Raw genomic sequence first — 120425 nt, 5'->3', positions numbered from 1 at the left:
CAATAATGTGCCTAAGTGCAGCTGAATGCTCTTCAATACCACTTGCCATTTCTCTGACCCTCGGCTGGTTGCAGGTCAGATACGCCTGTGACGGGCGGAAAGTCCTCTTTTTTCCTACTAATTCACCATCCAGTCTCACGTTCTGTATTAACACATCGAACAAACCTTGAGACTCAACTGATTACGGATGGGGATCAAGCCATCACCTTGGTTTATGGTCTCAATAAAGAGTATTGGGTACCTAATGACCTTTACCAAAGATACGAAAGATAAAGAGATGTGTGTGCAACAAGCGCACATGTTCCTGTGATGAATTTGAATAACAAGCTGTGCACATCTGAGGCAGGAAATCATTTCCGAATGTAAGGAAACCATTAAAGTTAATTGCACACGCTGCACGTTTTTGTTGTTCTCTGCTTATAATGTCTTGCGGGTCTGTATGATAAATGAAAAAAGCTATAACCTTCTTAAAAAAGCAAACATCCAATGGCGCATTTTCCGTCACACCTTGCACCAGTTCAGTACTATTTAACAAAACTGTTGCACCGCCAATTACAAATGCCACAAACGCCTTAATTAAAGGAGTTGAGTGTATTATTGTCGCTTCTACAGAATATGATGTACAGTCCAGCAACACTGTGGCGCTAAAACACATGTTCCGCCACACACTCAAGAGCACGGGCCATTCAAATATTATTCACATCAGAAGGAACAATGTTGACCATATCATGAAAACGACACAATAGAAAAATAAACACAGTATACTGCAGATGTAAAAACACAAAAGCAGTTTACTTACCAAAGCTTTGTCAAGAACCACATGCAGTCTTGCATTTTCTGCTTTAGCATCAAACTCTCTCTGTGAGAAGCCATAGTTGCTTCAGCTCCAACATTTTGGATGTTAACTTTCTCTCGTGAGGAGTTCCTGGGTTTAACTCTCTCAGTGGTATAGGCTCTATTATTGCTACTCGGTCTATTTCTATTTTTGCATAAATATCACCTATAACTCTAACCTCTCCCTTTCAACATCATCAGTTTGTGATTTTAATTGTTCGTTCAACTTAGTCAGTTCTAATTGCAGAGACTCAATTTGTTCAGTGAGTTGACCACCCTGTGATTCCTCACTCTGCACGGACATCGTACATTTCAGATATAACACTGTAACAGTAAGTAACTGCTAACATGCATATAACCTTTACCACCATGTAATTGTGAGCAACCTCAGTGCTTATGTTTTGTAAGTCTGAGTAGGTTTCTCAAATGAACCACTTAATATGCTCATTACAAAGTGCATTTGAACTCTCAGATCAGAACATTAAACCATTCATAACAATGCTAGTACAATACTAGTACAGCAAGAACAACAATTGGGCTATAATAGATGAACACACTGTCATAAGTAAACCAATAACCACAATGTCGTCTCTCTTTCAACTTAACAAATGTCCATACAGTTGTGGTGTAACAGAGCTGCAGGTTTATGGAGCTAAATCCAGGTCAAAAGTTTTGTTCTATTCAAAATAAAAATAAGAGAATGAAAAGTTTTTTTGGGTTGAATATCATTTTGATTCAGTTCTGGAATTTTTTTACTTTTTATTTTTCATTTTTCACTTTCATATATATTTTGATATTTGAGTTCTTATATTTTTCAGTTTCAGATTTTATATTTTCAGATTCAAATTTTTTATTTATAATTTATTATTTATTATGAATAGATTGCTGTATTTTTCAATGTTCAAGACCACAACTTGAACTTTCAGGTTCACATTTGTTTTCTTCAAACGAACAAAACTTTTGACCTGAATTTAGCTCCATAAAGGTTGCGCTGGCGAATGCTGCCCTCTGCTGATGAAGTCACGGTACTCTCAACCCGCCGATATGTCTCTCTGTCAGTTACACGCTGCCCCGGTTGGTCGTGCTTCCACCTCTCTGGACACGCGCTGATCCTCTTAACCGTCGGCCACATTGGCGGTACGTTGTAGCTACACTGGTCCAGCAACAATGGTGACACTTCGTAGCCTACTGATGTCTTTGATGAACTTTATTTGCTGCGTTCTCTCTCGCTGCACCTCAGACACCGTGAAAACTACAAACAAAACATGAACATTTTTACATTTTTACATAAATTGTGAGCTCTTCCTGGAGCCTCTCAGGCACATGTCCGTTGCCAAACAGGCTAGCACATATTAGCACATTAATGACATAAACTACAACAACTCCTGCTGTTGCTTTACAAAGCACTGAATGGTTTAGGGCCAAAATACATCTCTGATCTGCTGCTACCTTATGAACCATCCCGACCCCTCAGGTCGTCTGGGACCGGTCTACTTTCTGTTCCCAGAGTCAGAACTAAACATGGAGAAGCAGCGTTCAGTTTTTATGCTCCACATATCTGGAACAAAGTCCCAGAAAGCTGCTGAGACCCTCAGCTCATTTAAATCAAGATTGAAGACCTTTCTGTTTTCTGCTGCCTTTAATTGAACCAAGTTCAATTAATATATTAATCAATTTCCTGCATTTCTGCATTTTACTACTGTATTTCATTTCTTACACTGTTTTTTAATGTTTTAATGAATGTTCTTAATTGTTTTTAAATGTCATTTTCTTTTCCCTTATGTTTTGATGATTTTAATGGTTTTATGTGAAGCACTTTGAATTACCTTGTTGTTGAAATGTGCTATACAAATAAACTTGCCTTGCCTTACAATCTCAAAAAATGCAACACATGTAAACGTAAATGCAGGTCAACAAGAATACACACAAATATATGTACAAATGAACACTTTACCGTGTGCACCTCTTGGACCACGTGCAGAATCAGTTTAACCTGGGGTCGTTCACTCCGCTCTGCTTCTGTGCCAGCAAACGACCCACAATGCCACGGTCATATGCCCACGCCAACTCTGGGTGTGGCCCGTTACTTTACGACATTACATAACGAACGACGATACCGTGAGGCACCACATACGGTACCATATAAACTCAATACATTTCTATTCAGGACCCCCAGGCCTCCTGTCCTTTGAAACGTCAAATTGTCTTGTTCCACTTCTCACTTGCTTGAAAGCCTGTTTTTCATTATCATAATGCAGCCATCCTATTTTTTCTCATTATCTTCAGAGCATATATTTCTGAAGTGGTTGTGAGTGCTCCCCTTAGTTTTTGCTGCCGCCTCTTTCATCACAAGGTTTTCTTTTGGACAATTTGTGTTTCAGGCGCTCAAAACGCTTTGATTTTCGAGTGTTGTGGCTGTTTTCCTTCCGCTAACAAAATCCCAACACTGCTAGGCGATCACCATATGATGGCAAATAAGTCTTTCAATCTTCATCTGTCATCAGCTGTATGGTGCTGGCATCAATCTAAACATGGACAATGGAATTATTTAAAAAAACAGCAATCCTGATTCGATAACCGAATTCTTTTTGATAATATTTAGATATCTACAGTTTCATGAAACAGCAAAAGAAGAATTTAGAAGCAATAACAAGTGTCTATGAAAAGTACAGTTGTTCGACTCAAATATTCTGCTTTTGCAGTTCAGTACCTTCTCGTGCTCCAGGGTCTTCAGGAACATTTCTCTGTCCCAGGAAGTCACTTAGATCACCCATCCTGTGAGCATGCATTGCAAGGAAAGTTATTGGAGGATATCACCAGACATACATCATACACAACAAGAGTCTAGGCTACAGATGAGCTATGATTTTAAGAGGGAAGTGGCATTGTCACTTTGCATTTGTACAGTTTTTTTTAAATCTGTGACGCCACTGTGTTCTGCAATGCACCATGGCTAATATTGATCTGAATTTCAAAGGCATTGAAACATACAGGTTTGATACTGTAAAGCTTATATGTAAGGCGAGTCACTAACTATTGTTTTGAGGTCTGAGGCAATCGCTCTAACTATGTATGTTATAATTTCTATTTTATATCTCATAATTATGACTTACCATATTTTGGTAACACTTTATAATAACTACACATGAAGCATTAGTTGAGTATAAACACTTAATTCATCATTTATAAAGCATTGTTCCTATTAACGCTCATTAGTATGCAATTCATAAATACAGTTATAAATGTTTTATTCTTCATTAATAAGCTCGTCTATTATGTGTTTCATGCTCGTGTTTTCATACTTTATAAATGATGGATTCCCCATTTGTAAATTAAGTATTATATATATATATATTACAAACCAATTATTAATGATTAATGAGATCATTTATAAAGTGTAGGTAACTTACATTCAGTTTTCATCTTTTTTTATTTTTTTACTGACGTAAATGCCTGTCCATAGCTTCTATAGGTCAGCATTTAATCGTTAAGACAAACAGAAACATAAGTGAGAGTTAGAGGTGGAGCATTTGTGCCGACAGCAGTGTCACAACTCTCAAAGGCACGGACGATGAGGGTCACCGGCGTGGTCATCGCTTCAGTTTACGGTGTGATTAGCGTTTTGGGGCTAATCGTTAACATCACGCTGATCAAGACGTTCTGGTCTGCCAGTTACATCCGCAATGTGCCCAGTGTCTTCATGTCCAGTCTCGCGCTCGGGAATGTTTTACTGCTGGTCACCTGGGCTCCAGCGGAAGCCAGCAGCTACCTGTCAGAGGAGTGGCTGTTCGGGAGAGTGGGCTGTAAAGTCATCCCCTTCATTCAGCTCACCTCCGTCGGGGTGTCTGTGTTCACTCTCACTGCTCTCGCTGCTGACAGGTAGGCTACGGGTTCTGTTCTAATCATGTTATTGACCTATAATCACTTTCAAATAGCCTATAGCAGCCTAATTAGCCAAACGTCCTGTTGTTTCTCACGTTATGAAGACAGTCACAGGCAATATGTACAATCTAAATGTTGTATTACCACAGTGTAAAGCAACAATGCAACTGTGTATTGATCAGGGGGAGTATTACGCACGAGAGAGCTGTGCGCGTCTGTTCAAGGCTGCTGACAAGTGCGCGCTTGATAGAGGCAATAGATTCATTGCTGTCAATTTCTAATTTCAAAAGTGTGTTGTTATAAAGAAGAATTGTGCCTGTTTAGGGGATATCAACGTGTTTTAAATGCTTGGCTGTGAGTGGAAAACTTGAATGGTGTAGTTGTGTAATGTTTTAAAAATGTGTTCCAGGATGCTTTAATATCACGGTTAGCATGTTTCTGTTCTTCCTCTCATTATTTCCCATCTTTGACCACTTGTTATGTTGTTAAAAGAAGATGTAAAGATGAAAAGAAAAATGTGAGAATACTGGTGAGCTGTATCCTGTGTATATAATAACGTTTAATTCAAATGAATTATGAATTAATTAAATAAATAAATTGTAATCCTGCCATCCTGCTTGCCAATAACAGCCGTAGACAACCTGTGGCATAAGGTGAAATTAAAAAGTAAAATCGCTTTATAACCTGTAAACTTGTCACAGACATAAACATCCATATATATATCTGTGATCTGGAAAATGTATCTTGGTCCCTCATTCACAGTTACAGGTAGGAAAAAAGTCATTAAAACAATCCCAAGAAATCTTGCAAATGAATTGAATGCTGCAACAACAGGAAGGTGGTCAACGAGGCTGCTGGTGATGCGACGGTTGATGGGTCTTCACTAATATGTCTCAGTTATGAAACATATGAAACTAGCAACACACCCGGTAACGTTACACCCGCTCCAAAATTTCACCACTCGTTGAATTCAGTGTGTTATATATATGTTATTGTGGAATGCATGATTGTGTCCCTAACCCCAGAACTGGCCTGCGTCATCACGTTTTTTAAGTTTTAAGTTTTCTTCAGTATTTAAGTAGTTCAGTGATGTATATCTGTACATCCATGGATACATTGGAAACATGAACTGCATATAACTTTTTTGGCATACTGTTGTAACCCCCCTGCAGCTGTCGCTTTAGAGACAGTGCAGAATAACAGAAAATAGGGGAATTATCAAATCTAATCTAGGTTTGATGAAGAGATTGGTTCAAAGGTCACTCGTCTGACTGCTGCACAGACAAGAAATATCCACCCCGAATTACACAACCAACAACAGGTTTAATTAGAACACAATATGATGATCCATTCTACAACAATTTCACATTTCCAAACATCAAAAAAGTGTCCAAGCATGTAATATGAAAATCAAAAACACCTCTGAGATCTCAGGAATAAATTAAATTGAAAAAATTATAAAAGAAAGAGCTCAGTTCTCAAATGTCCTACCGCCCCCCTGTGCACAAACAATGTCCAGCGAAATAGACTCCAAGTGAACTGTGATGTCCGATTGAGATGAAGACTCCTCTCAGGTGAAGGTAGACGGTAAGCTGAATGGAGATGGGGTGAGTGGTGGCAGGCAGGACGGTGGATGGACGACACCTCTGGTTCCAACGAAGAAGCTATACAAAAAAAACAGCCAGGATATCAAATGTTCAAAATTCTAAGAATCTCCAGGCGAAACTGCAGCTCTTCAATGACTCGTCGTTCCACATTCAATATGAAGTTGTTAACTTTATTCTATCGGAATCTAACTAATCTTCTTTTCTCCTCACAGCTCTAACCATACTCAAACAGACGGCGGAAAAAACAAAGATCCTCTATTAAGAGACGGATTATCACTTCTATCGATCTCTGTGCATGGAGTCACAAAGATCGTCTATTAAGGATAGATTGACTCTCCTAACACTTTTCTGTGTACAGAGGGAAAAAACACCTCACAGGGATAGTAACATAGTTCCAAAATATAACAATTAAGATCCAGATTAAATTATTATTCTGGTTACACTTTCAATTGTGCTAATTTGCCCGAATGTTCACAATTACAATCTTTTAAAAAACTGTCTCAAGTTGAAACCTACCGAATGAGTTACAATAAGCCGCTTTCTGTTTACATCCCCCAAAGCACATTGGGAATTATAGTCCCAAAACATGAACATGATTAACGCAGACGACCCAAGATAAGTGTCAGACTTAAAAAAAACGTTCTCAATAACAATAAGCCATTACCATTAACTTCCCCGTTGTTCAGCCAGAGAAATTTTAAAAGCTGACATTGTCATGTTGTGCAGTTCAGTTCCTGGAAACGTGTCTGAATCCAGGCTGCTCAGGTCAGATCTTAATCATGTTTTTTTAAGGTAATGATATCATTTGAGCACAGGTCTTACACATTATTCTTAAATTGAGTTCCAGACATTCAGAAAAACTTTTGGGTTGACCGATTGCTAAAAGAATTGTGTCACTGCTCTGATCAGCGTCGTATCAAAATGAACACCAACACGTTGTGCTAACACCTTTATCTATCTATCCAACTTGTATCTCCACATCCATCAGGTACAAGGCCATCGTGAAGCCCCTGGACATCCGAACATTAAGCACCACCACCTTTAGTGTCCTGCGAGCGGCACTCATCTGGCTCCTCTCCCTGGTCCTGGCTATCCCCGAGGCCGTCCTCTCTGACCTCCACACTATCAACGTCACCTCCACTAATGAGAGCTTCGTCACCTGCGCCCATGCAAGGGAACTGCACCCCAAGATCCACTCCATGGCCTCCTTCCTCATTTTCTACATCATTCCCCTGCTGGTTATATCTGTGTACTACACATTCATCGCCCGGAGCCTGATGAGGAGCGCCTCAAACCTGCAGGCCAGTGTTCAAACTATCATCCCGAGTGACGTAGCTCGATCTTTAATGTACTGAGGTCATGAGACCATTTTAACCGACTGAAACCTAACCATTATGTGTTGATTGTTTTATAAAACTTGGCATGGAATTCACTCTGGTTATCCCACAAATACCCAGAAATAATACCAATGGCGTAACCTCAGTGACCTTAATGGAAGATAGAGCCCTGGTCATTAGATGTTTGACTGAGTGCCATTTTACACTGCATGAATTAGCCTAGTGGATTTAACTTAACGAATGAAATGGTCTACAAACTAACAGCAGGGCAAGATCATTTCATTGGTCAACACCTGGGGAATTTTGACGGGGTTGTTGCACAAAAACTATTCAATCCAAGAGCAGACGTTTCATGAGCACACAGACGTGTGAGGAGAAGGGTCGAAGCTGGAGCCAAAATCTGAAATCTCTCATACATCTGAGTGCAGCACACAGTTTTAGCAGAATCTAAATTTTCGAATCAAAATCTGAAGTGAAATGAGTCATGCGCTCAAATTAAAAGCACATTCTTGAATAAAGATAATACAAAATTATAATTACAATGCATAAATAAGTGATGGTAAGTAACTATGTACATTAACTGAAATACTGTACAATTTTGAGGTACTTGAGTATTGAAATGTATCTTTCAGAACAGGCAATATATTTATAAATATGGTACAGATTAAGCAACCCAACGGTACATAAAGTATTTACTAACTTAACCTCCACCAGCTACAACATGAAAATGCAGCTTACACAGTAATACATCAGTAATGATAATAACAATTGATGAAGAAAACGTGTTCTTCTTGTACGAAAAAAAGAATAAAACTTGTTCAGGCCAAGTTGACCTGAGTTGCGTATACATTTTATTACAGTCCATAAATCAGAGAAGCCTTCAGTACAGATAGCACACATGGGTACAGTCTCCACCAAAAACTTTAAAGAAAACCCTTAATAGGTCCCTATTTTATCCCATACCCTTGTATAATATATTATATGAGATATCATCTGAATAGACCCAGTGTGTCTCTACTCACCAGATAGAACCAGTCTGTACACATGTGATCCAAGGTTCTGCTATTCATGACCTCATATTTAATACTTACATCATCAATATCTCGACTATGATACGTTATTCTTTCTATCACACAAATAATCCAATATATAAAAAACTGATACTGAAAGAGGCAATTCTGCTTCACACTGAGCCCTTTTACATTTGAGTAGATTGAGTACAAAGTACATTTTGCTGTTGATACTTTTACTTAAGTAGAATTTTGAATGCAGGACTACGTAAAAAGATCTAAACACCTCCTCCACCTATATGGCAAAAATACACTTAAATGTTAAAACACTAATGTCTGTCATATGTCAGCATTGTTCTTTGGTTTTGACAGGGTTTTTTCTACACCCAACAGGTCAAATCAAGAAAGCGCTTAGCCAGGACAGTGCTGGTGTTTGTTGGTCTCTTTGCAGTGTGCTGGCTTCCCTGTCACGTCATCTACTTATACCACTCCTATCACTACCCCCAGGTAGGCTGCACAAAAAAAAACACGTTTATTCTATGTGTTTCTATCCACTCGATGTGTAACACACAGTTATTATCTGTATCTGTTTATTTCACAAAAAGATTTGTATTTGTGTCTTTATTCTGATCTCTGTCTACTGGATCATCGTCTTTACCATTTATTTTACTGCCATTTAAGTTTCACATAAGTTTAACTTGTAATTTGTAATATACTATTTTAACCATGTACTAAAATGAATGTATCATATTTTAGCTCCTAAAAATCCCAAAGCTACTGACAAAACAGGCGATACTAGCTCATTTAGACAAATGTTACTGCACAAATTCTGATTCTGGTTGTATTTGTCCAGAGCACATTCATATCCAAAGGATCTATTTACATTTGGTTACATCCCTTGTTTATGCACACCTCTATGTCTCTTCATCATTCAAACCAATGTTTCCCAACCCTCCACCCTACCTCTCTACGACCAGGTGGACACTTCCATGGTTCACTTTGTGTGCAGCGTCGTCGCTCATATCCTGGCCTCCACCAACGCCTGCCTCAACCCATTTGCCCTTTACCTCCTGAGCGACACCTTCCAGAAGCAGTTCAATCAGCAGCTGTGCTGCTGCTATCATATGACCGTCGGACGCTCCTCAGAGAGCCCCACTCATTTTAACATGCATGTGACATATGACTGCAACCCACGTCACTCCGGCCTGAGCATGATCAACCTTAGACAGGTCTATCCGGAGGATTGAATGTGAGGGACGTGCGTTTGTGTGTTTTTTCTTCTTTGCTTTTGAGTCAGTGACCCCATTACTATTTTTACTGTATGTTGTAAGTAGTAGTAATGTGTCATGAAGAGCTCAGTTTGCTGCAGCAGTTGAGGAATCGCTCTTTTTCGCTCATCTCCAGCATGACACTTTTCAGCACATGCTGTGTGCTTGTTCTGGAAGCATACAGGTAAGTCAGCATCGTTGGCAGTGAAAGCAAATGAATACGTCCACGCAGAGTCAAACTCTCTATTTTCTTCCGTGACTTTTCTTTTTTTGGATTTATCCATTGATAGTTTACTGAGGGCGTGGTTCTGAAAATCATGATTAGCCGTTCGCGTTCACGGGGGGGAAAATGTGTGGGAACTTTTCTGGGAACAGGCCCAGAAAAGTTATTAATCTCGATCTAGTTTATTGTTTACCAGATGTCTGAGTTCAATATACAGGTTCACTGTTTCAAACACATCTTCTGTTAATTTCAGATTATACTCTGACATTAGCTCCACACAGATATGGAACACATCTTCATCGCATGGGAATTCCTTGAACACACACTCTTCAAGGCAAACATGAACCTTCTCCAGGTCCACGTGGTGCAAACAATCTCTGTACAGTTGAGGGACTGCATCCAATATGGAGGGACGTCTATGAGGTGATCGTCCATGAGGTGACGGCCCACCACTGCTGTAAGAGCTATTTTGTCATTGTTTTGTTTTGTACAACCTCCCACCACTTGAGGGCGTAGTGCCGCTGTCAATTAGGCCACAGGTTAATATAATCAGGAGGGTCATGAAGGGTAATGAATGTAAATGTTCAGATGTCTTGATGTTGAGGAAATGGATTATGACAGAGAACGTGGTTGTCCTTTGTTTATGTGAGAAATAAAATGCCTGTTGGAAACTGGACTTCGTTATTTAGGGCACGCATCGAAACAAGCAATAAGCAACCGTGGTGGCCTTTTTTTGATAAGCAACGGGGTCCCTACACATACATAAAACTCAGCAATCATCATTGCATATCAGTATATAACAAAAATGCCATGACAGAGACAGGTGTGCCTTTTCCAAGGAATATAATAGCAGATGCTACCATAGGTACTTTAGAAGAGCACTGTGTACCCCAGCCCAAATATTGTTGTAGGGCCTGCTCTTTCTATGGGCTTCCCCTACCCTATGGGCCCCAATGTGACTACATTCCCTGCACAGGCTATATTTACAAAAACGGTTTGTTTTATTCTGGATTTGTCTCCTGGTTGTATGGTGGGATGGCACAATACAGTAATATTAATACCTGTAAAATGTAATTTGCTGCTGTGCAACATATGTTGCAATAATATTTCACAGCTATCAAAATGTCTTTGATGAACCGAAAAATGAAAAAAGTATTTTACATCATTATGTCATGCCATTTATTACACAATTTTCTGCACAGAACATAGGCAATGACTGTCTTACACATGGTAATTTGTGGCTCTTAAGAATAATTTTGTGCAATCACCTGTATGTGTATGTGTACATTATCTATATTGTTTGGAGAAAGCAAAACTGGATCAATGACTTGTCAAAGAAGTTGTCTGAGAAGTAGCCATCGTCTCTCAGTTTGTCAAATAGGTCCATCTAAAACTGGACACACTCATGATCAGCCACCATCGCTCAATCCGCTGGTTTCCAGTGCTTGGACCAAAGGTTACACATGGTTAGTTTGGACCACATCTGTGGTAAACACGCCGTCTCAGTCTGCTTCTTGACCTCAGATCAACACCTTCACCGTCCAATAACTGCAGTAATATTCAAACAGTTTCTCTGTCAGGCACAATTCAGTGTAACCAACACTTTTGGTGCATCCATCTGTAACCATGACACTGACCAGATGTTTCCAGTTGCTGTTCAATGAAGGTTGCCACTTCAGCCATATCGGTTTTATTCTTTCTACACCAGAGCTGCTTCTTGCTTCAAATCCTTTCAAGGGTGCGTTAGTACAATCCCATGTGAATCAGCAAGCAATTTAAGTATTTCATCTGTTGTAAAGCCTCGTTTAAAGTATTCTTAAATGTACTCACAATCCATTTCTATGTCAAATGTAGGATAAACTATTCCAAAAAGCTGCTTCTATGACTGTTGTGTTTAAGTATAATTTCTACTTTATATCTCATAATTATGACTTTCTATTTCATAATTATGACTTTCTATTTCATAATTATGACTTTCTATCTCATAATTATGACTTTCTATCTCATCATTTTCACTTTCTATCTCATAATTATGACTTTCTATCTCATCATTTTGACTTTCTATCTCATAATTATGACTCTCCATCTCATAATTTTGACTTTCTATCTCATAATTATGACATTCTATCTCATAATTTTGACTCTCTATCTCATAATTTCGACTTTCTATCTCATAAATATGACTTTTTATCTCATAATTTTGACTTTTTATCTCATAACTATGACTTTATCTCACAATTTCGACTTGCTATCTTTTTTTTTTTTTTGCCTGTGGAAATGGGCTCCCATACATTTTGGCCTCCCTCGCGGCTGAAAATGTACTTCCTGTAGTCTGAACTCCTCGAAGAAACCCAATGCAAATAGGGCTTATAACAGCCCCTCGTGCAGACTCCTCCCACCGAGTTGTCCTGGGAAACACTAACAACTGTTACAAAGTGACTCAAGCCTCCTGTTTCTGGACGGGGACACTTTGGTGGGAGACCCGCACCGCCGCTCATCCATTTACAACACTTTTTAAAAGGATAAATTGGGCCCAGCTCCAAACACTGCGAGTCCGTCCAGGAGGAATATTATGCGTCCGAAAGCCGCTTCTTCGGCTTCTTCTTCACGCTGAGCCTCATCTGCGCGAGGTAAGAGGAGTCACTTACAGAGGAGCCTGTCGGTAACTGTGTGAGTGATGTGACTGTGACTCTGGCGTTACTTTGTATCTTTCTTCGGCGAAGTGGTTTAAATGCTGCTGTTTTTTTTTTTTTTTTACTTGTTGCTTGGTAGCCATGACATCGTCATTCAGAGCCCCGGAGGGGTTCAATGGGGGAACTTCTCACGTTTCTGTGAACTCGGCGACAACGAGGATGAACCCGGCTCTCCCACAGAAGTGTAAAATGATACCAACGTTACACAAAAGCGGCGAAAGTACAATGTAGGCTACGAAATATTCAAACTACAGCAGTTAAAAGTGAAGTAAGCTAACGTTACTACAAACTCCCCTCGTTAGCACCAAAGACGTTAAGGGAATATTTAAGATGTCAATAAAAAAGCACTTAGCATGATGAAATACGATATGAAAATAAATAGTGTGAATATATGGAAAACGAATTGAAGTACGAATTGAAGACCAAATATTCATATTATGTTTGGAAAAGTCACACGTGACGTTGAGTCACTCTGTGTGGTGATGAAGTGAAACTGGAAACGTAACGTTAACTGGGACAAATTAGAGAAATTCGCCTTGCTTTGCATGATTAATCAGTACCAAATGACACAGCTCCAGAATGACATAACATCGCTTTATATAACTGGACAAATGATAAATACTGACTAAAATGCCAAGCTTTAACTGCCCACATTGTAATGATGAAATCTGCAATAAACATTCCATCGAGCACAATACGATCATCATAAAGTCACAGTGTGACAGCACACACACGCCTCATCTGGGACTATTTTACTCCTCGAGGAAGGTCAGTTGCACAAGCCCTGTGTTTTACGCTAGTGGGAGGGTCTGCACTCACGTAAAGAAGAACAATTAATTTGCACTTGCTTGACCTCACCCACTCAAGCATTCAACAGGACTGGGCGGGCAAACATGGCCGCCCCTCTGGTCTCCCATGTGGTAACACACCCATTGGGGGAAACGCATCTTCTTCACTTCCTGGATGTACTTGGACCTTGTTATCCCACTCCAGCTATAGCGAACCACCTCACTGAACTGTGCCTTCACTTTCTGCCCGAGAGCATGAATTACAATGGCCCGACACAGTTGTCGGTCTCTCCTCCAGCATTGGCCCTCGTCGTCACTGGTTTTGACCTCTCGGATATTTCGAGAATCTGATCCTCTTGCTGCCATTGCGGAGGCTCTTTACACTCAGTGTTGACGTATTTTATCTCTCCCTCTGTCGTCAAGCGGGCGGTCGAGTCATCTGCCTCTTCTTGTGTCTCCATGTCGAGGCTTTCCACGGTGGGACTGGCCTGTAAATGGGAGTGTCTGCCAAGTAGTCACCGTCCTCGTATATAAGGAAATACTCTTCCCAGAAGGTGTGTCTGATTTACAGCATCACTTCAAGTACTTTGCTCATTTTGTAACTTTTCTGCATTAAAGGGAATTTGCTCCAGCTTTACAGTGACACACTGGGAATCGTGCATCGCCAGTGCAGTGTTCTACCGGTGGCTCCGCTGGGAGATTGTTGGCTTTTTTTGTGCCTTGCTCATCAGCACGTTGTAGAGGGAAGAGTGTCCAGTGAGTTCTTGGATTTGAACCACCAACCACTCGGTTCATAAACCTTCCTTTTACCACATTTGACTCAGCTCTTTTACAACCATTCTAATATGTGTGTTTGCGTAATCTGGGCGTGTGTTACGGCATTTATCAAGTGCAGGTAGGTTTCTCAGCTGTTCAAATGAACAAAAGTCTCAACATTGTCAGCTCATGTGGTTTTTTTGCAGTACAATGATTTAAAGGGATGTCTGGAGGGTTTTAATTTTAAGATGCTGAATATGAAGTTATAGCAAATGCTGCTGTCTTCTTAAAGCAATCCATATAGTCTTAAATGTCTTGATTATCAGGACCGCCGTGCTGTTTTTAATCAGTGGAAATGTAAGACAGTAATGACTCTTTATATGCAAAGAAATACAAAAGGAAGAATGTAAACCCAATAATGAGATATCGACACATTACACTGATTGCAAGCATCAGGAAGCAGCAGACGAGGCTACAGTTGAGTTTGCATTTTTCCTCACAAGGCTATCAGCGGAAGACTACACAACGGTTCCTGCTAAACAAAGAAACGTATTAGTTTAGCCTCTTAGTCGCTGACAGCAAAGTTTTAGGCTCAGTTCTGAGGCCGTCTCCAGTCAGGGGTAAGTATTCAGCTCCAGCACAACAGACGCATGAAAGAGGAGTTGGCCTTCCCATTGAGAGCACCGTAAATTACCAGGAGGATTCTGCCGGCTCCAAGCTGAACCCAGCCAATTTCTCATCCTCACAAAGCCCCTAATTTAATGATGATGGAGGATATGCACGGTGTCAGCCTTGTAATTACACCGTATTTACTATAGAATGGAAGCATTAGAAGGAAGTCTCACAGGTATGAGGTGGCGACGCGGGTTGAATTCCCCCGCTGAGATCCACAATGAGGCCTTGACTCGCCTTTTTTGTTGTTGTTAAGACTGGGATTGCTGGAATCCTCTCAGCACGCCGAACGGCAGCTGCACTCGTTCCCAAACAGGAGCCACCTCTGCAGCTCGTACACAGTTTGTGCCCCCGGGGTGGACTTATCAGGCATCCTTTGTTGTTAATTGCTACTGTGCCTGTGGTGGTTCCACATCTTTCTAAGAACTAGAAGCATTTGTCAACTTTGCCGGCCAGAAGTTTGTCTTAAAATAAAGCATGTCTCTTGTGTGAAAATGTGCAGCAGGGAAGGCAGGACGGTGGTTTGAGAGACCATCCTGTTACCGATCGTACGGCAGTGGATCATAGCACTGCTGTGCTGTACGTTCACCTTTACACATTATTGTTTACATCTGCGTTCTGGTTGATCAGATTGGGTCTTGTAAATATGCATAAAGTGTCATCTCACTCAGGTCTGATAATGGGGAAAAAAACAAGTCCTCCAGAAGTGGTCAGACTTGCATTAATGACAATGTGTGGATGCTAAAAGTCTCCATGTGGACAGAAATAAACCATAAGTATGCCGATCCACCAGGAAGCAAACAAAAAACAAAAGGAAGACATGACAATGCAGTGATGCAAATAGATACTTGCAAAAAAAACAAACAGATTGTCAGGTTGGATGGAGTCTAAACCAGCTGGTTTGGTTCAAAGCTATCTGGAAGAAAGTCTTCTCCTGCACACTGCAGTCAGATTTCAGTATGCATACAGGAGATGATTCCTACCTGTGAATGGGCTGAAGTGTGATCCTTGTTGGAAGACTTACGCCAAACACAGAGACTCCTCTCTGCTGCTGAGAAACATATTCTGCCCGGGTTAAAGCACATCTTTTTTTTTTTAGGGCATTTAATGTCTTTATTGATGGCAATAAGTGAAGAGATGAGAGGATGACAACCGAATAAAAAGTCAGTTGTACTGGTGTAAAAGTATTCAGGCACATTAACAGGTACTCTTCTTAAGTACAGTTGTGAGGCACTTGTACTTAACTTAAGTGTTTTCATTTCAAACTACTTTATACTTCTATATACTGTAATACTACTCCGCTAGATGTCTGAGGTATGTTTTCACTCTGCCAGATTCATACAGCAGCTATCGTTATCAGTTACTTTGCAGATTGAGATCACACATGCACGATGTATACTCATTTAATAGAATACGATCCGATGTGACAGATTAAGATACCAACTTTAAACAAAAGCTGTTCAAATTAGCTCCACCTGCTCGACCAGTTGCAACATGAAATGATTATTTCTGGAAATCAATGAATCTACCGTACATATTATTTTCTCAATTAATTCATAGATTAATAGTCTGTAAAACATTACAAAACAGTAACAAGTGCTCTGGTGCTATTTCAGGAAAAAACTATATTTAACATATCTCCCTATAAATAAATGGTTGAGGTTGAGCGGCTGTTTCATGGACACCGTTGTCATCCACGAGACCTCCTCTCTGTGTGTTTTCCTGGCTCTCATTACAGCGGATTATTTTGTCTGTTTGATAGATAAAGAGAGTGGAGAGAACCACAACACTTTAATGTGCAGAAAGCAGAGGCAGGATAGCTGTAGTCCCACCAGTGCCACCTGACCTGTGGCCCGCAGGCTCCGCCTCTCCCGTCTGACATCAGCGCTTTGATCTGCCTACTGTCTGTGTTAGCACAAAGCCATATTTAGCTTGGTGTAATCAGTCCGGCGAGAGCTCGCATGTCCGCTACTTAGGGATGCCTGCCTAGTATGAACACACCTGCTCTCCCCGGTGGACTTCCCATGACTTTAATGTGCACCTGAAGGAGTCAGCTCGCAGCCGTCGACATCAAACAGGCCGAGGGTAAGGTTTCACTTAAAAAAAAAAAAAGTTACTCTGTAGTTTGAGGTGACAGTTCAGCAGGCTGTTGTAGGTGTGGTCATTTAAAACAAAAGCATTATAATAGATGAAGTGACACATCGATATACACCCCAGGGCAAAGTTTGACTGTGATTCACCCACAGGGCCTAGAAACGTCTGCCTCGTGATAACGCTTAATGGTTTTGATGACGACATGTGTGACCGCCGTTACATTCAGTTGTGATTGGGCCTCTGCTCATGGGAAATTTCTATTTCTGCGCACACATTTCCTCGTTTGCTAAAACTATGAATCCAGCACTAATTGTATGTTATTATAAAATCCCTGATGTATTTCTGTAAGGATGGAATATGGAGGCTTCACTCATATAAAGTTGAAATTATTTCAATCACAAAAATATTGTGTTTTCGTGCAGTTTAACACAAAAGATGTGAGCCTCTGTTTTTTTTGCTTTGTTTGCTTCTCCACCGTAACTTAATTTCTGGTCACATGGTGCATTCAAAGGCTGTGATTGGTCGCATGTAACAGGTTTGCTTTGTGTAAAATAAATGGACCTGAATTTAGAAACTGAATGTTGGTCTTTTTAAATATTGTCAAACTTTGTCAAAATTTAAAATGACGAGTAAACCAATCTACACGTGTAGAATCAGTGGAGTGCCCCTTTAAAAAATACATGAAGCACGTGTCAGTAGTGCTTAAGTAATAAGACAGGATCTTCTATCCAACGTTTTAGCAGTTTAATACAATACTTAAGTTGATGTTCTTGAACAATCAGTGAGAAGTTAGAAGTCCATACTTTTTATTAGTTTCCTGATTGAGAAACCGAGCGTTCCTGTGGTCTGAGATGCCGCCTGTTACATCAACAGGGAACCAGTGGGGGGAAGTGAGCAACTCTGTGTACAATCCAGTTCCCAAAACCACTGCGTCACAGCTTTGGTTTCACACTTCTCTGGCTGTTTTCGAACAGTTTCTAAAGAACCAGAGAGTGGGTTGAAATGTGTCATCTGGTTGGAGTGTAGCATGTCGGAAAGACCCTGGAAAGGTCACCAGTGTATCGCAGGGGTAAACACACACACACACACACACACACACACACACACACATATATTCGTGGGCAATTTTGAGTTTGTGATTGACCAAACTTAGAGCTGAGAATTAAGTCCAGAATCTTCTTTGAGTGAGAAAACAGCACTAACCGAAACGCCATTATGGGGCAAAGCTTAGGGATCGTACATACTTTGTTGACTGGTTTGTTAATTGCAGTGATGTAGCAACCATTACTGCAGTGGGGTTGATGTTAATCTGATCGGGCCTGCTGTGAGACTGAGGTTTGCTTTGCTCGGGATTCTCCAGGCTAAACCTCTTATTTAGTCCCTAACGAGACTAACATCCACTTTCCTTTTCTCTCCCAGTCTTTCTGTGTTTTTTTTGCCCCCACTTCGTCATCTTTTAAACATTAGTTTGTCTTTCCACGGGCCGCGGTTGAAAGGAGTAAGTGCAGTAGGTTGCCAGTGAAATGTCACATTGATCATTTTGAGAGATTTTTGCACCAGTGTCTGCTGCTCCTGTAAATACGTTGAAATCCACATCGCTCACCCAGCTGTCGGCCGTCAGGATCCTGTGAGAAATTGGATTGCCAAGTGCAGCTGAATTCAAGTAACAAAAATTGCCCTGTTGATTGCCTAATGTGTTGAACATTTACCGAACGTGTAAAGGTGAGCAGCATTTTTGTCCTTCTGCAGGTTTCAGGTCCTTTATTGAATTTACCAGCGCAAACATTTCATCAGAAAACCACAACACCCTTCAGACGTCCCTTTAAACGTTAGCCTAAAATATAGCAGCAGCACTGTTATTTGCTTAAAGGAAATGTTGGACATTTTGGACAATTGGTTTATTTGCTTTCTTGCTGGGAGTTTGACAAGAAGATTGATATTACTCGCTTGTTTGTAAGAAGTATGAAGCCACCGGCAATAGCCAGCTAGCTAGCTTAGCATAAATCCTGAAAGTAGGGGGAAACAGCTAGCCTTGCTAACGCTCTAAATCTCGTTTGTTTTTTATGTCTTTACAAACCCCTAAAGTGTAAAAACAACATTTCCCTGTTGTGTGGTTGGTAATGTAACAGAGTTTTTCTTGGCTGGGACAACTAACTTCCTGGATTTTCAGGTTGCTTGGTAACTGGTCCTGGCCAGGAAATAGTTTGGCATATAATCCTCCATAAAACTACAAATTGTCATTTTTACACTTCCAACATCTAAGTGAGCTTTAGAGGTGCTCTAGACAAAGCCAGGCTATCTATTCCAAGTCTTTATGCTAAGCTAAGCTAGCCGGCTGGTAGCTTCTAACATACCATTCAGATGTGACAAAAGTATCAAAAAAAAAAGTGAACAAGCAAATTTCCCAAAATGTCTAACGATAACCTTTTAAAAGATGTCTACAGAGCGCCTGCTGGCTGTGGAAACCGAGGGGGGAGGGGGGCATCCAACCTGGGAAGGAGGGCCGATCAAGGCTCGGGCCCTGATGCACCTCACAATTAGATAATGCTATCTGGGCCCACAGGTATTTGGTTTCAGTGGAGAGGGTAATAACTGTCACCAAACACTGAGGAGACCTTTCATCCCCCCGGCCTCGTGTTGTCGGCCAGCGCTTGTGTGCAGTCCCGCGCACAGAGCAGCTTTTGTGCGGCGGGGCGAGGTCACATCACCACGACGGCCTCATATCTGTCCGCGGGGACAATAGCGAGGTTTGATTAAAATCAAACAGCCGTGACTATCTAAATGGCAGTCAACATTGTGCGTCCGAGTTACCGTGGCGTGCTTGTTGAGGAGGTGACGTAGGGCTGACTAATTTAGCCGTGCCCCAGAAGAGCAGGGGCTGATAGTTAACCGTAAAAAAAAAAGAAGAAAAGAAAGAAACACACAAAGAGGTTCAACACAGAGACGGACGCACTTTGGTCGCAGTGGTAGGCCAGTACCTAGTGGTTAACCCGGGGGAGAAGGCATGAGAGGTTAAACAAACGTCTGAGTTAAACATCAAACCCAACTGAGCCACGCAAAGCTGTAATCCCTCCCTTGAAAGGCTTCGATTCCAAACGATTTACTTTTACTAAAAAAAATGTACCAGGTAATCCTCATTAATTTGAGTGACATGGTCGTCAAGAGTTTTAGAAGTCTTGGAGTTGCGAGTCAGACATGGCTCATGTTTGCGATGAGACTTTTATCCGGACAGTCCTACAGAAAATCTATTTTTTTTAAACAGATTTGCTCCAGTCCTTCCAGATCTAATACAAAGTGTACGACATGGATAATACGAGAATAAAGGGAAGTTAAGAGGCGTTAGGAATAAACTCTCCCCAAGGTTAAATCAGCACGGAATCTCTCCCTGGCACTCTTCATCTGCCATTTGGTGGAGGCATTTATAGCCAAAGCTCCTTAACTGTACCTTTACAGCTAGAGCAAGACGCCCAAGTGGGTCCTTGAACCCCGAAACCTGGCAGTGCTTGTTGAACCCGCCCAGTGTTGTTGCTCACAATTGAAAAAACTATTCCATGTGGATTTTATGTCTCGACAAAGTGCCTTGTAGGTGATGCGTGTATCTGTGGAAGAACACACAAAAACAGGCAGAAAAGATAAAGTATCCAGGCTGGTTGTCCGGAGACTAGAGGGGGCAATTAGGGGTATTAATTATGAACCATTAACCAACAATATAATAACTTTGGCAGTTTAATGCTAATCATTTAAAAATAAATATTAAAAACGCTGAGCTGAACGGCTTTTCCCTTGAAGGAGAGTAGCATGTCCACCTTAAAGGTCACAAAAGGCATCCGGGCTAACCCCCTTCAATTTAATCAGGTGTTAAGCCAGACACAAGAACCTGGCTCGGGTCTTGAGGAGGTCTGGCATTTATTCACTGATTTAAAAAATATATATGCATACCCTACAGCTGCAGATAAATAATGGATTTAACCCGTTTTTGTGCAGCAGTTCTTGCTGCAGCTGGGCAGCTTGTGAGGCTCGGTTCACGGTTAATGATCGGTTCACGAGGGTCCGCTGTCGGTCAGAAGTTTGTATTAATTAGCATCCGTTATCTACATTGACATTGTTCAAGTTAATTAATGGCCAATGGGAGGTTTTTGACCCCGAAAGACTGCAGCGTGAAGCTTTGAGGCGATAAAACACTGATCTGTGCATCGAGTTCAAACGATCCATGTGACCTCCTTTATTTCAAGTAACTGCACTGGATTCTGAGCTCCATTTTTTTTTTGGCCGATGTTAAGATTTAAAACTAGGAGTTGGTCTGTAAATCCCCATTATATGCATTATTAATTTCATTGTCAAGGCAAGTGCAACAAGTACAATGAGGGAGCGGCGCTGACGAGAAAAAGATTATGTTGACGCCGTCACGGGCCTCTAGCCACCTCTGACCTACCCACTGTTTACCCTACTTACCGTCAATGCTCGCTTGCATGGTCTAATGTCGTCTATAGTAGATTCTCTTTGATCTGGAGGATTTAGAAAAAGTTCAAGAAGATTACATGCCTTTACAGGATGACACTAAAGAGAAGGGCAGCACGTAGTAGAAGTACAGGCATGGCAAAGAAAACCACCTGATTACACATGAATTTGGATTTCATTTGGATTCCAAGCATGAATGTATCAATGTGTGTGTCTGTTTAAAGCTTTAGTTCACTCGAACAATGGACACTTTGATGTAATTTACATTTTCAAAGCTGAAAATCACCATATTAAAGGTTACGTTTTGACCTTTCGTAGTGCCATTTATTTTTGAGTATGTCCCTGTTTGTTTTGTGTGGGTGATGCAATACACATGTCATACACCGGTTTGACATTTTACCACGGAAATACATTTGGCAGTAACACACAAAGATATGCAGCAATGTGCCAGCAAAGACGGGAAAGAAGAGGACTGCCCAAGAGAGAGACCTCCTTGTCACTGACGAAGAGTGCTGACTATTCGCTCATATGCCGCGGTGGTGGTCTGCCCCCCGTGCATGTGCATTGTGTCGGGGGAATCGTCAGCTGTTGATTGGGGAGGGGCGTAGTCCAGATTAATGAGTTGTGAAGCTAATCCTGTTCATCCCCCCTCATTCATAGTCACATGGCTATCACGGTTTATTTTGATAGCCGGGGCACCCGTGGAAGCCGTAACGAGGCCCATTCACGAGCTTGACTCGGAGCATCAGCGCTCCTATCCCGGCACTGAGGGGCTGTTTGTCTCTTGATTTATTGGTTCATTTGTGACGGCCGCGCACTTGAACACGGCTGCCTCTCTTGTGGCCTTCCTGCCGTAAAAGAAGAGGATTCGGTTTTAACGGCGGTTCAAAGGCAGTTTGGGCCATAATGGAGACTGTTAAGGAGCTGAGCGGAAGGCTGGCTGCCCCCAGTGTTTTAGGTGGAGTTAATGGGTTGTGTAATCTCTATAAGCAGGTGTCGGGTGGCCGTAGGGTGAGTTTAGGGGGATGTCATTTCTCAAGGTTCTTCTGTTACCAGAGAAGGAAAATCAGAATTTGGTTTGGATACGTGTTCTTTTTGCTGTATTTCATGGCCGGCTCGCAGGTTTTTTTACTTACCCATCTCGTTTGAATAAAACAGATTGCAGATAAGAAGAATGTCTGACGGTGGGATTTGGTGCAGGCTTTGAGTCAATTATTGTCTGAGGATAATAAAAATGCCTGTTTAGTTTCATTCAACTTTGGCTTTGTAAAGGACTATATTTGTAGGATTTTGTGGTTTTAAAAACGGGTAGAAGGGTTGGTTTCCAATGTCTTTTCCAGTTTTACCATTGAACCGTGCATTACCTGATGTGTTTACTGTAACTTCACCTTTGAATCCAGCTATTATCCACATGCAGCATCAATACCTTGTTGCAGTAAATTGCCTGGAACGTGTCCCTCTGAGAAAATACTGGAGCGTTTCAGCGTAATTTCTGTTCTTTCCAGGAGTTGCAGTCAGAAATGACTTCTATTTTAGAAATCCCCCGCCGTGTCCATTCTGAATGACTGCTGCTGGCCAAAGAGGAACAGTTTGACCAGATTACACCCACCAAACTGTACCACAGTGGGGTCAACCACAGACGACTGATTCAAGGCAGCCTGGTGAACGGATATCACACCTGCACTGAGGCATATTTTTGATGTTCTCATTGTATCAAGTGACTCCTCATCTTGTGAAGGAGTGTCTTGTTGCAAAGAACACTAAAGAATGACCCTACATGCAACTTGTAGCTTTTCTTTAAATCCATTGTTTCGAAGTTGGCGGACGGTTGAAACAACAAGCTCAGAAGAGCCAAAAGCACGCTAGCTGTGCACAAAACAGCGAAACAAGAGTCAAAAAGATATAGCTTAAAAAAACTTGTAGTTATAATAAAAAGTAATACTTAAAGTTAACTAAATATTGAAAAAACGTTTGTCAGGTTCTCCCCACAAAGCGGTCAATTGCTAACACATTAGCCTTGACTAGCATATTAGCCACATTAGCATGGTACGGGCTGCGTTTCTGAGAGTCCCTCTACCTCCTAGTGGTGAGAAAATGTAATGTATTCACACATAGTTTTGTGTTTAGATGAAGTATTTAGTGAATTGTCCACTAAGCGTTAGTATTTCCCCGCAGAACTTAACTAAAAACACAACGGGACCCTTCCAACCATATGTTGATTACACAGAGCCACAGCCTGCTACTTCGTACTGGCTAACTAGCTTAGCTTGACAGCTACACTAAAGGGGACGTTTCGGATGTATGTGGTAATGTCGCTCACAGGCCCCTCCATGAATCCACAGCAAGCAGTGGAGCAATTTACACCCTGTGATGATGCAGCATAGCTTCCTTTGTGTGGATAATTTTTTTATTGTGTGATCGATGAAGCTGAAACTGTAAATGTGATCATTTCTAATAGATACGTAAACAAAACAGTGCGGTGACGTAAACAACGGTGCGGTGGCAGGCTGAGCTGAACGAGGTGACGGGGGAAAACCTTCCCCTGGATCAATAGAAGTTATCAACTCTGTCCTCAGCAGTGTGACGCAACACGCCTACTTCCTCGCAAATATGTTCCAACAGTGGAAGCACCCTCGTGTAAGACCTGTAGAGTGGTTCAAAAAAGAGAGCGCCGACAGATGTCCAAAAATATGCAAATAAAAAAGAGCCGGTGAGCCCGTTGGGGACATAATGCGAGAGTCTTATCAGTCGAAGTCATGCATGTGGTGAATAAGCTATTCCCTGGCCCACTGCACTTAAGGCAAGAGGATTAGACTCCAGAGTATTATTAGAGCTGCTGATTATCCCCTTAGCTGATGCGCCTAATTCCAGCGCGAGCCTGTTTATTGAGCAGAAAGGAAGAAAAAAATGTTTTGGATCGGGTGGCGGGGAAAAGTGAATTGGCCTCGCCGCTCCTCAGCGCTGTGTTTTTATTTTTCTCCTGCTGAACTCATTAGGTCCTGGCCTTTTGTCAGCGCCTCCCCCCGCCGCGGGGTTCGTGTGATTAATGCACTGCCGCTGACCACTGAGGCCGGCAGCAAGGACTCGATTCACTGCCAAGAAACGGTAGACAAAAGAGAATTGTCTCTCCGAATAACTGAGGAGAACGCGGTTCTCTCGAAAAGCCGAACCGGTCCCTCGACCCGTTTGATGAATGCAAGCAGGCCGATGTCTCTTCGAGAGAGGTTTCCAAACCATTTGTTCTCAAGTCAATAGCTGTAATATGTTGTTTTTTTGGGATGTAATTACACACCCACTGCTTCTGACCTTGTGCCCAGAAAATGGCTTTGAGGCCTGCGTCCCAGACGTGAAGTAGGGAATCAAACGTGAACGTGAGCCGGTAAATCCCGCACAAATAGAGACTTGGCAGTTTTGGTTGGATGATGAGTGTGTGTGTGTGTGTGTTTGTTCCCACCGTGATTCAGTGTGTGTCCTTTCAGTACTCATGCACTATTAACTTCCTACTGAGTGTTGGGAGGACTGCCAGGGTCGAGCTTAACCGTCACCTTGTCGGCAACAAAGTTCTGATGCCGCTAGAGCTGATATACATGCAACCCACCCCCAAAAAAAGACCCCTGAGGTCAAGTGTTGTGTGTTATCTAAGGCAATTTGTTTGCAGGGTTTTAATTCCAGCTAAACACAATACTGGCTCACATATTTCACATGTGGCGCAGCAAGAAGGAGAGAGTATTGGACCCAGTGCTTGTTAGGAAGCCCGAAACACGGCTCCAAATGAATGTTGCTCCATGTCTGCTGCTACATGAGCATCTCACACTCATCAGCTTCATTACATTTTTATATGTTAACGTTGTTGACAGCTTGTTGCAATTCCCCAACACGTCACCTTGTTTGTGTGTACAGTATATTAGCAAAGCTGTAACCTGCGATTTATTCTTGTCTTTACAGTGTCCAGGGACATGAAACTCAACCCACAGCAAGCTCCACTCTATGTAAGTATCTCTGTTCATTAGAGATGCACCCATTGCAATTTTCACGGCCGATTCCGTCGTCCCGCTGATTCCGATTTTTTTTTTAAAGTACTATAATTGACACCAAGGCTCCAAATTAACTTTTTATTGAGTGTAAAAAAACTAAAATTCAAAATGTTATCCTTTTACTTTGTTGTGTGGTTGTTTGCATAAAAACACATGATTCAAATGTTTAGAAAATATCATAATCAGTGCAGCCTCCGTTAACGTTAGCTGTTTAGCTGCTCCATGCAGATAAGTAGATCCCTACGATTACTCTGATCAGCATGCATGGGAATGAATCATAATAGAAAAAGTGAATAAGTTGGTTGTTCTAAATGTTTTAAGGTTTTTCCTCCACGGTTTATTTTAGACTTTGCAAGGTTTATGTCCTCTTCACTCACGCTGAAGAACTTCCGCACCGAACACCGAAATATGAGACTGACCTGGTTTCGATCGGCAGCCGATAGATCGGTTCATCTCCACTATTCCCACTATAACTGATGTAGAAGCCATTTCTTTTTGTCTCTGAATGCCTCAACACTCCGTCAGTCCGCTCATACAGCTGTTTCCACACAGCTGGTTCCACACAGCTCCACCGGACCTCTTCTCAGGACCGTGTGCTGTAGGTGTGCTCCTCAAGGTTCGTTTATAGCACCTGTTGGGGCGGTACGAGTTACGCCTTTATCATCCTTATTAGTGCTTTATTACGAAGGTAGATGACCTCGTGTAATTCCTGGATTTGCTCCGCCAACCCGAGAACAGGTCTAACTAACTGGAATAACTGAAAACAAGGGCCAGATAACGGAGAACACGGCATCAGACTGCATGCAAATCAACTGGCTATTAAATGTATTGTTTGCTGACTGTTGTGTGATGTGTCATCATCTTTAAATGTTATCAGTTGAATGAAATGGGAAACACCTGGTGGACTGTTGACGTTACAAAAATAGAACAAGATAATGTGTTAGGAAGTGACTAAAAACAAGACTGCTGATCTTTTTATCCAAAGCACTTTTTTTTTTTTGGTGCTTCCAGTTCTCTATTTTTCCAACTCTCAAAGTGTCAGTCTGTTGCACCACCCATTCATGTGATTTTCTTACTCACCAAACTAAAAAAGTATACAACTACGTCAAAGCTACGCCAGCTTTTGACGCGGCTCAGATGTTGGATTATATCGCAATCATCACAGTTTTGATCTAAGAACAGGTACTCTTAAATACTTACCGTACTCTGAAAAGGACAAATTGTCCAAATCAATAGGTGAGCAGGTAATTACAGCTCAGAGCATTCTGCCAAAGGGGATGCGTGACCTCTGGATTGCTGGATGTTCTTGTTAATTGAGAATTTAAATGTTCTGATTATCTCTGTGAGGGTAAAATAACTTGTTGTACTCTGAAGTTTCTTTTGTCCAGGAACCAGAGCTGACAAAGACGTGAAAGGTCATGCGAAAGTTCTTTTTGTTCTGTTTCTAACCTTTTTTCATTTACCATCTAGCGTTTGTCAGTCCATCCGCGTTGTAAGCACTTACCTGGATCTGGGATGCAAGCATGTCTCAGCAGATTGAGTTTCCCCGTCTTGTTACTAGTCAACTCATAAACTGAAATATTAATACCCGCCGCCCCCAACAAGCGGTCAATCTCATGATACCTCTGTCCCTAAATTGTGAATAAATCCCCAAGATTCCTGATTTCCTGTTCAGTTGGACAGAACAAGCTACTTGTTTTATTTCCAGTAATAAACCAAGGCCTCAGGCAATTGCTTGTTTTCCTTGTAGCACCCAATTTAAATCAAATTTGCTCTTAACCTGATCCAAAATGTAACCCAATAATGTAATAACTCGACCAATAATGTCATAAAATGTCCTCGCTCAGGCGCGTCATTTGTTTTTCAAAATCATAAACGTAATGCAAATGTTTAATGCTTACTCAAGTACTTTTTTCTTCCTTTCAAGTCCTTTGTAATTGCAGAAATTCCATAAGATCAGACGAGGCAAAAGAGACACTTTATCTAATAGGAATCACCAGATGAAAAAGAACATTCAATGGCTGTTGAATCAACTGTTTTGCCTTCATCGCTCGCTGGAGTAGAGTCAGCCATCTCCTGCAGCGTTTAAGCGAAGGGAAACAATAGAGTCTGCACACGAAACAATGCTCCCATGAACATATGTTTGATCACCACCAGTGATGTTTTGGTGGGCCAAGCTCTTCTTCAGACAAGTACGATCCACTTGTTGCACAGTGACCAATCAGCATGGGTATGGGTGGGCACATTTCCCATTGAAGGATTTTAGTTAAATGCATCTTTGCCTGAACAATTGTCAACAAATGTTAATATCAGTCAGGACATTTACATTATTATAAATGTATCAATGTAATTACATTTGCAGGAAATATACCATTATAGGGTGCAACAGTCCTTTTCCTTATGATGACTGTTTATAAGTCATTTGTGCGTATCGGACATGCACTGATTGCAGTTACATCCACGGGCGCTGCGGTTAATCTGTAGATCAGGCGGGTCGGGGTCATACAAATTGAACACCCTGATTAATATCAAATGTGTTGCTGGTGGGTGAAATAATGCATCATTCATGAGTGAAAATAATAATTACAGTCTCTACAATGTAAACACAGCAGAGAGCAGAGCCGAGCGACCGAGGCGCAAAGTTTGTTTTCCTCCGTCAAGCTTTGCTTCTTAAATGGTCCCACAGTAAAAAATCAGCGCACCCGTAGTGTGCGTGTGTGTGTGTGTAAGCGGGAGACATTTTGCTCCCACTAACGGGTGAGGAAGGCTGACAGGAAATGAGATAAGCCAGAGATGTGTGTGTCTGTGTGTGTGTGTTTGCATCTCTACAGGCAAGACTCGCTCACACACATTAACCACCCGGACAAACATATCTGTGATTTACACCCAGAGCGTTCGGTGGAACCGGGCGGGCGGCCGGGCCTCATTAGACATCAGGTCTTCGACACTTATCACCGCCGTTCCCAGTAAGATAGCTCATAGGGGTTAAGTAGTCGCTCTGTAATTGCAGATCTTTAAAAAACACCATCCAGAGCGACTAATAACGACAGCCCCAGTTTGTAGATAGAAACAACCGCTAGTAAAGAGGTCAAGAGGTGCTCTTGCGATATTACTTTGACCCCAAAAAAATTGCTTTTAACAAAGAAGTGTTTGGCAAAGTAATGACTTTTTTTTCCGATAGAAGTAGAGAGGGTTAAATGATGTGTCGGCCGGCCCGAGGATGAGTTTTCTGTCAGTAACTGAGAGCGAGTCCTACCTGCTGCTCTGGCTGCGAGCAAACACGTCATTTACACTCTCGGCGTTTGGACAGTGTGTTTTCCTGAGTGGCTTTTACGAGTAGATGAGTGGATCGGGTCTCTAAACACAGGACGCGTGGCTGTGGAAGCCGTGGTGCTGAAGTGGAAGGGCCGCAGTGGAAGGGTGCTGTAGATGTGTATGTAGCTTGATTAGTAAATGCTCTGGACCTGATTTAATGCACGTCCGTCTCATGAAACTTGCCGACCAGCGAGTAACATTTCCATAAATTGTCTCCTAAATTGTCCAGCAGCAGCAGCGGCCACTTTTTGATGGGTTAACAGGTTGTTTTAAATCACGGCAGCTCTTTACAGAACATCAAATGTGTAGTGTTGTCCATTTATATATATTATTTTTTAAATTGTTATTACAGCAGTTTCCACGCAACGGGACTGACTAAAAGCTAGAAAGATAGGTCTGTTGCATGTACAGTAATTCATGAAGAGAGCAAATCTTCGAGGTGCCATGGGACGTCTTCACAATTAGTTTGAGTGCTGCAGTGGAGCAAAACTTCCAAATTGTGCTGCTCATTAGTCAGAAATCCAGCCAGGGGATGAATATGCAGTATTTAGACTGCATAATGACTTATTTTAAAAATGAATCATTCTAAGCAGCTTCGGTGAGAATTCATACGTGGAGGCCTTAAAATCCAAAGCTGCTTTTACCTGGAGAGTTGATGCCGGCATACAGTTGCAGGACTCACACGTGCATCTTTAAGAAGTGTGTATGGGGGGGGGGGTTTAGAGCCTCCAGCTGTTCTTTTGATGTTGCTTAATAGTGGCCTGTTCCCCAGCTTGAGCGCCGTGATTAGCAGGTCAATACCCCAGCAGGTCACTTTGTTAAGTACCTATTACCAGCAGAGAGCACAGTCACACGGTGCGGCTGAGAGGCATCCATTGGTGCACGTCACCCGGATTTAAAGGTGCTGGTTTGCTTTTTCAAATTCTCCCTTTGCTTTTCTTATGTCCGCATTGCGAGAACGCTGGACTTCCTTTCGCATCGAAAACGGTTTCATTGACACACGGAGCGCAAACTCACAAATCCACCGAGGTGCCGCGCCGCTCCCTATTTTCCCGATCTGGGCCGGGGATAAAGGATGAGGTTTTAATGGAGAGAGTGTCACGCCTGCTGGCTTCCCGCCCATCTACAACTCACTTATGCCAGCGCCCCCCTGCTCTGCTTGTTAAAGCCCAGGCTCTCTGCATCCCTACTGCTGCAAGTCAATGTATTTACTCCCAGCTCTCCAAAGGTCACTGCAGGCGGTTTCTCCTCCTGTGGCCTCTGCCTATTGAACACATTTCTACCCCCCCTCACATTGCTCAACAGCAGCGGTGGCTAGCCAAACAGAGACTTGCCAATCCCAAGGCTGCTGGTTCTCCCCCCCCCCGTATGGAACAAGGCCCCGAGGCCACCTCTTCACAAGAGAAGGAGGAAGCATGCTTAACTCTCCTTGACACCGTTCTGCTCATGTTGGACCGGACTGGTGAAAAGACAAAGATTGAAACACTGGTCGGATTAAGTGGGAAGAACTGTCCCATTGTCTCTCCTCTGTGTCAACAAGCTGCAGTCCCCCAGTGGAAAAAACGCTCATTCTGAACAATATGCCTATTTTTGTCCTCCTCCTCCTCGGCCCACAACAATCCAGCCACAAGAAGCCAGTTGTCACTTTGGACAGTTGGCTTGTTGTGGCAGACTGCACTTTAGGCACATAATATTATCGAGCAGACACAATATCTAGTAGACACAATACAGCTGAGATACGGTGTTGATTTTAAGTCGTATTTTTGGACTTGTTTGCAAAGCCCCGCCCCCTTAGTTGCTATACCTAACAGGTTTCTTGTTTACAAAGATTAAGGTGACAAATTCACCACTCTAAATTCTTGCAGACGACCATTGATTTTTACTGGCTGACATGAAAACTCATTTCTTTTGTAGGGCTGACACCTGGTCGATCGGTCGACATGCCCTCATCTGTCGAACAATCGCAGGTGTTACTTGAATAAGAAAAAAAGCACTTCTTAATCCATTATTTTCAGAGGCGGGAGGCACGTGTGTGTCTGAGAGACAAAGCGAGAGAGAGAGACGCACACACACACACACACACACACACACACACACACTGCAGCCCTCAGTGTCTGTCTCTTGTCTCAGTCCTGACAATCGTGCTGCTATGGATGCCTAAAGTTGGCAGTTCGAGGGTCGGGATCGGTTGATAAACGCATACCGTACTTTTGCAGGTTGGCCGGGTATTAAAAAAAAAGCCTGAGCCGCTCATCTCTACTCGATCGTCTTTGATCCATATTTAAATATGTCTGGTCTAATAAATAGCCTCCTAATTTTTTTTTTTTTTTATGTAGCTGGAGGCATTTCAAACAGCTTCGTTCAAATTTCGGACATCATATGAATATAATTTATTTAATCCATCAAACGCAGTGTTTAAAACCATTTCTTTTTTTGTTTTTCATGTTGCCAAAATAACAACAAACAAGTCTTCCAATCTCTGTGTGGCTCTCTCTCGTGCTCTGGTTTGGGCCTTCGCACCAAACCCGGACCATAGGGCTGTGGAAAGTGAACTGCTAGACTCAATAACAGCTGTCGAGTTGCCAGTGAACATATCTCTTCACTCCCAGTGTGAAGTAGGGCTCTGGAAAAGAGCGCTGACCTTGATTTATGTGCCAAGGATGCACAAGGGTGAAAAAGCTGGACGAGTTGATAAACAGCGCTAATACAGAAGCAGTAAATCATGTCGCCTCTTCCATTTGTAAAACAGTTTCATCCTCCTCCTCCTCTGCAGTCTGAAGCCGACGGTGCTCGCTCACCGAGTCGGCAGAAAGTCAAGCTGCTCCTCCTTGTTCCGGCGCCGTCTGCCGCCTCCCCGTTTTGTTAATGATGTGATGAGTAGCGCTTTAAATCAATAAATCATTACCATATTAGCTTTTGAGGCATTTGTGTAATTGTTGTAAACAAGTGTGCTGCTGAGAAAACTGGCAGCCTCCACGCAGAGTTTTTACGCCGCCGCTCTGTGAAGATTTGGCATCCAGACATCCGAACTGTAACTGTGTGGTGAAGGATTGCGGTTCACATCCGGCATCGGCATTTGTCTCCTATCCATCTAAATCACTTTTGCCTTTTTATCGATGGGATCATCAGCTTCTTTTACATAGAGGTTCAACTTATAGTCAGAAAAAAAAGTCTAAAAGTACTGCATAATAGCAAATCAACAGATGAAAAGATAGAAATTGTCTGATAAATGATAATGATAAAATTCCTGCAGACTTACTTAGACTTGTTCCTCTGTTCTCTCCTATCCTCCCCCCGTCTCTCCCTCCCTCTCCCCTCTCTGCAGGGGCGGTGTGTCCTCACGGTGCAGCTCGCTGATGAAGAGCTGGCTGTTTCTGCGGAGGAGGGAGTCGACTACTTCCTGCTGTTTGCTGGCAGCACACAGAGGCACCTGACCAGCACCCTAAGGAGCAGTCATGACACCTTGCAGGCGCTGTGTCCCGGTAATCCACCCCGCCCCACGCGGCGTCCTTGTTCCCTCTGATGGACCCGTGCGGGGAGGCAGCTCCACATACAGTATTTGATACATGTTAACTCTATTGTCTGAGTAAACTGACAGCATAGGACCTTGTTGCAGATACCCTTTAGATTATGTTGGTAAATAACATCAAATTGAAGGGAAGGTTCTGTGAAAGTCGCGTCATGGCCGACTTATTTGTTTCAGGCCACTAACATACAGTCAAAGTCCTCAAAAATAATTGAAATAAAATACTAATATTATCATAATCACCATAAGTAAAAACTCTGTCTAGTCACTGCAGCCATCATGTGCTGCAGCCCAAAAGAACATAAAGGGGTGCTAAAGCATGCCAAAATGTTTGGTAACAAAACTATATCTAAGAAGGGGATGGTATTATTCTCCCCTCACATCACACACAGAAAGCATAGGGCAGTCCGGAGTTATTATAGCTGTGGAAGATAGTCGAAGTAATAAATGATTAATCATCCACCCCAACTGTCCTCGTTTTTTAAACCAATGTTGCGTGTTGGAGAGGGAGAAATCACCCTCTGAGGTTTGACCCCAGGAGGTTTGACTTTTCCTCGAGCCTGGCTCATTCATCACTCCTCCTGGAGCACATTCCATTTACTCCACTTGCAGAATTAAATGTATTTAGCGAAGCTGTAGTCAGGGATAACTTCCTGTGGGGCGGATGAGCAACGACTGGGGGGTCACGTGAATCAAGGGTCAAAGGTCACAGAAAATGGGTAATGGACGTGAATGTTGAGTCCCAAGGGAAAAATATGAAAGATATGGTGGAACTTGTTGTTTTCCTCAAGTGTCTGCGTTCAAGACAGGAAAAAAAAGAATGAAGAAGGCAGGACACGATAAACTGCATTATCCTGAATTGGAGCCATCTGAAGGGGCAGGAGGAGGTGTTACATTCTACTGAGAGATTAGCGCTGCATCACTGCTCCCTCCATCAGTACACACAGAGCTCCGAAGGACCCGTCCTGTGACCAAGCATTGGGTCCTGGGATCGAATTCCCAAGTGGCCTGGGAAAATAGCTGCAGATACACTGAATCGCTGCTTTGGCTTGGATCGAGGTGTCCCTGAGCAAGGCATTTGAACCTTGATGTTCATGTGGCGCTGCCAAGTGACCAACAATGTTTGTAGCGACGAATAACGTTGACACAGAGTAAACTAGAAAAACGCGCTCAGTGGAGTGCAGATCTCTGCCAGGCTCTCATGCTATCGTCTTCATTTTCAGGCTGATTTTGTGGGTTTGGAGCTACTAATGGTGAAATGTTGTGTAATAGTGATACTCATTACCCGGAGAGGTTGGAAGGAGATATTAGTTTCTAAAACATTACATTTTTAGAGTAGACTAGTGACGAGTCTGCAGTCAAATACGGCGTAAAATATGTTGCCAATAAAATATGTCCTCTCAAATTGTGAATCACTGCAACCACGAGAGATCATTGAGCATACAGTAATAAATGAGCACAAAAAATAATAAGCTGATTGGTCCAGCAGTATGCGAAATGAGCTGTGGACAGACATACATAGAGATGCGCACGCACAAAAACACACACACGCATATGGCCGAGCACTTGATCTCCTGGCGGAGATAACGAAAGACGGTGCTGTGTTGAATATATGGGTCTTAAATGGTAGGTCTAGATCAGGGATTCCCAAAGTGGGGTGCGCGCACCCCTGGGGGTGCGCGAGCTGCCTCTAGGGGGTGCGCGAGAGGAAAAGTGTAATGGCGGTCTGATGGTGTAATAATATTAAATATAAAAAAAAAATGTAATTTTAATTTAAAAACTGTCAGGTGGGACATCTGAAGCTATCAGTCGTAAAAGAGGAGCGGGACAGAGAGAGAGAGAGGAATCGGAGGCGAGGGGAACGGAGAGGTGCGTGGGGAGAGACCGGGAGAAGAAATCGAGTCAGAGGAAGATGAGACGGAGGAAGGAGGAAGGGATTGCACAGACAAATCGGGAGCACATCGGCCCATCGCGGAGTCAAGGTGAAAAAGAGGAAACGAGAGTGAGCATCAGACTGGGAAAAAAAGAGGAAATATGATGAAAAGTATCTGTGTCTGGGCTTCACTTGGATTGGCAACGCAGATTCCCCAAAGCCACAGTGCGTGGTGTGCAGCGAGGTTCTGGCTAACAGTCTGAATCTCTTATTTACGTCGCCACCTGAACACCAAGCATGCCAGTGCAAGTCAAAAGCCCCTTACATTCTTTATATCGAAATTGGAGGAGTTACAAAACAGCCAAAACAACTGCAGTCTCATTCATGTGTTGGGTCTATAAATGACGCACTACGGGCTTCATATCTGGTTACAGAATAGCGAGAAAGGGGCTACCGCACACAATCGCCGAAGATGTGAGCTTGCCAGCTGCCAGAGAGATGGTGGAATGTATGATTGGGGAGAAAGAAGCAAAAAAGTTGGACATGATCCCGGTGTCCAACAACACTGTGTCGCGCCGCATCGATGCTTTGTCCGAAGACATCCTGGCTACATTAGTCGCTCATTAATTGTAAATTAAATGTGATAATCTGCCTCTGAGCCTGTGCGTGTGTCCTCACATCCGTATTGCTCTTTAAAAGTGACGCCTTGTGTCACTGAAAGTTATTGAAACTTTGTTGCAGTGTTTCAGGGCGTTTTCACACCTTCAGTTCGTTTGCTTTGTTGCAGTTGCTCCTTTGTTCGGTTTGTGTTCACACTGCAACATTTAACAGCGGACTAAATCTTGTAAACAAATGCCACGCGCGAGCAAACTGTTCTCTCATTGGTCCGATTCTTATGCGGCTATGAAGGCTTAAAAGGCTCTGTTGCGTCTTTTTTTTTTTTTTTTTATTAATGGGGGGGGGGGGGGGGGTGCGCGAACCCGGTCGGGATGTAGAAGGGGGTGCGCGGCCTAAAAAGTTTGGGAACCGCTGGTCTAGATACTGAGGATGGATCAAGGGGTGAGCTCATGTTAATTTGTCTTTAGAGAGAAGAATGACAAGAGTCCTGCATCCACTGCATATGACTTGGCATTTGTGGAGGAAGTAAATTGATGCAGAAGGCCGTGCTCTGCGTAAATTAGACGCAGGGATGTCAGCGCTGCATGTAAGGCATCAATCAGATCCTTTATTCCCCGTTAGTTGTGTTTTGACACCCGTATGTGGACTACAGTCCTCTTTGTTCATTCTGTTTGTGATGACAACTGAAAACTCATTTGCATTCATTTTCATTTAACTGATAACATGTTGTGTTGGTCGTTGGAGTTTGATTTGTGACTGCTGAATACATAATAGTGTGGTAAATTGAAACACATTTCATTGGGTAAATAATATCCAGATTTATTGGTATTAATTAGAGTATATTGGTATGAATAGATGATTGAAGCCAGTGGTGCAAAGCTGCACTGTATTGTCGCTGATTGTTGTTAATGAGCGATGGTTATGATACAATTTTGCGATGTCAAATGACTAAAACATTAGCACTGCCTCTGCCTGATAAACCTGGCTGAAATAGAGTCATGTAAACAAGTTTGGTCTTTGAACCGAACGGAACATCGTCCACTCACTTTTCATTCGTGATCGTTCGCAGCAAATTACTTTGCATATCAATTTCTACAGACAATCTAGTTTTACTCGCGGATGTGGTTAATGCAGAGTGGGGACGTTTTCCTGTATCGTTTGATACAAGTAACATTTACAACATATGGCTACTTAACTGTAGAATTACACTGAATTTGATGTTGCACACATTTATTATTGTTGTTATACTTTATATGACTTACTGTGTTGTTGCTTTGTCGCTAAAGTCACCTAGCTTGCCGCAACTAGCTAAAGCTGCATTCAAGCCAAACGTTAATGGCGGTTTGCGCCAGCCAATGTGGCCATTTTTAGCCATTGTTAGCAACAGTTGATAACGCATTACATCTTAAGATTGGACAATACTGTGTGTATGTCTGATTTAATGAAACACAAGTAAGACAGAAGTGCTAATAGACAGCAAATGACTCCAGCTTTTTTACTGTTGATGCACTGAGCAGCCATCTTGGATTTGAGGTTGGGGTTAATGGGGTTTGTCCGACTTTGCAAGTTGGTAATCCGACTTCAGGCGGCACTCCAGTTGAGACTCCCGACCGGGAACTTCTAAATCCCGACCTTCCAGTTCAAATGGAACGCAGCATAACATCGGCTAATACTCATACGACACACGGACAAAGCAAATTGCTTCCCTCCCAAAAAATACTCAACTTTGTAAAAGGCACATTTTAAACACACGGGGTATTTAGCCATATACACATGAGACTGATAATGTAGAATATAACCAATTTATTTTAAAGAATGTTTTAAAAGTTAATGTCACCTCCTCCTCCTCTTTCTCCTGTCGTCTCATCCTGCCCTTCTGCTTCCCTCCTTGTGTTGCCTTGTAGCTCATGACTGTTGCGAGGTGGTGTCGGTCACCTTGTGTTCAGCCAGCCGAGGCGTCCCCGAGTCCCCCGAGGACCGAAAGCCCTGTCTGGGTCGCGTGGCTCCATTGGCCGAGCATCGATTCAGCTTTGTCCAGGATTTGGCTTTTGACATGGCCCAGTTCCTGGTGAGCATTTCCAAGTGAGCAGTAACATAAGCACACAGACTGAGGCTTGTCACGGCGCGAGAGGAAAGCAGTCTCCATTGGCGACGAGTGATACAGCAATGTGGGCAAAGTGACAGTAAGACAAAAGACTGCCACGTTATTGTTTCTTCCCTGACAGTGCTTAATGTCCCACAGTCCTTGCCATTCAATTAATGAATTATTTTCGGCTCAATTTATCATCCCATAGAAGAATAATACACAATTTGCCAAGGAGGAGGACGAGATAATGTAACTGTCTCGCGCACTCAAAATGTCCTTTTTGTTTCATCTGAATCTGGTTTGTTTTTGTCTGCACAGCTCAGCCCCAAATTGAGCGCAGCACTGATAAATGCACGTGTACGTGTCTTCCTGCATTTACATCCTACATTGTTAGGCATGTGGATTAATGCTCTTAGGCTGAGCGTCTTAAAGCGAGTGCTGCCAGTGGACGAAGCCTCCTCCTCTGTATAAAATCTTGACTCATCTCTGTAATCGCCCTCCACGCAGGTGAGCACGGCGGGCCGGGCCGACGGCCTGGACGGGGCGCTGCTGCTGGACGAGTGTCAGATTCCCGTGCAGGAGTGCGAGCGTCTGGACGAGAGCCTGGCGCTGGCCCTCCACCACCTCGCGCTGCCTCCCGGATGGAGCTTACTGGGGAACAAAACCAACAGCACTGGTGAGGCCGAAAGAGTGTGGAACACGTCATTTCCTCACAAATGAAACGTCAGACAGCGTGTCTCTGCACTGGCGCACAAACATGCTGGCAAATTATAGCCGTACAGCACATAATGACACACATAGCACCTCTGTGCGTGTGCGTGTGTGTGTGTGTGTGTGTGTGTGTGTTCTCAGTGCTGACCAGGTACTAATGAAACACGGTAGATTGATCACTCTGCATTATATTGCTGCATTTTTCAAATCACTGCTACTTGGCAACATACAGTTTGCTGTTCTTGTGTGTGTGTGTGTGTCCCACTGCTAATTATAAGTGCCTCCTGTTTAGCTTCTACCTTTTATAGACTAATCTGGCAGCTGATTTATGTGACGTGCTCTCAAGCAGGTGAACACATTTTACGCTGACGTTAAGGCACCGCTTCTGTCAGACCTCCACAGTGCTGGAAGTGAAAGTGCCGTGTGGAGAAGGCTAGCCAACGGAAACCCAGCAGGAATCACCTGCTAGTTTCGGATTTAAATCCTTAAACTCCACGATTTCCAGCATTGTAATCTGCAGAAATGCATCATTTGATAGCAAACGGCAGCTAACGTAGTACCAAGTTAGCAAGAGATGCGGTGGGAGGGGCTCACCATTGGGCCCGTGCGCACAGATTGTTTTTTTGGCGTTCCTGGTTGGTGCTCTGTTCGCAAGGGGCTTAAAATGCAATGGACACATGAGGATTTGTTGAAGATTTATGAAAGATATATTGATCTCTCACATCGCGTCTGTGAAGCTGTAACCAGCATATCTTGGTCTTTTTTTACCTGATAAATGAGTGATAAATATTCTCTTGTAATCTTTTATTAAGCACTGCTTGACACTCTAACGGAGGGCAAACACATCTCTCTTCCAATCCCAAAGCGACGGCTGCTGTGTCAATGTGGTGTTAGCTGGCAGCTTATATTAACAGTCAGACATGAACATGAAAGCACGTCTCGTCATGGACTGTCAACTGACTCCGGTATTAGTCTGATCAAACGGCGACGGGCATCTGTGAAACTGCTATGCCGGTGCAAACAAACGTGCATTTTTGTTCAAATTAAAGTGGCAATTTTCTAACAGTCATTGACTCCGACGACTTCAGTCAGTTAACGGAAGCCAGACGGGCTGATGCGGATGATAAACTCTGCGAGGTAATGGATCTCTGTGAAGCAACATCAACACGACTTTTGTTAAGATAATCGCTCGTGGTTTTCAACTTGGACTTGGATCGAAACCAGCAGAACCAGCAGGATTTCTGACAAAGAAAAGATGGCGACTCAGTAAGTGTGTACTGGAGATTAAAAGCCTGCACTCTCTTAAAAAAATGTTTTATTCATTGTTTGTTTGGGGCCTGAAAAAGAAAAGTCATCAAATCGAATCTTCAGTAATAACCTCAGTTGTCATGTTGTTGATGTGGAAGGCGGCTGCCTGCTGCGGTGAGTGATGTGCGCTCTAATGGGCACCGCTTCGCAATGTGTCACCGCATCAATACGAGACCCTCGGCCGCGGTGAACTGCGGGTAGTGGTGAGAGGAGTCTAGCTCTCCGTTTATCCGACCTGTCAGGTGATGGATAGCAGCGGACTACAGGTGGAGGTGACGGTGGTTTATCTCCGTCGTGCTCCACACCGTGGCAGTCACTGATCTCTCCGTAGCCAGCCGTTGATTGTCCTCTTGGGGGGGGGGGGGGAAATCACTTTACCAGGAAAGAACCATACTGTTCCATGAAAACGGTGGATAACGCCCAGCTAATTTTACTGGCAACGTTCAGTGTCAAATCATCTGTAGCCTGCGGTTTGTCAATCAATACCATCCCAGTCAACGACTTAGTTGAATTAATAGAATTATTAATGTCAGTAAAATGATAAATGATTATTAATAATAACGGGGCACCACCCTGCGAACAGAGACCAATAAGCGGTACTATTACACATTCAGAGTGAAAGTGAAGGTTTAAGTTCGAGTGTACTGACTCTGCAATAGAAGACATCTGGGCACTGAGGTGGAGATTTTTCACACCATTTTGAGTCTTCCAGTGTCCTATCTTACCAGTTTTAACTTGTGAAGGTTTTGTTTCTCACCAATGATCAGCGTGTTCCACATTGTGAAGTCCCACCTTTATTGAACTCCAGGACTCACTCTCCCCACTCTTCTAAACAAGCTTACCCACTTTATCTCAGGATGCCTTTTTAAATTGGCAGCCAATTTGCGAGTGGGTCGGGCAGTAAAAGATTGAGGAACTCCTGTAGACCAAGAAACGTTTTAATAATCTCTCCCAGTAAACGCAGAGAGAGATTTAATTACACAGATTCAATTTGAGATGGTTCTCTGGTACAACCAGCAGCCACTCATTCTGGCTGTAACGCTAAAGGGAGCCTGTCTGAGTTCCTGTTGCTTTAGCAGAAAGATGGAGGTCTGTGTGTGTGTGTGTGTGTGTGTGTGTGTGTGTGTGTGTGTGTGTGTGTGTGTGTGTGTGTGTGTGTGTGTGTGTGTGTGTGTGTGTGTGTGTGTGTGTGTGTGTGTGTGTGTGTGTGTGTGTGTGTGAGAGTCTACATAACTATCCATTATTTGATGTGATGTCGAGGGAAAGGGTCTCAGTGTTTGATGGCATTACTAAGAGTTCAATTGATACATGGGCCCATTAATGGACTTGGATTAAAAATGAGAGCGTGATGCACTTAGTGTTGCTCACCTCTGCCGGCATGAACTGCTTTGATTTAGTCACATGCATAATTATTGTTTTGGCTGCTGTGATCATTTTATTGTCACATATTAGATGCCGCTTCGGAGGCTTTTCCCACACGGACTGCGGTACAAGTGCCTTATTACGGAAGCACAAAAGATCAAAGGTCAATTGGCCTGTTGGCTATAATCCAGAAATTGCAGTGTCTGCTTCCAAATCTGTGCGTTGATCTACTGTTTGAGACGGAAAGGGACGGGCTCTGGTTTCATCAGTCTGTCAATGTCTTTTTAACGTGTACCAGTTTCTATAGTTTGATTGATCACCTGCTAAAAGTCTGTTGTTTGCTGGGTCACCGTGGACCCTGTACCGGTTTAATTAGACGACCACGAGGTGTTGCCAAGCTGCAGCGAGTGCTGGTATGTCAGCGACTGCGCCACAAATTTGCTGCCCGGACTGCCGCCCTCTTCTGTTTCCTTCTCTTTTGTTTGATTACCTCCGAACTTTTCTATTTATTCATTTCTCGTCCTCCGTCTCTTCCTTCAGACCTGAATCCTCAGGAGACTCTGCTGCACTTCTCAGCGCGTCGAGGTCTCCTTCGGGTGACGCGCTTCTTGCTGCAGCAGGCCGGAGCAGGGGAAGCACTGCGATTGGCCAACAGACAAGGCCACACCCCCTCCGCCGTCGCAGCCCTGCGAGGACACGAACGCCTGCGCGAGCTCCTCACGCAGTAAGCACTTTTTGTTTTATGGCAGCCGAAGACGAAAGGTAAATAGTGCTTTCTAGTGTCAGCATTCGAAGACAGTAAAAGTGGAGGAGAACACTGTGATACTCGATCTTAGTCTCCCTGTACAAACAGTCTCATGTTAATATAGCACAGGGAAGATGGCGATGTTCCTCCAGGCCCTTTAGAGGAACCATGTTTGTCTGTTGCATCACAGAGAAAAAGAAGTGTCCAAAGAGCATCACCACAACGCCCACTGCAGCCCAGCTTAGCACTCTCAGCTGCAGCCACATAGTTGAGGGCAAAACTGAAAGGTTGTGGGCTGCCAGTTGTTCCAGGAGAATAGAGAGGGATTGGAAAGTATTTGGCCCGAAATTCTATCCACAAATCGATGAGTTTGTAGGGAACGACCGAATTCACGGGTCCCCTTTAAGGAAAGGGGCGTAACCCTGGTGACAGGGGGGGTTAAAAGGTGGCAGGAAGTGAATGGATGTTTCTTTGTATGGATGGAAATAAACGGCCACATGGTGCAGCCAAAGGGAATACTCGCCTCCTTGTTTATTTCCACGCACCTACAAGTTGTTTATTAATCAAGATATCTGTAACACTGAAAGAATCACACAAAAGCAACACTTACAGAAAGAAATCTGACTCGACTAAGAGCAAAACAAGGTGGCAGCCCTAGAAACTATTCTGCAACGCAAAAGCATTGATGGTAGCACCTCTCCACAGCATCACACTCTTTGTAGCTTTGCTTTAATCCACACACACACACACACACACACACACACACACACACACACACACACACACACACACACACACTGCAGTGTGAGAGGATGTGTTTTGTTTGCAGTTGCCAGGTGTTATCCCCAATCATGCCTTTTTTTTTGTGCGACTTGTGAGGTCAGATTCCTCTCATCCCTTTCTAGTGAAACATTAAACTGCTGGGGGGAAGAAAAAAAACAGCTTCATGGTAAATGGACTGAGACACGGCTTAAAGTGGAAATGGATCCCTTTTTTTAAAATAAGTCTTTTTAAAGCACTCTACTTATCTGCTGCAAAATAGTTTTCACTTAACTCAGAACGAAGACGCCACAAGCTGAAAGACGTCTCCCACTTAGCGAGCGCTGCTCATTGTGCCCGGGCGTGCATTGGAGTTGCTTTATAGCGCGCAGTTCCCTCTTTGTGTGTCGGTGATTACATTTCCCCTCATGAGAAGTGAAGTCACCGGCAGGCCGGCTGGTGACCTCAGCTAAAGCGGTCCACCCAGGATTACGCAAACGGATCTGCCTGACTGGGAAGTGTCTCCCCTTTACAACACGGTCTTTATGAAAAAATGCAAATGCAGGGAAGGAAAGTAACAGTTTTGGTTGACTGGCCTCAGAGTCTGGAACCTTTTTAACGTGTACCAGTTTCTATAGTTTGATTGAGCACCTGCTAGAGCAGACTTAACACAACAACCACGGCGTTTGACCGATGGGCTTTCCCGTTCTGGAGAAGAAAAGGCTAGCAGCAATGCCCGTGGATTATCCAAAGAGAGCGGGGAGGTTGACATCACTCGGGATGATCTAAGTGTTTATTTCGCGGCAGGGCCGAGACGTACAAAGGGGCCGAGACTGTCCAGCTGGTGTCCACGGACGCCCGGGTCGTCTGCCACCTCCCCGGGCTGAACACGCACACTCTGACGCTGAGCAACCGCCCCGGCCACGACCCCCCGACCCTCCGGAGGAGCGTGGAGCAGCTGCTGCACTTGATACGCCGTCTCCATGCCAAGGTGAGTCACGCCGCGCTGAGCTGCTGAACACTGTCGGATTGTTTGTCTTTTTACTGCGCCTCATTTTTTTCTAACCTTCAAGCTTGGTTTGCATAACCGGTGGAACACCTTGTGCAATCACAGAGTTGGCGATTGATAAGAAACTAGAGAGCAGTTCTGTTGGTTTCTCTGAGGGGAAGAGCTGACGTTTATCCTCCTCTTCCTTTTTCTGTATTCCGCAGGGAGTCTCTGCACTGGAGCTGAAGTTTGAGTCCCTGCACACAGCTGCCGAATGTTGTGATGGCGCAGAAACCGAGATAACCTGTCTGGAGCGACTACAGCTGCCCACCACGGCGTCAGAGTGCCTGGACACAACAAGAGGAGGGAGCTGGGTGGAGAACTGCTCCGTGGAAAGCCGCAGCGGTGTTGATTGTGGACATGGTGGGACTGGCACGACGGAGAGGGACTGGAGTTTGTCCGTGAGCGCTCCAGCGTCAGAAGTGCGGCCCCGGGAGCATGGCCTCGGCGCCCCAGCGGACTGGGTGTGTCTCGGCTCAAACACTGGGAGAGATTGCTACCAGACGGAGCAGCAGGGAAGGGAGCAGCCCGTGGTTTCCACACAGAGTTTGAGTTGGTGTGACAGGAGTAAAGGAGCACAGAGCGGGGAAGAAGGGGCGAGCTTCACCGTGGGAATCCCACCACCGGCGAGCGGTGATAAGCGGGCAGAGGAAACTGATAGAGGAGAGGTCGTGATCTGGGAAGGACAAGAGGCCATGAAGGGAGAGGACACATCAGAGCAGGAAGCAGAGGACAGCACAGCTACAAGGAGGGAGGAGGCGACCAACTCTGAGTCAACAGATCTAGTAAAGCACTGCGGAGACACAAAGGCGGCGGTCATGGGCCAGTCGCCGTCATCAGAGGGCTCAGGGGTATCCGACACCTCCGATTCTAAAATGAAGAAGTGCTCTCAGGAAGGCGGGACAAGTGGGAGACTTAGCCAGGAGCCCTGCGTCGGACTCTCTTTCCAGGAGGAGAAGGCAGAGCGTGAGGGGTTAACAGACCCTGTGTCGAACCCAGAGGGCCTCCCCAACCCTCCTCCGATAGACTGCAGTGATGTAATTAGGGAGCCTGAATCCGCTGCTCCACATCTCCTGATAGAAGGCCTCCACGAGGGGGAACCTCCGCCAGACATAAACAGCCTGGAACAAAACCAGGAAACAGCTGGCAGGGATTACGCCACAGAGCAGCCGGAGGGCTCGGCTCCAGAAACTGGGAACTGCACTGGAACAGCGAGCGATGAAGAGCTTGAGGGCGAAGACGCAGCCGAACCTGGACCCGGATACGGTATCGAAAGCACCTGTTTGCCCATGGAGGAACCTGACACTACAGCTGACAGCCGGACTGCTGGTAACTCCACGGAGGTGCCGTCACCTGGAATGACGCCCGGCTCCGGCGATAGCCCCGCCGATCACGATTCAGGGATGACCCGCGGCCTCTCCAGCGACGACGATGCCAGTTTCCAGTCAGTCGGAAACTCCACGACAGATATATTCCACCCCACTCTGGACAACGCTAGTATGGAGGATCAGGACGTGCTTCAAACCACGACAGCAGATCTGTCGTCGACAGGATTCACCATGGAGGAACCAAACGATTCAAACCAGAGGGAAAGCAGTGAATCCCCAGGTCTCCCCACTGCCGGTGCACCGACAGTGACAGACCGCAGCCAGGCCGGCGCTGAGCCTGAGTCACAACTGTCTCCGGGCCTCAACACAATGGAGGCTTTGAATCTTGAGGGGACGGGAGACAAACTCTACCCAGAACTTCCCAAAGGGGATCTGTCGCTAGGTCCGGCGTTGTCAGAGAGCGGGGACGCCGGCGACTCTAAGCTGTACACAGGGACTGAGCGTTCGGCGTCAGAGGTCACCAGTAGGGTTTCATCTGAACCCGGTCAGTCTGTCACAGGAGGAAGTGAAGGAGGCCATCAGTCAACAGAGACCTGTGACGAATCTGCAGTGGCCTCAGCTGAAAAGAGTGGAGACGCGCAAACCGAGCAGGATAATTCCGAGATGACAGCGGATGAGAGGTCACCCGATGAGGATCGGACCATTGCGTCATCATTGCAAGGTGCCAATGCCTTGGAAGGAGAGCCAGCTTATCCTCGCCCTGAGAACGAGATGACTGAAAACCCAAAGACCCCCGACGCTGTGGACGGAGCATCGCGAGGCCGCAACGGCGCAGTTCAAGGTGAGCGACCACTGTCGCAGTTCAGGTTTATTCTAGTTGCACCCACACGCATTCATCACGCGGCTAATATGTTTGTCAAAGTCCTATTCCTAAACAAATACGCTAAATCACATCCAGTCCTCCTCTGGTGATCAATGGCGATTGCTCTGCGAAGCTAAATGTAGCTCACCATAATAGAGCTTTTTGTTTGACATCCTGTTGTGATATATTGCTGTTGTGAACGCATGCTTTGCTGAGGCTTTCTGCAGTTTTGCCACTGATTGTCTTTCTAATGAGGATTTAGCTGAGTAATACTTTAGGATTTCACTTTATAATGAAAGAAAAGAGGTTATTTTCAAAAAACACGAAAAATGCGACTTCAGCACAATAATGTTGGGATGACATGCTACGTGACAGGAAGCCGGTTTATATCTTTGATACCTCATGCCACGACATTTCCCTTTATTTTCATATGTTCCCTGTTAGTTTTCTTCTCATGCACACAGGCACACCCTGGCTAGAGCACACACAGTATGTCAGTAAACAGTCACATTACAGAGTCTCGAACTCACAGCCTGCAGGCCAAAACAACATTCAAAAAAACATTCAAAACAAACATACACGAGCCGGCTGATGTGAGTGTGTGGAGCAGGAAGTGAGGCCGGCGAGAGTTTCTCTCCCTTCTCTAAGTGAACTTCCAGCACTCCTCCGTTATCAGGGATAATTGTGCCGGAGTCCAACAGAGTCCAATAAAGGGAGGTCAAGGGCAAGGCTGGGGGGGTTCCAATTTGAACGAGGGGATATGTTTACAGCCCGACAGCGGCCGAGCATCAGGTCGCAGCATAGGCCATTCCAGGCGAGCTTTCTGCTGTGTCATTGTTTGGGAATAAAGACGTGAATGTGCAATCCGGATTCCAGTGGATGCTTAAAAACACAAGAAAGGAGCGTTGTTTGCTGAGGCCTTTCCTCCGCTTCCTCTCGCATTCATCAAGTCATGTTGGCTTCCACAAGCCTTCCAAATAGATTCCTTTAATCCGTCACAGGTATTTATTTATACAGTACCATCAATGGGCTTGTCGGTTTCTGTTTTCATAATCAAAGAATGATGAATTAATTTACATGGGAATGGTTATCGTCCCCTTTGGCAAAAGTTACTCTCTGGAAATAACAAAAATAACTTTATTTATAGTTTCTCCTTTTACAAACGCATATTCCCTCCCACACACCTAAATACAATACCTTAAATCGATAAATACATTAAATAAATGAAATAACAATAAGAATAAGTGTTAAATACATAATAATACAAGTTTAAATCGTGCATAAAAGCTATAGACAACTCCTCAGTGTATCTGCAATGAGGATGTCTCACTTCCTTTCACTCTGAACACTTGCTATTGATTCCTGTTTGGAGGCTTTGCCGTTGGATTGATTGCATTGTGTCGTGTGCATTTCTCCAGAGGTGGAAGTCATCATGTCTGCTGAAACAGTAATTGGTGCAGCGGAGGAAGAAAATGACCCCCCAGAGGAAACAGACGTCTCCATGGTAAGTCTCTACTGTTGTCTGATATCTTTGCTTTGCCACTTTCTGCTTGGACGTAGGTTTGATAAAGATGAGTCATTGTTTGCGGAACTCTTTGAAACACCCTAAGTAACCTTTGGAACTCAGCTCGGTTGCCTGTTTGTTCACAACATCTTCGTGCCAAAGTTAATATGTGACGGTAAAGTGTGTGTGCGTGTGTATACTGTATATATATATATACCATATTTGTTTTCTATACGTCCATACTTAAAAGAAATAATACAAATAAGATGATACAGTGATAGTAAATGATCCATTGAAAATGGTTAAATTCTGTTGTAGATAATATTAACGTGCATGCAGTGAGTATACCTGTTGAGCTTGTTACATAGTAAGTTCATAGTAAGAGTCTGAACACGACTCATTGATAACTGTCCAGTTTGTACTAGCCATGCCTCTGTAGATTTAAGGCAAAGTCCAACTTGCACTTTTCATCTGCAGAATCAAATGACATGTATGCACGAAAATGAACATCCATACATTCCTCTCCACAGTGTGCTCAGGTCATTGTTGCAGAACAATTGCAACGTTTTTCTGTTTGCCTGAACAGTAACATGAAGCATGAGTTTAAAGAATGAAATCTTTTTATAAATATTTGGCAGGAATAGCCAGGAACTGCGTCATATCTCCAAAAGCACGCAAACTATTTTGGGGGGGGGGGGGGAGGCGGAACTTGCTTACGAGCCGCTCGATGTGCCAGCAAGAGATCAGCTGAGAGTTCAGTAATGAAGCTGTCTGGAACATGTTTCCCTGCTGAGTGAAGGATGTGGGACTTACAGCCTGTTTTTTTTGGTTCGTGCCGTCGTTCAACCAGAAATATATCACCTGTTCCAGTGTCCTTAAGCTCGACCTCAACAGGACCTCCCGACCTCATTCCCATGTTATGCAGCTCGCTGAGCGCCTCTGCCCAGCCACTGAGCGCACGGATGCGATGTTCAGTGCACGAGGCTTTACTCCGAAATGTTGCTGACTGACGGATTCCTCAGCAGCCATGGACTGGAGTGGCTCTGCTTATTCCTGGGCTGCGGTCTGGGTCAGCGGCTTGTTTTGAATGCCAGATGTTTGACTGCAGGAGGATAGAGACAGCCGGTCTGCAGGACGCGGGGGTCGCCAGCAGAGGGTGATGTAGCCTCAATGGGGTCGTTGGGAGGTTTTTTTTCCCCCTCTCTTGAACAGGGAGACAGTTTAACGACCTGCCATTTGATTCCTGTTGAAATCGCTCTGTCGTTTCTATGATGAGCAGGCAGTTTGGAGTCTGGCTGGTGTTGAACCAACTGCAATTACGGTGAAGTGGCCAGTTCAGTCACTTGAGATTTATCCTCAGAACATATATCATATATATATATATATATAAGTGGATATAGAGAGAGAGGATTCTAAAACAACCTCCGTATTACTCTAGTATATAGTGATATAGCTCAATATCTTGAGCATAAATGTATTATTGTATGCTCTTTCCCCCTCTTCCTAATGTTTTCAAATCAACCTGCCGTCGGTTTGTATTCAAAGTCGATATTTCCTGTGCAAACGCTGTGGTTCATTTAGTCCAACGGGTAGATTGCGGCGTCTCCCAGACACCTGGTGCTCCGTGGAGGTCGAGAGTTTGATTTGTTTGCGGCTGCCGGGATTCACCTCTTCTGTGCAAGGTTCACATGGGTCATAATATCACCCACGAGGTGCTCAACCACGGTCTCTAAAATAACTCATTTTGGAGGTGGTGGGGGCGCAGATTTGTTATTATTTTTGGAAAATATCCTATATGTTATTTTTGTCATAATTAATCACAATCTCCGTATTTGAAGACACCAGCCTTACACCCACCTGTACAGATGATTGCAGAACAACACAACACAACACAACATGTGGTGGTGGGAAAAAATAAACTGAAGTGCAATCTGAGCTGGTGAGTAACTGACCCATTCTGGCTCTGCCCCCTTGTGTAGGAATATGCAAGCAATGCCATATCTATCATCTGAGAGAGGTGCAAATCACACCCAGAGGGGCCACCTCATAGGGGTGGCCTCATGCACGTCCACCTCCAGCGCGGGGGGGGGGGGGGGGGGGTCTAATCTCAACAGCATGAAATCTGATCGCGTTAAGTGATAAGTAATAATGCCCCATTGTCATCTGTCACACTCTTAACAATGTACTGCTTCGGCTGGCTGGTTTACAGGATGAGAGAGAGAGAGAAGGCATGAGTCAGGAGAGAAGTTGAGAGGCGACAGAGGGAATGAAAAGGGAGGGGGGGAGGGAGAAGGAGGGAGTGGAGTAGAGCTGGAGTCTGGTGGAGGGCTGCTACTGTGGCCAGATGTGAAGCTTCACAGCAGACTGCTTCGGCTCTCCTCGACACAGAGCTGCTGCTGGATAGTTTTTTCTTCTGCTGTTCGGTTCAGTCTGCTCTGGATATTTCAGGGGAAAATGTACGAGCGACACAAGCGGAGGTACAGCCTCCGTGCCAAAGGGGAGAGAGCCGTAGACGTGGTTTTGATAAAGGTAGGCCACCTATCCGCACTTCCCAAAAGTTGCTCGGTACGATAATACCGCCACTTGAGCGGAGACTTTGAAAAACACAGTTGTTAAGTGCTTGAAACAGATACAAATGCTGATGGGGAACCAATAAAAGCAGGACTGAAACTGTGAAAGTAACTCATAAAAAGAGAGGTCAGCAGTAATTAACGACACTGTTGCATGAAATTAAGTCCGTTAAAGAGAGATCCATGAAACGGTTCAGCAGATCAAACTCCTCAAGACTGTTTTTGAGACTGTGTTTAAATTCCTGATCTCAATTATTCTTAAAAGCCGCCCAGAGAAAAAAAAGTCATCTCTGAAATAAAACGCGATCACATCTGTCACAAAGTGCCCCAACATGTTTGGTTTCTTTTTTGCGAACCTGTACTCGTCTGCCAGAGATGTTGTGACGGCGTTCGGCTGTGTTGCACCCTGGGAGATGATTACATGGTTGTTGATAGCGGCCCTCCAGACACAGAGTGCTGATTATTTCGGGGTGGAGTGCGGTTCTTGTGGATCTGCGGCGCGTGGGTATACGCTGTAAGAACCAAGACAGATGCCTGCGCTCTGCCCGTGTCTGTGGAATCACTGTATGAAACTCAATGAGGCTCGGACAGTTTAATGTCTCTTTCCGCGGGGTACTTGGTCAGGATAGTGGGTACTTGACGGACTAGTGCAGAAAAACTATAAAGCCCACTGATGTCCTGTCACACTGCAGAGTTGGGACATTTCGCTCTCTCTCTCTCTCTCTCTCTCTCTCTCTCTCTCTCTCTCTCAAAGGTCCTGTTACTGTACCACAAAGGTTGTGTGTCAAACCAGTTGAACTGGATGTTCTTTGAAATCTTTGGAAATAGGATATTTAGGACACCTATCAGTGCTTTTTAAAGCCTAAATGGCTCTACACGTATGGGGCCCTTCATTTTGACGTTTTGTCCACCGTGGTGTCTCTTTTGGAAGTTGGGCAGCAGTCGGTCCTGTTGGTTGTTGGTTAACGGGCTTGTGGTTTTCATCATACGAAGTTCCCTTTCAATAGAGAGACGAAGTCTCCCCCCCGCCCCCCCTTCAGGTGTCTGGGAACTTAATTCAGAAAAAAATATGTACGAGAGACAGATCCGTTTTTGATCATGTTTAAATTGTGGCATGAATACGATGTTTGGCAATTCAAAAAATGATTATTTTGCAAGTCAAGAAAGTTTGTCGTAGTATCATCTCGTGAACTACATTTAGTGGAGGCAAACGCTGTCTTGCTTTATGTTACACCCTTTCTCTAACTGAGAATGTTGGTATTGGCAGTGGTAGAGGAAGTACTCAAAAATGTTTCTGAAATAAAGGTATTAACTGTTAGTAGTAACTGAAGAGTCAACTGAAGAGTGAAAGAGAGGCATTCCTGTTGTTTTTCTAACGTTCACAGCACGCTCTGCAAACCGTTTTATTGCAACAGTTTTGGGTTCTGGGAACGTTGCGCTGACGTCGCCTGAAGGGCAGAGTTAACGTCTGGTGCAGCTTTCAGTTCTATGATGCTGGAGAGTTGAATGAATAATAATGCAACATACTTGAACAGTTTTATGTTGTCAGTCAAATCTGAATCTGCATTACAACCAGTCTGTCAGGTAAATGTAGTGCTCGAGTTCTTTCCCCTGAAGTAGAAGTACAAAGTGAGAAGTAGGCTATACAGATGTGTTACATATTTTTTGCTGTTTTGGGGCCTTTTGTATGTTACTTCAAGGTGTAACAAGTTAGAATAGTAACATAAAAACATGTTTCATACCTAAACATCTGAAAAAATCGATAGCTGTTAAGGGCCCTTTCAGTTGGGAGCTCCAGGTTGCTTACCAAGCAAGTATTCAGGCTCAGGACAGCCCATTGGTCAGGGTATAGGACCCAATCAAATCAGGCTACCGGTACCTCAGCGAGCCTGGATGCCTGGCCGATCCTTGAACGCCACACAGGGCGGGACTTGCCAAGAAAAGCAGTGGGATTCATATGAACTATCCTCTTGGTGGCACTCTGAAGCTGCTTGACTTCCTCCCGCGTCCACATTCGATCCAAAACGTGTTTGATACACACAGCAACACACCTGTCGTGACATAGCTGCGTAGAGTACGTGCGAGTCATTTGGCTGCAAAAGCTCAGACAAACATCGATGGAGAGTGACGTGTACCCAGCAGTCAGTAGGGGTCCCCTCTCAATACGCAACACAGTGTCTTCATAACGCACTACTAAAAGATATTTCCCGTAGATCTCAAGAGCTCGCACTCGACACTGCTCTTCCTTGGGTCCTCAGCATCACACCCACTAAGTGTGAAGTAGATCGGACGCACGGTGGTTGAGAAAATCAAAAGAACAGACAGAGACTCCTTCCCTTTTTGTCGGATTCAAACGACTCAAAACGGAGCCACTTCCTATTGCTTGATGAGTATTTAACTAATAACCACTGGACACGTCCTACAGTACGTCACATGGACCGCCATGCTGTCTGCTGGTTGTGACTTCCACAAGCAGAGCAGAGCAGAGCGGGAGGCAATGAGAGGAAAATCTCTCTGAAGTGGATTGCTCTGGTGTGTGTAACACCCCTCTTTAGTCCATTGTCACGTTCTAAACTTGTACCTGATGTCAGCTCTTCTTTTCACCGGAGGGGCGAAACGGCAAGGACAAGCGTGTGTGTGTGTGTGTGTGTGTGTGTGTGTGTGTGTGTGTGTGTGTGTGTGTGTGTGTGTGTGCGTGTGTGCGTGTGTGTGTGTGTGTGTGTGAGAGAGAGAGCGATACGATGGTGGGAAAAAAGGCAGCGGCGGGCTAACGGTTTCCTCTGGCCTCAGATGGAAACAGGCATCTGGCCAAATGACTTCATTCCAACCAGCGTTTCACATCGCAGCATCTCTGCTGGCCCGGAGTCACAGAACACATCATCGGTGCTGTAGTAACTGTGAATAGGCCTTTATATGAACTAGCATGGTACATACAACATTTCTAGCATTCTAGATGATGTCATGAGAGCAGGAATAGTTGTTCCCGACCCGTTTGCTTGTATTATTGGTGAGCCACTATGTGAAGATTATTCTTCTGTTGATCTCAAATGAAATCATCGAGTGTTGAAAAGTCCTCCACCATGCTGAAAACCCCGTCCCCATCAGCTCCACTTGTGCACTATCCTGTAGCCGACCCTGACCTCTGACCTCTCTGTGAAGGGAGGTTAGACAATAGGATTTCAATTGGTCTTAGAATATTCATTTAAAACCCCCGAAGCGAATCCTGTGTAGCAGATGGGTTCATTATCTGACAGGTGGTGGCTTTGCTTTTCTACTCTTTTAAGTGTTTGAGTTGAATTCCGTGCAGTCCCAAGGTGCAACAGAGAAGAGCCTTGCCGAGCCGGGCCGTCCCCGGGGGATCAAACTGTGCGTACATAAGCGGGCTGGAAACAGTCACTCAGTCAGCCGTGGCATCCTTCAGTGCTGCGGAACCTCTCTGGCCGCCTGCCTGTTTAGAAACAAGGCAGCGGGCCAAGTCCTGCCCGCCCCGGCATACATAGAACAGTCCGCCTTTTTTTTTTTCTCATATTTTTAAACCAGATGTGTTTTCACTGGGTACAGTTTCGAATCCCCCGACGCTGCAAATATGCCAGACTCCGGACCGGGGTCGGTTCTTCACCCTGCCTGGTTTGCAGGCCTGCTAGCTGGCTGGAACACTTGTTTGGTGAATGTGCGGTTGGCTGACTTGTTAAATGGCTGACGAGCCCGACTCGCCGTCACCTTGAGCCTCTTGGTTCGCACTGGACTAAAACGTGCTTTCGTCCTCACCTCTACTGATGTCCAACCCCAGGTCCTCATCCACAGTGCTGCCTTCAAGAACATATTAGATTCTGACCTTTTTACCAACTAATATGAGCTGCAACACCCTTTCAAAATAAAGGAAACACATTTCGATTAAATATGTAGCTTGCGTTAGGAGCACATCCACTCCCTCGGAGAAGCATTCACTTCATATCCCATCGTTGCCTCAGAGTTCAGTTCTTTCTATAACCAAAGCACACTGAAGCAGTTCTGCTGGCTCACTGTGCGTAAACAGTCTATTAAAACACTTAAAGCTGCTGCTTCCTTTACTTTGGCTTTAATCTCTGTTTTTATTCAGGACCCTTTGTTTTGACTTGAAGTTCTGCTGCCACTGCTCTGCTGTGAGGTCATGCCATGTAGCCTTTTGTAATTTGTCGAAATCACTGGCAATCATTTCACATCTGAGCGGAACCTGTGCGTACGTTTCTCTGTGTGTGTGTGTGTGTGTCTGTGTCTGTGCTGGCGCCCTCTGTGACCAGCTAATCTTTCCTCGTCAATGTGTTTGTTCTCTCTCAGCGGGCTCTGTTTGATATTTGAACACAGCTGTGAGAAAAGAAACAGCCCAAGTGTGCTGTTTGTGCGTGCATCTGTGTGTGTGTGTGTGTGTGTGTGTGTGTGTGTGTGTGTGTGTGTGTGTGTGTGTGATTTCATCGTGTGCGTGTGAGACTTGACGACTGAAACAAGTAGTCTGAGTGTTTGTAATAAGTGTCCATGCAAGCACCACTGTTTGCTGATGGAGGTGCATGTTGTAGACGATGCCAGTTGGTATGTAAGTGCCTGTCACTGTGTTTGTAGGAATGCAAAAGCGTAATGGTCACAGCGGGTACTTTGACACACACACACACACACACACACACACTCGCCACTCCCAGGCCTGGACAACAGAGCTCAGTGTTTCTGTTGGTCCCAGCAGGCTTCTCAATAGAGTGCTCTGGGACAGTTGAGGGTTAGTTGTTTAGAAATTGAGCTCAGCTCCCCCCCCCCCCCCCCTGTTTCTGTCTCTGTTCCCCATTTCACTCAATGACTGCAGTGTATGTGCTCCAGTTTTCTGTCTATTTGTAGCAGTCTCTGTTTTTGTGACATTGTCTTATAGTGCATAAGTCGGCAACTTTGAGTCCCACATAGGAATGGCGGACTCCGTCACCTACAGTGAAAACGACTATATAAAGAGTAATTACGGAAGGCAAATACATTGAGAGACTGTTACTGAAATATGTTACTATGTGTGTTTGACATCAATGAAAGTCTGCGATACACGAGATTTAGAGAATTTCCATCGGCTCTCAACATATAGACGGCTGAGCCAGCGGTTAGCAGCTAACAGTGCTAACAGCAAAAACAGTGAAAACACAGTCAGGAGTGCTGACAGAGTAACAGTGTTCACCTGAGGGGGGACCGGAAGGTGCGTGCTACACTTCTGCCACGACGACGGGGTTATCAGCTGTAGCCGCTGTATGAGCACGGTGAAGAGCTAACCAGTGGCGCACGCTCACTAACAACACACGGGGAGGCCTGGCTGTGTAAAAAAACAGCAAGGATAAGCCCTGCTTACAAAAGACATAGAGGGACTTGGTGGGTCACGTTGGAACGGCATCTTTGTTTTGCTCCTCTTTCAGATTGAAGGTTGTGGCCTTCAGATCAAGGACCTGTTTACACTGCGTCTGGAGGTTCCTCCGTACAAGTCCTACACAGCAAAGTTTAAAGGGCCACGCTAAAGCCTGTTGATCTGAGCCAGGCTTAACCTGGGTCAACTGGGTTTGGGAGTTAAATGGGAAGAATTAAGGAGGGGAGGAAACAAGCTATCGGAGGAAAGGAAGGAACAAACCATTCAAGGAGGACAGGCCATAAACATCTTTGATGAGGCACCATCTCTACTCCATTGCAGTAGCGGTAGCTCAGTTCAGAAATCACTTGACCCCCCTAAAAAGCGACATGTTTTCAGGGTCTCTGCTGAAGAGCTTAGGTCTTGGAAATCCGTCTTGTTAACGGATCATGCATCTGCGGACGTCTCTCTTATCACACACATTCGAAATCAAAGCTCGTCAACTTAATCTACGTGTCGTTGACGGAGTTCGTTAAGACACAGCGAGCGTTCTCTGAGCCTCGGTTAGCTTCACATCCAGAGCTGCCAGTCAGATCTGCACAGCTCCGTCCAAACTGTCGAAGCTTTTGTGTTGCCTGCGAGGAGGGGGGAGGGGGGAGGGGGGGGGGGGTTGCCTGTGGCTTTTTTTGCAGCTAAAACCAGCTCTCTCTCTCTCTCTCACACACTCACACACACACACACAGCTGTTGTATAGACACTTAGACCACAGAGGAAGCAGATCCCCAGCGGTGGGTGTTTACAGCCAACCGCACATCTCTGACAGGCGGTGTGTGTGTGTGTGTGTGTGCATGTGTGTGTTTTAAGTTTCTGTCAGTAACTGTAAGCTCCGTAGGCATGAAAACAGACCGGATTCAGATCTTCCCCAAAACTGTTCCTCCGGGCGCAGCTACTAAAACCCGATGAACACTCTGAAGTCCGCTGTTCTAAAGAGCGTCTTATCTTCGCCTCCCATCCTGTGCGCGCCGAGCAACACTTCCTAACCGCCACGCTGGTCTGCATCATTATTTCTTTGCAAGGGTGACGGTCACATGTTGCTGAGGCTGATTCACTGTCTTCCTGTTTCTCTGTAGATCCACCGAGACAGAGAGGCGTCGTTCCATCAGCCCTGCAACACTCAGCACTCAGGTAAGGGTTGCATTTTGTGCATATTGCTGTGCTTTAGTTTCTTTTCATATTGCTGTAAGTTATAGTACAAGGTTGGCTTTCTTACCAGTGACAAATGTGTTGAAGTGGGTCATTTGTGTCTTCATGTTTTAGCTGGAAGATGCTGTATCCTTTGCTCTCCTGTGAAGCCAGTTTGTTTGAAGTGATTGCAAAAAACGGACACAAAGAAAAAAACAGCTGTCTGCCATTTATTTTATTTTCAAAAGAGGAAATTGAGACCGTGAGAAATCATTCAGTTGGTATGAAATGGCAAGTCAAGACTTTGAGCGATTTCCAGCCGCATACTGGTATTTTTGTGAAGCCTCACAGTCTCTGATAGCATTTTTTTTGTGTGGATATTATAAATACATGACTGGACAGCCCGAGGGTTGTGATCGTAAACCTTGGAGAGGCTCTTTAAAAAAAAAAAAAAAGGTTCTTCCTCTTTAAAAAGAATGTCCACAGGACAAGGAAATTGTATGAGTAAAGGTTCTGTGTGGGCTTGTTTGGCCTTTACTGGACCTGTAGAGCAGCGTTCTGATGAGCTAGACCCAGTTTTTGTATCTCATGCTCAAACAGCATGTACACAAGGATGTGGACGCACGCCACAAGATGATGTGTTACGTGTCTCTGCCAACTCTGCAGGGTGGTAACAGTTACTCCTGTTGACCCGTATTGTATTCCAGTTGACCTCATAGCGTCTTTGGAAGTGACCCAGCACTTGTGACGGAGCTAATTAATGTTAGTGCCGGCGGTGTGTCAGAGAAACCGCAGGATGGACTGCGGGAACCTGGTGGTCAGAGATGTGATGTTAGTAACAGGAACTTACTCATAGCTCGTCGTGTCGAGACATTATCTTTTTATGTAGGCCTTACAAGCAATCTGTCTTCACCCGAGTTTAAGTTGAAGTTTCACTTCATTGTGATTTGTTTTTGTCTTTGCTTTTTTTTTTAGAAATGTATTTTTCTGTTTAACAAGGCTAAGACTCTACAATCAAGCTAGCAGCTCTTTAACGGCCTTTACACACCAGGGGATTTCATGGAATTTCTTTCTAACAGTTTTTTTAAATCTTTCGGGTCGAACAGAACAAGCTAGATTTGCAGGCGTCAACCTTCATGTTGTGCATAAAGCTCATATCAAAACGTACACTATAGTGTAGAACAGGGGTCTCTAACTGGCGGACCGCGGTCCGGATCCGGACCCAGACGCAGTTGCATCCGGACCCAGGACCTAAAATCGATATTTCGGAATCACACATATATTAGGCAGCGAGTTTGTACTTTAACCGGTAGGGTTGCACGGTGTATCGATACTAAAAAGGTACCGCGGTACCTGTACGTTAAAAACGATACGATTTTGTATATTTTTAGTGTCGATACTTCATTAAAATAGCGCGCGATCAGAGCGCACTGGCTGCTCCGCTCCCTGTCATGATGCCTACAGACATGCAAGGGGGCGGGGCTGCCCAGCGCGCTCACAGCAACAGGCAGCGCGCGCACTCACAGAGTGATCACAGGGGAGACATGCACGAGCTTTTACCGACTGTCCTCGGGTTGTTGGAAAACAAGATGCCAGAAGTATCATCTGGAAGTACTTTGGCTACATTGCAGACAGTGAAGGAAAGCCCACTGACCTACAGAGACCCGTCTGCAAAACGTGTTTCAAAGCCACACAGACAAAGTGAGGCAACACGTCTAACAAGGCAAAGCACCTTTCAGACAGACACCCCCAACTTTTTAAAGAGTTCAAAGAACGACGGGTAAGCAAATGTGATTATAAACATGAACACCCCAAAGCTCAATAAATCAATTTAAAGCTGCAGGACAATTCAGTGAAATTCATTTTTCTAAAATTAATTACTTCATTTTAAGATGCACATTCTTCAAAAGCTTTCTGTTATGTCAGTTATTCTTTAATCCAGCCATTATTTTACTTGAAATGAGAAGAACATTTATTCATGAATTATTTATAATCCATCCAGTTAAATTTGAAAACTGAGAATAATAATTTGTTAAAATATAATTGTTGACTACACAGAGATGTTACTGCTACTAGGCTTCTTGAATATATATATATATATGGCTATATATAAACATCCAAACATCAAACATCCGGGTCTGACTAAGCCTGCACAGATGTTTATTTTTTTTAAATACATCTGCTGTCCTTTTTTAAATCCCTAAATATTAATAAATCACATCAACCCTCTGTGTCATCCCTAGAGCCACGCTGCTAGTGTGGCGAAAAACAGCATTAGCTCACTCGTCACTGCAGCAAATGGATAATTGTTGCAGCTGTGAATATTTTTCAGTCAGTATATGGGGAATGACCAAAATAAATGTGTGTAAATAAGAGGTTGACATACACGTATGGGCAACAGCCACAGAAAGATAGGAACACAGGATCCCGTGAGCGCTGTTGAATGAGTCTGTCGCAATAAAACACGAACAACAGATCGATGGCAACAAACTGCCTTTTATCTGTGGTGGAAAACAGATGAAACATCACTCTGTCAGATAGAGGAAGAGAGAGAAAATGGATGAGGGGAAGAAATCTAGAGGAAAAGACAGGAAACAGAAAGATGGAAAGAGAATGACAAAGAAAGAAACAAAAGAGGCGTGTCAAACGGAAATAAAATAGAAGGGTGGGTGAGGGTGGGATTTCCTCTGCAGCAGCTGGGAGAAGTTGACATCACTTCCCTTTGGGTGGAAAAATCTCGAAAGTGATCCAACTCCTTCAGCCTCCGTCTCTCTCTTTGCTTTATTTAGTCAGGTAAGCAACACCAGGTCTGAAACTGATTGACTGGCTGTTAAATGTCTAATCCGCCATTCACTCATATCAGCATGTATAAAATACAATAAATAATGCCCACAAGAGAGAGAAAATTGTGGTCACATTGTCACATTTGAGTACCCTGTTCGGTTTTTAGCCTCTAGGATTGGCAGTGGCGGTCGACCAGGCAGTCTATCAGTCCACCACTTTCATCCAGACGGAAATATCTCAACGACTGTTGGATGGTTTCCCTTTCAAATTTTGGAAAGCTATTGATGATCTCCAGAGCTGCTTCCATTAGCATTTAGCTCAAACACTGCGGTGTCTAAGGATAGACTCGCAGAGCTGCTGGCATGGCTGTAGACTCCAGGTCAAGATCAGGAGTAGTGTATTGTACTCTCAGGGTTGAGACCTTGGTGACATTCTGCCCTGCTTCAGTGTGTTTAACCATGTTGGGTGGTCAATTCCTTCATGTATGTTTTCTCTTGATGTTAATATAAAATGTGTAATCGTCTGCATAGAATATTAAGTGATATATTGTACAAAGTTTTGCCTTTACAAAGCTTTGACACAGCAGCAGAGGCAGCATAGATGGGACCCGGGAGCACTTGATTTACAAGCTTATGCAAAGCCTCGGCCACAGAGCATGCTGGGTAATGTCTGTGGTGTGTGATGGAGCTGGATCTGCATCCCATAATATAGCTGGTTAATGTGTTTTTGGAAAGCCACAGTTTGGCAGTGCGCCCGGCCGCCTGTGGTTCGCTGGCCTCTGTTGCTGCTGCTTTAAAGTGTTGTTTGTAATGCTGCGTGATATTACACTTATCATGGGCGAAGCCGTGTCCTGTTTAGCTCGACTCGGTAACCCTCATTTATATAGGAGGAGACGTGCTGGGTGTGCCTTCTGATTCAAGGCAGAAATAATACATTGAAAAGAGACAACAAAGGTATGGGAGCAAATGGTAGGTTTGAGTGAATCACAGTGAAGGCTTTAATTACAGATTTGGTTTAGTAGTGTTCTCAGTAAAACGTGTGCAAGGAAGGTGGCAGAGGACGGATTCAAGAATAGTATAGAATAATCTATATGATTGGTTGTCATAGAAGAGTTTAATTCTGTGAATGTGTGTTGCTCAAACCAGAACGGCAGATGGTTGATGGCTGATTACGAGCGGATTGATTTTGACCTAATTACAACAAATAACCAATCAGGCTGCTCTACTTCTACTTCTGGCTTCAACACTGCTCAGACGTCAAAGTGCATCCAGTGTGGTCGGCCCCCCCCAGTCGTTTCTCAGCTTTGGAGAATAATGAAAAACACCCTCTATGTGCAAAAAGTCCTCCCAGTTGCACACATTAGACAAGTCATGTCCCTAGAAAATACAGAACTAGGAAGTATAAGGGGATAAGGAAAAAATAAATAAGGTGCTGATAAAGTCTTTTGCACTTTGGGAAACACTTAAGGTAGCCTCAGTGGCGACTTATCTCCACTAATAGTACAGAAATGTGCAGAGAAGAGTGTTTTTGAGGCAGGGAATTCCGATGGATACTTTATCTTGTCTGTTTTTTTCTTACCGCATTCATTACTTCCAGACTGGATGATTTGTTTGGATCATATCTCCCTCTGTGTTTTTTTCTTCTTCTACCGCATCTATCTAACAACACACATTTTTCAGCCTGGCTTTTCTTGTCGTTTTTTTTTTTACTGCATTGAAAACCCCAACAACAGCAGTTGTTTGGATTGTGAGCAATATTTGATTTCTTGATTTGAAGAAAATATGTTGCATATTACTCAGAGTAATCCACAGGCGCGTGATCTGATTCGCATCCAACCAACAACCTCAACCACCCACTGACTCATCAGAGGGCCTTACACCTGTTCTCTGGGCCTCTCTTCTGTGTGTGTGTGTGTGTGTGTGTGTGTGTGTGTGTCTGTTCGAAACAGTGGGAGGAAGACAGCTGTCAAAGCTCACAGTCCCCTGCTAGTTCTTGTGAACAGGTGCGAGGGGGTGGAGTCCGAGAAAAAACTCCCATCATCCACTTCTGTCACCGCCACTTACCATTTCGCATTACATCTTGGAAATCTCCGGTTCATGGTGGGCTTGTGACGTTAGAAAATATGAAGAACAAAGGGTAAAATGATTTGCATCAACTCCCGAAACCGCCACTGTCAAGGCTGAGCTCTGCCGCAGCACAGGGTCGAAGGTCAGTGTAGTTTTTACGTTTGGATTGTTGTCATGTCCACTTTGTTCTAGCGGACACATGCTTTTGATGAGGTCATGAAGCGGCCGTACGTACGACATCGCCCTGTACGAGGCCCTGTGCGCAGCTGCTGTTCAGGGATTTGCTCTGGGATTTTTGACGGGTACGACTGTCGTTATTCCACAGAACTAAAGAGGAAAACAGGTATAACCCCGTGCCAGCTCCCTCTGGGGCTGAACTCAAAGAGCCCGACAGCGTCTGATGCAAACATTAACAGACATTAATACCCTGAATGAGCGCTAAACCGCTGACGCCTCTGATTCAGACATTCAGATTCAGACATGAATAATGGTCAGTTCCGCAGCTCTTTCAAGCCCCGTAATTAAAAACGATTGATATTTTACAGCCCAGTTCTAGGATCTGTAAAACACTTTGGAAAAAAAGCACATTTCCATTTTTAATCAAATGATTGCTAATTCGTTCATCCTCCCAGGTTTAGAGTGTGCTAATGAGTGAAATCAAACGCTCATCATCTGAGCAAATGTGTGGTAATTTACAGAACTCACAGACACTTGAGAGCTGCTGATTGAAATAATGTTATCGTGTGTTTTTGTGTAACTTTATTGTGAGTGCCGTGCTCCCGTAGTGGCTGATACTGAGATCCTGATTACCTCGATCCTTCCTGACTCTTAGGGCTCAGCGGTCCTTGATTCAGTGAGTCGGCCTCATATTAGGAGCACCCGGCTGGATCGGCCCACCGACGTTTGTATGTCTTTCGTGGTCAGCAGGGAGGTCTGTGGCTGTGCCCCCAGTCGCTTGTTTGTTATTGCAGTGGAACAGATTCTTGCTAAAATGAAGGGCCACTCCCAGCGCGATCCTTTGTCCCATCTCCCGGCCCCCCCGACGACACCGTCCCCCGAGCAGCCGAGTGCTCGGCCTCGGGATCCCTACAGTGCCCGCTGCAGCCGTTGGTGCAGACCTTTATTCTGCAACTCACACTGGGAACTTCCTCTTTCTCATATGCTCATTTGCTCTCATACGAGCAAAAATGTTCCTGAGGGACAAAGAATAACTTCCGCTTTTCTCTTGCAGAAAATAGACATCAGGAGTGACGCCAAAATAACAAACTCGGCCAATGATTTCATCCAGTTGTTCTTGGCATCTGGCTAAAATAAGCTACATCTGTAGCTCTGTTTAGCTTGGCCTGGGACATTTTCAGTACATGTCCTTACATGCACAAAAAAAACCAGTGCCGCTGCGTATGAACGTGGTACGGTGTGCAGACTTCTGGCTGGATTGCTTGTTATTCAAAGAGGGGGCTTGAAAAAAGAAGAAGACAGCTGTGTGTTTTAATAGTGTGTTCAAACCCCAACATGGCTCGTGGTGGGTTGCAATTGAATACATTGATGGTTAAGGAGCAATGGGACTTTAAGAGGAGCACTGGGATCTTAGGCCATGGGTTTACAGTGAGTGCAATGGTTGTTTGTTGTGGAAGATATTGAATGTGTTTGATTCAGGTGGGGGAGTGGGGATTCACTCGAGCACACACACACACACATCAGTTTGCACATACTGGGCTTGAATCTGTCTGCGTGCTGATCTCTGAACAAACACATGGTACCTGAAGTCACTTCTAACTTTAAGGCTTATGCAGAATGCTGCAGAAGGTCTTTGTAAATATCAGTGTCCAGTTGGGCCCCGGGGGACTAATGCTCTGCCATGAAAGCTGCTTTTTTTTTTTTGCGGCGCATCAATAGCATTTTCCAGATGTCATTTTCTCTTGAATGAGATTTTGACTTCAGCTCTGCTCCCAGACCTTTTAAAACGCACAAACAGCGGCTGTAGTCGGCACAGTCGGCCATTGATCCGCCAGGCCTTTTCACACCTTCTCAGATTCCCAGAAGTCTTTTCACTGATGTCGAACAGACCTGCTTATGTCTCAGAGGAGGGAATGAAAACACATTATTTCACAGCTGAAACGCTCTCGTTGAGAGAATTTCCAGATTTAAAAATGTCAAGATTCCTCCAGGTACCTTCATGTTTCCATCAGTTAAACCGTTTTAAGATTAAGATTGCTGTATTTCAGTGTTAACGCAGCGTTGTTGTGTCTTCCAGGATCCTCACGGCCTCCAGCGTTCCCCAGTTTGCCCAGCAGAACCAGCAGTGCCACCAGCTGTCCCTCCGCAGCTAACAGAGACTCTGGCAGCGACATAGACAGCCTCCTGAACGCAGAGCCAGGATATGACAGCGTCTTCAGAAAGGTCAGACTCGCCATTTTTCTTTTTGTATGTTGGGGGGGGGGGGTCGGTAGGAAAGCTTCACCTCCAGGACGGACAAACTGGACCCACGACTGGAGTTTTGCTGGTTCTATCCCCTTAATCCACATTGCAATGAAATTATAATAATGTTTGTTGAGTGGTTGTTCAAATCCCTGTTTTTTGGGGTGCATAAATGAGCTAGAACAAATTAAATCGACAAAAAACATCAAATATACATATATATATATTTTTTTTTTAAATACCACTCTTATTTGTGTTTCTGTATGAGTGTTAACTGGCGAGTCACAAAACCAACCCCGCAAAACAATCAATAAATACATGTTAAAATAAGAGTCGATGGAGTTAGATTTAGCCGGCCCGTGAATACAGAGTTCAATAACTTTTATCAAATCCTCGAGTTCGCCCACACTGAACAGCAAGCACGTAGTTAGTTTGTTTGCCCCTGCAACTAGCCCTATGGGGATTATATGTAGTTATTTTGTCCGTCCGCGCTTGGCTTTTCATCCATCAGCGCCCCGAGGCTGAGATGCCAAACATCTACTCCGCATCTTTTTTCATAAGCCGGCAGCTCTACACCGCTGCTGGGGAAGTGCAAGCCGTGGTCCCTGCTGTCACTCGGTCTGTTTGATGCCAGGCGGCCTTTTGGTTCACGTTGAAATACGTGTCTCAGTTTTTCTGAATGTCCCTTTTGTTGTAGACAACAATGGGGGGGAATCAGCGCAGAGAACATCGGCTGCCTGGTAGTTTGATGCTGAGGGTTAGGACCTCAGCAGCTTAACCCAGCTTCAGTGAGAGAGGATTCATGTCCTCTCTGCACTCTGAAGGGAAATTCTCTTAGACACAATGACACAATGCCTGTTTCATAACCCTAAGCATCTCTATCGATTCCGGTAATACGTCAGCTGAGCATCCGTCACGTGCCCTTGAGCAAGACAGCGTATCTTTTCCATGCTCACTAACTGTAAGGATACGAGCATCATCTATGAGCCTAAAACATGAAATAAAATTTAAAACCCATGAATCTGTTTTTTAAACTCTAGAGCTGTGAGTCCTGTGACTCACAAATATACGCTGCAGTCACATGCCCCTGAATGTACACACACACACACACATACACACACACACACACACACACACACACGCCCTCTCGCTCCCACAGGAAGTCGTGTCCCCAGCATGAAGCGGATCTTTCATTCCCAGCTCTCCAACAGAAGCGGCTCTATGCTCGGCTCGCTCGCTGCAGCTGGCAGCACAATAGGCCCAGTTAAAGCTCACACCTACAACAAATTAGCTCTTAAATGAACCATCCCATACCTGTGTGTGTGTGTGTGTGTGTGTGTGTGTGTGTGTGTGTTTGTTTTCACGCAGGAGCTCTTTCCCATCAGACCCAGGCTGAAGAGTTATAAGAGTATACCATTTGTTTTCACGCCATTTTTTATGGCTTATATTACAGTCACATCGTTAATTGTCTTACCTAAGAAGAAACATAAATAAATATATATATATATATATATCTATATATATTCTCCCTGTGGAAGGTATGTTTTTACAAGGTTGCCGTCATTTATTGGCGTTTGTTTTAACGTCAGTGTTGCTATAAAGTGTCTCTGGCTCATTATCCCTAAGCTTTGCCATTTGGTCCTCATTACACTCCATTCCTGTGGAGTAACGAGCTCTCCAGCATGTTCTCAGTGTATCACATGCTTCAGTGAAGAAATGCTGATAAATATACAAAGTGATCTGCTCGCTAATTGCAATCATTTGACGGACATCTGTTCTGTTCTATCCTACTGTATTTTATGCTGCTCTATTCTATTGTATTCTGCTATATTTGATTCAGTTCTGTTCTATTGTATTCTGTTCTATTCTACTCTATTCCATTCTGTTCAGATCTGTTTTATTCTCTCCTGGTCAACTGCATTCTATTTTGTTATATTTCATCCCTTTCTGTTCTGTTTCATTCTGTCCTATTTGTTTTAAATTATTTTCTATTCTATTCTATTCACTTCTATTGTGTTCTATTCTAGTCAGTTATGTGCATTCCATCCCATTTCATTCTGTCTTGTTTGTTCTGCTCTGCTCTATGGGGGTCGACCGTGGCTCACTGGGTTAAGAGGGTTGTCTGGTAACCGCAGGGTTAACGGTTTGCTCCTCGACTGGGACGTGTCACATAATGCTGGGCAATTAAGCTTTTCAATGATAATAATATGTATATTGATATTTCTTGAATGCCTGCAGAATGATGAACCAGTGACAGGAGGAGACAGCGCCAGCGAGGTCTCCGTCTCCTGTTCCTCCACAGACGACGCCGCCAGCGTCGGCCCGTCCAGCTCCAGTCCCGAGGGCAGCCAGGGCCTGGAATGCAGCTGGAGCCCAGAGGAGGCTCGGGCTCCGATCGCTGCAGGACTGGACAGTGGTGGTGGTGGTGGAGGAGCTGGGGAAGCTGAAGAAGAAGCCAAAGACAGAGTGACGGAGGTGCCGCGGCGCTCCAGTATCCTCCGGAACAGCATCCGCTCCCTGTCGCCATTTCGCCGCCACAGCTGGGGTCCCGGAAAGAACAACAGAGGAGACGCAGACATGAACCAGAGGAGGTGAGACGGGGAAAGCGGGCCTGATCATATTTGATTCTTCAACTGGAGTTGAACTGATGGAGAAACAGGAATGTTACTCCCTTGACCTCGAACACGGTCTGCCGGTGTTAGCCTGGTGTTAACCAGTAGATGTCAGTAGACCTGATGTGTGCACATGTCAGTGTCATTAGAGCTGGTCGGTGTCACTCCCTCTGTGCCATGTTGAGTGTTTCCTCCTCCTGCTGCGAGCAGCTGTGTTGCCATTTGTCTGGTGTTGTACGCACGCAAGAAGCATACACACAAAGACTCAGAGACACACACACTCGCAGCAACATGCACAGATGTAAACCCTCGACACATACGACTTCACACTCGAAGAACACTTATTGAGAACTCATTAACATCGGGACCTTCCTGTCTTCGGTGCTAGAGCGGCAGCCTGTCATGGGCTGTCTACAGACAGAGTAGTCACCAGGCTTTAAAAGGCCTGTGCCGCAATGTTGGAGTGAAAACTGCTTTAGAATTTTATCAGTTGCTATTTATACAACACCCAGGCTGGGCACAAGCAGCCGCTACCACCAAGCGTTCTGTATTCTTTCTTTATGGTGTAATGACAGAAAGAACCATATTTCTTTAGACCGCAGGTGCCCTTTATAGATGACCACGGGGTACCCGGAGCACATGAGAAGCATGTTAACTGTGAGAGAAAGGCTCTTACTGCGGCTAAACGTGCATGCTGCGTTAAGCACACGGTCTGTACTGACATTTCTGTGACTCGAAACATATCTTGTCTCAGTGAGAGAAAAAACACTGCAACAACTCAGCAATTAGTTAGAGTAACACATGTTAGAACCACTTCCTGCTTGATTTTTCCACTTCTACTCTTTTAGTCACATTATAAAGGAATAGTTTGAATTTTTTGGAAATACTTGCTGATGGCGTCTGTCTGATAAAGATCAAGCAACAGCCAACAGCTTACGTTCGCATTAAGAGTGGAAACACAGGGAAACACCTCAAAAGCTCACCAGAAAATATGTTATGCCTTGTTGTTTCTCGTGAAGTTGTACAAAAAGTGTAAAAATGACAATTCTTTTATTTAAGTGTTTTTTTTACTGGGGTTTTTAATGGGATTATGTTTCTTGGCCGCTTGCTCCCGGCCAAGGAATAATTTGGCACATAAACCCCCCCGTAAAACAGCTATGTGTCAGTTTTAAACCTTTTCTTTTTTCTTTATTTCTTTTTATGAGCGACCTTTGGATGTGCTGGTGGGTAGATTTTTGTAGCTTAAGGACAGAGCCAGGCTGTTTCCCCTTTGTGTTTCCAGTTTTTGTGCTAAGCTAAGCTAACCCTCTCCTGGTCATATTTCATAGACAGATATTATTAGTATTCCTTTAAGGTAATTTATTCCGAAGAAATGCCATTGACATCACTCCTCCAACACGACCGGCCTGTGCCTCAGACCTTCATACACACACGCTAGCGCCCATAGATATCCAACCTACTAAAAAGATGATGGTTCCATCAGCAAGTAGTTCATTCAGCCATTCATTATGTTCTTTTTGACCTGCCATCCCGCCATCTCACCCATCATGCACCACTCCCCCGTCTCTCTTTCTCATCCATCACCTCCAGCTCCGTCCGTAGCCCTGGTGAGAGGAAGCCGACCTTCCACAGGAGAAGGTACCAATAAATCCCATTCATCAGCTCATGTGATCTTAAGATTGACTTGTTTCTAGGTGACACGCATTGACACATTTATGTAGGATCGCCCCCATTTTTTTTTTATGAATGCTGGCTGAACTACTGCTGCATTGTGCTCCATCACCGCAGGCAACTGAGCTTAAAAATGTTCTTTTCACCCGTCTGAATGAGAAAGAAATGCTGTAGCAAAGAGGAGGTTGAGACTGACCGGTGTTTTGTATTGCAGTGGTAGTAACACGCAGCTACACAGAAAGAGGGGAGTTTAGGTCTGGAGGGTCAGAGGACTGTACTGGTGAAGGCTGTAGAGGCGTTACATGAAGGCTGTAGAGGCGTCTTCAGTTAGGGTTGATGATAGCGGCCACAAGTGTAATGCAGACCGTTGGGATGGGACCTAAAGCTTTCAGGTTTCCCTTCCGCTCTATTCATTCAGGAGGGTGGTCCTTCAATTTGAGAGCATGACTCATTGATTTCACGTTCAGTTTTTGTGATGCTTCCCCTCAAAACCCTGTTCTCGCACTACTCCTGAAACGTCTGCACTGAGATTTCTCCTCTGCGCATGGAATTTTCCTGCTATAACCCCCGTCACGATTCCACAACCAATAGAATGCCGGGGGGAAGTTTCGACCAATGAAATGATACAAATTCAAATGCTCTCAAATTGAAAGGCATCGCTCTTGAATAATGATGGGGGGAAAAGCTCGATAGGTTTCAGGAGTTCGCGGCATGACTTCAGTAAAGCCCTGGAGAAGTTCGAGACCAGTATGAGTATTATTGTATAAACAACATTGATGTTTTCACTGTAATCTATGCCAGTGGTTCTATAATGAGCCAATGGGAGAGAGTAGAGCAGTAGATGGACATTAAGGCCATTAAGTCATTCCTGTAGTATTATTGTCAGTGCTCTGTGGCGGAGAGACGGTTTCTAAATGGCCTAAAACATTCTGTATCGTCTTGTATATATGCTGATACAGCTATATCTTTGATTAGTTGATAATAGCCAATAATGTCAGCACGCCACCTCTGTATCTGTAAGGCTGTAATTTAGACATGGCTCTTATGGTCAGAGACCACTGCTTTAACCGTCGGGCCACATCTTCCACACCGGAGAAAGCAGTGGCTGCCGCTGCAGTGGTTAACTATAAGCTGACAGCATCGCAGTTCTGGGAAACGGCTTAAGTTCAAGTTTATTTCCTGTCTGCTGAAGATGTTACCACAACACTGCCACAGGAAATGAACTTGATTCCTTTTTTACAGTGTTTATACTTGCCAGTGTGAAGTCATACTTGGAGCAGTAGTTCACGTCGGTCCCAGAACATTATCTGCCATACTTGCTTCCCATCACTCCTCTTGATTATCCTAACTAACCCCTCCACCTCACACTCACACCTCAGCCGGTGCCCTCCTGATGCCCCCCACAGCCACAGCGTGGCAGTAGTTAGTTCCCTCAGGTACAGTGTGTTTGTGTGCGTGTGTTCCCTTTTTTTAAAATTAGTTTTTACCCGACATGCCCTTCTTTGAATAGGGTGTGTTTACATGCTGCTTTATTTGCATTTGCCGTTTTTGTGGGCATGTGTGCATGTGGTTTTGTGAGTGTTTAAATGCCCTGCCCAGTCAGTAGCTTCCTACAGCGGAGAGCTGCAACAGCGGCTGCTGTTATTCATGTTCCAGTACCGAGGACCTTGCGGCTCTGTAGGTTAGTGTGTGCTGATACTGGCAGGATATGTCGTATAATATAGTCATTTACATTCACAGCCCTGAAGATTAGGTGAGTGCCGCTCTACGCTGATCACCGATAATCACAGAGTCATGATTATTTTGGTCCAGTTCAGGTTAGAGATGTCTGAATGTGTCGGACTGATGATTTGCTGGATAATGGAGTGCCTCACAGACCCAAGAGATAAGAGAGATTTACCGCCGGAGCCTTAACCATCACAGAGTCGGTCCTGAAGCGGATAGAGCCGCGTGCAGTCACATATAGCTCAACCTGAAATGTAGCTGTAGTTTTCCTCTCCGTAATCATTGTATTGCATTCTTTTCAAGGCCTCTTATTTCCACTCGTAGATCGATGTAATTGGGTTTGTAAATCCCAGCTGCAGAGCTCTCTATGCCGACGCCGATGTCGGGAGACATTTTCCCGCCGCTTCGGCTGTAAATCTTCTCCGGAGCCCGGTGATACCTCAGCGGGCTAAACACTGTGCAGGACCGGCTCCGCGTGTGTCTGTCAACAGGCGGTGCATGTGTGCACGTCCGTGTGTGTTTGTTGCGGCAGTAGCTGAGCGTAACCAGAAAAGCGAGACGAGCGAAATGTGCGTGTGTACGGTACAGTCGTCCCTCCTTCTCTGAGCTCACCTCTGCTTTCTCTTTTGTCCATATAGTTACAGCCTGGAGGGGCTCAGCAGAGCCCAGGAGGAGCCGAGGAGCCCCACCGCTCAGGGGCCCCGAATCCTGGAGCCTTCAAGGATGCCCCGGCATGACAGCGATGACAGGGGCTCCCTGGTGTCTCTGACAGAGGAGCGGGAGGAGCTGGGGCAGCATGGCAGAATGCATGACCTGGTCAGCTAACACACACACACACACACACACTTCATCACATTTGTCCTTTAGATGTCATATCTTCATACTGTCACGCAGTTGGCCCCAAAGGGATCCTTAAAAACATCCTCAGCCTACTACACATGAGAGGAAAAATGGATTTGCAAAAAGCTTGCAGATAAACAGTCTGGGAAACTTTGGCAGTTTGGGGATTAGCAAGAATTAATAAACATTGCTTTCCTCGGGGGGCCGTCTCCTTGCTCTCATTGCTGAATTTAAAACAAATTGTGAACAAAACTTCGCAAACCGTTTGTGTAGTTCCGCCTTTCAGCTTATCGTTCCTGTTTCCAGTTCAGTGACTGGTAATGTTTTGTTCCACGTTATCTCTGCCTGGTTTAGTGTCCTTTATTATTATTTCTCTTTTACATGGTCATGCACTGTTTCACTCAAGCTTGTGTCTCTCGCCCCAGAAATCAAGGCGGTGTCGGCCTCTGCGACACAGCTGTCCTCCCATGACCCTGCCCCTCACCAAGTCTGTATCCATGCTCGCCATCAGCCAGAGAGACATTGATGGTGAGTGACAAGTCGTGAGGCTGCTTATCTCTCTTTTACCCTCAGCGATCACATCACGATTACAGATCCAGATCACGGCCAGTACTTCGACCTCTTCATCAAGAAATCCCCTTTCCATTATACTGCATTAACTCATGATATATTAAAAGTGGGAATGCTAAATGAGTCAATAAAGTGGTGAATATCTAAGAGTCTGGATTTCAAAGTGAACCTCATATGCTTGTATTTCTAAGTGCAGAAGGCCCTTAGTGTGCAGAAGGAGCACAGCTTGTTTATGGTGTACTGAGAAATGTAATGAAAAATAACACAAAATGTAGATTTCATCATGTTTTCATTCTTGAATCAATGACGGAGAAAAAGCTAGATGTGTAGATGGAAATCATCAAGGTAGGCGAGGAGAGGAAGTTCAGGAGTTTGCTGGATAAACACAATTAAAGGGTAGTCACTGTCTCAATTATTTATAACCTATGCAGCTTTCGTTGCACCTGTTAGGGTGGGAGAGGTTGCACCTTTGTCATTGGTGATGCAGCTGTAGCACAGCTCTTCCCACCTTCAAACTGAGCCGAGGTCGAATTCGTCAGACTAAGTGGAAGCACCTCTGTGAGCGCTGCAGGGATGACGTATTTTTGTTGTTCAACTCAAATTAGCATCGCACTCGTTCCCTCGACATTTTTGCATTGGATTTTGGATTATTGCAGAAGATAATCTCTGTCGCGGAGTTTATGATACTAACAATATTTTGTTCAGCAAGATAATCTCCACGAATGAACAGCACTGTTATGATATTTGAAGCGCAAATGCGGTCACCAGCAGTAGAAAGCTAACAATGAGCTATAAACAAACCACACTACTGTCGCATAACTTCTCGTCACCACCACTAAGCTAACTGTTGACGTGGTGACGTTTTGTAGTCTCATTTTGCCACTTGTTAGCAATCCTCTTTTTTAAGACACGTATGAGCTTCAAAATTCTAAAAGCGTATTTTATGTCATAGAATAAAACATTGAAATCTATTTTTCTGTGTTAACCACAGACCTTATTTCTGGCAATAATCAAAAGCCCATTCAAAACCCCCATCGACTTAAAGACGAGGGAACATGACGTGCAAAGATGCTGACTCATTTCCGGGTTTTAGGACTCATTCCTGCAGTTTCTCTTTATCTTGACATTACTACCTCCTATCCCCCATCCTCTCTGTTATTATGGAGTTCTAATTCATAAAATGTTAATAAGCTGCTGCTGTGGTTCTTTCCTTCCTGCCCTCCCCCCCAGCAGTGGGACACCTAAGACGTAAGAGGCGAATTTCCTTCTCTTTCAGCCTTTCCCCCATCCTCACCAAATCTAAGTCTCAGTACCTTTATGGGGACTCCTCATCTAGCGATGATGAGGATAACTTGAGTAAGTAATGCGCTGTAAAGTGCACTAGAAAGTAGCTGTGACGTCAGAAACAGTAGTTGTTGTTAGAGCCCTAGATCTCCCTCAAAGGACTCTAATCCAGAGTCAAGAGTGCCATTACAGCAAAAAGTTGTGTCTGATCACACAAAAACACTGATTTATAAACTTAATTACAAAATGCAGTTTCAAATAAATGCACTTAACCCTCAGCACAACTAAAAGGGCCCCAAAGTTCAGCTGCAACACACTTTTTTGGAGGAACCTACTACTTACTGTTGCCATTAGGCCGTTTGCAGTGTGAATATGCAATTACAATCAAAATAATAATACCTGTTGACGACATTGAATGAAACCCGGGCTTCTCCTGTCCCCTCCTCGGCCCAGGATTTAGCTGACCTTTACTTATATCAGTCCTTGTTTTGTCTCTTTGCAAAGAACGAAACGCAATCACCAGAGAAAGAGGACAAGTAGTAATCACAAACACTGCAGGTGAAGTGCCCTCCGGATAAATGTGTGCCTGTCAACTTTAGTTAAAAGACACTGAGCATTCCCTTTTTCTTATCTGTGAGGTTTTCCCATTAGTGTTCTCTGTCTCCTTCAGGACGAAGCTTTGCCCTCGTTATCCTGCTTTAGGTTTGACTTTTCTGATGCAGAGCATGCAATGCTTTGCATACTTGCATGCTCTTCAGAATATTGGGGGAGAAATGATTTGTCAAGAAGGAAGCAATGTTGGTCCCCTAGAAGAGATGCACGCCTACGTTTAACTCACAGCAGATAAGTAGAGGCTCTGTGGTGATTATTTAGCAAAGGCTGTGTGTGCGGAATATGCTTTAATTGCATTATTTATGCCTCCGGGCCGACGATAGCTGTGGCCGTTCAGTCGATTTTAGTGACGATGTGTCAGTAATTAATGTGCGGTAATTCTACGTGCTATCAGATAAGAAATCAGTCCGGAAATCCAAGTTTGACAGATGACAGCCTGGGTGGTGTCTGGGTAAAACAAGCCAGCTACAACCATCATGGCTTTGTGTGATGTAAGGCACAGACAAAACTCAATTTGCCAGTATCTAGCAGCCATTAATGGCCCTGGATCAAAAGGCAGCACTTCAGCTTCAGCTCCTGGCCTCAGCGCTGGCTCCCTTCATCCGTGCCAGAGTTCATTTGTTTTCTGGCTTTCTCCACAGCTTCCAACGAAGTAGCTTACATTTTAAATACCTTGCTCAAGGACATTAAAGGTAGCTACTGAAGGACTTGCAGCCAGGACTGGAACTAACAACCCTCTGGTGTGATGTGAGCAGCAGGTTAACAGGGCAGCAGCAGCCTCAGTGCTGTGTGTGTGTGTGTGTGTGTGTGTGTGTGTGTGTGCGCGCGTGTGTGTGTGCGTGTGTGTGTGCGTGTGTGTGTGTGCGTGTGCGTGTGTGCGTGTGTGTGTGTGTGTGTGTTTGTGTGTGTGTGTCACAGGATGCCTTCAGGAACAGTAATGAGTTGTGGGTCACCCGTGTTTTGTCAACACTTAGAGCCCAATACACAATCCCTGAAGTCACGTGTTTAAAACAGAACAGAAGAAGTCTGACGTCTGACGTCCTCTCTGTTTTTTTTTCTAGGAATGAGGTCGATTTCCAGCGCCTCTGGGTCACTAGCGTACAGGTGAGTCCAACTCTGCACATACACGTTACCAGAAAATACTTCCTAAGGCTTTTAAAGCTTCACAATGCTTTGAAGAACCATGTTAGGAATGCGTTAACAGGTAAACCTTGTGAATGCAGCTCTTTGAGGATAAAGTGAGTGTGTGTGTGTGTGTGTGTGTGTGTGTGTGACAGTATATCAGAGGAGGAGCCGGGCCCTCTGCGGAGCGACACCGAAGGAAAGAGCGTGACGAAAGTCAGCCGGACATTCAGCTACCTCAAGAACAAGATGTACAAAAAGACCAGGGTGAGGGAGCATGGGTATTCAACTCTACTGTTTCGGCCTCCCTTCACAGGCTTCTCCTCCTTCTTTAAACGTGTATTCCCTCAAGCGAGGATGACTGAGCAGCACGCTGCTTTTCAGCCTCCCGCCGCTCACCGTTTATATGTTTGCACACACTCGCACTAAGAGCTGTGCATCTCCTTCTGCTGGCCTGTGAACAGCTCCAGTCCAACAGTTTTTTTTTGTTTTTTTCGTGTCTTGCTTCAGGGCAAGTCGGTGTCTCGTTTCAGATTCCCCCCAGAACATTTTGTATCTTAGCCCGCAACATTTTCTTTGTCCCAGACGTGACTCTCTGGTGTAAAAGATGTGGTCAAAGTCATCTCTTTTTTCCTGCACTGAGCAAGTTATTTAACGGCCAAAGATCTTTTTCCAGTGAGAACATTTCTTATTTAATTTTGAGCAATGAAAGTCCTGATACAAAACAGGTAAAATACTTTTAGAGACAGAACACCTCCTCCTCTCTACATGACTTGAAAGTCATCGTCGTGCAACTCAGAAATCATGAAACTCAAAGTCACACAAAATGGCAGGTGTGACATACTGTATGTTGACATCCGCTCATCCAGTTTGCAAAAAGAATAGTCAATATGTCAAGTTTAAAATTACACTGATAATGAGTCCCATTTGGGGAAATAACAACTATTTAGAGTAACTTCAGCTTTTGTTTGCAGTCTGTCATTGTGCAGCCCTTGCAGAGAGACACAGAGGGGTGAACAGGAAGTAAAACAGGAAGATGGGGTTGGCTGTGGTTGTACAATCTCATCTCTAACCTCAGTCCCCGCTTTGCTTTTAAAGGGACAGGACTCTGAAGGAGATCATCGCCAGAACCTGTCAACGGTCAAAATTCTTGGCCGTGGTTTTTGGAGACTCCAAGACTATTAGCGAAGCTTTGATGCTCAAATTAGCACCCGGTCATTGGATTGCGTCCGTGAAATGCTGTATGTTTATTGTCGGTGACAACCGAAAAACTGCAACCTCAGCAACCTGGGACGTTATAGCGTCTGTACCAGATGCAAGGGTCGTTGCAGAAATAGCACCTCCTGTAGCGAGCCGGTCACTTCCTCATTGCAGCTTTCCCTGATGAAGCCTCAGTGCTGCGAGTAGCTTCAGCCGCAGCCAGTGATGTTATGCAGGAGATTCACGGGGAGCCATGGCTTCTCAAGGAGATGGAAAGGTTGGCTGGAGGTAGGCTAAGAGAGTGCTCTTTTTTCTTTCGCCCCCAGTCAAAATTGTCGTGAAAGAGTCTGTCACAGTATCATGCCCCCCCGGTGATCCCTTCTGGGGCTGATGTCTTTTTCCAGTGAAGTCATTGCCCGTTACAGTATGTTTCTCTCACACGTCTTTTTGTTTGAATCTGTGCTTTAGACGTGATCACTACTCCTGTTGTGAACGCTTGCAACCAAAAGAACTTTGCTTAAATAAGTTGAACTGTTTTTGCATTGTTTTTTTCAAGATACCATCGAGTGTCTTTTAAAAAAGAGATTCTTAGAAAAGTTACTGTGGTGCGTAATGTTCTACGGAAGTTTGTCGATGTGTTTCACTGCGGTTAGACAGCTGTTGCAGGAAGTGACAATGAACGCAGTGTTGTAATACAACATGCATGCGTGTGTGTGTTCCAGTCAGCCGTACGCCGTATTGAAGCGGCTGAAAAAAAGAAGAAAAAAAAGAGCTCCAGTGTGTCGGAGCTTTGTGGTCCCCTCGAACCGAGAGGCCCAGGGCCCGGCCATTAAAACGAGCTGGAAACTCCACTTCCCCCCCCCCCCCCACCCCCATTTCCTCTGGGTTTGGGCGGAGGCTCTGTGATGCAAGTCCAAGAGAATAAGAGCTCTGTTCGTCTCGCCATCGCTTTATGGGGATTGTGCTTCAGCTCAGTGTACAGAGATGACCAAAAGCCGAGGATGACCTCGTCCATTAGCGCGGAGGCAGCAGAGAGACCGCCCCGTTATGGAAAGGTCAAAGATTTCATTCCCAGACAGCGTGTCTCCGTCAGCAGTCGCGCATCTCGCAGAATTTCAGCACACTGCAGTCCTCCCTGTTGGTTTGAATAAGAGCTTCACAGTAGCTGAGTAAACAACACAATATGGAATATTATTATATTAAAAACATGTCTGTAGTTGGTAAGTGTTTATCACAGTCGCTATGTACTGCTTAGCATCATCTCCCGTGTTATCAACCCCTACCAGTAATCCTTCTGAAAAACACATCAAATTATGTGTTTGAACATACAATTGTTTTCATTTAAAAAAAGCAAAGACTCCCTGAAACAAAGACGCACTGCATTTAAAATAGTCTCCTAATGAGACAATTTGTTGTCAGCATAAATAATGCATCACTTAATATGCAAAGCCCCCCTGCTGTGTCGTACATCAGGGTAATAATGTTGCTCTGCTGGATTCAGATTGGAAGTCAACACGAGCAACTGGCCAAACGTCAGACATTCTGTCAGTGTCGTTTGTCACTCTACAGGTAACTCAGCACAGTCTTTGTTGTTGTTGTTTTTTCTCAACATCTAATCGGCTGGAATAAAAGGTAAAGTAATTACCGTCCTCTCCTGGTGTGGTTGTCTTCTAAACCCTGACGCTTCCACCTGTGCAGGAAAAAGACCGCGATAAAAGGGAGAAGGACAAGGAGGTCAAGGAGAAGGACAAGAAGGCGATCAACGGCCATCTATTCACACCTGTCGGCTCGGGCCAGGCAGCCCACTGCTTCCACTGCAATAAGGCTTTCAACGGCAAGGAGGCGTTCCAGTGCACGCGTGAGTCCCTTTGTCTGTGTTTCTCTTTTTTTCTTCAGTTTTCTATCGTCCCAGTTTGTGTTCTTTCATCGTCTGCGACGGATCAGGACTCCTGCTGCTTTAAGTCTGATTAAAGCCTGTAAAGTGTTGTGATCCATAATTCGAAGGATTTATCTGGTTGCAGATTCATTTTTGAATTTGGAAACCTAGGACCTAAGCTCTCTGCACTGCTGAGAACACACAACACTGAATATACTGTAAGGAGGATGAAAAGTCCCTTGTGCACCTACATCGTCAGGCATGAATCGTGCTACGCGGCAGGGCACATCAATTTACTGTAAAAGCTTAGTCAGTACTTGTGGATCATATCATTTATAGATATATCCACATAATGTCATTGAAGAGTTTAAACGGGCAAAAACAACTTTTAGGATCGTATAGGATGAACTTAATTGCTCTGCAAAAGAGAAACCGAGACATACACAATACTTTAACAAAGACACAATATACACAATATGTTACCTACACAACAGTTAACACCGGGCAGCGGTCCTTACATAGTTCCATTGCCACAATAGGAGGGTCAGTAAAAGCCAAGTTTAGTCACTAAGTTAGAGCAAAAACAAAATGTCCATGTAAACTGTATGCAGATGATAACAACATAAGTAATGGCCGCAGACAATGAATGAATGACGTGTAAAGGTTATTGTATCAACATTGTTGAATCTGCTGCATCTGAAAACACAAATACAGCAAAACTGAAAGTCTGAATCACTCTAACTTGGCTGAGCCAGCTTCATGATTTGTTTGAAGAAGTGAACCTCTCCAGAGGGCTACTTCTAATGTCACCCAGTCTGGCTTTCAGTACAGACATTGTTTTCCACTGAAACAGCAGCAGCAGCCCTAAAGAGGATGTAGTTTATTGCACAAGCCTTTGGCGCAACCCTTAAACAACAGAAAAAGCCTAAAAAGGAGAAACTCGCTCTGCGGTGGATCACAGCGGATCCTCTCAATGGTCACAATCTGCCTCAGATACCTCAGATGGGCAAACACAGCTCTTGTTGTATTCAGTTGGTCTGGTTCGGATTGTTGGAGCCACAGACGGTTCTGAGGGTGTTTTCGGGAGGTTTTGTATTCGCAGATGTCTGGCTGGTGTCCATTCAACAGACAGTTAACCTTTGTCTGAGATTAGCTGGAATTGGTTAAGACGGCCACAAAAAGCAGTAAAATACCCAATAAACGTATTTAAGAGGAGAAACACACAGCAGGAATTTAAGCTGGTTTTACCGTGCGGGTCATAATTAGATATTTATCACATAATCTACTCGGCGGATACTTTTAGACACATGTCTTTTTGCAGGAACACAAGTGTAAACACTTCTCAGGTGATAGGTGGAAGTAAACCTGAAAGTGTTGCTTACTTTCTTTTCTTGTTGACTTAGCGCCTAAATTGCAGCCTCTGCTGTTCTAATAGATCAAATATCACACACTGTCAAGGGGGGTAGGAGCACGCTGTCAGTCATTTTGATTGAGACAGACACAGTTGCAGCCGACACACATTTCCTCAAGTGTTCAGTCTATTTTTGTTTTGTACGACATGTAAATCAACTCTTACTTTGCTCAAGTAACAATTATCTTTTTGTCTATTATCTAGTTGTTTTTTTTCTTTAGATGACATTAGCCACATGTCTAATAATGTTGAAGAAGTTCATATTTTTTGGTGTGATGGTTGTTTCTTACAGTCGGTTGTCCTCTAGTGTGAAACATGTTGGCAGGGTGAAGGTTAAACCACTTTCATCTGTTGGAAACACGAACACATGAAAGTTAGTGGAAACTAGTTTTGAAGCTAGATCTTGACACAACCAGAGGTGGTCGTTCCTCCCTCTGTTCTTGATCGATCTCTGTTTCCAAATGAGCTCGTAAGATATGCTTTCAAAGTATGGAATTCAAAAAAAAAAGTATGGTACTGGGGAATTAAAGTCTGTCATTGACTCAAGGGGATCAAATTACAGTGAAGATCTTATTTTAGCGATCTGAAGTGATGACCTTTGTTTCTAAATGGTGATTTTGGAATGTTTATATAATTGAAGTTTTCCCATGCAATGTTAATGTGTGTGTGTGTGTGTGTCATTCCTCAGCCGATCTCCCTCCTTTTTTTTTTTCCCTCGCCACGAGCAGTATTACCCCTCGATTGCATCACATGCTCTGTTCCAGTCTGGCTTTCATTAGTGGGCTGGTGGAGTTTCCTGGCCGGCTATGAAAAACCAGTCAGAATTTCTAGCCCCCACCTTTTCCACGCACCCTCGACACCCCCACCACCGTGCTCATAGCACTCACTGAGCGTTCTGATGCTTTTTTTTCTTTCCAGACTGTAATGCCTCCGTCCACAAGAGCTGCAGGGACAGCCTGCGCGTTTGTGCCAAGGTGAAGATGAAGGTAAAAGTTCCCCGAGAGTAACTCCACCACAGATTCCGTAGTATTCTGCTGTCCTGCAGCCGATATTGATTTGAACTCCTCGCTTGTGCTTTTGCGCTCTGTTTTTTTTCTAACCAGTTGCCCAAACAGAAGTTTGCAGCAGCAGATTCAAGCACTTTTCCTACAGTCACGATGAGGAACAAATGTGAGTGTCAAGCCAAACTCTTTCATGTCTTCATTGCTGTTCTCATCTGCAGATTTGATCCCAAAATTGATTAAAGATGTTTTTACCTTACGTGTTTTTTTTGGCAATCATTTGCAGATAACTTAACGAAACCAAGTTTCTGCACTCCATTTCTACTTCTTGTTCACTCACAACAAGTTTAAGGGCTGTTGTAACATCAAGGGAATCAGTCAAAATCACTAGTTTTTGGAGATACATCTAGAAACATTGCCACTGTCATGCAACACCACCAGTACCTCCAGATTTAGTGTAAGTCTTCTTGTTTTAGATCAGTTAAATGATTACAGGATCCTCAAAGGCCCAAACCAATTCTCTGAAGGCAAACTAGAGCTCATTTCCTCAAAGACTTCGAATCAATCTGAGTTATTTTTGCAACCAGAGGAGTCATTAGACATTAGAGAGAATGCAGGTGGAAGGCACTTGTGCATAGACTTAACGTTCATTGTCGCCCGGTGTAGTGCACAGTGATGAGTACAGTATTCATCTCCTGTAATGTATCTGTCTCTGGTCCAGCTGGTGGGACAAGGGAGCGCCCCTGGTCTGCCATCTTGTCCCCTGAAGACCATTCTTTCCTGATGGTCCCATCACGAAGACACACCAGCATCATGGCTTTCCATGGCAACAACCTCTCCAAGAGTCTCTCCATAAGCAACATCGCTGGGTGAGCTGCTGTGTGTGTTTGTCGGTGTATGCAATGATGCGAGGGCTCTCGGACAATCACATTTCTCTTGAAATGAAACAAAACGTTTCTGTTTTGGATTTGTTGACATTTTATTTGACCACTGCATCTGAAGTGCACCACATGTGTTCAATCAGCTCGTTGGGTGTTTGTGGTTGTAATTTTGTGTTTGTCTTGTCATTATTATTATCTCTATATTCAGTCCGGTGTTCGACGACATGCCCATTAAAGGCCTGCGGTATCTCTCCCAGTCTACTGACTCCCTCAACAGAACCAACCAGGTCACAGAGTCCATGGAATCGCTCACTGATGAAGGTTAACACACACACACACACACACACACACACTCACACACACCATTGATCTGACTACCCAACACAGCTGCCGGTCAGTTGGGATCGAAGAGTCTTTAACTGAGTGAATAACTAACACAGTTTAAACAAAATCTGATTGTTAAAGATAATGAATTTTCATAACAGTATTGTCAGCGTGAGTGAACAGTAAAAATAAATAAAATAAAATAAATGCAGTCCATATAGGAACGGGATATAACAAATGTTCACGAAGTAGCTTTACTTACCAGATTCTGTCAAGAAATAATTTAAACAGGAACTAGAGCGATGTAAAAATTTAAAAAAAGAACATCATTATAATTTTCAAGAAATATTTCAAAAATTCTTAAAATATTACTTGAGCTGTAAGTTAAGTTGTGTTGTTGGCGCAGGGACGGAGATGATGGACGGCCAGCTGATGGGGGAGTTTGAGGCAGAGGCCAAGGAGCTGGAAGCTGACTCCTGGAGTTTATGTGCGGAGCAGCAGTACCGGCAGCAGCCGGACAAAGAGCTGGTGAAGAGACAAGACGTCATCTATGGTACATTTGATTTACCAGAATACGCTTTTTAATTAGATCTTAAGAAATTCATGGGAAATGAAGGAACATGTTAATAAGGAAGTTAAAAAAGTGCAGCTGTTAAGTGTTTCTGCAATTTAGTCTCTACTGCTGCTATTTTCAATCAAAAATAATGGAAATTACTTGAAACATCTGTATATGGCATTACTTAACTCGTTAACTAAGTATAGGAATAGCTTGAGCATATACAGTCTACAGCTAGTTGCATCTACAAGTCTCAGTGGTCTATTGAGACGACAGAGTTTAAAATATTCATTGATTTACTTATTGTTTGAGATTTCTCGAGCTTTTGATTAGAATCTATTTGAGGATTCTGAAAAGCATATTTCTATATGTACACAAGGTATTCGGTGACACACACATTCATGCCACGAAACTGCCCGAAGACCTCCGAAGTAGAATCATGCAGAGGCACGGATATGTGGAATGGTATAAAGAGTGCTGCTTCGGTAATTCTTTCCCTCTGTGTTCTTCAGAGCTGATGCAGACGGAGATGCACCACGTCCGGACGTTGCGCATCATGTCCGAGGTCTACAGCAAAGGCCTGCAGAAGGAGGTGCAGCTGGAGCTGCAGACGGTGGAGAAGCTGTTCCCCGCTCTGGACGAGCTGCTGGAGCTCCACACGCAGCACCTCCTCCGGCTCCTGGAGAGGAAGAGGGAGAGCCAGCTGGAGGGGGGGAGCTCGGAGGGAGGCTTCATCATTGACAGGATAGGGGACATCCTGGTCAGCCAGGTTAGAGGACGGAGGGGCTGGTGTGACGAGGGTTCAGGTCCCCAAATTGTAATACCGCATCATGAATTTACTTATTTTAATATCTCAACTACTATTGGATGGATTGCCGTGACATATTGTACAGGCAATCATGACTTTGGTGATCCCTTAACTTTTCCTTCCGATCGACATTTCTGTGTTTCCAATATTTTGGTTTATGACCAAATACCTGTAAAACAAATAACATTCCCATCAGCTTCAGCTGTGCAAGATCATTTTGGGCATTCAGCTCAAAGCACCTCTGTTCCAGCCAGCCATCCAGCCTCGCACAGCTTGGCTGTAAACTCCTGTTTAGACAGATAGACAGGCAGCCAGGCAGGCAGGCAGGCAGGCAGATAGGCAGATATGCAGGAAGGGAAAATTTATAGGTTTGTTTCCAGGTTTCAGCACCATTGAAAAGGGTAGCAGTCCTTAGCTCTGGGAAAAATAATATCAATGGGTTGAATCCTTAGCTAATGGCCATGTTTTAGTATGCAGCATGCATACATACACCTCTAATGTAAAGTTACACGTTCTTTAAATGTTGTTCTCCCAGCTTACCTTTAGAGTTTTGAAACTTAGAATAGAAGTTAGAGCCCTACTACTTACAGTGTTAGCTTTCTGGCTTAGCCTTTTTTTTTTTGCTCTGCTGTATATTCTCCAAGATTCGTTTTGTGTATTCATGCCTGTGAAATTCTTCTCCAGTTCTCAGGGTGCAACGGCGAAAGCATGAAGAGGGTTTACGGAAGATTCTGCAGCCGTCACAACGAAGCCGTGAACTTCTACAAGGACCTCCTGACCAAAGACAAACGCTTCAAGGCCTTTATCAAAGTAAGACTCTTTCAGCCAGTCATATGTTCATCGCAAATATATCCTACAAAAGTATTACTTTTCGGAGAAGTTGCCTTTATTTGTTGGAGTAGAAGTCTGGTTTTCCAGACACAATTGTTTTTTTTGCTGAATAGATGTCTCAGAAACTCTGTTCTATAGAGTGACACTTATTGTGAAAAGCTTGTTCTTGTTCTGTCTCACTTTTCTTTTGTTTTTTAGTCTTTTGCATTTCAATCAGTGCCGTAACCGTGAGCATTTGTATTTAAGCCACGAAACCTTTGAGACCGTTTTGTGTTTTAGTTCTTCCATTGTCTTCTAAGGTTGTGTAACTGTCATTTCCATAATCACAGCAAACACCTTCTTCAGTAATATCATTGTATTGTTCTACAGCAAATTACTTCTAAGTTTCAGTTGATTGTTTAGAGCCACCTGTTGCGTGGGCTTGTTTCACTAAAGCACTTGTTTGTTTTTCCAGAAAAAGATGAGTAGCAGCATTGTGCGGAGGCTTGGTCTCCCAGAATGCATCTTGCTGGTGACCCAGAGAATAACAAAGTACCCGGTGCTAATTCAGAGAATGCTGCAGCACACGAAAGGTTAGCTTCCTGCTGGCCTCTACTGTTTACATGACAATGTGGATTGGGGAAGGAGGAAGTTGGTTTTAATTGGGACGATGCTGGCGACTACACAGACTATAATACCTGGCTAACAAAGCAGTTAGGTCAGTAGATGGGTCAAATGTATTGTGATACTACATCAAGATTCTAACCCTCCATCGAAAGCAAAAGAGGGATTTGAAAGCGGTAAAGGAGTTTTTCTCCAACTTGAAACTCTGTGCTAGTGGGCTGCGTTAATTATACTTGGATCTGAAGGATTTCCCCATAAACAAGTGGCAGAAAGCCGGACAGAATAAGGCCAATCACAGCATAAGTACCAAGAAAAATGTTGCATTGAGCTCAACATTTTTCATTTGATTCAGTACATTTAAATTTCACTTCTTCCCATCCAGTTCAGCCTACTTCAGTCGTAGTACTGGGAAACAACCCACGCCAAAGTGTCACTTGTTCTAGGAAAATTTGAATTTCTCACACATATATTTTTGAGAAAAATGAGACCTTTGTTGGATGGGTGTTTTTTAGGATAATAGATCAAACGTGTACTTTGAGGAGCTGATATATTTCACACGCTATTTATATCTGATTTAAAGTGTCTCTCGTCGGCTGGCCTCCCACTGTGTACATTCACTCTAATCCCTCCCAAAAGCCTGTTTACAGTTCTATGTGGGACGGAGGAGCTCTGCCTTAATCCCCAAGGTGCTATAAGAGGACTCTCTCCTGCCAACGCTGATGTGTGGAAATAACACGGCACGCTCACATTTACTGATAGTATTTTGGTGCTCAGGAGCACTGAGGTACTAACAACCACAGGAGGGAAATATTCCACTTCGGGGGAAAAATGTAACATAGTCATGTCTGGAACCCAAGTGCACAATATAAATAAGACATGTGTATCAGAGAAGTATTGACTCTTGGGCTTTTGTCAGAGTGCAGAGCTACAGAACACTGGTGATTTTAATCCAAAATGAATTCATGTAAAAAGTAGTTCCTCTGTGTACTGATATGTACCTGACTCTGACCTCTGACCTCCTTTTTATTACTCGCGCTTAATTGTGGAAAGAAATCCCGGTATGTTTATTTTGAGTAAAGGGAAACTTCAGTATTTTTCTTGTCTTATCTTTGAAATTGGTCCAGTATTGAGCGAGATAAGCCGCAAAAGTAGCCGTGAGGGCGATTTCACCCTTCTCTGCCAGTTGCTCTCTCTCCCTCTCTCTCCATCTCCTTTTCAATTTGTAGGAGCTCTTCATCCGCATACTCTGCCTCAAATTAAATATGGGCGGCCATCGAATTCAAAGACCTTGCCAACGTTGTCCAAATCATCTAAATATCCAGCCACATTGAACATTGAAAATATTTTAGATAACAGATTTGCTTTCTGTACAACAACGTGACCTTGTGAGATTTCGTAATGACGCCTCTCCTTGTGCAAGACGTTTTCCATAATGTTGTCAGACACTTTTAATAATAACAATCGGATCCTGTTGGTGGCAAAAACAAGCACTTTTCGTGGACTTTAATTGACGATGCCAAATTGCTCTGATATGATGACATTGCAGCTCATGAGTGGCTGCTGTCCACAGCAGTATTGAATAATGCTGAAGTTACCCTAAAACACGAGTCAACCCCTATCCAGTTAATAAAAGCTTTCAAATGTACAGTTTATTTGGGATAACCAGGTGAGCTTCGTCGTTAGAGCGAGCAGCGGCTCACCAACACCTCCATAAATGTAAACCACACTGATTGAAGTTGAAAGGAAGAGCTCCACATTTAGGAAAACACACTTATTTGCTTTCTTGCTGAGAGTTAAACATGAGAGTGGCATTGATCTTCTCATGTAAAGTTGAAGTTACAGCCAGCAGTTGGTTAGCTTAGCTTAGCTTAGCACAAAGACTGGAAACGGGGGAAACAGCTCGTTTTTATACTTTAGTTTTTGTTGCATGCATTAAACAAAGAAGATATAACTATATAGCTGTTTCCCCCATGTCCAGTCTTTGAGCTAAGCTAAGCTAACTGTCTGCTAGTGTTAGCTTAGGTGTACCGGCTACAAGAGTGGCATCAATCTTCTCGGCAAGGCAGACAAACACATTTCCCAAAATGTTGGTAAATTTCTCTAAAAGACTCGTATTTTCTCAATCAGCTTCTTACACTTAACAATGGGGTCCTACATAAATGAAGCATGCAGGTTTAACAGTTTTGATTATGTCACATGAGAGAGTTGCTGTCTGTGCAGTTTTCCCGCTTATTGGAAGTAGACGGGGCTCGGTTTGACAAATGCGATGTATTTCTGTGCACCAATCACAGTTAAGCAACATTTTGCCAGTGCTGTCCATCAATACTGCTCAAACCACACCCACACAGCCTGATGAAGCAGATTAGCTGCACTCGGGGCAATGAAGGGGAAAATGCCAGAAACTGAAATCTACTCTCTTCATCCTAAAACCCATTCAGGTATGTTGAATGGACCCTTTCAGAAAAAAAAGGGGAAAAGTCATTTTTGAACAATTGTGGAAAAGATATATTCAGAATGGCTGCTGTAATTAAACTTAACTGTCCGGTGAGACGGTGTAGCCAATGTTGCGTACAAATGACGTGGCAGAAAAATGGGCAGAACAGTGTATAGCCTTAATGTGAGGTACAGTTATCACGCTGGAGGCAACAAGCATGCGAGGAGGTGTTGTCGGATGTGGATGTGGCGATAAAAATCTTGGAACAGCTCATTCTGAACAGCTTAATATGGTGTGCATTTCAAATGATGCAGGTGGGAGAAAAGGTTGTGTCAAAGTGAAAGAGGCAAAGATCAACACACACCCACATAAGTTATGGGGACTTTATGCGTCCAACTCAACCATCTCCAACAATAAGAAGGTTTTCGTTTTTCTCTGCAGTGGCATCTGCAATAAGAGGTTTCTCAGAAAGTAGAAATGCAGGCACGGTTCAGTACAATTATGTCACTGCACCATCTGCTGTGCATAAACACCTCCTCCGTTTAGCCACTCCACACATCTGGTTCAAGTGTGTTAGTTCGGAGCCATGAAATTACCGAATGGACTTGCCCAACAGTAATGGCTTTTACCTGCATTTTGTGCTTCTGCTGGTTTTGCGCCAGCAAGAAAATACAACTTTTTTAAAATCGTAACTCCTCGCATTAAAACAATGAAACGTATCAAGAGTGGGCTTTGGTTACTGCCCCACTGGTTATCAGGTCTCAGGTCTAATCTAACCGGAGATATTTGTTCAAGTCGCCTGTCTGACCTCTCACTCTCTCTCGTCGCGTGTCGAACGCAGAAGGCGAGAAAGACCACGTGGACCTGACGGACGCTGTCCGGCTGGTGAAGGAGGTGATTGCCGCGGTCGATAGCAAGGTGAACGAGCACGAGAAGAGACACCGCTTGAAGGACTTCCACGGCCGCATGGACAGCAAATCCATCATGATGACGAAGAGTGGCCAGATCTTTGCCAGAGAGGATCTGCTGAGGAGGAGGCTGATCCACGATGGAGTGCTGCAGCTGAAGAACAGCCAGGGGAGACTGAAGGGTGAGGGGACCGCAAATTCTCTCTGTAAACATGTTTTCTAACTTTTCACTTATCCAACCACTATTCTCCTGGCTGTTCTCCAGATGTAAACGCTCTGCTGCTGTCGGACGTCTTCGTCTTCCTCCAAGAGAAAGACCAGAAATATGTCTTCGCCATGCTGGTAGGATCCCCGCTGTCATATCTCTCTTTATGCCTTCCTCTTCTCGCTCTCCTCCCTTCCGCTGTTCCCTCCTTTTTCCCTCCATCTCTCCGGTAATAAAGATCACCGCCAAAGGCCAAAGATGTTGGTTTCATATTTTCCTATCCCACTGTTGTTAGAATTAGCTGGCCCGCTTAGCGTACCCATTGTGTAATATTTCCTGCCTCTGGCTAGCGAGCTATCCGCACCTAATAAAGCTGCTCTGGATCTCGGCATCTAACCCAACTGTGATGAATCATATAGGTTGGAGTCGATTTTTTCCATGTTTGCAGGACTTACAGCTTAATGACACAAACACACACACACACACCTACACACACACACACACACACACACACACACACAAAGTAGGGGTAATGAAAACAGAGGCAGGCCTGTGGCATAATAATCACATCCATCATCATAAAAAAGCTTGGAATGTTTGAGTTGAGGCCGTCGACATTGAAAAGAGGACCAACATGTGGTTTTGAATGGATGGCGGCCATGTGAACCAGGTTCACAAGCTTCAGTTCTGAGGATCACCAACAGTACAAAGCCGCTTGTAACACCCAGGTCAAAGGTCACCTGGACAGAAGATAGAACGTATTTGTGTGAAACTGATGCGAGACTCCGGGAGTCTGAGTTATACAAATCAAGTGGTTTTCATCCAGAGATGGTCTTCTTAGTATGAATTCTTTCCTTTGTTGAGGTGCAGTTGAAGGCTAGTAAAACAAAGATGGGAGTTTGTAAAAAAAAGACTCCTGACTAAAGATGCGCACTCGATTTCCCTCGTTTTAAACTTTAAATTCATCTCTGCACAGAGCGAGCGCTGTGGATTCTGTTCCCATTATTCCACAGCACAGTTACAGTATGAAGAACCCATCCTTAAACTTAAAACGAGATTACTGGTAAAACTTTGGGATGTGGTTTACAACGTCGGAGTTTTACTGGATAGAGTAGAGCTGAAACAGCGGGTTGTGGTGTTAGCTTATTTAACTGTGCTTTCTCTGTTTTGCAGCCTTAAGGATGCAACATTAACCAGAATCTCATTTTCTCTTCTTCCCTCCCCTTTCCCCCTGCAATCCTACTTTTTATTTTAAATCTATCTATCCCTCCGTCTTCATTGCACTTGTTTTTGGCATGCTTTTATTCCCCTGCTTTCCTTTTCCCATCATCCTCCTCCCATAATTACCCTCTCCCCTCCTTTTCACTCCCTCCTGCTTCAACCCACTCTTCTTCCTGCCTTCCCCACCCTCGACATTTGTCTTCCCTCCTCGTCGACCCTCCCACTGTCATATTTTCTCTTTTTTTTTCTTTCATTCTCCTCCTCCCTCGTTGCCTCCATCAATCCCCTCCCCTTCTTTTCTGACCCTTCCCTCCCCGTAGGACCAGCGCTCCACAGTCATCTCCCTCCAGAAGCTGATCGTGAGGGAGGTGGCCAACGAAGAGCGCGGCCTCTTCCTCATCACGGCGGGCATCGAGAAGCCGGAGATGATGGAGGTCCTGGCCAGCTCCAAGGACGAACGCAACACCTGGATGCAGCTCATCCAGGAGGCCATGCAGTCCATGTAAGTGGGATTTATTTATGTGCTTAGGTGTTGCTACTTCCAACAACATTCAGGGCATTTCGCTCATACTTCAATGAATACTTTTTGTACTCCGAGTTTTACCTCAGAATACACTGGCCCCATTTACTTCAACGCATTACCTCAACTGCACAAATCGTGCTTCACCCTCACTATTGGCCTCTTAGGGTTCATCCACGGCATATCTGTGTTGTAACCCAGGAGTTAGACACAGCCCAGTTCTCCAGTAATAAACGGTAAGCTGCGACAGAGCACTTTGCTGTCAGGAGGATTGGCGCCACTCTACCTGGGGATGGGATGTACTCAGGGACAGTCTAATGCTGGCTTGGCTTCAAGGGCAGCTCACTATAAGCAGAGGATTATTCCACTGCAGCCAGCGGGAAGGAGAGAGATTTACCTCTCTGTCTCTCTCTCTCTATTTTCCTCTTCCAGTCTGACTTCGGTCCAAATACAAAATCGAGATCAGGCTACTGGCGGGAATGGAGGAGATAAAAACAAACAGTTCTTTTCAACCAAAAAACATCATATACATCAAATTTTTGACTCTCTCAATGTTGTTATGTCTGTGTTATACACACTGAAGTGCTGAAGTGAATGACTATTCCAGTAATCCTTCCTAAACGAACTGGTTAGTCTGGAAATCGTCAGAAAATAAAGAAACAGCAGACTTAAATGGTTTTTATCCCTGCTTGTAGATTCATACGTCGATATATTGTAAGTGATTTAGAAAGATGTCGATGATTATTTGCCAGATTTCTAATATTTTTCTCTTCCTTGGTTGGACAGGGAGAAGGATGAAGACGAAGGGATTCCCAGTGAGACGGAAGATGACAAGAGACAACTGGAGACGAAGGCCAAGGAGATGCGAGGTGAGGGAAACACGTTTACAGCGTTCGCGGAAAAGAAAAAGAGGAAACTTTTGTCGCAATTACCACAAAAAATGTCCTCTTCACCATCGTTGTCTTTGTCTTTCCTTCCCGTCTGTCTCTGCTGCTCAGATCTGTTGAGGCAGAAGGACACAGAGATCATGTCTCTGCTGGAGGAGAAGGTGCAGCTCTTCAGGGGGATGTGGGAGCCTCTGAACCCAGGCGAGGAGGTCTACCGGCAGGTCCAGCCTTTCTTCAGGTCGGCCTGCAGCCTGGAGCCACCCAGGGGGGCGTCCATCATGTCGGACGCCCTGCAGGAAGGTAAGACCGTGTGTATAATGTATGTACTGATCTGTGTTCTGAACAATAACGCAGAATGATTATACTGAATAAAAATGCAGACCTCATCTCATTTTCCACCCATGTGTTCATGGGAATTGATGAGAGCTGAAAACGTCCTTACAGTCATAAGACGCATGAGCGCATGAGGCTCTGTCAACTACGATGTCCAATCATATTTAAAACCTTTTAGATACACTCCCGTGTGAGGGAGACATTGAAGGAGTCGGAGTGTGTTTTCGGATTTTATTCCTCCGCCCTGTTCATCAAATGCGTATGAGAGGGAAGCAGCATGAGCCCAGAAGTCAACAGAGTATATTTTGACAAAGAGAGAATGAAATGTGGAGAAAAGTTGACGTTAAATTTAAACAAGCGGGTCTGGAAATGTTTGGCTGACTGAAAAATGAAGCGGCTGCAAAAACCTTCAGATCATGAAAGATTCACTAGACACTCAACTTAGTAGAAAACAAAAATATTTTTTTTTTAGTCTGTAGAACAGCATTCCTGGTTTCTTTAAAAAGAAAAAAGTAGCAAATTATTGACTGAAAAAGATGTAGATGTGGTAGTGTGCAATAATAAAGTGCAATTTCTTGGTACATTGGATGTACCGTATTAGCATTCTAAATACTACGCACTCACTGAATAAGAACATACTGTTATTGGTGCTCAAAAACTGAGAAACGCACAGATACAGCGAGCCCTTAGGGGATTTCAAGCACTGCTGCACGTAAAGAGTGTTCCAGTAGCTGATCAAGCGGACATATAACTAAAGGATGTTTGCAGCTCTAATGCACGGGAGTATGATGGATGTAGGAGAACAGGTTATCGTGTTTTACTGCGCGTTCTCATCCACCAGCAACGTTTCTTCCTCCGTATTTCCCCTGCAGAGGTCACAGAGCTGCCTGGTCTTCATACAGATACACTGTCTTGCCAGAGATTAATAACAATAATAATTTCAGATGGTTAAGATGTTTTAACTTTCAGTAAAAGAGCTCTGTGGTTCAAACAGCTTGTCAATAGTTGCTAAGCAACAGGAGCCAGTAGCAGGTTGAAAGCAGAAGTGCCTCGTAGGATTCATCAGTGCAGAGCTGTAACACAGTTAGCCGGGATAATTCACTTACTGACGTTGATGTTTGCCCCCCCCCCCCCTCTCTCTGTGTGTGTGTGTGTGTGTGTGTGTGTGTGTGTGTGTGCGTGTGTGACAGTGGAGACGCTGCAGGGGCTGGTGAACGGCAGCCTGGGCGGGGCGATAGCCAGCGTCCAGGAGGGAGGGGTAGCAGGGCCGGTGTGTTTGCCCCGTCGTTCCGAGACCTTCGGAGGCTTCGACAGCCACCAGATGCACAGCAGCAGGAGTGAGTCCGCCGCTGCGTACTTGTTATTTGGTTGAGATTCTGCAGACGAGTGCGCCGCTGAGTTTTATCGCAGCAGGGCACCACACCCAGCACTTTTCCCACAATGCCCCTGTTCAGTGCAGTTTTAGACGGGGACTTGGGCAGCAGTGCCGGTGCCTGGGGCGATCCCTCTGAACTGGTGGCTTGAGGGCTCAGAGTGGGACTCTACCGGCACTGTGGCAGATATTGAGCCATTATAGCTCCAGACTTTTACATCAGCAGCAGCACCTGCAGAAGTACAGAACATTTTCATCAGTGTGATGCTTTTAAAACGTATTTTACCCTCTATTTAGAAAACAGACATGGACAAAAATATTCACATTATGTCAAACAATCGATACGTTATATAAACTAATGCTTGAGATGTGTGGCGTCAGCTCAACCACATACTAGATGTAGTTTACATTTGGTGACAAAGTTAAAGATGGGCTCAGGAGTGATGAAGGGCTTTGTTTGAGTAGAGGGGACAGGAAATGACAAACAGAGCAAGTATTAGAAAAATGATTAATAAATGAACACAAAAACATGAGATTTTTATATTTGTTATCAACAAAATCAGCACTAAATTATTATTTTTTTAGTTGAAAGAGTATACATTTTGCTGTATACCACATATCATATACTATTGTTGTGCTTCAGTAGACCTGAACGTGGATCAATCTGCCGCCTGGTTCATCTTCTCTCCTGCCGTTTCCCTTTCTGACAGGTGGAGACGGCGACGAGAGCGAGGATACGGCGGGAGATCTGCGCAGGACGGAGTCCGACAGCATTTTCAAGAAGGTCGGCATCTCAGCTGCCAATTACTCTTGACTCCGAAAGCCGCTACGCCCCCCGCGCCTCGATGAGAACCCCGCAGGCCGTGTGTGGGGGTGCATTTGTCCTCCAACATTACCAACGCCATTACGTCGAATTTAGCCAGTTCTCTCCCTCCAGTGAATTAGCCTCTTGACTCTTCCTGCAAAGGGCCCATTGCTAATGACGACCATCAGTTGCATGAGAATTCAATAGTGGATGAAAACGAACGGGCGGCCCTTTGGGTGCAGCTGTTGCTGTTCTTCACTGGATGCTAGCCTCTGTAGTCGTTTAACCTGCAGAGATCCAGCAGCTGGACTGCACATGATTGTGTCTTTAATGTTTTAGTGGAGCCAGGCTACTGCACTTCCATTCCCTGTTCATTCTGCTGTCTGAACAAAAGAGCAGGGCTTGATTTGTAGTTACATTTCGTCCTGGGCATAGAGCCAAACTTCAGAGGGGGCTCAGCAGTAAAAGAAGTATTTGCAGAAGTCTCAATGATCATTAAAGACAATGCAGAGTTCATCTAAGCATTCCGCTTTCGATTATATTCACAGTAGTTCCTGGGTTTCTTTGAAAATGACAAAAATAAATTATTCGCGCTGTTTAAGCCCTCCCTATTGAAAACGCAGTAAGTGTAAGACTGCCGTGTCGTGCATTATCATACCCTGATACAACTCGATTTTTACAACACACCCACATGTGCAGCTGTAATCACATTCAGTCCTATACGCTGAACAGTATGCACTGTCCACGTAATCTACACACACTGATTGTGTGTGTGTGTGTGTGTGTGTATGTGAGTGCATCGCTGTGTTCTGGCAGCGCAGTACTTAAGTGTATGTTTGTGCTTGTGTGCAGGGAGGAAACGCCAACCTGCTGCTGAAGAGGAACAGTGAGGTAACACCGACTTCCTGTCTCTAACTTAATTAGAGCTGCTGCTTACATGGGAGCCATCCAACCTCTGTGTTTCTATCATAATGAATGTATCAAGTGAGACAGTAGTAATAGGAGCAGTGGTAGTAGTTGTTGCACTGTAGATGTTTGTATTTTTAGTGGTATTAGTTGGTAGAAACATAGATACATAATAAAGAAAAACGGCAAAAAAACCACATTAAAAACACTGTAAAAGGAAGAAGTTATTTCATAAGTCTTTAAGATTAAGCTTTAAGAAGAATTTTCAAATGAAAAATATGATTAAAGATTAAAAATATGAGAATAAAGCAAACATGCTAACCAGCGCATGTACAGTAGCAGCAGAATTTACCGAGATGGAAAAATCCCATCAGTGCCACAGCCATGCTAGCAGCTGTGTGAAGCTGTACTTATGCACAGCCGTGGTTTGAGCTCAATGCTAACTTTAGCATGCTAACATGCCCACAATTATGATTATTATTATTATTATTATTCAGCCTCTGGGGACCACGAATGTGTGTACAAAACTTTATGCCAATCCATCCAGTAGATGTAAAGATATTTCAATAATTAAGAGAAAAACATTGACCCCCTGGTGTGCTGGAGGAAACCACCGAGGTCATTAAGATTCATCCAATGTTACACGTGGATGAGATTTCTTGGCAATCCATCCGAAAGCCGTGAAGATATTTCTAATCCACATTCATAAATAATTGGTTTCCATTCTGTTCCAAAAGGAGAAAAGACGATAATGTGAAAAAAGGTCTCCATTTAACACAAACACTATTTCTATAAATAAACAATGTAGAAGTTCTGAAAAGCTGCAGTCATGATTGAAATACTAAACAGGCCAAGGACAGTTCCAAGAAACTATTCCAACAGAAAATGCAAAGTGCATTTTCTTTTAACCTGCAAAGGATGCTGCTCCTGTACATTCTGATCACTTATCCATCCTGCACCTGTTACACAGACAGCTACGGAGGCCATGCTGCATTTATATTTCAAGCAACAACACTTTCTGCAGATGTTCCTTGTTTTAAATGCTGCTCTCTGCGGTTCCCAGGGATGCACTAATTGGAGCGCTTTGTGGCCGAGTAAACATCGGTGGCAGCTGAATGCTCGGTAGACCTTGTGTCTTTGTCGTGCGTTTGAATGGAGAAAAGGTCACTTCAGCACATCAACTCGGATGTATTGCTGGCTTTGTCTCAGAGGCCACCGGGTGAACTCGCATTGCATTGGACTTTACTGAATGAAGCTCTGGCACCGTGCAATTGAACACGCAAAGTCAAGTGCACTGATGAGCACAACCACATCAAATAGATGTTTTGAGTTGAGTGTGCTCAGTGATTTCTCTTCTCCACCAGCAGGTCCTCCACCGTGTCTCCAATCTGCATCTCCTGCTCAGCACCCTGCAGGTAAGACGGCCTCCACGAAAAAACAGCCATTCTTCTGTGATTACAAAATATATCTGTTGTAATGTGAACATAAACGTATATGTTTAAGACAATAAAACAGGAGTGATGTGTGTGTGACCTGATCTTCCTCCGGTTGTGGCTGTCCCAGGCGGTGGTGGTCCAGCAGGACAGCTTCATCGAGGACCAGCGGCAGGCCCTGAGCGAGCGCTCCTCCGCCTCCTCCTCCTCCTGCGCGTCGTCCTCGCGGCCGTCCTCGCGGCCCAGCTCGCTGATCGAGCAGGAGAAGCAGCGCAGCCTGGAGAAGCAGCGGCAGGAGCTGGCGTCGCTGCAGAGGCAGCAGGCGGCTCACGCCGAGGAGAAGAGGAAGCGGGAGAAGGAGTGGGAGACCAGGGAGCAGCAGCTGACGGAAAGGGAGGGGCAGGTGCACGTGCAGGTGACTGTGGCATCTGTGTTCTAGTAATTAGGTTTCTGGGTTGCTTTGGTTCTTAATGTAACCACGTTTGTAACAGTGGCTTGGTTTCATACTGTAGTGTGTTTCCACCTTGTACTGTAGTTTACCTGATTACTATGTGGGTTTCCTGCAGCGATGGCAGGCTGCCTTCAAACACATCTTTGACTGAAAAACCATGAAAACAATCCCTCAACTGTCTTTTTCAAATACAAACTGAGGCAGATGACAAAGCATTGCAGCAGCGGTAGAAAGGTTCATCCTAATGGCTTGAGATGAGCTTGAAGCTAGCATGCTACAGATGACTCACAAGCTTAGACTTGTCAATGGCTAAACAACAACAACAGGTAGAGGCTTTCTCGGCTGCACCCTCAAAATGTCATAATTTAGTTTCTCAACCGTTTTCAGATAAAGAACTGCAAAGTGTGTTTGCCACTCTCGCGAGCCTCCTGCAGTATTTTATAATTGCCCTGGCTTGGTTTTAATGCTTGGAGCGGAACTGACTCGCTACAAAAGCGCTTTCTTTCCTTTTGATTACTTTCAAAACGTTGACAGTCATCAAACATTTGCAGTCGTGTGAATCGTGGTTCAGTGGAGCTTTCTGTATTTGAGCCTACATCACGGTTTGAATATAAACTCACTTTGTGGTTTTTACAGGACAGAAAAGTGAACTGATGCAGGGAATACAATCACAATCATATTTTGCTTTGTATGAATTTGTGTAAAGCCAGATTTGAGACTTTTTTTTTACATTTGATTGATACATAACAACAGATCATCCAGTGAAGAAGGCATTCTCACGCTACATCCTTTCTGAGTCACTGACTCATTGCTGTTTGTATCATGTTGAGGAGACGGTTTTTAGGCGGGTTGGTTGCTGGTTGACGGCATTAATTGAGAGTGATTGAAATGCAACAGTGATTCATATTCACTCAATAGACACGATGTTGTAAGTTTAGCATGTTGAAAGAGAAATTGAGGCAAAATAATGTATTTCTTGGTGACGTGGACAGGTGGAGACGGGATTTAACCTGAGCTTGAATGGGCATCAATAGTTCATCAGCTGACAGTTTATTTTGCTTATTTCGTTTATTTAACATGAAACAGAAAGTTCAGGTAGAAAAGGTAGAATGTATTACTTTAAAATAAAGGGTTTTTAGATACACTTCCCATTCATTCAATCTCATGTAATGGAGCTCAGCACCAGTCAGATGCGGTGTGCTCTACGATTTAAGTTGTACCATTTCAATAAATCCGTCAACGCACTTTTCCAACCACTGCAGGAGGAGGAGGTCCTGAAGCGGCAAACGGAGCTGGAGAAGGAGAAGCAGGGCCTGCAGGGTAGAAAGGAGGAGTACCAGAAAGACCTGGAGCAGCTGAGGGACGCCCAGAGGAAGCTGGAGAGGGACAGAGAGGCCGTGCAGCGGCAGCTCAACAACATGGAGGAGCTCCGCCTGTCCGAGGTGAGCGGGGACTCTTTTAGAAGCGCTAACGGGACGCGTGCCTCTCCGTTTGCCCCTCGGCCGCGGGCCGACACTCGGCGAGCTGTGTGGGATGCTGGGTTTCCTTCAGTGACGCTTCAGCAGCTTAAAAAGTACAAAGTAAAAAATATGAAACAGGTAGAGGAGCAGTCAGTGAAGCTGACCAATACATCAGTATGTGGCTGGTACAGGGTCGGGCCATAGATGTCTACCATGGGTAGACTTCATGACACAGCGGCAGAGATGTGCCACGTTAGTCATAATGCTACTGACATAGCCATCAAATTACACACTACAACTGAAAGAAACAGAGCTCTGATTTTAGCCCGAATACTTGATTAGGAGTAAAGGATTGGGAGGCGCGAACCTCGGTCCTCTTGGAACGATTTTTAAAAAACTCTCTGCGTCGTATTGAAGAGTAAACAGTGCTGAATGGTAATCCTACATATATTATGTTAGTATATTCACAGGCTTTTATGCCAAAATGTGTTTTTGGTAAGACTTTCTGCAATTCATTATCAACATAACATGCAAATCAGCTTCCAGCCATGTAAAATTATAAGCAATGCATGTTTTTAAGTGACTAATTAATAACTAATTACAATGCATTCAAAGTATGTTAATGCATTATAGACATGGGCGTCATAGAGAGTCTTACCCTTTGTTATTCTCCACCATTAAACCCTTTTCATGCTCCTCTTGTATTCACAATAAGCTTTGAACATGCACCGTTCATACACACGTGCTCACAGATGTCGATAACAGCTGTGCATCTTTCGTACCTTTACCTCCAGAGGACTTCCTCTACGACGTCGGATGAATCCCAGTTCCCCAGCAGCTCCCAGTCTCTGGAGCTGGACCTGCCGGAGCTCTCCTCCTCCTCCCTGCTGAGGCTGCAGCCCCAGCTGTCTAAGCCCAAAGGGAAAGGCCTCAATCCCTTCACCTCGTCCTCCACCAACCTCAAAGGCGGCGAAGCCAACAACCAGATGTCAAAAAGCCTGCTGCAGCTGGCCAAGAACAAGAGCAAAGAGGGGAAGGAGAAGAAGAAGAAGAAGGGCAAAGGGGGGAGCACGCCGGAAGCAGGTAGAGAATGGTGAATATGAGGAAGTGGATGGATTTACATTGAGTTTAATTATTAAGCGTCTCACAGTGCGTCAGCGGGCTGGAAGTTAAGCGTTACTGTTGTCAACGACAAGAATAGCCGCGTCGAGTCTTCTGTTTTTTTTCCTGTACGAGAAACAGAACCCATGTTTGAGCGCAACATTTCAAGGTTTCTCTTTGTGCTTGATGATGCAGTGCATGCTGGGAAGGTTACTCCACTGTAGACATCAGGTGTGACAGAGATACATCTTTAGGCCACGGGAGTTCCCAGTGAAAATATTTCCAATTACCAGCCCAAAACAAATGGATGTTTGCTTTCCAGTTTGTCTTTGTTGTTATGAAGATATTGCCTATAAAAGTCAGCAAACAGTCTGTGTATCCCATTTTCTTTTAAAGAGCAGTAGCTCATACTGTATATGTTCAATAAGTCTACTTGTAGAAATGTAAAGACCTAGCACACACACTGAATAATACATTTCCCCATATTATATTTCTGAATAACTGCCAATGACAAAACCTATAAAATCAGGAGAACATTATCAATAAACCGTCTGTATTAAATTCCCACGAGACTCAGTGGTAGCGTGTGAAATATATATCGACATTTGTTACCCAATAAAACTGACCCTCATCTTTAACAATTCCATAAAAAGTACTCAGCAGTGCCTGCTCAGCCTGTCATGGCTGTACAGTCTGGTGATGCATTTTTAAAGAAATTTAGCTTTTAAGTGTCAGCCTGCATCAGGCTTCCTCTTTATCTTCTGCTGCTCCTTTATCTCGCAGTGAGTGCAGCAGACACACGGTCCACTGTGCCGTTCTCTCACCACTTCCCCCAGGTCAGCGCGATGCAGTCTCTGCTGGGTCCTAGCACCAGCTGTGTTTACGTCCTGTGATGCTCGAGTTCATTGCGTCGTCTCAAATACGTAGTACATACTGCATACTAACAATACGCAGTATGTACTAATCTCTATACTCTATAGTGTGCCGTTCAATCAAAGTACTGAATGTACAATGTACTTGGATCTATCCAAAAGGAGAGCAGGCAGACGTCAATCAAACCGCAATTTTTGAAATGTCATTGCCATCAAAACCTGCTCAGCATAGACTTTGAGATGCAGTTAAGAGTTTCTCTTTGCGTTATTGAGTTAGGTAGAAAGGTTTATCATGAAGCTGTCGTTAGTGCTGGGTATTGGTATGCATTCACGTGCTGGGTGTCAAATAAAGTAGAAAAAAGGGATCTAATGAAACACTCTTGGTATCGGTATCACTTTAAGGGTTCTGTTATTGATGATGGAATCGTCATGTCTTGTTAAACGATACCCAGCTGGCTGTCATAATTTGGGGGGGGAGCTCTAACACCCTAAAGTTAGTTTGGATCCGACTTCTTTTTGTTGTTCTTCTGTGCGTCTCCCTGTATTTATAGAACGGCAACAATACATGAACAGTCGAGAATGCATACAATGAAACACATTGATACGTTTCCCGGGGAAAGTACCCTTTCTAGATAGGAAATGATGGCTGCATGTCAAAGACGGCGACGCAGGCTGATGCTGCTCACTCACTAACTCTCCCTGGAGAACAATAGGGGACAACAGGTGGGTCTCTTGTGACGGTGACACTGACTCCTCTCTCCTCCCTTTCAGACCCCTCGCACCTCCCGGAGCCTCCTCTGGATGGAGAGATCTTCTTCTGCTGAGAGACGTGGCTCTCCTCCTCCTCTTCCACCTCCTCATCAACCAGTCACAGCCGTTCAGGAGGAATGTGTTACTGCCAAGTAGTAATACATTCATCTCCATGCGTAATACTGCAGTGTACTACCAGGCTTTTTGGCACCTTGAACAGACTTTTATTCTCCGACTTATGAGGTAGAGCAATTTAACATTAAATGCAACAAAAAGACAGGAAAATAGATTTATTGTTTTCTATCGTAAAATCTTTTCGTCTCTGGAAAGTCAAATGCTTTGGGGATTCTGTGCGCGAGTAGACATGCATACTTGCATGAAAAACGGGCAACGTGGAATAGCTGCACATTTCGGGGCATTCGGTTTCCTTTTCCAAAGACACCACGGTTATGTGATTCATTTCTTCATTTGGAGGAATCGTGAATTTGTGAGCATCAAATCGAAAGCGTTTCACAGCAGGCCGCCCTCACAAGCTCTGCCAAGTGCATCTCAGGCTCTGCTGCCTTTTCCAGTTTTTCCGGTGTTTGTTACGGCCCCGGCCTTTCAGCGGTCCGTCCCGGTGTAGAGTTGCACAACAACACACACAGCCGACAGCCAAAAGGCCGAAATTGGAAATAGAAATGAATGCCAACAAGCTCCGGGTGGCACTGGAAGCTCATCACTCCTGATCATCGATTCTTGACAATTAATCAGAAGACTGAACGGAGGAAAATCTGCCGAAACCAGGTGTGCTGGCAACATGTCTCAATCAAAAGAAGGAAATGCGACTGTATGGAAAACATTCCTTCACTCACTGCTTGAAAGGCAGGTTTGGTCCACTCATTTTGCCTCCTGTTAGTACTTAAAGTGGAATTGAAATACCTTCGGTAATCTTCTATAAAGACTTTATGCCATCAATCGTGTTCCCTGGCTCCGTGTTAATTTATTTGAATGATGAGCATCTCCATTTTGGAGTGAAACTCTTCAGATGCGTGCGTCTCCTTTTCCAGACTCAACAGTGATGAAAGGACAAAGACATCTTCCGGCATCTAATGGATCAATTCATATCCTTTCGTGTGTTTCAGAGCCGTGGATGGATATTAGCCTGATCCTTGCTTTATCTCCCGTCAATGGGCTTTTACGCGGCCCTCATCTCTCATCCCAGCGCCGATGAGTGGAGCTTTCCTTTCCTTTTTTTGAATTGTGTGTAACTGTGCAGGTAGCATACTAATGGCTCCTGTGTGTGAGAGAGTGCAGCGGTTCTGATAATAGACTCTGTGATGCTTGCAGAATACAGGAGGCTGTTAATCAAGGGACAAAGCAGCTGGTTGGAGGAAGTAAACACATCGAATGACGCTCTGTTTGGACGTCTAATCAGGAAAACCGGCTCAGTGTCTGATCATTTCAAATTAACCGACACTCATTGGTGATGTGAAGCACTTTGGTCCAAATATGTTCATGCAATTATTATTAATTTTAATCAGTGTGAGATATCGATCTTTGTATTCTGTATTTTTTTTTTGTAAATTGAGGGATTTGATGCTCACAAAAAGCAACGACGATCCAAAGCGAGATAACGTGTTGAAGTACATAAAAGACGCTGCGTTTTGTTGAAACGGGACGGTAGCTTTTATGTAGTGCCCCAACGGTGACTTGTCTGTCTTATTTCTTTAAGCCTGTGTTTTATCCCCACTAAGCCCAGATTGTGGGCCACACACACACACGCACACACTACCTGCTGGACAGGTAGGAAGTAAAAAACAGAAGAAGTTTTAAAACAAGAAAAGGACAGCTTTCCGGTGAATTACAGAGCAGCGCCACTGAACTGCTTTCCGGCTGCCTCTTTTGTCTCGTGTTTAAGTGCTCGTCTGTTAGCTGTGTCGAGGATTTGACTTTGTGTCTGCTTTTATTATAGTATGTCTTCTAAGAGGCTGACGAGGCCAGACAATTAGTTACTTCATGTCTTTTGTTTATGGCTTTTTGGAGTAATCCTGTCAAAGAAACAGAGAGGAATGGGCTTCTTGTTTTGTTTCTCGGTTGCTTTACGTGTGTTTCTGACCACTAGGGACAAACTGCACCTGTTACAGAATGTGTTCCCTCCCTCACACAACAACAACTAGAAAGTATGAAACTATGTTCTTCTTCATATTCTTCCTGTTGTGAGAAGTGGATCTATTTTCCTCAGCAGGTCATCCATCGGCATACAGAGATAATGTGATGAGAGTGGGCGCTCACGCTCGATGACATTTTCCCCACTGCGTTTGTAATTGACTGCCGACACACAAATAAGTTGTCAGAGATTGTAATTGGTTATTTTCGGTGGAACCAGTCAGCGGCAGCTTTATTGTGGGAAAAAAAAACAAAAAAAACGAAGACATAGCGTTCGGAGGGAGCGACCGGGCAGAACCAGAAAACCTCTCTCTGTAAAGGACAATCAGCAGACACGAGTCAGGAAACTCCCTCTCTGATGATGATGATGATGATGATGATGATAGGGCTGTCCATGAGACGGTTGTGTCCACCGGGTGAACCCTGCGTAGCCTTAAATCTTAAACGATAAAATGCACTAGAGTAGAGCCGAGCATCTTCTCAGGAGAGAGAGATCATTTATACCTCTGCTTTGAGACGAAGGAAGAGTTTTGCACCGTACAAGTGGTGCAGATTTGTTTCGTTCCCAACAATGTAAAAAAGGGCAAAGACAAATATGTAAATATGATTTATGTATAAAACAAATCAAATGTACAAAAAAAAAAGAAGTTTCATTTGTGATCTATTGCAACATTTTGTAAGAATGTTTTATTTATGTTTTATTCTCACCCATGGGGTGATGTAGAGTCACATTTCTCTCATAATAAAGAAAAAAAATCATAATGGACATGTTGGTTGTCTCTCAATTGCTTTTATCATTTGTCTCGAACAAAATGCTGAAAAGAAATGAAACACTGAAGTGCAACATCCTATTTTTTTATTTGTTTTTATGGATACTTGTTTTTTTCCCCTCACATCTTAGAGACCAGATGATTCAAAAAAGGATCAGCAGACTAATCAGTCATGATTTTTTTTTAAGCTTTGCACATCTGGATATCCCAGTCGTCTTTATTAAACCACTCCAGCTCTGTCAGTGAGTCAAGTGCTGCCACAAATTCTCTATCCGATTGAGATCTGGACTCGGCCACTATTGACTGGGTTTTTTAAGGAACAATTTTACCACACAAGCACAAAAAGGTCTTCAAACTAGAGTCGAAAAGGCTAGTCCCCCCCCCCCCCCCTTCAAGATCAGGTATCAAAGCAGGACCCGTGAGAAGGCCTTCAACATGACAATTACCACAAACCCACTGCCAGACGGTGAGGTTTACATTGGCCCCTTGAGGGTCCAGGGCCCGAGGCATTGGATCGGTGCAATTCTGTGTTGCTCCTCTTTCCTCTGTTCTGATCTGTGATCCTGTTCTGACTGCAGCAATTAAACACCTTTGTGTCCGTGTGTTTGTTTTGGACACTTTGATAACAATTCCGCTCATTAATCCACTTTTTGTAGTTTCAGAAGCCATTCAAATGGCCATCACTAAATCCTGTTTATGGTTTGATTTCCTGTTTCCATTAGTCGTGGCACTGCTGTTTGAGCACCAGCGCCGGAGGGAGGAAAAAAAAAAGCTGACAACCATGTTGATGGATTGACAGCAGTACATGAAACATGAAAGTTACCCCTTATCTCTTATTCACACCGCATCACAGTTGTGCAGCATTAAGGTCTCATCGGATTCTGGTTGTCATGGGATGGATGGGGATGGGGAGGATTTGCTGTTGAAAAACGAGAAGGGAATTCTGAGAGACGGAGAGAGGGAGAGGGTCGCATGAAATCCCGACTACACAGTTATTCCAAATTAAAAATCCCATCGTGTCTGAGAAGAATAAGACATTTGCAAATAAGTCTGTGCAGCTTGAATGACTGAAGACGATCAGTTCACACACACTCTGAGATTGATTCTCGATCTGGCATAGATAAGAAACATTTGACATTGTTGAACTAATTATTCTCATATCACAATTGACTCAATCCGTCTAAGTGATAGCTTTAAAGCAGCTTTGTATTGAGCCGGGACGGGAACACAATCCTCAAGCAATTTCCAATACACTGATTTATCGTAGCGAAAATCTGTCTCCTTGACATGAAGTCAGTGGTGGATGAAGAACTTGGGTCCCTCACTTCAGTAAAAGTAGAAATACCTCAATGTAGAAATACCCAATTATCACCAGTAGTCCTGAATTTGAAGTTTTCTTACACATTAAGTGATCTTGGTTGCTTGAGTGCAGCAGAAACAAGCTGTAGACACAACGCTGCCATATTATCACCTTTTCCAGCTGATATGGCGGTCGTGTTGCCTATTTAGACATCGAGCAGACAAGGAGCAACACAATCATTTATTTGGAGTCGTCTCTCTGACCACCTGGTTCGTGTAAGTACAATGTTGACTCTCCTTTTAGCTCCGCTTTTGGTCTCCACCAACTCCCGAGGGACATTTACGTCTCTTTAGCCGCTAAATGCTCCCTTTCACATTAATAATTTGATCCATTGTTAATATGAACATATTGATTACAGCAGCTTTAAGCGGCGGCCCCTCTAATTAAATCATATTATATGACTTTATTTTGGAGCTAACTTCAACTGTAGACTGGTAATTTAAGCAAAAGTTTTGCGTCATATTTTACAGGCTGTGACTATAGACGGTGAATCTTTATCTGTAGAGTAACTATAGTAACTTTATACAAAATACTATCATATGAGAAATACTCAAGTAGAGTACAAGTGCAATTTCTTTTTACTTTAGCACAGTACTTAATCTGTACTACGTTCCATATCCTGTGGCCTATTCTCCCACCTTGTAATTGTATTATATTCATATTAAAATTAGTTTGAATGCAATGAATTTATCTGTTTGTCTTTACACGGAAAGGATTTGTCAAACATGTAAAATAATTGTAACTCAATTATCTAGAGGTCCGTGTCGCAATAAAGTGGTAAATATCAGCCGGGGTGGAAGTAACAAATGACTCCCCTCCATCTGACAATATTTTCTAATAAAAATAACAGAAAGTTCATTTGAGATTACACAGAGAAAAACGGTTTTGGGGCATACTTTAATTGAGAATGGAGGAAGAGTCGTCAAATCTCGCGAGTTACTCCGAGACTAAGGACCCACGGTCAAGGGTTCAGCACGGCGCGCTTGAATTTTGGTAGCTAGCATCAGCAAACAGCAGCCTAATGTAGGGTTGGTGATCATGGATATTATAAAGTGGCTCAATGTTGAAGTTGATTTTGAGTTTTGGGAGGGGACAAAATAAGGAAAGACGGCGGCGGCTAACATCCGGTCTCCAGGGGACCACAGCCTCAGCCTCCAGATGATCTTGGAATTGAGAGAAAATTCCCCCTGAGTACTAAGGAGCGTCTTCTCTGACCACCGTCGGCACGCGCTCCATGCACGCGAGGAGCAGCTGGACCTCCTCAGGTAAAGACTCCGCACCGAGACTTTTTTTTTTAACGCAGATTTCTGTTCTGGCTGGATGAAAGAGTTGGCTGTAAACTCAGGACTTCTGAGTTATGCATGTGCGTAATCGTCTTTTTTTTCTTCAGCAACGTTTTTACTTTTATTCATTGAGTTAGCCTTGGGAAATGTTTGTGCTGCGCTCTGAAGCAGACATGAAGTGAGCTTTTTCTGTTGCGGTTGGAGTTTGTGATTGGCAATTCTGCAAAGTGTTCCGTCAAAGAAACGTCAATTTAACGTCTTTATCGACGTCCACTGCGGAGCCAGAATGAACGTCTTTTTTTATGTTCATTGTTGACGTCCAAGTGACGTGCTCTCAAGGTTCAAAGGGAACGTTTTTAACACGTCATTTCAGAAGTCCTTTCAACGTCAATCACATCCGGTCGAAGGACAGATTCATTCAGTCTCCATTGCACTCTCAATTTAAACCAACTTTATTCGTTGGTTGTAAATAAGGCCAGATCCTACCCTGTCAATGCTCACAGGTGGTCAGTAAACGTGATTCTCGGCAGTGTGTAGGACTGAAGATTGTAAAATGGATATCTACTCTCCCCTAGATGCACCTGTTATCTAGCATGTCATACAGGTGCACCCAAGACTGGGAATTCCTGACATCTGATCGTTTAAAAATGACACTTTGTCTGAAGAGAATATATATTATTTTTTCAGCTAAAAAATTGACAATTAAAAAAATAAAACACAATACAACTGCATATACGTGCACACATATTTATGTGGAAACATCCAGGTTTGAAGTTCAATACACATCATAATTATTATTCATCCAGTCAAAATATCAAGTCCCAATACTGCACAGAACCATGGCAACTGGTGGGGTACACGGCAGCAGACACGTGACCTTATGGTGGTATGAGGCTGGTCTCTGTCGTCACTTCACTGGCATCGCTGTATGTTAGGACGGAGAGAGAGAGGCGCTGTGTCCTTGGATGAATGGATAGCCGTCGTGAACTTGCACTGTAACAATTGAATTGCTCAGCAGCAGTGTTGGGAGTAACGCGTTCTGCTACTTTTGGTGGTACCTAGTCATGTTACTAATTCTAATTTTCAAATGTATTTGGGCTCATGACTCGTTGCTTTTGTCTTGATCATAGCAGACAAAAGCAACATATGCCCCCGATTTAGACACACCAACATCACATACAGAGAGAGGGAGTTTCTAAGATGAACTGACTCATCAAATATGATATTCATGAATGCTCGAAAATGACATGCCCAAAATGAATGGAGTGTAACTCTGCAAATACAAGGTATATTCGAACAATTTTGATACGATAATAATTATACCCTTTTCACATTTCTGCAGAGGTGTAAACATCAGCATTATGTTACTGGGTCAGGGTAAATGAATATGAAACCCAGCACACATGAAGTATTTCCTTTCCTCCTCACAACATTGTACATTTTTAGAGTAGATATCCCTTTGGAATGATGCAGTTGCAGCCCAGAGCTTCTAGCAAACATCACAACACCTCAGCATTACTTCTGCACAGACTGATGCTAATAAAGTGAAGCAGAGCAAAGATACTGTGCCATTTGAGGTGTTCTAAGCTAACTGTTTTTCATTTACATATCACTTAGGGTATTGATTCCATCAAAATATATATTTTCAAGAATCAACCTATCAGACCTCTATACTTGTTCCCAATCAAAGAAACCCATAACCCATTGGTCTATTACCAGCTCGTTCTATATTGACTGCTAATGCCTTAAGGATGAGTGCAGTGCCACGACTCATCCACTAGATGGAGACATGAACGTGTTTTCAGATATTTAAAACACAGAACACCCATCGGCTGAAATCGGGGAGGGAAAGTACATTATTACCCACCTCCCCTTGTAGTATCTTGATGTTTCTGTCTGAATGAGGACTACGAATCTACAGCCATGCTAACAGCTAATGCTCAGCATGCTAACATGCTCACAACACCAATGCTAACATGCTGATATTTAGCTGGCATAATGTTCACCATGTCAACCATCTTAGTTGAGCATGTTAGCATGCTAACATTTGCTAATAAGCACAAAACACAAAGTGGGCTACAACGAAGGTTGACGGCAATGTCTTTACTTTATTTGGTCATAAACAAAAGCACCGGACAAATAGACATGATGATGGCACTAGATGGAAAGTTAAGAGATCACCTGAGGGGAACATGGACGTCCGCACCAGATTTAATGGCAACCCATCCAGTAGATGTTATTAAGATCATTTTAGTCCGATGTGAAGAGTATTCAAGCTTTTATTCTTGTGTTCTGGTTTGTGCGGGCAATTTGCCAGATGGGCTTCGACTACAGTGTGGTCTTTAAGTGTGGTGGTGGCTTCCTGAACACCGCGTGGTCCTTCTAGGCACTGAGAATTGTGTGTGTGTGTGTGTGTGTGTGTGTGTGTGTGTGTGTGTGTGAGCGTATTTGTGTGTGTATTAAGGCAGGGTCATCGAGGAGTAATAGGATTGCTCAGCCCTGCTCTCTCTCTAGACACCCTGGCAAAGACAGGCCTCCTAAATCATCCTCACATCTCTGAGCAAGATGGAGGACCTGGCATCGCCTCTCCCCGCCCTCCCACCCGCGCCGCAGCCATGACACCCCCCCCCGCCCCCCCCCCCACCGTGGTGCAGATACTGCTCACAGCCGTGATTTCCCTCAAACCTGCAGGAGGACTGGAATAATATCTACTTAGCATTCTGTAAATATCCACTGGGAGAATGTACTCGAGATCATTGCGGCTGTGCCACAGTTACTTTATCCGGGCCCGGCTGCTGATCCTCAACTTCTGCTCTCTGTTCTTGAACATCCTTTCATCTCATGACTCTTAAAAGGGAAGCGATGTGTGAGGTGAGGGAGAATACTGACATTATGCATGATTCATGACCTGTACTCTCTTGTTCCTATTCAGGGTCATGAAGAGGCGGAAGCCACTTACACCTATCTTGACATGACACCCTTTTGCAGGTAAAGGTTGTACACTTTGAGAATATTGTATCCTAACCAAGTTACTTTTATATTCAGCATATTAAGCTAGTCCAGTAGAATACTTCAGAGAGTTTAATACAGTAAAAAGCCCTGACCTAAACTACTAATCGTAAAATATACTCACTTGCTGCTACCAATAATAAATTAATTTCCCTTTTCTGTTCTATTTCTTTGTTTTTATGACACCTATACAGTGTGTTCAAGTTTTTATATCTGTGTGTCTGCAGTCCCAAACCGGAGCTTGGGGTACAACAGTGTGGTCACAGCCCAGAGCACCTATCCCAGGGCATAGAAATAATGGTCAAGTTTTTATTAGGGCCCAAGCAACCGACAACGTCGGGCCAGCGAAGGCCCTATTGAAACTGTAGGGGTTACAAGGAGAGGAGAGACAGAGATTATGAGTGACTGTCTTCCTGACTGAACTTGCGCTCGAGCTACATAGATAGTTTCCTTGTTAGTCTGTTTTTATATGCGGGAGCAGAGCGTATGAGCACCACCTTCACTCGGCATTGGCTGTAAAAATGTCCACGGTAAAACCGAGCTCAACTAGTCAGTTATTACACCGCAAAATAAAACATGTTTTTGATAAAGACAGGTTGATGATATACAGATTTGGGGCCTCCACAGGAGCGTATAACATTGTTTCACTATCTTATGATTGAGTGATTGAGTCTACCTTGGATGGTTATCACATGGGTTAGTGTTGAACATGAATGTGATTATTACTTCCTCGTGGCTGATCTCTATTTAAAGATGATCCTGATGACCTCAGCGCTGCTTATTGAGCTGTGATGGCACACGTGGCACGATGGCAACTGCTGGTTAGGTGCCTTGCACAAAGACGTCAACGGCAGATGCAAAGGGAGGAGAAAGTTCACGGTGATTTGAGTTCAAGTCTATAAGAGTTTTAGGATAAATAGCCCTTGCCCCCTAGTTCACACACATACTTTGTGAAGACAAACTGCCTGATTTAAGAAAAAAGCATCTGTTTGGGGGCTGCATCCTTCAAACTAAAGCTGACTAAAGTGCAGAAGCCTCCACCCCCAGGACATTTGTGCTGATCCGATTGGCAAAATGGAGGAAATGTCAGCCAGCCTCTCAAAGAAAAGGGCAGCAACGAGTTCACTTCCTTAAATCTTCATTATATTCTCAACCATCTCCCCCTTTGTCTCCCTCGTAATAGCAGAGGTGGATAGTAACAGCTATATAGAACTCAGTGTCTTGCAAACATTTGTGAACTATTGTATATTACCTTGTTACTCATCATGGTTCTGCAATCTTAGGAACAACAGTATACACACCAACACTGCCCAAAGGTTTGTAAAGTCATTGTTTTCCCAGTGGCTCACGCTGCACGATATATGAGGAAAGCCTGTGATGTGCGATAACGTTCAGTAGCCGAGGGTTATGGTGCGCCTGCACTCTGTGAAGGTAATAAAAAAATAATGCGTAGGCCTTTTAGTCCGCTCTGAGACGGCAACAACCGTTACTCCAACCTTGTCAACAACAGCGCATCACCGCTTCACTCTTTCCGTTCCACCCATCACAATACAATCCTGTTCCAAACACTGTTACACTGCTTGCTAGAGGGAACTTAAAGTCATTCGGAGACTTCACTAAGAGGCAACTTAACAAAATAGCTTCCACTCTTTTGTAAGTCACTAGCGCACTGGGCTCGTGTAAGACAAGCAGCTGTAAAGGAGAGACTGCTGACAGAGCAGATTAAAATGTCGCTATACATGTTCACATCATGTTTATGCTTGTTAAACAGGTGTATTGATGTGTTGCGGGGGTCTTATTGCCCTTCCTTACAGTCACGAGCGTAGTTGTCAACCTGAGTGACCAAATGTGGCTGTTTTATCACAACCTAAAGGCCTTTACACACCGGGGGCGTTTCTTTTTCCTCGTGCCATAAATTTGCAAGACAATGCTTTTTCATGAATACTTTCACGCAGAACATCAATATTACGTGGATAATAAGATAGCTTATAGTAGCTTAGGCTATACAACAATGTTGCCAGATGCTGCTCTGGGTCAAAAGGATCCTGGTAGTTGGTCCCATGCCTTCACAAATCTACTCCAACCATTCATTGAAAGGTTTTGCAACTGTAGCAAACTCCGCATTATCGCGTCATGTATTTATAGATGTGTTGAAAGCAAGACTATTTAACTGTAGCAAGAGGTAATGACTCTGTGTTTCTCTTAGATGTAATGCATGTGAGTAATAAAACACAACTAGTCAGAGGTTTTACCATGACAGCCCCACTTGGTCTGGTATGACCAGTAGCTTATGGTGGCTAATGTTAGCAACCTTTGGGTAGATGGATGTTGCTGTGTTACTGGTATCACTGAGGCAGTTTGCTGACTTAATGACTGTCCTCTACTCGAGCTGCTGTCACAACGATGACAAACACTCAAGAGAATCTAGGGAAATGTATTTTTTACCAGCTGCGAGAATACTTTTATACACAAAAAAAAACGACGCTTTCAACGAACTCAATAAAATCATGGAAAGGATGTTTACGCATAAAACAATTATGTTGATCCAACTTAAAGTACATTAGTAGGATCAACTTAATATATTAGGGTTGGTTCAATGCATTTACTTGGGTTGTGTCCAACTCAATTTAATAGGGTTGGTTTGACTTCTACATTAGTAAAAAATACAATAGTCAATTAAGTTGGACCAACCCAAATTAATTAATTTAATCCGGCCCAAGTAAAATAGGTTGGACTATCCCTAATAAATTACGTTGATCCGGCCCAAGTAAATTATATTGGACCAACCGAATTGCTTTTTGCCTAAAGAAAGCATTTTAATCGTGTGGAAATCCTTTCCATGATTTTATTAAGTTTGTTGAAAGCGTAGTTTTTTTGATTAAACGTGGAGTTGTCAGGTGCTTGTATCGGTCTATAGACCCATCGTGCTGATTTGTGACATACACCATAGAAATAACCACGGGTGATGCATGCTCAAATGACATCAGATGCCGCTCATGTTTTAATGCAATAGCTATAGCATCTTCATGGAAATGTCTTTCTTTGACGGCCAAGACAAACTGGCACCATGGGCTAACAAATGTACAAATGGTTAGCCTTCCCAAACCGGTGTCCCTTCAGTAATTAGTGTGATATCTTTTTACATTCACTACAAAACAGTGCAGCCAGCACTCCCAGCTCCCGGTGCCAGAGCAGGACTTAGAAGTTGGCTCATTTTGCCATTAAATAGCGCTAACAAGGCCCGCTGGGATCAAGCCAGCACAGCAATTGATGTTGGTTTAGAATAGTTAAAGAGGGTTGATAATGCTCGCAGGAATGTCCCAGTGGCCCAGTGCTCTTGTTCTTCCACACTGGCGCTGATAGGAGCCGAACTGGACTCCTTAGACACATGAGCTTTCTCTTCGGCTCTTTAAAGAAAATGGCTTTTATTAATGGACTTGCGTCCTAAAATCGTTACCGCTCCATCTGCTAGAAGATTCTCTTTGAAGCCTGCTTCTGTCTCTACAAGGAGAGGTTCTGTCGGTGCAAGTTATTATCTTGGTAATCAGTATGCATGCTGACTGTTTGATTTAACCAATTGATTTAAGTAGCGATTAGCCGGTAGTTTTGACTTTAGTATATTATAGAAAAACAAAGGGTCGAAGACTTTTTTTTCTTCTCGCCGTCTCAAAGTAAGAAATTTGCATCTGACTAGGCTTCCTGTCAGAGCTGTGATCTTGGTGTGTTCCTTGAAGCCACAATCCTCCCGGCACATCCAGACATGCATTTGTCAGATACTTCTCTGATCTCATTGCTAGGGAAATGGGTCAGCGGCATATTAATTGAGTTCAGTGCATGTGAGGGTGCTGCTGCCTGGCAGGAGGTGGTGGGGATATAGAATGAGATTTATTATTTTTTTTTTTTGAAAGGCTCTTTTCAAACTTCTTGGCTGTCCGCCATAGTATTCAAATGAGCCTGGTTTTGAGTTAACATATACAGTCGTACATTCTGGGCGGAACGAAGCAGTCTAGAGCAGTGGGTCCCAAACCTTTTTGTCAGATGCACCACCACAGCCCTGTCAGATAAGCTAAAGTTCCACTTCATCAACACCACCTGCTATGGTCAAAATGTACTCATTTCAATAGATTTTTTGATTTATTTTATCTACAATGAATGCTAATTGTCAAGGGTTTAGCAGAAATTGGACATTTCAACCATTTATCCAATACGTTTAGTTATATATTTTAACCATGCATCCATTACTTTTATTTATATATTTCACATTTTTACATTACCATTAGTTATTGATTTCAACCATCAGTTACAACTTCTGTTAGAATTCTAAACAGCAAGCAAAAAGCATTCTCAATCACAACACGCAGTTTCAATTGCAACTTCGGGTGTTTGGGTGTAACAGCTGACTCATAATGAGATGATTTTTTTTTTTTTTATCAAATAGTTGTTTCTATTTTGTCAATTAAATTTAGCTACACAATATTAAATACTCCATGCAACTCCAGAAGTATCCCCTGGAGTACAAGTACCCCTGTTTTGGAATCACTAATCAAGAGATTGGAGAAGGAACTTTGCGACTATCTGGTGTGAATCCCACAAGTTTGGAGAACTTTAATCTTGGGAAGTAAACACTCTCCAGTAAGGCTGTTCTCTGGCTGATAGTAGCAGCCCAGAGTTGTTATTGCGCATCTACAAGTGTAAATGTGTGGATGTGTATGAACGTGAAGCAAGGCGGTGCTGACAAGCAGCATGGAGCTCAGCCGACTCTCCCTGTATAATTACAGGCCGCTCTAAAAAAGAGTGCAAGGCTGCCGCAGTGGCTTATCTGTGTCTCCTTGTGTCGCCTCTACTCCTAAGTGCACCATCTGGTTTTGCATTGAGTTTGGCTGAACTGTGACACTGAGGCTGAATAAACTTGCTTCTGCTCCCACTCAGCAGCTCACACTGCTGCTAGCAGATGCCTCTTTTTCAACCTTTTGTATGTTTAACTGTAGCAACACTTAGGATTTTAAACCCAAACAGGCCGCTATTGTCTTATTAAAATATTAATATTCATTGCTGCTTGTTATTGTCACAGAGACCCATTCAACTTCAATTACATGTCATTTGAATCCCCATGGGGACCTTTGTAGGTGTTTTTTTTAACAAAATGAAAATCACTTCCTAATTAGATTACATTGAGGAAAATCTTTGTTTTGTCACCGGGTGAAGTTAATTGCTGGATTGTAAAGGAAATGGTAACGGATCACTGCAGAGACCTTCTAGCCCCCCCCCCCCCCCCCCCCCCCCCGCAGACTGCAGGGAAGTTGGATGGTGTCCATGTGAACCTGCTGACTGGAACGAAACTACAGAGGGGAAGTGGTGCTCCTCTTTCAGCCGGGGAGGAGGAGGTTTTGGATCCTGGTAGCTTTGTTGGTTTCACAAAAACAAGTACTGTTGTCAGGACATGACTAGTTTAAAGAGCCATTGTGCCGTACAATGTGCAAAGACATGGCAAAGCAGTCTCCCCTATCTTTTTCTTAAGGCCTTACTCACTTTTGATTTCAGTATTTGGGTTTTACTCATTGTTACAGGGATAGTGAGAGGACACAGAGACCCTAAACCTCACTGATGTGAGATGATAACGATGAATAGATAATGATAAGTAACAATGACTTAGGTCTTGATGCTGGGTTTGGTTTCACAGCAGTATTATACATGACAAAATTCCTAATAATACAAATAAATACATCACTGAATTGTCATTTATTATTTAAATCATAAATTGTACTGCAACTTGTTAAAAAATCTCCACAATTAACAGGAATTGCAATTCAATCTTTTAAATGCAGCAATGAATTGTTCAAAACTTAAACAGGAATTCTAATTCCAGTGTGTAAACAGAACTGAATAGAATAGATCGTCGCCGATATCCGATCCAGCTATTTAAGTCAGTAGAGGCCCGGTATTGGTGCATCCGTAGGTACGACATTATTCCCTTCAAAAAGTAAAAATAATTGAAATTGTAATGCTTCTTTAAGGAATGTTTAGGATGTATGCTCGGCGGAAAGATACTCCAAATTCACTACAATAGAGACAAAAATACTTTTATGAAGTATATAGTCTATTTCCTTTGATGTACAAGGAAATCTGTGTTTTTACAGCATCTTAGTAGTATTTTGAGGCATCCTTAACTCAGAAAAATTAAATTATACAACCACAGCACCACAGATGAGGTATCCATTGTACTCAACCTGATTAAGTAATGCAACCAAATGGACAACGCCAGACTTTAAACGAGTATATTATTGTGTTATTTTAATCAGTGATCTTCAAAATCCAACATTTTTCTGTCGTTATTCTAGTTCGGCAAAACATTCTTTGACTTCTGGAGTTCCCCCAGGGTTCACCACTCGAGCCATTGCTGCTTTTGATATACCCGCCACATTTCAAGCACGACACAACACAGACTGTCATTGTTACGTGGAATACGATCAGTTGTATTTGAATGCGTCCTCTCAAAATAAGGCAAATTGATAAACATTGAACGTCACATAATGTTGACTGAACCCTGATAAATCAATAGATCATCATTAATGGCCCTGTCCCCTGTACATAGTTAACCACCACAACATACCTCAGATTACTGCATGGACTCAGGTGTTCTCAAAAACAGACACACAATAAAAAGAGTAGCATGTATTTCATTTAGAACAACGTGGTGGAGCCAGATTTCTCACTTAAATGATGTCACACCAGTTTTACTATTCTCAAACTGGCTACTGATTTAGAATGGATTTATATTCATATTGCATGCTGGGCTGCTAGTCATACTTTTGCATATGCACATCTCACTGTTGGATGTAATATTTTTACATCATTACTTGGCTTGTTCTATATTCTATGGCTTATGCCGCTACAACATCGTAATGACCTCTGGTGGCTCATTAAATCAACTTTCATCATCTCCATCTCGCTTTCTTTCTTTTTCTCTAATTCAAAATTATCGAGCTGTTTAAATTTCCTTTCTTTCTTTTGGTCTCTTATAAAGATAAAAGACACCTTGCATGTGAACAGAAGTTGTCAGTACAGAAAGACAAAGTCCATCATGGGCCTTGCCTTTCCTTCAGCCTTTAGTAGTGAGGACATTAATAAACACAAGACAACTTTCTAATATCACGAATGTACACTATAGCAAATATAGTGCAACTCCATCTTTCTAATTTATCTTCATAGGGTTACCTACAGTACGCTTCTAGTTGTCTGTAGAGGACAGATGGTGAAATGAGCTAATCCCTCTTAAGTGGACACTTTACAGAAATTGCTCTTTACCTGTAGAGATTAACGGCGACACAAAATATATTCCGTACTGGCCGAGTTTGTATTTAGATCTTAGGAGGATGTTGTGAGCAGAGTAAAACAGCTTTTCTGCAGCTATTCTCGTGAGTAATGTTGCATGGAAATCATGCATAATGTTGTCATGATTGTTCACGTTGCATTTTAGCTTTGTGTTCCTAGCATTTCTAACATACAATACTCTCACTCCAAAGGCTGCTACTGCAATGCACGCTCTTAACACTTGGGAGTTGTTTGAAAGAAGCAGGGAGCAGACTCTTCGCCCGGGGATGTTGGCCTGGGTCTGCCATGTTTGTGGACATAGACTCCAGCATGAATACTATGGACATATGCTCTGCCCAGTTCCACCATATGCCCATTCCGCCGCTGCTGTTTCCCAACAAACTGCTTCGTTTTAGCAGAACAAGTCTGTCTGGCGTGCCTGTTTCGAGTAGCATTAATGTGGACAGTCGCTATATTTGAGGTTAAACGGAAATTCACTTTAAATCTGAATTAATATTGTTCCATTTTAACGATTACGAGCAGTTCAGTCAAGACCCACAGGCGTAGACATTTTATTTTCTGGAGATCATAGCATAAAGCTGGTGAACTTATATTCAGATTTTTAGTTTAAGACATCCATTCCAGCTAAGTTTCATATGGCAGTAGCTTCCAGCTGCGAGTCTCAAAATGTCCCGATATCCCAGTGAAATCTGGCAGCTGCGAACACAGTGTTCTTGCGGTTGTTCCATTATTCAGTGTCTGTGGATCAGTTCACCATTTGTCCCCAGAAAACCTGCCAGCAGAGTGTGTCTGAGAATAACATGCAGGTCCTGATGTTGAACTGTGAATCTGTTCTCTAAACTGCAATCATTTGGCTCTTGTCAAGTTAAAAGAGCATTTTGTTCTAATTAAGTCATCGAGGAAAACCTAAATCTGTAGATTCCGTCTTGGACAACACTTTTACAAAACCCATATCAGCCCGTGTACTGTAAACCTCTGGACCTCCGCGGCTCAGCCCTCCCCTGACAGCCCACTAATGCTTTACAGCCTGAATATTTTCCATCTCAACGATACACATTCACATCCCACTGTCATGCAAAGCTGTTTTATATCAAATGCAACCCTGAAATTGAGTATGCATGCGCACTGCACGGACTGCCAACCACTTGGCAGAAAATCCTTCTCTGAAGGGATGCTATGAGTGTCCCATGGCTGTGTGCACAAATGCCCAGCCCTTGGCTTCTTGCTGCTGGATGTGGTGCCAAGGGTAATGCTCTTTCAGGGTGTCGACGCTGACACGGCCAGTAGGGGGCAATGTGACTATATGGCAGCCCCCCGCGCCTGTTGATTTCCTCCTGCAGTGGCTGAGTGGAGTGGCCTCTGCTGCATTATATCTGCCTTCTCTCAGGAGCTTTCACGGCTGGGAGAAAATCACTGTGTTTGCTGATGATAATGCAATTAATTAAAGAGCCAATCATTTTAGCCCCGGCATGTCTACATTTGAATGGAACTTGTGTCACATTGCTGCGAGTTGTACATGCTGACGCTAGGCTGTGTCTCTGCTCAGCGTCAACAAACTTATTTTGTTGTTTTGCACTGACTGACCACCGTAATGCAAATCATGTTTCCTTATTCATTTTGATATCCACGGTGCTGCATAACAAGGCAGGGGGAGAGGAAAACAAACAAACCCTCCCCCCCTGTTGTCTCTCTGCGAAGCTACTTTGGAATTGAATTCCTATTTCCCTTCCTCTTTGAGTGTATTGGTGAGGCTTAATGTATGTCCGTGTGTGTTTGTAGGCTTCTGTAGCCTGGGGCAGCTCTGTAGATGAGTTCCCCTGCCAGATAAAGGCCTCTGCTGCCATTCATTTTGCGGTGGAGTTACGAGCTCACGCACCGGCTTGCCAGGAAAGGGAGAGATAGATGTGGAAGACAAAGATAGACGAGGAGGAAGACATGCAAAGAGGAAGGCAGGGACTCTAACCAGCGTCCGGGGCTTTACATCCAGGCTGAATGAAGACAGTTTGGTCCCAGATCTCCTGTAATGCACCCCCCCCACCCCCCCACCCCCCCCCACCCTTCTACTGCACTCCGTGTACAAGATGAATAGCATGACAACGCTGGGGTGAAAGGGAGGCGTTATGAAGCAGGTGTACACGTCTCAGGGAGTGTGTGTGCTAACGTGTGTGTGTGAGTCGACAAGGTCTCTTCCAGTGGTGGGGGCACGGGCGTGAGATCCAGTCAGCGTACATAATCGCATGGCTTTCTGGTGAAGCTGCAACGTTTCTCTGATTCAGAGGAGACAGAGAACGGGGGAGAGAGAGAGAGAGAAAAAATAGGGGGGAGTAGTAATACTGTCAGCAGGAAATGTTGCTGGGGTTTTTCTATTTTTCTTGCCTAACAGCTAGTGGAAAGGAGGGGAGGGGGGGGGGGCATCATGTAAGGTACTCTTGCACAGCCTAAAATATGAACTTGGATGTGTGCGTGATATTTCTTTGGCTCTGTCCACAGGGATCTGATTCGCTCTCCACTGAAGCAAAGTGCAGGCTGTTTGTAAACCAAGCACAGTCAAATCTCCAGACGGACTGTGCTGCAGTATAAAACTGTATAATGTATCTCTGACTGACTGATTATCTACGAGCTAAAAATACCCACCGTCGCTCACTGTATTTACTCTGACAAATTACCATTTGCTCCAAAAACAACACGCAATTCGGATGCTGGGGATGTGCAGCAGCCGTGGGCAGATAGGTGGGGGAGCGTGGATTCTTTGGCGAGTGCGTGTGCATGCAGCACCATACTTCCTGATGTTTGGGTTGCGATTTGTGGTTTGTCAATCAGGAATCATGGTGCTTGTTGCCCTGGCAACTCCACCGTCGGCTCATTTGCACCAAGTCTGTGAGAGGCGTTTCTGAGAGGCCCTTTCCATCAGCTGTGAATATTGACAGCTTGAACAAAAATAGGCTTTGAGTGGGAATGTGTAGGTCACTGTTGCAAAATAAATAAATTCATACCTTCTTGTCACAATAGCCATGCTGACGACACAGGAAGACCACCCAAACCTGGGACCATCTCGAGTGACGTCGGTCGACCCATCGCTAAGCAGTTACCATTGCGACGCCTGTCAGGCTTTGCCCTTTCACACAACATGCAGGTTACAATAATAAAAGTGGCAGTTACCTTTATATTGGTAACTTTTGAAGCAATAGCTCTCTGACGTCCAACAGAAGAGAACGAAAGCAGCTTCTCATTTATAGCTGACAGCCATCAGGTTACGGGGCAGTTTTTTTTAACAGATTTAACGCCAGCTAGCTACCTAATTAGGCTAATGTTAGCGCGATGAGATGATGGAAAAAGCCATCAGACGCTTTAATGATTCAAGTTGACTTGCTTTTAAATGAGAATATGCACTTGATGGCTGCATAAGACTAGCTATGCTCCGTTTCGATTTTCCCAGTCACATAACCTGGGCTTTGGGTATCGGCCGAAACCAAGTGCCAATCCGATACCAGTGTTGAATCAAAAAGCTGTATGCCTCACTGTGTGGAGGAGACTGGGATCATTCTTTCATGTGTTAGGGAACATATTGGCTTGACTTAAACACGGCCTTCCCAACTTTGGGAAACAGAATTGCAAAAACATTTTCAGAATTTGTTGAAAATCTGCGGCAAGAGGCCTCTGGAGCTGCTTGATTAAGTTGGTTGTGTCATATTTTGCAGTGCTACTGCCACCCCTCGAAACATTGGATTTGCAGATGTTGCAAGTAGCTGCAGACCTAGTCGGTGTAGCAAGAGTGAAATACTTCCAAACGGATGACATGTTTTTTGTTAGCGTCCTCAGCTATATGCAGCCTACCATCATGCTGCTGACAAATGGCATTGGAAGACTTAAACATAGAATTGAATTGAATAGATCAGTCCAATTTTCACAGATACCCGATGCAGCTATTTGAGTCAGTATCGGCCCGATAAGAGGCTAGCTGCACGTCCCAAAAGTCTGCATTCTAAACATTTTTGCAAAAGAAAGGCTTTTAGGGTGGATCGGCCTACGAATGTTTGGTGAACATTACATTGTCTGAATTGCATCTTTTTCCAAATCGAATAAAAAGCAGAACAGAGTTGCTGACGTCAGCTTAAACTCTGACATTGTAGCATCCAGGGGCAGCTTCCACACAGTGGGGTAATACTACACAATAGATGTGCTTGTTGTGACCTGTAATGTAACAAAGTAGGAAATACTCCTTTCAACACTTAGTTACTTACTGTAAGCTAGTTAGCTGGGCTGCGAATACTTTTGTTCATGTTACCAGCTAAGCTGTATTACAAGCAGACCAGCACAGTTTGATCCACTTTGTCTTGTATTTTTGGTTATGGAAAAGCACTTTCAGGTAATTTAAGCTCTCGTTCCACATCTGTCTCAGTTGTGATCTGACTACAACGGTAGCACAAATCAGAAAACCACCTTTCCTTGGGTAATTTATCATAATAAAAGCAATATATATTTGCATTTCAGTTAGTTATTTTTGTTTTAGAGTGAAATCAGGCAGACTTACAGTTTAATGTTAATTTCCTCTGGCAGTGTTGGTAATTAGCTTACTCGTCTTGGCTCACCGCTGCTGAATGAATTCAGGGAAAGAGAAACAACTGTGAAATATGCTGGTGATTATTGTGGTCGAGGAAGCTAATGGGCAATCTCAAAAGGTTCAACGTGTGTATCACTGTCCACTCTAATAAATTCATGCATCAACATAAGTATTTGATCACGTGCAGATGTAGCGATTGTCGTATTCACGTTGTCTTTTTGCAAAGGCTGCACCATGGCTTAATTCTCAAGTGAGACGGTTAACAAAAAACAAAACGTCTCCGTTTTCTCAGCTCGACCAGTTGCTTGTGAATAATCCGATTTGAGCTGTGTAAAAAAGAAGTAATTGTAAAGGCTCAAAAGGGGACTGCGACCTCTCCATGATAACGCTGAATGAATGGAATCAGTGAGGAAATAGTGTGGAGGAAACGGTCATGCAACAATTTCCACAGCTGAATGCAGCTCAGCGGATAAACACGATCGCAGCATTTTTCCGTGTTCAGCTACATGTCTTTTCCCTCAGATGTGAGTCTGTGGAATGTAAAGCTGAAAAAACCTTTGGCGCTTTAACAGGGCTAAATGGTAAAGCAGCATGAATGGTAAATTGTCTTGTGCTTGTAAAGCACTATTGTAGTCTTCCGACCACTCAAAGCGCTTTAACGCGATCTTGAATATACACTGTAAGTGCTGGGGATTTACGACTTTCTCAACAAGGAAACACTGAACAAATGGCCTGGAGGGCAGAAAACACCCACTGCTGACGCTTGGTGAGAACCGCAGTTGCAGTGGGTGTTTATACCTACAAGGGGCAACAATGAGCCCATTCTACACTCAAAAACAAGATGTATGCTTTATGGCAGGTCTACGGTGCTAGCATTGAACTAGGTTGTAACGTGTGTCATCTGGCCTCAAAAATGGATGTCAAATTACAAATGGCGACACTCAAAAGTGTGGCAAAACACCTGCCGGCCCCATTTTGCGGCCGCCACATTTTACGTTGGCACACACAGCGGCACAGACACCATGTGTCTACCTATGACCATGGGGCATAGGTCGATTTAAATGCTGTAATGATGTAGCTATATCAGCTAACAAGCATGGACACAATGAAACGGATAGTTTGACTGGTCTGACTCTTCGGTTGTAGACCGTGCGATTAAGCCTGCCTTTGGCCAGCATTCTCCTCTCCTTCCGCTGTCTATTTAGCCAAAGCATGATCACTGTATCCTGAGCTTAGCTCCGTCAAAGACGCAAGAAACAAGCCACAGTGTTTTTTTATTATCCTATACCGGGATGATAATGTTTGGAGCCTG

General features: G+C 43.9%; 2 protein-coding genes across 3 annotated transcripts; both read left to right on the top strand.

Annotated features, from left to right (window-relative positions):
• Nucleotides 1-4405: 4405 nt before the first annotated feature.
• LOC306793841 (gastrin-releasing peptide receptor-like) lies at nucleotides 4406-9917 on the top strand (the record flags this gene model as incomplete). The annotated part of the gene is made up of 4 exons (XM_079291630.1): nucleotides 4406-4713; nucleotides 7312-7654; nucleotides 9064-9177; nucleotides 9648-9917. The coding sequence occupies 4 exons, from the start codon at nucleotides 4406-4408 to the stop codon at nucleotides 9915-9917; spliced, it is 1035 nt and encodes a 344-aa protein (XP_079147756.1).
• A 2749-nt stretch (nucleotides 9918-12666) lies between these two features.
• On the top strand, nucleotides 12667-101539 carry akap13 (A-kinase anchoring protein 13). 2 transcript variants are annotated; one of them, XM_079281785.1, is made up of 38 exons: nucleotides 12667-12791; nucleotides 25568-25611; nucleotides 32297-32453; nucleotides 36893-37056; nucleotides 37582-37750; nucleotides 40996-41179; nucleotides 42767-42950; nucleotides 43172-45176; nucleotides 46616-46701; nucleotides 55746-55828; nucleotides 62948-63047; nucleotides 65304-65656; nucleotides 67268-67315; nucleotides 69712-69889; nucleotides 70339-70441; nucleotides 73441-73483; nucleotides 73657-73768; nucleotides 76400-76559; nucleotides 78907-78974; nucleotides 79092-79158; nucleotides 79711-79858; nucleotides 80079-80191; nucleotides 80601-80747; nucleotides 81263-81519; nucleotides 82243-82368; nucleotides 82844-82961; nucleotides 86268-86516; nucleotides 86600-86676; nucleotides 88081-88262; nucleotides 89067-89467; nucleotides 90691-90837; nucleotides 91583-91656; nucleotides 92530-92568; nucleotides 93948-93998; nucleotides 94147-94431; nucleotides 95730-95909; nucleotides 96722-97010; nucleotides 98672-101539. In XM_079281785.1, exons 2-38 carry the CDS (start codon nucleotides 25579-25581, stop codon nucleotides 98722-98724), a joined length of 7233 nt encoding a protein of 2410 aa, XP_079137911.1. In that variant the 5' UTR covers nucleotides 12667-12791; nucleotides 25568-25578; the 3' UTR covers nucleotides 98725-101539. The 2 variants fall into 2 exon arrangements, with proteins under 2 accessions (XP_079137911.1, XP_079137912.1); XM_079281786.1 differs by lacking the exons at nucleotides 12667-12791; nucleotides 25568-25611; nucleotides 32297-32453; ... (2 more) ...; nucleotides 40996-41179; nucleotides 42767-42950 and having other exon boundaries at nucleotides 45075-45176; nucleotides 55746-55800; nucleotides 62902-63047; nucleotides 89067-89149; nucleotides 89279-89467.
• The last annotated feature ends 18886 nt before the right edge of the window (nucleotides 101540-120425 follow it).

The sequence above is a fragment of the Melanostigma gelatinosum genome (assembly GCF_949748355.1).
Source record: "Melanostigma gelatinosum genome assembly, chromosome: 2".
Classification (NCBI taxonomy): Eukaryota; Metazoa; Chordata; class Actinopteri; order Perciformes; family Zoarcidae; genus Melanostigma; species Melanostigma gelatinosum.
This window is presented reverse-complemented; position numbering and strand designations above follow the sequence as displayed.

What these genes read in the sequence shown, in the direction of transcription:
- akap13 (XM_079281785.1), top strand. Translation starts at nt 25,579, where the DNA reads ATGAAACTCAACCCACAGCAAGCTCCACTCTAT. An exon ending in TGCATTTTGTGCATATTGCT is followed by an intron (nt 55,829 to 62,947) that starts GTGCTTTAGTTT and finishes CAGCAGAACCAG; the next exon opens with CAGTGCCACCAGCTGTCCCT. An exon ending in CCGACCTTCCACAGGAGAAG is followed by an intron (nt 67,316 to 69,711) that starts GTACCAATAAAT and finishes TTGTCCATATAG; the next exon opens with TTACAGCCTGGAGGGGCTCA.